At 40.1% G+C, this 102,585-nt stretch overlaps 8 protein-coding genes across 12 annotated transcripts in view; 3 read left to right on the top strand and 5 right to left on the bottom strand.

The window, feature by feature from the left end:
- Window positions 1-793: 793 nt before the first annotated feature.
- efr3bb (EFR3 homolog Bb (S. cerevisiae)) lies at window positions 794-37,282 on the bottom strand. Of its 4 annotated transcripts, XM_072685890.1 has the most exons (25): window positions 33,141-33,369; window positions 32,796-32,838; window positions 32,588-32,699; window positions 18,145-18,224; window positions 17,137-17,264; window positions 16,888-17,038; window positions 16,157-16,278; window positions 15,722-15,871; window positions 12,607-12,744; window positions 12,278-12,356; window positions 11,956-12,091; window positions 11,081-11,239; window positions 10,846-10,957; window positions 10,418-10,469; window positions 9,772-9,944; window positions 9,581-9,656; window positions 8,852-9,013; window positions 7,881-8,012; window positions 7,701-7,768; window positions 6,748-6,875; window positions 6,564-6,655; window positions 6,429-6,477; window positions 5,327-5,433; window positions 5,185-5,234; window positions 794-4,763 (listed from the first exon to the last, which is right to left on the bottom strand). In XM_072685890.1, exons 3-25 carry the CDS (start codon window positions 32,676-32,678, stop codon window positions 4,658-4,660), a joined length of 2,541 nt encoding a protein of 846 aa, XP_072541991.1. In that variant the 5' UTR covers window positions 32,679-32,699; window positions 32,796-32,838; window positions 33,141-33,369; the 3' UTR covers window positions 794-4,657. The 4 variants fall into 4 exon arrangements, with proteins under 4 accessions (XP_072541991.1, XP_072542001.1, XP_072541981.1 ...); XM_072685900.1 differs by lacking the exons at window positions 32,588-32,699; window positions 32,796-32,838; window positions 33,141-33,369 and adding exons at window positions 36,499-36,620; window positions 37,142-37,282; XM_072685880.1 differs by having other exon boundaries at window positions 32,796-33,369.
- A 6,102-nt stretch (window positions 37,283-43,384) lies between these two features.
- On the top strand, window positions 43,385-55,812 carry LOC140534880 (adenylate cyclase type 8). The gene is made up of 18 exons (XM_072656452.1): window positions 43,385-44,275; window positions 45,750-45,899; window positions 46,010-46,140; window positions 46,644-46,755; window positions 46,872-46,999; window positions 47,289-47,447; window positions 47,871-48,102; window positions 48,728-48,913; window positions 49,272-49,372; window positions 49,477-49,681; window positions 50,882-50,983; window positions 51,066-51,238; window positions 51,343-51,424; window positions 52,731-52,889; window positions 53,357-53,503; window positions 54,452-54,544; window positions 55,105-55,222; window positions 55,343-55,812. Exons 1-18 carry the CDS (start codon window positions 43,385-43,387, stop codon window positions 55,765-55,767), a joined length of 3,594 nt encoding a protein of 1,197 aa, XP_072512553.1. The 3' UTR covers window positions 55,768-55,812.
- Window positions 55,813-60,451: 4,639 nt separating this feature from the next.
- On the top strand, window positions 60,452-75,754 carry parp1 (poly (ADP-ribose) polymerase 1). Its single transcript, XM_072686107.1, has 23 exons — window positions 60,452-60,634; window positions 61,683-61,845; window positions 62,090-62,205; window positions 62,305-62,519; window positions 66,326-66,419; window positions 66,532-66,648; window positions 66,863-67,039; window positions 67,552-67,720; window positions 67,817-67,957; window positions 68,740-68,982; window positions 69,219-69,284; window positions 69,421-69,553; window positions 69,660-69,855; window positions 70,437-70,565; window positions 71,052-71,135; window positions 71,306-71,428; window positions 72,900-73,028; window positions 73,164-73,262; window positions 73,690-73,842; window positions 74,448-74,575; window positions 74,675-74,736; window positions 74,875-74,989; window positions 75,295-75,754. Exons 1-23 carry the CDS (start codon window positions 60,512-60,514, stop codon window positions 75,374-75,376), a joined length of 3,057 nt encoding a protein of 1,018 aa, XP_072542208.1. The 5' UTR covers window positions 60,452-60,511; the 3' UTR covers window positions 75,377-75,754.
- On the bottom strand, window positions 62,993-64,174 carry adorb1a (adenosine receptor B1a). Its single transcript, XM_072692640.1, has one exon. It carries the CDS (start codon window positions 64,172-64,174, stop codon window positions 62,993-62,995), a length of 1,182 nt encoding a protein of 393 aa, XP_072548741.1.
- Window positions 75,755-78,936: 3,182 nt separating the features above from the next.
- On the top strand, window positions 78,937-89,630 carry lin9 (lin-9 DREAM MuvB core complex component). 2 transcript variants are annotated; one of them, XM_072656438.1, is made up of 15 exons: window positions 78,937-78,985; window positions 81,811-81,843; window positions 82,294-82,382; window positions 82,575-82,679; window positions 82,792-82,922; window positions 83,022-83,147; window positions 83,651-83,808; window positions 84,268-84,401; window positions 84,508-84,633; window positions 84,844-84,945; window positions 85,023-85,103; window positions 85,651-85,776; window positions 86,945-87,127; window positions 87,885-87,982; window positions 88,410-89,630. In XM_072656438.1, exons 1-15 carry the CDS (start codon window positions 78,955-78,957, stop codon window positions 88,513-88,515), a joined length of 1,629 nt encoding a protein of 542 aa, XP_072512539.1. In that variant the 5' UTR covers window positions 78,937-78,954; the 3' UTR covers window positions 88,516-89,630. The 2 variants fall into 2 exon arrangements, with proteins under 2 accessions (XP_072512539.1, XP_072512530.1); XM_072656429.1 differs by lacking the exon at window positions 78,937-78,985 and adding an exon at window positions 81,607-81,652.
- A 119-nt stretch (window positions 89,631-89,749) lies between these two features.
- On the bottom strand, window positions 89,750-91,595 carry mixl1 (Mix paired-like homeobox). The gene is given in 5 exon segments (XM_072656417.1): window positions 89,750-90,406; window positions 90,528-90,748; window positions 91,140-91,400; window positions 91,403-91,435; window positions 91,574-91,595. Coding segments are annotated over 5 exon segments (1,194 nt in total).
- A 1,740-nt stretch (window positions 91,596-93,335) lies between these two features.
- On the bottom strand, window positions 93,336-100,935 carry zpax1 (zona pellucida protein AX 1). Its single transcript, XM_072674986.1, has 20 exons — window positions 99,779-100,935; window positions 99,599-99,694; window positions 99,391-99,515; window positions 98,808-98,951; window positions 98,405-98,500; window positions 97,547-97,711; window positions 97,376-97,472; window positions 96,815-97,035; window positions 96,583-96,736; window positions 96,070-96,278; window positions 95,828-95,945; window positions 95,347-95,546; window positions 95,147-95,261; window positions 94,766-94,935; window positions 94,586-94,686; window positions 94,383-94,513; window positions 94,002-94,188; window positions 93,773-93,914; window positions 93,529-93,625; window positions 93,336-93,439 (listed from the first exon to the last, which is right to left on the bottom strand). The coding sequence occupies exons 2-20, from the start codon at window positions 99,657-99,659 to the stop codon at window positions 93,336-93,338; spliced, it is 2,637 nt and encodes an 878-aa protein (XP_072531087.1). The 5' UTR covers window positions 99,660-99,694; window positions 99,779-100,935.
- A 143-nt stretch (window positions 100,936-101,078) lies between these two features.
- The window catches only part of ttc32 (tetratricopeptide repeat domain 32), a 3,084-nt gene continuing 1,577 nt past the window's right edge, over window positions 101,079-102,585 (bottom strand). The window contains exon 3 of the mRNA XM_072685866.1: window positions 101,079-102,272. Within this exon, the coding sequence (XP_072541967.1) occupies window positions 102,145-102,272 (128 nt within the window). The 3' untranslated portion in view covers window positions 101,079-102,144. The remainder of the gene's footprint in view (window positions 102,273-102,585) is intronic.

Genomic DNA, 102,585 nt, shown 5'->3' with positions numbered 1-102,585 from the left:
CATTTATTAAGTATTTAAAGTCACAGTAAACGTGACTTTGGTTGAGGTAAAAACAAACAAACAAAAAAGCTCAGATGTGGTTTTACAAGCCTATTGGCCACCCTGTTATTTTTCCTCTGATTTTTCTTTTATGGCAGGCTTGTGGGGAGGACAAAAAAATTAAAATGATGAGCTCTGCTTTTATTGGCTTTTTGCCTCATTGATCACAGCCACATCTAACCATACTCTAACTTGGCCTTTAACACTGTAACAAGAACTTTTTCCTGAGTCTTACCACATAGTATTGCGGTCCTCTTGGCCCTTTCTGTGTCCAATCAGCAGTTCAGCTAGCTGAAGAGATTTTAGTGGAGTCTGGTAGGGTCAGCTTTTAGCCTTGCATCAAGTTAACAGCTGCTCGCTTCTTTGGCTGCCGCATGCAGCTCTCTCCCTGGCTATCAAGTGCATACCCACAGCAGTGCTTTCTCAGGTCGTCCCTTCTCTGAATATTGCTTTATCTGGTTAGGTAGGGTTAGCTTTTTAGCCTCGCTTCCATATTCTTTGAAAGTCTTTTGTTAGTGGGCTGATACATTTTAAAGGGTGTAAACAAAATGAGTCAAAACTGTTACATAATAGTTCATTATAACGATAATAATCTATCAACATGTGCTTAATTCTTAATAGTTAGAAATGCTTACATTGTCTAGAAGTGTAAGTACAGTTCATATATGTACAAGTAAAATGATTCAGTTTACACCCAGTGATCCAACACCATCAGTCATTTCTTACTTTCCCCTCCAAATGTAATAAACACGCATTAATACTGGATGTGTGTTTTATTGACTACTTGTACAATCGACATGTAAAAACAAAGTCAGTTGCAGTCTACATGTACAAGCCCATCCAAAAGAAACAGAAGCAGACGGTTAAAACGCACAAGGCCATTGTCCTCTATTCAAGAGCTGCCTTATATTAATGACTTGAGCATGAATTCAAATTCCACCAAACAAGCATTTCCACCATAAATAATCACCAGATTACTCCACTGTACATGAATATCATGAGCAGAACAGGGCATGTTTGCAACCTACTGATATAGTGAGGAACATCTACAGCAGACAAACTTACAAAAGAAAACCTCAACACAAAAGTGATGCAAGACTGTCTCTCAAATCGTACATTTGTTTGTCTATGCCAATGTCCCTTTTTGGTCTAGTCAGTCCTCATAACGAACAGACCAATATTTGCTTCTTTACTGTATAGAGTATTATACACTAACAGGCCTAACTGAATGCAAACCTTTAAAACTGCATTCATGTTCAGATTTTAGGTGGTTTTCTGATCCAGCCAAAGCACTGCTGAACCACGATTCCCCCTTTTCTGCATAATTAAATGAAAGCATTAAGAAGTAAACAAGTTCATTCAGCATGGTTTAATGTGAAATTACTCCATTATGGAAAAACCTACTGAGTCAGAATTAGAATTCAGATGTCTGAAGAGCTTAATGCCTTTAACAGCTCTTTCACAGAAAGTTATTGCATGGAATAGTTAAGAATACGCTGCCTGATGTTGGAGATACTGATTTACCATAGTTTTGTAAGAAGGTTTTGGCCTAAAACAACCAAACAACATTTTTTAATGCATGCATCTCTCAGTCATGAATATTAGTGTTGTATGGCAAAACGCTCCCTAAAGAAAGATCAGAGAGATCTCCGTTTAGGTTCACTGGTGGTTTTGAATAGTAAAAAAAAAAATTAAAAAAAAAAGAAAAAGTCGTAAACACTGTGACCCCTTGTTCCCATCACCACCACCTTCAAGAAATCGGTCAGTATTTTTCTGTACAATAAGCAATTTCACCCAAACCACTCTGAACAGCTGTTTACATCTCAACCTCTAAAAGAACTGGCAGAAGTCCCCTTTAAGGGAATGTTACTGAATGCAATAATTGTATGGTACCTAATGTTATGTTTTGAGTTCTATGTGAAGACAGACCACCTGCAGACAGACCTTTTGCTGGTTTAAAGAGATTTACAAACCTGGCTTCAATGTGAAGGTTCCGTTTAAAAAAAAAACAAAAAAAAACATGGACAACATGAATATGTTTCCAAGACTGCCAACTTCATGTCACAACACAGTTGCACTCCATTGCACTGGGAAAATACAGACAGTCACACATATGCACACACTTGCATTTGTCTTGATGAAATGTTTTGGATTAAAAACAAAACCTATTAAAATCAAAAAACCAAACTGAACAATCAACTACATTCTCCAACACCACAGAGAAGAGAATTCCCTCAGCGTTTAAAAAGCCGGTTACAGCACAGCACTGCCAACACTGACAAACGACACAATAAAAAAAAAGACAATTTGACCGTGGTCTTCTGTGATGTGTGTGTTCCTCTCACAAGAAGATGAAGCCTCGGTTAGAAGCACCAGAAATCAAATGTACACTTCATGTCTTCTGATTTGCCACAACATCTGAAACATGCACTGAAGGCCTTGATGTGACTTGGATCACACACTAGGGACAGGCTCCTGCCATGGAAACACCAGGGGGGACATATTTGGCAAAGCTACAATCACTGGTGTATCACAAAGGCTTATTTCTGCAGCAAATATCTTCGATATCAACAGCCTCTTCTATCTTCATCTGTCCCCTAGAGCTTACACTAGGTCATAAAAATAAAACGTCGTTGTTGTTACTCTTGTTGCAAATTCTGTCATCACAGTCAACTCATGCTGGTTAGTTCTTCATTGGTGTACACATACAATTTTATCTAATCTATATTGTTTAATGTTAGAAAACTTAACAAAATTAATGCAATCTAAAACTAACTTTGTTTTCATCTCCAGTCATTTACATCATTTGCATATATTGTATATTTATATCCTTACATAGTTAATGTAACTGTATGCTACAGCTCTAAACGGAAGTTTATATATACACTTATCATGGGCATGAATGTCAGTGCAATATTGGACTCAGTGATTTCTTTGAACTACTCTTTTTCGGTGGGAGAATGAGTGTACAACTGAACCCCTATAGAAAAAACTGGTTACAGGACTCATTGGATTGAGCAACACATAATGCATTATAATAAGATCTTAGTGCAGATTTGAAAAGGGTGGTCATAGACTGACCTAGAAGAAGACCCAAACGGTCACCCTCAGCTGAGAGGAAACTGCGTCTGATGGTCAGAAACAACCCAATGAACACTTTAACAACTGTTACGTATGGTCGTAATAACATTATGCTCTAAAATAAAGGAACTACTTCAAAATTCTTCAGCATAACATTAAACCATAAGCTAGATGGAGAATGACCCCAAACACACATCAGTGCGGGTTGTAAAATTAATAAAGCAGGCAAAGCTTTCTTGACCACAACCCCATCAAAAATATGTGGACTGTGCTTACAACCTGGGTTATCTGTGCCTAACAAATTTAATTAAACTCTCGTGCACCACATTCTTGTATTTTTTCTCTATTAAAGAAACTGTGTTGTAACTCATTCTGCCCCAGTTCAAAGAGAACACTGAAAGCTGATATTCATGTCCATGATTAGTGTGTGGAAACATCTGACCATAACCGTATTTAAATAAAACACTGCTTATGCTAATTTCTAAAGCCTACATGTCTGTCTTTTCTCATAAAAACAAATATAATTTTCCAGTGCAATTTCATTTTTGTGAACTGAATCCAGAAAACAAGTCCCATATATCTTAAAAGTAGCACATGTGAACCAGGTTAAATGCATTTCAGCACATCTATGCACAGCTATATAATAAAAAAGTGCTAGCTAAGTCATATTTGCCAGACTATCTATCTGAAATTCTGAATGTATTTTGATTGAGAGACACCAGAACTCCAGATATTCAGGTGTTCCTGTTTTTAAAATGAACCCTCCATGTTTTCATCCCCCCAGACAATTCATCACTGTCAACAGAGAATATTCTAAAAACAACTGCATTTCTAACTTTTACAATGTATTTACAGTCAAGCCCACTCCACAAATTGTATGTTTAGTGTAGCCCAAAAACAAAGTCAGTAAATGTTATACTTACAAAACAACAAAAAGAATGGAATATAATTAGCACCAATATAGGCAGGCATGCTAAAAAAGTAAATGATAAAATTTAAATTGTTATTAAAATTATTTAAATTGAACTAAACAGATTGGTAAAAATCGTGTTGTACTAAAAATGTGGGCTCTAAAACTAAGTGTTTTAATGAATTAATTATAATTGCAAAAAAAAAGTTGGCATTGAAGGACTAGCACAGCGCAAGCACTTTAAAAAAATCCTTGACCATCCACAATGCATAAAACAATAACAGGAAAAAATGGCAAACAATGCTAAAACACTCTTCGCATACCCCTAAGCAGAGGCAGCTGCTTGTAGCAGAAGAACAGTAATAAACAAACTGTGCCTACAAGGTCTTTCTATTCAGAAAGGATCAGCGCTCATTCCGTCGTCATTCCTTCGTCAGGAGTCACAGTGCAAATTGCCATGAGGTTTGCCTCCAGTGGTAAGGAGATGAGAGAGATAATGAAGTTGTTCTCTGCTCATGCAGTGCTCTCTATAAATCTCAGTGATGAAAGCAAATACACAGGCTCTACGCTCCATCCTCAAACCCTCTTTCCTGCCTGGCTTCCACTGGCTGCACGGTGTCTGTGGTGCTAATACACACACAGATCTGGAAATTTCATCTCATACACAGGAACAGAGCGGCTCTGGGTTTGACCATAACCTGCTGTAATGGTTCCAGAAGGACTTGGCGGTGGTCTGCAGAGACAAGAACAGAACAGAGAGACTTCATATATTCTACTTCTTATATTAAAAAGCTGTTTATGAAATATTGTATTTTAACAATGTTTGATATGCTGGGTCTTAACCATTGGAAAAACGGTGCAACCCACAGCCTCATTTTATAAAAAAACAACAAAATTGTGATTATAGTTTGATTCGCCGACTCCTAATCACGGCATCATTTTTTCTGATATCTACCCTTGACCGCAACTGGCCGACATAGAAGCAGGGAACCAAACCTGTGTTGTTCTAGCTGTTTCCCTAAACAAGACCAATAACCAAGACCAATCTGAACAATCAATATTTACATTTTATTTTTTTCTATGTTAAAAAAAGGTTTTTCTATGGAAAATCATCGTAATATTGAAACATATAGTTTACACATGACGTAGCTCACCTGATTGTGATTTCGAAGATTTGACTGAGTTTGCTCTGTAGCATTGTAGCCTGAGGAAAGCAAAATTTAGCACTACATTAGCACTGTTCCCGAATACATTTTCTTAAAAAAATCACATTACGAGTCTGTACAGCACACTCACTCTGGCTCCACAGTGGGCAGCTATCTCCTCAAAGGGAGCCTTCTGGAACTTCTCCACCACCTGCCTCCTCCGCTCTCTTTCCTGCTCCTCCATCCCCACAGTGTCTACTGCGGAACACAGGCAGCAGCATAAAGTGAGTATATAAGCCGAAATCCATATTCAAGTAGTTCAAGTAGTGTTACTTCAATTCAAGAGAAATGAATTCCTCAAGCCATATTAAAAACACAAAGCGCACCTGTGTATACCAGAAATGACCACCTCTGCAGAAAGGCTAATCTCTGCTAGCCAGTCTATAAGTGTCTGTTAGCACTGAGCTAACACTTGGTTTAATAATACTCTGCTTAAACTCATCATTAAACTAAGATCATTTTGGACATTTGTATACACAGACAATCACACCCACTCTGGTAACTTTTCTTTTCTCTTCTTCTTTGCTTGCGTGTGTTCTGTGTTGATAAGAGAGATAAGCCCTTGTGCCACCCACCCAAGTGCTTGGAGGTGTGTCTCTGGCTTCCTGGCCTGGCACGCATTCTATAAATGCATGCATGCATTTCATCAGTACTACTGTCAACAGACACTATTTTTCCCTCCCCTTTCAAGCATTTTTTGTTGAACTACGGGTGGAGTTATTATTTGAAACCATGGGGCGTCACTGATCTTTGAATAGACGCAAATGGGGAGGGGAACCCCCCCCCAAAAAAACAACAACAGTAACAACCATTATAACCCTGCTATAGAAAAGTAGATCCTTACACAACTGCACTGAGCTAGAGTTTGTTAGGTGCAGCAGCTATCACCGAAGGTAAAAGGATGATTTCTTGTGAGGGACCATGGACTAAAATAATACTAAACATTTGAAAGTGAGATATGTGGGTGACATCAGTCCAAATGCTGAACACAAAAAAACAAAAGCAGCTCAATTTACTCACATTAATTTCATTTCAAAACACTCAAAAAAAGTACACATCTACCACATATGTACCCATCCACTACACTGTATGTATAGTAAGCAAGAAAGGAAGTATTAAAAAAAAAAAGCCAATCAGAAGATGTAAACAGACAGTCAATGTGAACACAGCCGGAGTCATGTAGACAGACTCACCTATGGCATTCTTCAGTGCCTCAAATGTTATTTCCTCAGCTGGTGTTCTCTACAGAACAGGTCAACACAACACAACATTGGTTAGATAGTGAGTGAAAGTGACAGACACCACACGTTTCAGTATGTGAATCCTACCTCCTCTTTCTCAGGACTGTTTCGGGACTCCACTTCCACCTGCAGGGAGATGGTTTCCCCTATACTCTTTCTCTTTGACAGCCGGTCTTCATCTGAGGAAAAAAAGGGGAAAAAAAAAACTTAACCTTAAGCCTCAATCTGGCACCAAAACATATTTCCACTTTCTAAAACAGAGATATTATACCTGTAAACTGAGGTATATAAGGTGTGGCAAGTCTCTCTGCGTTATAGCCACTGCCTCCCAGCACTTCTGTGACTTTAGCCTGCTGGAACAGCACTTCCCCTTCTGGCTTCTCCAGTGTCTCAGGGATCCTGGTACATGAGCACAGATTAAAAAAAAAAAAGTTAGAAAGACACAAATCTTATCACCATTACTAACAAGGTTTTGTCCTTCCATAAATACTAAAACAGACGGAGAAACTGCACACAGTCTGAAGTAACCTTCATCAGTGGTTCTTGAAATAGAGTATTATTTAACTATTTATTTGCAAATCAATACCTCCACTCACTTCGCATTTAGAGTCCAATGTCTCAAGAACAGCTTCCATAGAAAATTATGGAATTAGAGTATGGTTTGATAGCGAGAACATCATTAGTTTTCCAGTCTTATATGGATATATTCATTTATGACTATTTACCTACCTCTATTAACCATTTACTTTAAAAGACTAGACTTCTAGTTCTTCGCCATTTTGTAACACCACCCAGTGTCGAACCGAGGAAGATAGGTTCCCGTTTTGAGTATCCCCGTTTTGGGTCCTCTCAAGATAAAGCTGCTTTGTGACATGTCCGTTGTAAAATAACGCAACACAAATAAATCTGAATTAAACTGAACTGTATGCTATTTAAACAGGGCAAGCCCCCTTTGTAATCTAAATGTATAAGAGCAGTGCTAAAAACGAACCTATGTTAAATAGGTGGTCATACTTTATGTAAATCAGTTGGTTTTGATGACATCACAAAAACAAATAAATTCAAAGCAGCAGCATTGCTGTGTTTGATCCACTCAGCACAACCAACACTAACACACCACCACCATGTCAGGGTCACTGCAGTGCTGAGAATCTATTCACCAAAAGAGAGAGAGAAAGATGGATAGGCAGATAAACAGATAGACAGATGGATAGATTTACTTACTTAGGATCCTCAGTGAAGACATCCTCAGGCAAAAGGAACGGGAATTCTTTTTGTCTCACCTCGATCACCTGCAACAACAGCAAATTAATAATCTGTTATGTGGAAATGAACTAATGAACTAGTGATCATACAGATTACATAACCACAAACAGCAAGGCGCTGCGTTCCTTATGCACTGACCTCATGAACATGCTGGCAGAAGATGGGCACAGTGGTGAGTTGGCAGATGAGGTTGAGGTAGGCAGCAGAGAGGGCATGAACAGCACAGCGGTTGTACACAGGTAATGTCTCTTCACTGGTCAGAGCCAAGTCCTGCACACAGCGTAGGCCAGAGAAGACATTTGTAATGTGCAGGTGTATTACTGTACATTCATTAAAAAAGATTCACATAAAACATTTTTCTATGAAAACTGAACTTCATCTGAACATCAAACTCAAGTAACAGTAAAGTAATAATGTTATAATGTGTTCTTTAAAAGTTATAGGTAGGTGAACAGTAGGGCAATTATGATAACATCATGATATACTGTGCTTTATTATTTTTAAGTGCAAATGCTCTGTTTATTAAAATAATTATCTGTTACTATTGGAGCAAACCAGAACTGTGATGCAATACAGAAAGAAACTATAATTACTAAAATATATCTAGCATTTTTATTATATTCTGTAATCCAGTGCAACTGATAATATAATTATACATTAAAACTACTATTCAAGAACTCTTATTGGTCTCTTTTTAATTTAATACTTTAATAATACTGTTTTATGCTGCGGTGTCCTGTCCTGTTGGTGCCAGAAAGAAATGGGTAGTTACCACCATGACAAGTGAGTTTATTACAGTGCATTTTAGTAGATTGTGGTGGTTTTCAATGCCATAGAGAGTCATGGTGTATTAGTGTAAGGGTGATCTTGATCTCCTGCAGAGTTTACTTTTCACTTGTGGACAAAGAAAAATAACAGATTTGACACATACATACACAACAGAAAGGCCTATGTTTTGCCACTGGACTGAAACACTGAATTGAAAATGGAGCTGGACAATTTCAAAAACTTTAGAAATGCTTTGGGTGTAGACTAGCCTTATGTCGGTAAAAGACTGTTTGGGGGGAAAAAAAAGGCGTGACCTCTTTAACCCTACATGTCTTTCTGACCTGCAGTGCCAGAGCCAAGCGGATGAGGTCCACCACCACCTCCTCGTTGGCAAGCTCCATGCTGATGAGAGCCAGCAGTGAGTAGAGCATCTCGAAGTGTGGTTGCATGCTGCTCTGCTCCTTACACGACAGGTAGATGTGTCTGTACAGCTGCTGGGCATGCTGCAACACACAACACAAACACACACACACTCACATCAGCTCACATTAGCAAATTACATAGTCATTCATGCAATTTTCTAAATCAGCCATCAGAATGGAGAAATGTGAGCTTAGTGATTTTAAGCTGAGTTGTGCCAGCTTGGTTGAGTACTGCCTGAACTACTGATAGCTTGAACCCATATTTGTCATATATCAAGAACTGAAAGTGGAGGCTGCAGAGGACTCAGGCTCACTAAAACCGCAAAAAACAGTTGCAGAATGGAAACAAACCCATTAATACCAATCGGTCTTCGCTTGAGTATTGTTACTGACCACATGTATGCATTCACAATTCACAATTTACCTTTATCTTCTAACGACTTCTCCCAGCATGATAATTTACCATGTCACAAAGCAAAAGTTGTTTCAAAAGGGTTTGATGAACATGATAAGGAGTTCAGTATTATTCAGTGGTCCCCAGTGTTTAGTGTTCCGAATAAAATGCTTGGTGAGTGTCTATTTAAACCAGATAACTGACCCAAAAAGCTTTGAAGAGAGGAAGAGAGGGGGAAAGAGAGGGGAAGGTACCTTTTTCATGAAAAGGTTGTCTTGACGGGAGCACTTCTCCATTTTCAGTTTGAGCACAGAGATGTCTGAGATGATTCTACAGACAGAGGAAATTCACTAATCAACACCCTCATATATATCTCAGTCATTTAATGTAGTCATTTCTTTCTGGGCTGATATTTATTTATATCTTTGTTATTGCGCAAACAAACCTAATGGTGGAGAACTTGGGCTGGTTGTCATGGCGATCAATGAGGCTAACAAGGATTTCAAGGACAAGCAGGCGGATGTCTGCGTCCTCCAAAAGGGCGAAGGACAGCAGCGGATCCAGGAATGAGCTGGGCAGAGCGGTCAGCATGTTTGTGCTCTGGAAGCCACTTGTCACCTAAAGGCCACAGGGGAAGATGACATGAGGTTGTACTAAATGCTTTGTGAAATCTCACAAATTCACCATAAATAACTATTGAAGCTTCTGCCAAAGGATTTTGTGTATAAAGTCTTGTATCTGTGTAAGTTCTTCAAATCTCCACAAATAGCCCTGATGTTCCTGTGAGTGTTAATTCAAAAGCACACTCCATCACAATAACAAAACCGCACATGGCCATGTCTATCAGCAGGCTTTGTTACGCCATTAGTGTGAGCTGGATTGAAACTGGGAGCTTTGGATACAACCAGTTATTACTGTCAGACTGTAAAAACTACTAGAATTACTGATTTATTACAGTTTTTGTTAGTGATTATTTAAATTACAGTAGCTCCCAGCTAAAACTATATTCAGGTCTATTCAGCACATTCAAATGTGTCCTGTGGTCTATTTCAATTATGTCTTTGAAATGAAAGGCAACAGAGAGACTGTACCTGTCTCAGAGATTTCAGCAACATGAGCTGGATCAGCCTGTCAGCTTCAGACCTGAACACCACAGTGAATTCACATTTACCTTTCCAATTATCACGGTACAACAATTAGATTCGGCAATTAGATTTAATAACCAATACACATGATACTTTGCGGTTTAGACTTAGAGAAAAGAGCAGATGTGTGCCACTTCAAACATGATGCATCAACAGGACAAACCCAAACCAAATATAGAGATTATAGATTACTTGTTGCAGAAGGATTTACATACTTCTGGTAAAAGGCAATAAAACAATAAATGCAGCAGTACCTTTTTGCAGCATTAACACAACTATGCAATTGTGTAATGTCTTGTAATGTGCAACAACAGACCTGCATCCAGTAAAATGCTAGAAAGGTTTCTGGACGGTCCACCGGCTGCAGTACCTACCCACAGTCTGCAGGTTGCAGTGTTGGGTGCATGCCTGGAATCGGAATCTTCCCCATAATGAAAAGCATCACCTCAGAGCGCTGGTATGTAGGCAGAGTATTAGCAAAAGAACCTGAAGCCACAAACAGTGATTGAGAAAGCAGTTGGAAAGTCAATCAAGTATATATTTTATGCTAAAAAAAAGGGAATACAGTAATATCTATTCTCTGGCGCTCGCACACTGCGATCCACTCACCTATGGTCCTGATGACAGCTTCCTGTAGCTGTCTCTCTTCGTGCTCTTTGATGGTCTTGGTGCCCATGGTGGTGCAGTCATAAGAACCAGTGAGCTCGTAGTCCACACTGAGCTTTAGCTGCCTGAGCAGTGTGTTAAACACTTCCAACACGGTGGGGCCTAAAATATGCACACGCACAAACAAACCGGCAACAGCACACACAGGTCAGATATTCATCATACAGAATCAACCAAGTAGGAAATACTTGATACTTCAGCATTACACTAAATACTCATTCATAAGAGCACAAAACAAAATGGCTTTTTCAGAATTTGCAAGGGGGGGGTGATTACTTTTAAAAGGCATGTGAAAAGCAATGAAGCAATTGAAAATTTGCATACGTTAATATATAAAATAAATGACAAGTCTAAAGTGCGGGTTACAGTTGGATTCCAATGATCATGCCTCCCTCTAGTGGACAGACAGAGGAAAAGAAAAATACAGGAAGATTCTGCCTTCTATATTTCAGGAAGCATATAGTGTGTAATATCTATTTCAATCATTTCGAAATAGAAGCTTGAAGCTTGAACCCTGTTCACTGCCAAATTGGGCATGAGGGCAAGAAGGGACTTGTTCAGGGAGGTCACTCTTAATGAGCTCCAAACATCTCTGCATGCATCTTTCATTATGTAATCTATCATTATGTAGACAGAAAGTACTATCGATACACTAGATAGCCCGAGGTAGTTAAATTCTCCGTTATTTCTAGAAGTAGCAGCAGTACCTTCAGTATGAAGAACATAATGAGTGCCACAACAGCAGGACGTTATGGAACACCGCACAGGGAATCTTGCATCCAAATTCATCCTTTACTACAAACGCTCTGCCAACTCACCAACAGAGCCACTGGCTGCAATAGCAGCCGCCTCCAAGAGAACCTCCACTATCCCAGCACGCACTGTAGCTGACGTCTTACTGTTAGCATCCAAGTGACCCAGGAGCTGCTGGATAACCAAGTGAGAGTGCTGCGACTAAACAGAGAGATAAAGAGACTATATTGGACGGTGTGAACATCAGGTCCTACAGCAAGTAAGCTGGGAGTCTTGAAAGGTTATGCAGGAATTTTCATTCTCTGAGCGTATCCGACACAAAAAAGCAACAAAAAGCAGAAATGAGAAATCAGATGTAAAAACATTTCCCCCAGAAAGACACCTCACCTGAATAGAGTACATGATGATCTTAAAGCAGCGCACTGCAAATGTTTTTCCCTCCCACAGAGAGTGATTATCAAGATGCCTGGAGGAAAAGCAGACAGAGCGAGACAGCGAGAAATAAGCAAAGCAGCAAATGAACTTGGTGACAGACAATCTCTTTGACACAGAAAAGATCAGAACTACAATGCCCAACAGTACGGACACATCTGCACATATTAAATGACAGACAGCCCTGGATACAAGAGCACTGGGTCAAATGCTGATGGTTAAATGCTGAGATGGAGGCTGAGGTCTAAGAAGTGAACGACACACAGATGCAGAAGGGTTCTTACATAAGCACCGGGGTGACTGCGTTCTTGATGTTGCCGTAGGCAGCACGGCCAAGCAGCTCTCGAAAACAGCGCTCTGTGAGCTCAGCTGGACTTTCCTTCTCCTTTACTTCACTGGCCTGCAATGGAGATGGAGAGCGACTGCATGCACGCGCACATATATACACACACACACACACACACACACAAAAGAAAGAAAGAAAGAAATGAACAATACTAGAATGTAAATTCCATTTGTTTTTAATTTGTCACATTAAACCACACTGAAATACAGAAAGTGGTTTCTTCATGAACAATCATACTTCGTAATGTTTGTAGAGTTCTGATGTGACCGTGGTGAGACACTACACTGAAGAAAAAAGAGGAATATTCAAGTTCCCTACATATGAATAGCTTTAGCTACACTATTTAAATGCTAAGACAGAAGTTGGGAGCTTAACTAAAGCTCATAAATGGTTAAAAGCTTACAGAGCAGGTTCCACAGTGTGTGTTCAGGCTATGTATTTCCTTTTGGGTGTGTGTGTGTGTGTGTGTGTGTGTGTGTGTGTGTGTGTGTGTGAGAGAGAGAGACAACGTGCAGAGGGTCTTACAGGATCTGTCATAATTTATTAATCACTCTATTCTTGTCCCTGCTCACACCTCGACAGTCTGTGCTCACACGGCCTATTTCACACAGCTGTGTAATGCTAGTTCTGTTGGTGGCTCCTTCAATCAGCTATAGCACAGTCTCTATAGTGTGCATGCTCTGTGTAGGAAGGGTGTAAGGCTCTCAGTACAGTATTAAAAACATAATACTTTTAAAATGTATTTACTTTCTTTTGGGAAAAGCACTGGCAAGGATTTAAAATTTGATCCAGCTGCAGTAGAACATTTTTGTTCTGAAGCTGCTAATAGATTTTAGAATTTATGGGCTTTATTTTTGTTAGATGGCTGGTGCAGCGAGCACTGGAAAAAACGATATATTGGAAACATTTGGTTACTTGACTTCAGTTCACTAATAAACTATATAATGTATAACTGACATTGAACTAGGTCAAACTAGTTGGCTTTGACACAGAACCAGTACACGGACACTGCTGGGGTGGATCTTTGAAATGCATTCAGCATCAAGAAGGAGATAATCCATAATCCCACGCTCAGCAATGGAATAAAAAACAAACAAACAAACAAAAAAAATATATAGATTGTTTGCAAAAAGTTCAGTGAGAATTCTGATGCCCCTGTTAAGACAGGTATATGTGCTACACAGGAAAGAATGCAAGAACTAAAGCCAGGTAGCAGTAGATTCGGTAAGAAGGGGTGCTCCCTGGTCACAGCTGTGATTTTTTCTGACCATCAAAAGACATGGGGTCACTAATTCTTCCGGGGTCGGTCATGCCACAGGGCATATCACATAGGGAGATACAGAGAACTTACCCTTCTTTCGTCGTAGTGAGAGTGCCTACTTTCCAGAGAAAGCTTTTTACTAGATTTTGGAGCACAGATTTAGGGCACCTTAACTTCAAAGAACACAGTTCCTCAGCTCCACAGCTCAATGCTTTGGGTTTTATACCCCTCTAGTCCCGTCTGGTATTAGGTATGGTGCCAATAGGTTCATGTTTATAGGGACTAGACAAACCGTATGCGTGTACATTTGCATATATCCGGGTGCAATAGGTGCAATCTAAAGTAGCTGAATGGAATACAGAAATGATCTCTCACTTTTTCCCTGTCCTCCATTTCCTTGATAACTGTGTGGTTAGGGGTTAATAATAAGCTGCCATTTGCAGTAAGAGCCAATTAGCACATACCAAACAGCAGATAGGAGTAATTAATGTATCTTCCAGTACTGTAATTATGCATGTCTAGGGTCACATCAACAGGGAATCACAGCAGGAGAAAGAAGAGGGGAGGTGAAAACCATGTGTGATTACCTGAGAACTCAATCAGACTACTGGAGCACCCACTGCAGCTACAGTAGCTATATGAGCAACGGCCATTAACACGGACCCCTCACCTCTCTCTGATTTTCTCAATCTGAGAATAAACTACATCTGTTTCTGTTTAATCTTTCAGCCATGCACAGGAAGCACAGTGTGTATGTAAGTAAATGATGCACTTGTGATATATCCAATCAGGAGCAGCTAGCAACACTGATGTAATATGCTCTGCCATCCTGAGCAACAGAGGTAAATCCAATGAATAGGAATGCATCTGGTGTTCCACACGGCTCTGTGCTTGGTCCCATACTTTTCTCGCTCTACACTAGCTCTCTTGGTGAAGTGATATCATCTCATGGAATCTCTTACCACTGTTACGCCAGTGACACTCAACTCATCCTTTCTTTCCCACCTTCTGACACACAGGTTTCTACATCTCACATCTCAGCATATCTTGTTGATGTCTCCTCTTGGATGGTGGCTCACCACCTTAAACTTAATCTCAGCAAGGCAGAGCTGCTGTACATCCCGGGAACTGCTGGACCTAAAAACGATCTTGCCATCTCCTTTGAGAACTCACTGGTCACTCCATCAACAGAAGCTTGAAGCCTTGGTGTAGTCATCGATGATCAGTTATTGTTCTCAAGACAATGCCGGAAACGTAACTCGGTCATGCAGATTTCTCCTGTACAACATCCGGAGAATTCAACCCTTCCCCTCTAGAGATGCTGCCCAAGTGCTCGTTCAGTCTCTCATCACTTCAAGACTTGACTACTGCTGATCTCCCTTTGCGCACCACCAGGGCCCTGCAACTTATCCAGAATGCAGAGGCACAGGTCGTCTTCAACGATTCTAAGTTCATCCACTGCTGCGTTCTCTTTACTGGCTTCCTGTAGCTGCCCGCATCAGAAGACCCACCTCTTCCGAGAATACTTCGGCGAATAGTAGAGTGGTCACCTTATTGACTTGTTTAGTAGTGTCTAAACTTAGAGGTATCTTTGAATGTTTAGTCTATTTAAACTAGCTGAGGTTATCCTTGGGTAAATAGCAAAGCACTTTTGTAAGTCGCTCTGGATAAGAGCATCTGCTAAATGCCTTAAATGTAAATGTAAATCTCTTAAGCAGCCCAGAAATTTCCACAGGACATTGTAACATTCCTTTAGTTGTGAAAGATTAGCTGTATGAATAAATGTTCTCACCTCTCTGTGCCTTCTCCAGGCTGCAGATTGAAAAGTAGGGAGGGAACAATCTTGTCCATGTGCTGAGGGTCCCAGATATTAGCCTGTAATTCATCATTCACAGTCTTCCTTACTACACCTTGCAATCCTTTTATACCAGCCATACGGATCCTAAGGCACAGGGAAAAAAACATAAAAAAATATGAGGAATAAATAAATAAATAAAAATATCATACACATCATACACATACGAAAGACAAGACAAACTGATGCAATAGGTCATTCAGCCTCATTAACTAATAAGCAAACAGTTTCCCTTCAGGCTGCACAATGCAGTTTGCAACAATTTCACCCAATATATGCAAATGAGCCTGCATCACTGTGAGCCAATTCACTGTGTATCTTGACTAGTGTTTGTATATGAAAGTGTGTTTGTAGATGAATCTAGTTTCTCACTTGGTGCGGACGTCTGGATCCTCAAAGCTAGAGTGGCACATCTCACTAAACCGTGACACAAAGAAATCATAACTACGATGATATGAGGGAGTGTCCTCCTCAATGTTGGCAAACTTTACAAACTGACGAGACAGAGACCGAGAGAGAAAGAGAGAGGAAGAAAAAGCAACAATTAAATCAAACTCGATAAACAGAAGCAATAGTTTCAAACAAGACATTTCTCTAAATGGAAAGGAAATGGGTTCTTACACAGAACACACAGCATGGCATCATTAAGGAAAAATGCCAGAGATGAAAATTTAATGTGTTGACCTTCTCTTTTAAATGACATCAATTACAGAACCACCATTTCCCCTTGAAAGCATATCAGTAATTAACTGGCACTGTTAGCTTCATCTTAGCAAATAAAGACCAAATGATGTACATGGAAGTGACAAACATTAAGAATAGAAACTATATAAACTACAGGAACTGTTTTGTCAATAATCTACTATATACTAAGATAATGTGTCTTTGAGGACACACACGTTAGAGTTAACATACATTAAGTAAACTCTTTCTTTCTTACTTTCATTTTAGGCGTATGCCATATATATATATATATATATATATATATATATATATATATATATATATATATATATATATATATATATATATATATATTATGTAATATGTATTTTTTTTTTTTATTTTATTAAAAACACTTGTGACACTTGAACAGTACTTACAGAGTTGGTTCCCAGTATCTGCAGGTTGGGCTTGTCGGACTCCAACAGCTTACGCACCATCTTCAGGAAGCTCTCCACAAACAAGTTAATGCTCTGACAGTGGCACGCCATCAACAGCTGGTCAAGAGCCTCCATAGCAATGCACACATACCTGACAAGATACATAGATAAGCACATGGAAGAGGGACTAAAACAAAAAGGGCAATTTGAAACAGACCAACATTTTAAATTAGCTATACAATGCCTAACCCATATCTGTGTCTAGCCACATCGCGGGACAGTCTCTCAGACAGGTAAGCCCCTATTCGGTCCAGTTTCTCCGGGGCGGACAATGCGTAGAATGTCAGCTTCTCCATATTGGCCTTCACCAACCCATCCTACACACATACACAATTAACAGAACCTAATGGTCACTAAACAAAGACCTAGATGTTCAGAGGACATGTCAAGCACAGTAAAATGAGTGATGATGATGAGTCAAGTGTATTGAAAAGTATTTGTGATACAAATCAAAAAGTAATTTGATTAAAAAAATAAATAATAAATAAATAAATAAAATAAAAAAATAATAATAATAAATTTTAAAAAAAAAAATATATATATATATTAAATAGAGCAAATAGAGCACACATGAAAAAACAAAGAGTGACACCTCCCTCTTTATCATCTACATCAAGGAAGGTATGACCTAGTGAGAGAGGCTAAAGACATAGAATAGTGCTTGCTGAGACAAAAATCATCCAAGACATGTAAAGACACGCAAGTTGGCTGAAGTAAGCATGCTTATGAGGTACAGAATTACATTTTCACAGGCAACATTCAGAGTTAAGTATTCCAGCGTGGTAATGCTAAAATTAGGAATTAGATTTGGATGTAATTTATTTTACGGTTAAACTTTAACATCTACTAATTTTCATCTTATAGTTTACCAAGTGTTATCTTCCCTTTCACCAAGTTCAGTCATCTGTTACAGAAATATTCTGATTAATTTTTAAGCATTTTGTGTTTTTAACCCATCTGAAACACCTAGCAAATTTGCTTTATTACTCTAAATAAATAAAATTCATTATTGCTATTATCATAAAAATACAATAAAACTCACTCAGTAAATCAGTGAATGTGATTTAGCAGCACTTGATTTTTACTTATACCTAACACTTGCAGATCTTACAGGTTGTGTTTGAGGAGACCAGTGTGGAACTTATATAGGAAACAGCAGGCATGAGGTGTTGAACTATATGCAGCATCATGTCTCACCTCTGGATCTTCAGGGAAAATGTTGTCCACAAGCCGCTTGTATCGGGGCCTGAAGGCCCCACAGCAACAACCACACACTCCTGAGGAAATGGAAGAAACGGAAGGAGAGAGACAGAGAGAGAGACAAACATCAACAGCAAGTATTGATATAAACCCATTGAGCAGGAGGCTAAAGCAACTAAATATCCAAATGAAACATCCTTGTTCTGAACTGAATCAGGGCTGCAAATGGATCAATTAGAAATTTTGCTCCACATGGGCACTGTTCAATACTAAGCAGTTATTTATTCTGCATTACAGATAATCCTTTATGCCCGATTCAGAAGGAAGATCTGTTGATAAATATAGCGATGAACTAGTGCACTGGCTACTGTTGGGCAGAGACAGAAATATAGTCCTGAGCTCGGTCTCTTAGCTGTCTTGGCGGATATCTCTGGTCCTGTGAGAGCATCAGCTGCAGACGGCTCTGCACAAAATGTGTGTTAGTACAAGGACACGAAGTCTATATCTGCTGCCCCACTTCAAACCTAAAGATAACATTTCCCCTTCTTCCCCCGACACTCTCCCCTGTGTTTTGCAAGCTCACCTACTTTACTGCTCCAGCTTTAATTTTACATACAGCTCTCTGGTCTGGCCTAGTCTTCAGCTTGCTACTGTGCAGTAAGCTAGGATACCTTCAGTATTGATTTACTACATTGATACTATAATATATAACCTGATACCAATTGTTTGCAGGAGTTTCATTTTACACTAGCAATAATTGTCGTGTTGAATAGACAATACATTTTGGGGCAAAATCCTACTCCATCACTTCTCTGCCAGCCTCTCTCCTCTCACTCAGCGGGCGGCAGAATGCCAGGTAAGAATGAGAACAAGGCAGGTTGCTGGGCTCATGGTAAATGCGACTGGTGGGCAGATGGTGCCACGTGAACGAAAAAAAGGCTGAGGGTTTTTGTTTTTTCCCCCTCCTTATTATCATTAGCTCTCAATCAATCAATCTCAGAGGAAACAGAGGCTCTTTGCTGCTGTGACACTGTGAATTTCCCCACTGTGGGACTAATAAAGGATTATCTTATCTTAATCAACTAACATGAATACGGAAGACACCGTAAACAAAGAGTGACCTTGAATGTAGGGCGGCAACTACTGATTAACTATGAAGAATTTTAGCATTTTAATTGAATAATCACAGTTTATAAAAGAGGTATTGAAATCTAAAACTTTGTTCATAATCTGCCTCTGTCTGCTACCTGACCCGTCTCCATCTCTTGCACACACTGTCTGTGTGGCACATGCTCCCTCTCTTCCAGTCTGCATTCGGGGTAGCGGTTTTGCATCAGGCTCAGATTTGAAATTTCATGCTCATGAAGACCTTTAAGTTTACATTTTGTGAACGTTGCTGTCAGCGACTGTTAAGACTATACATCAGAGTACAGCTAATTAAATAGAATGTGAAAGGGTCTGTAGTCACTTATAAACGAATCCTATAGACTGCTATGTTACTGAAAATCGAAACAATTTTCAAATACACACATCGTCACACCCCTACCCTTTACTTAATAACTCAAACATCCGAATTCTCTCTTATGAAAAAGCCAATAGGAAGGCTTCAATTAAATACAGATCACAATATGGCAAAATGGATATAACATTTTCAACTAAACACTCTGGATCCTTTGGGAGAAAGTATAGTTGAACCTGTATTTTTTAATCAATTCATTGACCTTTTAACTGACCACCTAGCGGAAAAATTAGACATCTGTCCAGTGGGCACACACCATGCTTGGCTGGTCAAGTAGAGTCGTAATGCTTCTCTGTTTTCATTGAAACTGGATATGACACAGCTTAACCACATGTTGCAACTGCCTGCGATCGGGCCACATGGACACTGGCATGTACTCTATGCAAGTCATGCCGAGAGCCTAGCATACAGCAACACACTGCAGTGCGACTTCTTTCTGAGTGTTCTCCTATAGCAAAGAGTATTATACAGTTAAAACCAATGCAGGCTGACTGAATGTTCATTGCTTATTCTCTGTTAGAGTCAGTAGAGATTTGTTGTTCTATTTTGGCCACTGTCCAGTTATTTTTCCAGACTGCCAGGTTTTTTTTCTTTTTTCACTGCTTTAATTAGACAATGAACTGCTGTGCTGGTAGCAGTCATAATGCTGCAATCAGCAATACAATCTAACAAGCTTCACAGAAAATAAATATATATAATTATGGTGTATTTAGACAAAGAGGTTCAGGAATAGACTGTTTAAGACGTTAAGCTTATTTCAGACAGAAAAACAGGTATTTATTTATATATATATATAAAATAATTATTATTATTATTATTATTATTATTACATATAATAACATTTCAGCTATTGATTATTCAGCTATAGATGGATATACAACAGCAGTGCCTAGGGGTTCGTTTTTATTTAATTTAGTAATTCTATTTTTTTGTGCTCCATTCATGGTATCCAAAATTTTATGGTTACCCATGTAATTTACTAAGTGCTTCACATTGGTCTAGGAACTAGACCAGGCAAGCCTAGTTTTGCCAGCCCATCGACTGCAAAGCATTTGTCAAACAATCATCACTAATATATTAGTAATGGGGAGGCAGGCATTCATGTTGGGATGACAAAGAAGAGACAGATGTAAAGAAATTTGTTGCATCAGCCACCCAGACTCCCCTATTTTAACTGCTTCACTTATAAGGTGAAATATTCTTACCACATGTGACCACCCAGCCAAACTGAGCAATCAAAGAGACACAATCAAAGGCCGTGGTCAGTCAGGTAATCAAGTACCCAACAGTCATTATGAAGGAGATCCTTTGAGGAACCATTGGTGCAACACTCCACTCATCAGACCTCATTGGTAGAGCGGCAAACGGAAGCCATTCATCATAAAAGCAAATGACAGCCTGCTAAAAGTTTCTCAATGACAATGAGAGGTGAAATCCTCTGGTCCGATAAAAACAGAATTCCCAACTCTGTATGAGGAGGAAACCAGGCACTGCGCATCACCTCATTAATACTATCCCTACAGTCAAACCCAGTGGTGGCAGAATCATCCTGTGGGGATGTTCTTCTAATACAATGACTGGCAGTCTTATCAGGGTAAAGAAAAAAATGCAGCAGCGTAAAGAAATATATACAGCAATCCTGAGTGAAAAACTTTTCTAGGGAGTTCAGAATCTCAAGCTGGGATGAAGGTTTCCATTACAACAAAACAATAACCCAAAGCATATCGCAGAAAACACACAGAAGTCGTTTCAGGAAAACCATGTGAAAGATTCTGGAGTAGCCCACTCAGTCTGGACCTGAACCCAAAATTAAAAATTGTATCCTCCTCCAACCTGCTTAAGCTCAAATGATTCTTCCAAGAAGAAAGGGAGAAACTTCCAAAAGAACTTGTAGGATCATTCCCAAGACGACTCCGCAATACTGCTGCCACTCAGCAATACTGCTGCCAACAGTGCTTTAATCAAGTACTTATTGTAGGGTACTTAGTAGTTATATCAACATTTTATGTAGTCACCAACTAAACACCACATCAAATGCCAAATACAAATGCAATTAGGATTCAATTTACATTTACATTTACGGCATTTAGCAGACGCTCTTATCCAGAGCGACTTACAAAGTGCTTTGCTATTTACCCAAGAAAAACTTTAGCTAGTTAGAATAGACCAATAATTCAAATGATACCTCTAAGCTTTAGACATTACTAAACACAAGACAATAAGGTGACCATAGTACTCTATTCGCCCAAGTACTCTCGGAAGAGGTGGGTCTTCAGTCTGCGTTTGAAGACAGCGAGCGACTCGGCCGTTCGGACACCCAGGGGCAGCTCGTTCCACCACTTTGGTGCCAGGACAGAAAAAAGCCTGGACGCTTGTCTTCCGCGGATTTTGAGGGATGGTGGGTCGAGCCGAGCCGTACTTGAAGCTCATAGGGCTCTAGGTGTGGATCAGCTTTTGACCATTGCCATCAAGTATGGAGGGGCTGGTCTGTTCTTGGCTTTGTAGGCCAGCGTCAGGGTTTTGAATCTGATGCGGGCAGCAGCTACAGGAAGCCTGTGAAGAGAACGCAGCAGTGGAATGACATGGCTGAATTTAGGAACATTGAAGACGACCCGTGCCACTGCATTCTGGATGAGTTGCAGGGGCCTGATGGTGCACAGACGGAGACCAGCCAGAAGAGAGTCGCAGTAGTCAAGTCTTGAAATGACGAGAGACTGAACAAGCACCTGGGTGGCCTCTCTAGAGAGGAAGGGTCGAATTCTCCGGATGTTGTACAGGAGAAATCTGCAGGACAGAGTTACGTTTGCAACATGACTTAAGAAAAATAACTGATCATCCATGACTACACCAAGGCTTCAAGTATACACCAAGGCTTCAATGTTTTCCTATAATATTTACCGTCAGTTTTCACAGAGAACTGGACGGATTATAAATAAATACACTATGTAAATGTTCCCTTTCTTATTTTTAAGTGAAATTCACAACTGCCTGTGGCAGAACACAAGCAACTGGTCTTGGAGCTCCGCTGGACCTGTGCTGTAAATGTCAGAAAAGCTACTCAGTTTAAAATAAACATGCCAAAATATCAATAGTTTATCGCTTATAGGTCCAGGTCTGGATAGGACATTGTATAGACACAGACCCCGGTATGCTTATTAGTGACTTCTGGCTTATACAACAAACAAAATGTAGAAAACTTGATAGGGCCATTCTATATGTGCTGTATAGAACCGCAGAATGTGTTAGTATATCCAGCTAGACAGACAGAACAGAATTAAACCCACAAAAGGAATTGTAAACTACATGTATATAGCAAAAACAAAAGCCATAATATTACACACGCAGTACTTATCGAGAATACTGTTAGTGCTTAATGAACACTGATTAGCAGGTTAAATGAAGATGAAAAGCAGCAGATGTTAAATATAAATCACTGCATTTAGTACGAGAGAGTATCTGAATAGTAGTTTTAAAAATCTGTTGTTACTGATTTATTTAGCCTGTGATTTTTGATTGTGTTGTAACTATTTACCATGTTAAAGAAACTGTTCAGACAAACACTCCACTGCTCCATACTAATACAGCCCCTGCAAATACGCTGTCCCAAAGATATATAGTCCCACGAGTCCTACTTAGACTATTAGATAACAATATAATTCACTGACCTCAACTGGCCATGATGCAAGTTGCAGTGTCACTGTCTGGGAAAAAAAGCTGACCATCCTTCCTAACTATACATGTGTGTTATTTTAGAACACTTTATTCAAGAATTAAACTTAACCTGAGTACCTGTACTTCTACTTAAAAACAAAACACACGAAACACACGAACACCATTTACTTTTACACCATTTGCACTTTCACTTTCAAACTACTCTGTACAAATCTCAGGCTGGGGGATTGCTCTTTCTTTCATACTAACGAGTCATGTTGCTACATATTTTGATTTTTTCCACTGTCAAATTAAACTTCCCACAAACATGCACTAGTACGACCTACTAGTCACTACAGCACATCACATGCAATCGAATTGCACATCACAGAAAGCAAATTTCACTTTCACTTGTATCTATTGAAGCGTGTTTAAATGTTGATACTTTGTACTTTCATCACTTCTGTAACACATGCATACTTCCCACACACTTTTGTCTGCCTGTACCTCCTCTTATTATTAACAGAACAGTAATTATCCATCCCTTTCATTCCTCTGTCCTCCCCCTCAGTGTCCAGCTAAGCTTGTTCTTTCTTAAAGAGGTTAATTAACAAAAGAACAGAGATCAGGGGGTTAGGACACATGGATGAACATGGAGTCACTCCTACACCCACTACTGCTGCCAGGCAAGTCAGGACATAGAGTAGGAGAGCACAAGACAGCAGGAGGTCAACCAAGGGCAGTGGAATTAAAGAGATCATAGCTACTTAAGACCGGGGGTACGACAATGTGTGCTAGGCAATGTTATCAAGAGGTCTTCTAAGGACTTCCAGGCTCAGCGTAACTGATTACCTGCTCAGAGCTGCTGAAATGGTTGGAAATTACAGGCTTTGAATAGAAGCTTAATTATAGAGTGGGGGCTGCATGATTGCTGTGGGAAACAACCAGTATTATTGTCCCTAGGCTGTGGTTTTCTCCCACTCTGTCACCTGGTGGTGTATACTAACACTTTATATGCAGATTAGTTTAAGAATTACACTGGGATCAAAACCAAAGAAGACATGGACAAAATATCATACTGCTTATAGAGTTATTTCAGTTATACAGTCTTGAAAATGACATTTTCAAATGACCGGGTTAAACATAACTGCTGTAATAACATAATATATTAGAAGTATTTTAAATACTTGGATCCAAAACCTTTACAGTTTTTCTGCCTGAAGTGTGGAACCCATGGACGACATCAAATGCTGAGTTTTCTCCCTTGAGAATCTTTGCCAGGCAGCCGCCTCCAGTTACTGCTTGTTAGTCCATCTTTCCATTAGGCTGAGGTCAGGTGACTGACTCTTTTGGGTCATTATCTGTGCTGTGAAGAGCCGTCCTATCAGTTCTGCAGCATTTGACTGAACCTAAGCAGAAATTATAGTACAGCTCTATACACTTCCAAATTCATCCAGCTATCTCTACCAACAGTCATATTAATAAACACTGGTGACCCAGTTTATTCAGCAGCCATATACTGCCATAGCATAACCGTGCCTCTGTGATATTTGACGGATGATGGTATGCTGCGGATTCTAAACCCTTCCCTTACTTTTCCATATGCAATCTTCCTTGCCCAAGTACTTGTGGACTGACTGTACATTGCTAAATGTTTGTTAGACACTGCAGTTGGACTTTTTTTAGTGATGTAAATAAAAGTTCACTGCACAGAATCAATGTGTGAATTATTAAAAGGCTCATTTGCACGACCCAGCTATTTGCAGTATTAATACATCATTATTGTGACAATAGCGTGTACAGTATATCTTGGGAATGTTTCAGAAAACTCATTGTAAAAGTGTGTTTGACAGTTTTATAACTACCAAAACTGGCACTACCAGCTTTTACATGTTGTCTGTGTTAAAAATTTTAGATGCATGTTGTGTTGTGTCGATATCAGCGGATGTTCAGGCCAAATATGCAATCAGATGATAAATCAGCCGATCATATGATGTTGCTGCACTGTTGCAAGAGGTCACAGCACGCACAGCTGCAGTACCCAATCAAAGGAAGTGTAGAAATCCACTCTGTGCACATCAGTCTGGCTTTTTTCTGGGTTTGAGTCAGATAAGGTTAAAAAAAAATGAAAACAACCAAAGAAACAAACTCACAGCCCATCACGCAGACCAGTGTAGTGAATATCAGTGAGTAATGACACTCCACATGAGCTCCACAGTGCAGTTCTGTATGTACAGGAATTCATGGACTCTCACAGCTGGTGCTTGAAGTTCGGTAGTGCTTTAATTATGGAGACTCCATTGATAAATGGATAGATTCTTCAACTTTGTCATACAGTGTAGTTGACAAATGCCAAAAAAAAGTATTTAAAAATCTGTAAGAGCAAATTTAAATGTAAATATCATTCACTGTGTAGATTAAAGTTATTAAATATGGAGTTATATAATTACATTTGAGTAGTATAGCTAAATGCATGCAAATGCACACAGGCACAGACAGGCAAGCGTCTGCGCACACACGCGCACACGCGCACACACACACACAAACACACACACACAGCATTCCAAACACATCAGCCTGATAGGTCCACATCAGGAGTGAAAAAAAACAAGGGAAGGAAGGAGAGAGGAAAAGCTGTGCTGCCCTTCAGTGCTGTTACGTAAGAAGCAGCTAGAGCCCACATTCTGCTATTTTTACATGAAAGGAGAAGAGCAGGGACAGATTCAGCCGCAGTCAACTGCAGTACACACATACCTGTGGCAGTCATTACCGCTTCATAACCCATTATTATTCTACCCAAACGAACTAAAAGGGGAAATGGCTTTGGAGGGTTCTCATGACCATGACTGCAAACGTTGGCAATACTTGATAAAACAGTTGCTAAAACACTTGGAGCAAAAAAACAAGAAAAAAAAAAATGACTTGATCTGCCAAATAAGAGGACACTGAATGCCACAGTATTGGTAGAGTGATGGAGTGAACAGAAGTGTGAGGTGTGTAAAACTGACCAATGGACACCCAGAGGCTCGTCTTTAGCCTCTCGCCTTGGTTTCATTCATTCCACTGCTTTTGTGAATCTAAGACAGTGGTAAACCAGTTTCAAGCACTAAACAATTAGTCCACATGAGGTATGTTTTCACAAGTAACATGAAGAATGTCTTCAATTTGTCAGGTTTAGGGTCAAAGCATGTCTTCACTCAGTGTTCTAGGTCACATTGGTGAGAGAGCTAAGATTGTTCTCAACATTTGGGTATTACATTTTAATTTAAGGAGCAAAAAATGGGAAAATGCTCTTAGACTCCACATGGTTAACATTAAATGATGTAAATGTTTATAATAACGGTCATGTCTGATTTAGCTCTCATGGCTATGTTAAATGAATCAACCGATTCATCCTTATGCTTACTGTATGACCTATATGAATTACATAATGAATACAGTTACAATCTTGGCTTATAACAAACATGACAGGTTATAATTGGCCTAAGAAGGTGCATTACTTCTTATTGCTACTGAAACAGTGACAAGCATCACATCAATATTGTGGCACAGAGACACAGCGTATGTGGACCAGGGGTGCTGGCAGATATAAATAACCGTTAGCAAAATGTTGTTAGAGTGGGGAAGACACTCACTGATGATAAGTAGCTCATACAATTAAAAAACTTCACACTGTGGAGTACTTGGGAACTCTACATAGTACACACACTCACAGAATTACTGCAATCAGAGGCATAGCCCAAACAGACCGAGAATCCATTAACAAGGTCATGGTCCCGCGACATCAATTTGTATAAACCCTGACAGGACAAACACAGTAATGCTGTCATGGAGTCTCCATCTCGCTTACACAAATCCAGCCACCACCTGTGTACCACTGGGTAGAACTACACAAATATTTGTAATTATTGCAGCGATTCTGGGCTTACAGTACAGGAATTACAGAGGCCTGCAGCACAGATCATAACATTTATTAACTGTGAGCTTCCTGACCAATCACAATTCCAGTGTCAGTGTTTCTGTTGGTGTTCTGATAAACCAAAAAAACAAAAAAAGAATTTAACAATACCAAAACACTCAATTACTGACTGACCAATGCAGGTTTAATGTCATGAAATATGTAGTTATTATAAAATCACAATACTGCTACAGTCAGTGCAGGAGCCTTTCCTCTCAGACAGCACCAACAGACTTCCTTACCCCGCCGACACTTCTGCCGCACGATGATCTCAGTAAACTCCAAATGCAAAATATCCAAACACATCACCACCCACTAACAAACCTTCACCTGACAGTGTGCAATTAAGTGAACCCATGAAGTACTCATTGTTTACCTGTGTGTTTCATAAACAGTCTGCTGAGCCAGGTTCTAGGCTTAATATGAGCAGCTCTTTAAACACACACACACACACACACACATACAGTGATGTCTGTCCAGCCAGTGCTTGAGTCACACCACCTAAAACACATCACAGTCAAAGCCAAACTAGGCAAACTAAGCACGCAGCATGCCTTCGTGCAGAGCCAGACAGCTTCAATCCACCAGCATCTCTGACTCATTTCAACCAATCTGGGGCCACATCACACTCCGGGAAAAGCAAAGAAGGGAGCCTGTTCTGGCCGAGCAGATCCCAAGCAAACACTATATGCACCAAAACGTGACTGCTGCACCAAAACTGATCACTACTAAACAGCTTCACTGTAGTGCTCTACAAGACATGCTCTGTTCAGGGTGAGGAGGACACATTATACATGGAACTAGGCCTGTACTGTCAATGATATAACTATGATGATTGAGTAATTACAGTAACACAATGATAAGCACTAAAATGCTTAACTTAACCATAGTAAACAACTTCTCTTTAAAAAAATAAACGAATAAAGCCTATGAATGCACACAGCAGATCTTTTAGGTGATGCTGGACTACTATGCTACAAAATGAGCCCCTTTTAATTTCATTTCCAGTATTATATAGACAAAAAAAGATACTACTCCATAATGTTAACCCAGGCAGATTTAGAACCAGTAGATAAGTACATGAAAAAAAATCAGATATTGGTATATACCCAAAATTCCCTTTCTCCACATATCAATATGTTATAGTCCCCAGCTCAGAGCTGTTCAGAGTAGCAGGATTGGGTTTCAAATTGACCAGAAACACAGTCAAGCCTGATCAGGTCTGGTCTCAGACTGATTCAGGCTTTACGTTCATGTACGTTTAGACCTCTAACCAGTGCATGCCTGGTAAAAACACTATATGGCAAAAATCCATATACATGACCGTATCAAGTGCTGTTAGCAATAGTTACTACATCATGATACTTAGCTTTATTACAATATGTATCACAATATTTTGACAGATCAGCAGTGCCAGATTTCTTTATATTTAACATGTGCTGCACTGTATCCAATTAAACATGACAATATCCATGAGATGCTCAAAATGGTATAGTGTGTATCACAATAAGAAAAAATTGTAATACTGCACACAAAAGGACAACAGTAAGGGTTTTCCAATATAATCATGCAAACTGCTGATTAGACTAAATCACTGCTGATCGAGAATTACTTTTTAAAAAACTGAGTTCAGCAGAGGTCATCTGTAACAGCTCCTAACACATCAGTTCCACACATACAAAAAGCATGCAGCCAGGCAAGATTCTTAACATTCTCCTACATACAGATGCCATTCAACCCTTTTCATCTTCTCACGCATACACACACACACACACACAGACAGACACACACGTTCCTGAAGCCCTTACCGTACATGGATAGAGCAGGCAATTAAGATTCTCTCTCTCTCTCTTTCTCAGTCCTTGCCTGCAGCTACTCTGATGCAGCTCCAGTGACGTTCACGTTTACAAACACTCACAGAAACAGCCCTCTCTCCGCCAACACATACGCACGAGCCTTGAGCTCACAAACTCCAGTGCGTGCAGATGGACAAGATATGATGACCTTGGCTTCCCTGTCTGTGCTATCAAGCGCTCAGGCTTACCGAAATAATGCTGATTTTCCACGCGTGAGCACACACACCTCCTCTCCACCAATCAGCTCTTACAGGGAAGGGAATTGGAGGGAAGGAGGGAGGGAAGGAGGAAGGGAGGGAAGCGTGCTCATTCATTTCACAGAGACGGAAGCTCCGCCCCCCTGCCCAGCTATCCTCCTTCTCACCCTCACGCGGACTTGTTCTCTTTCAGAAATCCTTCCTCATTCTCCCTCGTTTATCTCATCTTTTTTTCTCTCAATTTCTTGTGTTACTGTGGGTCGTGTGCAAACACACACACACACACACACACACACACACACACACACACACACACACACACACACCAGAGGAACTACCACATAAGTGCACAGAATCCGCTAAATATAGTAATGTAGAGGTTCACAATTGTCATGCTTGATTTTGCATTGTCATGGCTGTGAAATAAAAATTAAGGTGCTCTTAATAGTTCTTTGATAAAGATGAAGAACCATGTTTATTAGATTAGATTATTAGATTAGATTGGAGTAGATTGGAGTAGAAAGAACCTTCAAAACTGTATTGAACCTTCACATCAGGTGAAGACCTCTAAAACATCCTACACACCCACACATCTCTGAACATGGTCCATTATTAACCCAAAAGTGGTTCTTCAAAGGCATTAATCAGAGAATCATTTGGAGCACCTTTAAGAGTGTAACATTAAAAGAAAAATGTGCCGTGTTGATAACAGTATCAACCACGACAGGGTGTTAATTATCAGTTATCCCACGGACATATTGGTTCCTCCCCATTAGTCTGTATGCCATAAGGATACAAACCAATTGGCCTTGAGTCAATTTCAAAACAAGCAAAAAACACTAGCATTTCATCAGATGGGATTGTGCTGTAGGCAGACATCATGTCTGTAAAAACGGCTGTATGAACATTATGGAACAACTTTAGAATATCCCAAGACTTGGAATCAGGTTTCAGCGCAAGTTGGCTTCTTGTAAACTGCTGCATTATATAATGTGGAACAGAAAAGTGTTGAGAGTTAAAATTCAACGTCTCATTGTTTTCACAATTTCATTTTTTACTAAAAGAACTTATACAGTCTCAATGCCAAATGAAAAATCACAACATACTACAACCACAATAACTTCAATAAACTGCACACTTGTTTTATTTGACAAATTACGTTACAGAAGTTACGCTTTAACTTCTGCACCATCACTATGTGGACATGCATCTGCTTCAGTTCCACAGACTGCCTCAAAATTGGAAGAAGAAATGCTTTCGTTATTATTAGTAGTAGCAGCAGCAGTCTTGCTAAAAGGTGCATCAGCTATGGTTTTAGGGAACATCATCTGTGATGTTCCTGGAAGCAGCAGTGAAGTAGGCCTATGAATTGTACTTACAGAGAAACTAATGATAGTTATTCTTCCAGTAAGTTTCAGGTGGTTCCTAACTCAGAATAGGACACTGGAATAAACACATTAATTCTCACAGAGTAAATTCACTGTTGTCAAGAACAAAGTAAAGAAATTCTCAGATCTTGAATTAACCATTTATCATAATTATTGTCCACATGGTCCTTTGGTTTAGAGGATTCTTGATGTTTTACAAAATCGTGTATCACGATTCTTTAACAAACATCGAGTATCCTATGTCCACAAACAGTGTGTCTTTAAATGTTTTCTGTAACTTCTGATCAATCCTGCACAACAGGTCTCAGGTCTTTTGGCTCATTCTTTCATAGAAAACCGTTTCAATCCAGTGATAGTGGGGGGCTTCCTTGCTTGAACCACTATTTTTAGGTTCTTACACAACCAAGATAAGGTCTGAACTTTGACTTGGCCATTCCAAACCCCTGAGCTACTTCTTTATTGACTAATTTGTATGTAATTTGTTGTCTTACTGAATGACATACTTACGGTGCACTTAAGCTTCAGTTCATGGACAGATACTCCAACATTCGCCTGTGGAAATCGCTGGCACAAGGCATGTTTAAGGCATGCCACACTTTTATAAACGGGTGTGGAAGACTCTACTCTGATGGTAAAGACAGAAGGTTATGTTCTTGAAACATGGGACGGCTGGCTGCAGCCCTCATGCAAGCTTTACCAAAGTTGCAGAGAGCAGCAAGAGCACTTCAGGTCTGGAGTGATAATGACCGAGAAACGCAGAAATACAAGAAAGAACACAAATTGCAGCATTTGTATGGGATGGTTAGAAGAAATCAATTCTATACTTTTCTAAAAACAGTTCTTTTCTGCGACGGTGATTAGTGGGGACGTCCCAATCCAATCCAGGCATATTTTAAAGGATCGGGTATCGGCTACTTTAATTGCAATTCAGTTCTGAATCTTTGTTTTAGTGTTTGGAGCACCATCTGGTGTCCTCAAGGCGTCATTAATGGAACATCCTCAGAAGGTAAATAAAAGAGTTGAGAGTCTGCGGTGTGGGACTAATTTACAGTGGAACATAAAAAAAAAAAACATAATATCTGAAACATTATAAAACTTTCAGGAGAACCACACATCTTTCTTTGTTTGTAAACCAGCATTAAAGAACCCAAAACTAATATAGGCCAATAAACCCAAATCACAGGACATTCACCCACAAATTCACATCAGTATACCAACAACAACAGACTACTATATCAGTCCAGTGTGTGTACCACTACACTCATCACTCACACTCTCTCTCTCTCTCTCTCACAAACACACACACACACACACACACAAAGTGATTAGACTGCAGTGTTTTAAAGGAGCTCGGAGCTGGATGGTCAGGGAGGGGAGTCAGACTGGATTGTAAGATAAACACCGCACTATAAAACTATTAAGAAAAGTCCCTACTAAACTAAATCAGTCAGTCCATAATGTCTCATTATAGAAACGAATACTACAATAATGAGATTTTAATTCAGTATTAATCAGCAGCTCATTTGATCTAAACTGTGTGGATATATTATTTACACAAACACAGAGATTGGACCGGAATCAGTATCGGCTGCTCGGGACAAGGCTAATTTAATTAAGATACTCACAACACACAGTAAGAACACTGTGATTGGTAACAAGACTTGTGTGCATATACCAGCCTCCTGCAAGATCTGTATTGCAAAAGTCAACTGATTAACAAATAATCTATAAGGGTTGCACAATAAATATATATTAATATTAGCCTCTGCAATGCTGCAATCACATAAGACTATACTATTGTTCAGAGCAGTTGGTGTCATGTGTATGGAGGGAGAACAATAGAGTCAAGGCAGAGACAGGACAGCTCTTACCACTGGCCTGGCGATGGTCCAGAAGGCTCCGGCAGTCGAGTGCCAGCCTGCGGGTGGCATGGGGCTCCGGAACAGGAGTAGGCACAGGCATACTGGCTTTCACACGCAAATTCTTCAAACACCAGCAACAACTTTCAGCTACTTTCTATACTTATTGCAAATAAACAGCAGGCTAAATTATATATATATATATTTTTTTTTTACAAACCTGAAAAATGTCTTGTAGACAGCAGATGCAGAAAGTAGCTAACCTAACGCAAGAGGATTTCTTCTGTTAGTCAGACTTACTGGAAAATTCCCAGAAACAACATAATGCAAGATGCTGTTCCAGCAGAACTCACATTCAACACCAAGAAAATAAACTAAAAGCAGGAAAAACACTTAACTGACCACATATCCAAACTATAAACAGAAATATTAGCTGATCCACAGTCCTGAATGCACAATGAGGAAAATCTACTTTGAGAAAATAAAATCCAAAAGCTGCACCAGGCTTTAAAAACTGCAACTTATCTAACCAGCAGATAAAACCTTCCAAAATGCAAGCTCCTACCACCAGTCATGAGCCACTCTTGAAAGCACCTAAGCACCCCTCCTAAAAGAAGAATCCAGTGTTATATTTCCTCTGAAAGCAGGTCAGTTCTCTCTCAGCTCTAAACCATCCAGAGTATCTATAAGCATTACTCAGCCCCTCTGCCATCCCCCTCACTCACTCACTCACACTTTCTCTCTCTCTCTCTGCTTAGGCAGACAATAAGAGAGGTGGGACAGTGGATGGCATTGTGTTAGTGAGATGTTTGTTAATGAGGTGACAGAGCGAGTGAGCGAGCAAGAGGGAGAGAGCAAGTGAAAGACAGGGGCCAACTTCAGGTTGGCCGTGGAGCACTGCTAAGACTTTTAAAGACTATCAAGAGTGAAATCTTGACGAATGATGGGATATTCTCCAAACGTCCCATAAAACAGCTAAACCCTCTTAAAAATAATGATGATGCCAGAAAGGGTTCTTTGTGCAATTCAACTTTTGCTTTCAAAATAAAACTTTAATAGAAAGATTATTTTAAATAAAGGTGCACCAATACAAGAGTGGGCTATTTAAACTTTCATTGTTTTCCAAACTTAAGAATAATTCATCGAAAGGTTTTTGTGGGACCCAAAGTGGTTCTTTTACGGCATCGTGCAAAGACTCTTTTTTTTTTTTTTTAAGTGTTGCTGCCTGCTGCTAGCATATTAGGGATGTCTGGTGAAGTGAATATACTGCGTTTTGGGTATATACAATATACATTAAATGGGACAGAATATGAAGTAATAGGGTACATGCAGATATGCTGAGAATTAGGGCTGCGCGATATTGGGAAAAACTGACTCTGCAATATATATGTTTCTGTGATATATATTGCAATACTTAAAAACCAAATTTTCACCACATTTCAACAGAAGTCAATGATCCAACATGTCATGATTTTAATAATGCACTCAGTGTATGCAAGATTGAATATAATAAATATAGGTGTATATAGTGCGTGTCTGGTAGATCATGGAGAAACAAAACAGCCTAAATGTATCTTACTGTATCAAGCAACTTTTTTTGTTGCCTTATGGGACACTATACGTCCTGCAATGTTACTTTTGCACATGCACACACTGCAACGACAATACTGAAACAATATACTATGCAGACCTACAATGAATAGCAGCTTTACAATACAACGAAAGTGCAAAACTGCTTAAACTTAAACACACAACGTAAACATCTTTCTTTGCACTTATTAGTAAAGGGCACCTTTAATCAATAAAACCCACATGATGCGAAAGCTCTCCACAGAACCATCCACCAAAAGTGGTTCACTCCAAAGAACCTTTTTGATGCCTTTATTTTAAACTCTGTTGTTAAGTAGACACATCTATGGCTATAACCTGCAGGATATAAATCCACTGTATCCTAATATACAGTGCTGCTTAAAATGTATACTATAAAAATTACTATTACTATACTATTTTGTATGGTTTGCTGGAATAACTTTAAAAATTAAACCATTATTTACTCTTTGTTGAAGCACAGCATTAATTCATTTTAAACATACAGTAATGTAATGCATAGTGGCACTGCTATCTCAATGCAAAGACAAGACAAAGTGCTGTGTGGAGGTGTGGTTATGCACTGTGGACAATATGCATTTTATTCATTATAAAATCAAATGTGCACTGTTTAAAAACCACACCAGCTCCAACCAACCCACTTCAGCACAGTTCTGTCATGTGATGCACTCCTCCTGCCTCCCAGCTCTCATTAGTAGTTAGTGCCACAACATGACATTGTTGTTAACTTACCTTATTCAAATCCAACTCTACCACCCAGAGAGAGTGAGGCCAATTATACCCTCTGGAATTCCTGGCCACGGATGGAAATGCTACACTTTTAAAGTCACACTCTGCAATTTCTGGACAAGTCATTTTACCAGTAGGCTGAAATTCAGAGGCTGCTACCTTTACATGTAAAAACCTGAAGATACAAGCATTATAGATGTGGTTACTTTGTTTACACTGTCTAAACAGTGCAGCCACCCCCACCCCCCCCCCCCAAAAAAATGAAGCTGCTTTGAGATCTTGCTGAATCTCCCAGCATTTTCCCCAGGACAGATCTAACAGAACACAGATGGCATATCAGTTACAATCAATATCAGGTCCGATTTCAGAGAAGAAAAAAATATTCATCCGATCCTTCAACAATCCTAAAATAGTAACAAACACACTGTGTAGCAAACGTTTGAGCAGCTTGATTGTATCACAGTATTTGAAGACATTTTTTATGATACATGATTTTCATCAAGATAGATGTGATCAGTAGTGATGGATTTTTAAAAACTACCATCCAAACACTCTCCCATATTTAGTACAGTCATTTGTATTGAAATGTGCTGCACTTTATCCAGTTAAAACACACTAATTACACTGTTTGTAATGAAACATGCAGCTGATCAGTGTTATTTAAGCACTGATTGTATCTTCTATATGCTTAAAATAGCATTTTGTGTATCACGATAAGAAAATGTATCACAATACGATAAGTTAGTCATACTGTCCAGCTCTACTTTAAACCATCTTAAGGACAGCTCAGCACTTAACACTTAATGTTTTCATATATGTACCAGACCAGCAAAACTGATACAAAAATGTGTGCGCTGGGTTTCAAACCCAGTTCTCTCATTTTCATTTTCTGGGAGGTTAAAGTCGCCACACTATAAATGCATGTTGATAAGTAGCTGTAATCTTTTATTATTCCCATGTTTCAATGATGACACAATACAGATCTCTGACACACAGCCAGTAAGGAATCATAGTCCAGAAGTGCAGAGGAGAAACACTCTTTTGTTTGCTCTTGATTGGTAAAGCGAGTGAAATCACCATTGCAAGGTCCAAAGAGATCTCTGAAGCGGTAGATGCATAAGTCATGAGTCTGAAAAGGATTTAAAAAGATCAACTAATCAACTAAAAATCCACTGTCCAAAAATATTTTATAGGTGAAGAGCATTTAAAACCATCAAACATGGCCAGGTCAAAGCAAGAGCAGACAGCAAGAGGTCTCCAATAATCCTAAAATGTCTTGAGTACCGCAACTATTGTCAGAAAAAGACTGCAGAAGTGTGATTTTTCATGAGAGCTGTTTCTTCAGCTTTATGTGTTGTAGTTAGATAACCTCCATCTCTAAATATTGTCAAAAATGAAGATCATGTGTTTAAATGCATTAAAAATTATTACATTTATAAAAGAAGGGTTTTCATAGGGTGTCCTATTTTTCATGACTGTATTTCATGACTGACAGAGTAAAAAGTTTCTGTCAACAGTTGGTGCCATGCTGGTAGTTAGACAGGGCAGAAGCTGGAGACTTGGTGGCACACTTGAACTAAACTTACCTGACATTTTGACCCGAGTACCGGCTGTGCTTCAACTCCAGCTCAGGGCGCTGACCACCCTTCGGTCTTCCTCTCAGGTTCACTCCCAGCAGACAAACACCAGGCCGGCAAGGTAAACAGGCCTACGATTAAAAAAAAAATCCAACCATCCAAATTAGCCCCGTATGATCTTTCTTTAACTCTTTCACTTCTTGGTTTCATCCATCGCAGCTAACATTCATCACCCAGCAAGCCCGCTGTCTCCTGCTCGGCTCACGGTACCGTTAGTTACAAGGCTAGCCTAGCTGCGCTAGTTAGCTAGCTAGCTAGTTAGCCAAACAAGGCGGCCAGCGGTTTCCCCGCGGCTCAACGTCAACATGCTGCGTTACTTAGGTAGCTAGCTAGCTTTAACTGAAGATGTCATCAAATTATTCAGATAACGCATATTTTCCACAACTCTGGCAAGTTATATCCAATAACCTCCTAATATCCTTGTTCGGTGCCGTTCAGTGTTGTTCATTAATCCAGCTTCTTGTAACTAGCTAGCCTAAATAGCTCGGTCTCTAGCTAGTTTACCCCGCAGTGCCGTTAGCTACTGTCTACAACACTCCCGATTTGTCTGGCTCATTTATCAGAATATCAGCACATATGAACACTTCCTCACCCTTTAGGTCCCACACCAGGTCCCAAACCATGACACACAAACACCTCTCACAGTTTCCAGTGAGCTAACGTGGACATGGTCTCCAGTCTGAAGCTGGTTGGCCACCAATTCTTCAGCTGAGACCCCCTCACTGTTGTTTACACACACTAGCTCCTAGTGAAATGCCTGTGCTGAGGATTTCCAGCTATGCGAGATTCTGTACATGATATCTGAATTATGTTTTAATGGTAAAGCATCATACTAATAAACTGAAACTTAATTTAAAGAACATTTTCTTACAGTCAGTCTCAGACAAGTGCAATAACCCATTTGCAAACAAGTCCATTAACAGTCATAAAAGAAAATACAGTTAAAATAGAAATGATAAAGCTATTGTTCGACAGCAATAAAAGAAAATCACAATATGTATAATGATATTTAGTTTTTTTTCTGTGGTTTGCATAATTTACATAAATATATTTGAACTATGTAACTATAACTATTAAAAAATAAATATATATGTATATGCTAAAAGTACTGGCACAACCCACAGAGCACTCAGACAGGCCTATTGGGAAGATAGCTTAGAACATTAATATATCATCATGTTACCCTCCTGTGTAATATGCTGTATAATAGATAATATTCATTTAGGACTGTCTGACACTAGTCTATAATATTTGTGTAGCGCAGTGTAGTAAACTGTAGTGCCTGTCCGAATTTACTATAGGATGCTTACAGAATCCCTGTAGTATTATTATAGATCTTTTTTCATATGATTTCATAATAGTTCATGTTTACATGCACTTTATGTCCAACCGCTTGTAGGAGGATTAGAACGTCAGTAAACACAGACACTACAATGCAGTACACTTTAAGATTACACAATAAATGAAGCACAGGACAACAGGTATGTAAACAATAGGCAATCAATCATAGAGCATTCTGACATGTGGTACACTTGCTTGTATAAATCCACATTAACATCTTTTCATTGTGCAGATAATGTGCTAAACACCACAGCTGCAGTCACCAAATCAACATAGTATCTAATATAAAAAGTGCCAGCCTGTCAGTATCCCAGTATTCCACATGATGGCAGTATAGTGTGTCTCTTAGATGCTCTTTAAGTCAACCTGAAATCAGATAACTGTCAGATAACAAAATTACATTTGCCACATCTAAAACCAATGATTATGATGCCATGCACCAGACAGATAGACCCACATACACACGTGGACAAAATTGTTGGTACCCCTTGGTTAATGAAAGAAAAACCCACAATGGTCACAGAAATACAAAAGTCAGATTCAAAGTATTTATTATTATTTCTTATTACTTTTATTACTTTGAATTATTTATTATTACTTTTGTCAGATTCAAGTTATTTCTGTGACCATTGTGGGTTTTTCTTTTATTAACTGAGGGGTACCAACAATTTTGTCTATGTGTGTACATTGGAGACAGACCATTCTTTTCTGCAATGGCTACTGAATAGGGGGCAGCTTCCCTTCAACTCTGAAGGTGGATTTGGCCACCTGAGTTACCAACCTAACCCTGAACAGAAGCACTCCATTCTTGAAAGAGTTTTCTGTGAAGAATTTCTTCACTTAGTTTAACACAGAAATTGAACTAAATCTGCCACCAAGACTGCCAGAGTGGTGCCGATCTTAAAGAAGACAGACAACACCAGACAGCTCAGACTCTGTTTACAATCAACTGTCTCTCTTTTTTGTATAGTGAATGTACAGTGTGGCACATGTGTAGACAATCCAGGTGAAGTGGGTGATTTTGGACAACAACTTGCACTTTCTAAACGCTCAGATCCTAACATTAAACAGACCTTGGACCAAGCAAATGTTTGTTTGACCTACCTTCACTCTTGGAAGAGTACCAGCGTACTAATGTGCTGTTAAGGGCTGTGGTCAGGCTCAGTAAGGATGTTAAGGAGCATGCTAGCCAGGCTCCTTATTTAATTTAACTCAATTAACTCCTGTATCTAAGATAATTATTGTTCTAAATGTGTGTCATTAGCATGCCAAGCAGATCAGGTGCTTGAGAGGCCTTTGACCTCTCCCCTCAAATGGCTTCAACAATTAACCTTCCTAGTAAAGCCAAACCTCATGAGCCAGGAGTGTGTAAACTCAGCATTAGGGATCAGCAGATCAACACTAAAGTACCAATACTTCTGATCCAAACTAGTTTTCTTTAAGCAGCATTCTGAACATAAATCATCAGATTAAACTCAGGTTTCAAGCCTAGTCACATGAGAAGAATTGAATAATGGCAGGTCAATTATTTTCTTAACAGTCACTTTACTTTGCTTTAGTTCACTGAACATCCATGTAAATGCTTATATATATATTATTTTATATATTTTAAAAAGATTGTATTAAAAATTGTACTATGTACTGTGTGAGTGAACTATGTTTTGAAATGTATTGTATTGATGTAGTGAAAACAAACAGAGGTATTTTCTTCTAGGATTTCCTGATACCTGACTGCATGTCCTCCACATGCCATAGAGGAAGCAAAGCAGCCTTAGAGAATCATCTTACCTGTGTCAACCCAGCCAACATGCTCATGTGGGGCTCACATGGGTGGAATGTGGACTAGGTGGGTTCCAGGTGGGCATGGGCTCTGAGTGGGTTTGTACATGCATTTTTACTGGGCTTTCCAAATGGGCCCTATTAATCTCACGTGTCCCATGTAGGCCCCATATGTAGTGTACAATCATGTTCAAATCCTCCTGGTCCTATCACTGACCCTAGTGGGCATGGAACCCGAGGACAAAGCGTTGTGGTTTGCACATGGGCATGTTCGCTGGGGTGCTATTTAAATTGTTCTCCTTTGATTGGTTTATTGCAAACAGCTGACATTTTGCTAATAAACATGATGTGCATTGGGGTTGAATAATTTGGATTGCAACTGTATGATCAGCTATAGCAGCCACAGGTCCACTATGGAATTTAAACACTGGGCCAAATGCAGCCAATCATGTGAAAGGTTTGTACAGCATTTCTATTTGGGTCAAATGTGGTTTTGTTTGACACCCAGATTCTGACTTTATGTGTCATCTGCATCATATGTGAGGCACAGGAAAGTAGTAAGTGTGGGCCAGACATGGGAAGTGTGGGAAGTCCATGCTTAGTACTTTATACAGAGCTAAAAGTAACTCAGCTCAGCTACAAAAAGCTTTCTTCTGGAACTGTTGCTTGTCTTGGAGATTTTTCAATAAGGCCAGACTATTTATACAGATGGGGCTAGGCCAGCATCTGAATTAGCAGTGTGTTGTACCGTTATCATGGAACCTGGCTGGGCATTTGGACTAGAATTAGCCTCGCATTAGATCGTGAGGGAATTGATGATCATGTGTGTGAGAATTAGCTGAGAGCTTGGAATCTCATTAGTGGCAAACTAACGTTGCTAATGCCTGTGAGATCCTGCTCGATCAGGGGTGTCAAAGACCATAACAGGGGCAGCACAGCACCACAGAGCTTATTGGTTTGCTTGATTTTACTCACAAACCACACTGTCATTACTATGGGCTGTTTATTACTCTGTATTTCTGTCAGAACACATCAGCAGGGAGTGTTTCCTCTTGATGGGAACTGTGGGGAAGGGAGATGAAAGTGATATTATTAGTTCATGCTGTTTTCCCCTGCCTGCTAGTGCATGGCGACGTCATCAAACATCTGAAGACGCTGTAGAGAAGGCAAAGTCATTACATTTTGATGGAAATGCAGAATTGTTTTCTTTTTTATTGTCATAATCTGATGAATTGTGATTAATATGATCAGGCACATGCACTTACAGGATGAGCAAGGTTGGCATTCAGGGAAAACTGTGTGTTGCTGTTGGCTTTGTGCTATTCAAATTAATGTTCACATCAGACATCAGTGAAATTGGTGAATTGGTGGTATAAGGAGTCCCAAAACATCATTATCTTGTCCTCTGCAACTTTGCAGCAGAATCTAGGAGCTATAACCAACTGCAATGTAGTCTCAGCCAAACTGGGCAGTCTAACCTAAAAGTTTGCACTGATTAAAATAAAAATGGAAGTCTTTTGTTCAAATGAAAGCACTGTGGCCTTCATTTTCTAGTGTGACCACCAGTTCACAAGTCTATGGCATCATAGCAAATCCAGTCCCAAGAGCTTTATCCAGCTTATGGTCAATACAACTTGAGCCTGCTGACTGGTCCAGCTTAATTCTTCTAGTCGGAAAATCCTTCACCCCACCCCTCCATTTAGTCTCTCTTATAAACAGAGAATCAGATTTATTGGGCAATTATTTTTAGTTTGAAATTTATTTTTATTTTATTTTTTGAACTAGAATATATTATGCAAGAAAACTGTCACTGCATTCCAACTGTTCCTAACTTCGTAGAAATCACTGATGCATGTGTAGAAATGAATGTATTAGAGTCAGATTATTTACACAATTTCTAAAGCAAATTCATATTAAGGTCATTGGAATGGTTGAATGGTGCCAAGGACAGTTCTGCGTACTGTGTCCCCAGTATGACCCTCAGCCCATTAGATCTCTTCTCTATGTGGAGTTCTTAAAGCCATCTCATCATGTTTACACTAGTCTGTATCGGGTGACGTCAGCAACAGATGCTCTGAGGAGAGGGAGCATCGCTGCTGAGTAAGTAATCCTATTTGAGTCTGTCAACTTGGCTTCTGTCTTCTCCACTCTCTAGCGACCTGTTAGTCGCTCCTCAGCTGACTGAGTCGGAAAATCATTTTCTCTCTGATCTCGAACAATATCAGTGTGTTTTTGTTCCAGTAAATAGTTCCTCAACATGATGAGGTGAAATTTTAGTCCATGTGCATATTGCAGCAGGAACCCAATGTAGATTTTAGTACAGCATGTAGAAGGCAGAATAGCAAGGCCAAGAATTACTCATGGAAATACACACCTGGAGTTGTGACAGATCGGTTCAAGGCAGTATAATAAGTGCAGACATGATGGTGAGTAGGTTTCAGTATCATTTTCTTAGCATTTCAGTTTTTGTAGCAGTGTATCGTGGAGTTGCAGTGACACAAATGAAAGCAACGGATCCATGAGACCACTGCGATATGTATGTAACAGATGTAACAGACATACGCTCTGCTCTGTAGCTAATAGAGTGTGTGTGTGTGTGTGTGTGTGTATATATATATATATATATATATATATATATATATATATATATATATATATATATAATCTCGTATGCAACACTTTTTGTAGCTTTCAGTTCTTGTAGTCTCTTCTTTGCTGAAGGTCTCTAGTTATAAGATATTCTTGGGTTGTCAAGCATGCCCAGCCCATGTAATGGCTATTCACAAATGTTCTGTGATATTTAGTCAGGAAACAGTCAGGGCTGTTCCAAAAGCTTTAGTTTGTGTCAATTCGGGTATTATTTTGTGAAGACAGACAGTTTCGGAATTTGCTAATCAAGGTCTGAGACCTCATCAATAAATGTGATAATGGATAAAAATGTGTGATTTGGCCAATAGTTTTGCATAAGACTGTATATATAATGCTGTATCTGTTTGATCAGTGTATCAGTAAGTCTGTGCTGTTCGTTATAGCTGTTTGGATAAGGTCCATGCTTTCATACGTTTGATCACAGGCCTTATGCTTGTGCAGTGCTATGAACAGGGTGTTTACTGTGTATTTGTTACTAAAGTCTTGTATGATGTTCAGTCTGAGACCAGGTGAACACTGCAGAACGGCCATGGGACAGCAGCTTTGTGCCAGAAGTTGTTTTTAGCCGCTACCTGTGTTAATGAGCTCAGTTCTAAATCTGGCAGCTTGGCTCACAGCACCTAATGACATCACAGGTGGCTCTGTGCTCTCCTCAGAGGGGTTCACAACCTCTGCCTTGTTTTTAATGAGACTGTGGCAGCCATGTGATTAGATAATTCATATGGGTGGAAGTGTGCTTAAACATGATCAGGGTCATAATCACTTTATCTTCCTTTTTGCAACTGTAACTGTAATAGTCAATAGTTGTAGACAGCAAGAACAATAAATAAAAAAAAGATCATGAAAATAATGAAAATCATCAAATCATGAAAATAATATTAGAAGAGGCTTCAATACATACCTGAGAATAATGGACTCTAGTTTTGTAATATTTCACTGTCATACTGCTTTACTGCAGAATCATTTCATTGTTCTCACCTGTCTTTTCCAGGTGTGTCTCTCTCTCTTGATTGAGAAAGAGACAGGTTCCTTGGAGTCATTGTGATGGTGGGACCTGAATGTTGCCATGGTAACTTTTATAGAGCCACCAGACCTCCAGAGGATGCAGGTCCCATCCCATCTGCCCATACCCCTGTCCCCGGGGCTGCGACGCAAAAAGCTGATGTGGCAGAATGCTGTCAAGCACATCATCAGCCAACGGCAGCTGAAGAAGCAATATGGCATGGAACCTGCCCGTAAGATTTATGTCACAGACGCCTACATTGAAGAGATCAACCGGCAGATCCGGAACAAGGCGTCCCGCGGCATCACCAAACGACGTTCCTCCGTTGCCCGTGTTCATCCATCCTTTTTTGGTGAGCGCAGCAGCTTCTCCAGCACACAGACTGGGATCTCTGCCGACTACGCCAGTGACGCTGACTTTTTTGTGCGTTGGGGCCGCACCATTCATGGAGTTTACATGCCAACATTGAGACACACCTTCAAGTCCCGGGATCTGGAAAAGCTCTTCCATCGCCACTCCTCACACACCAGACGCACCTCACTAGTGGTCACCAATATTTTAGATGCTGCTGCCAAGCTTCACCTGCTGGTCCTGTACTTGCTATTGGTGCCAGACGGCTCAGACATGTTCCGCGGATGCCTCACTGGTGTCTTCTTGGCCTTTGCTGTAATGCTTTGTGTTCTGGTGCTCACTTGCAAACGTTCGCATTCCCCAGAGTGGTTGCATTATGCTGGCATGGCCAGCTGGCTGTCGCAAACCGCCCAGGTACTGGGTGGACTCGGGTATGGGCTGGAGAATGACCCTTCCTGGTATGTTTTGTTCACCCTGTTTGCCACGTACACTCTTCTCCCTTTACCGCTGCTGTGGGCCATGGGAGCCGGCTCACTCACCTCCACACTGCACCTCATCGTGGAGACAGCGCAGCATTTTAATGAAGTGGGGCTGCTGAGAAAGGTGATAGAGCATATGACGATAGATGGTGATAGATGGTGCCATGTCAAACGTGGGTTAGATGGATATAAAGCCCAAAGCATTGAGCTGTGGAGCAGTGTAACTGTGTTTTCTGGAATGATGGTGCTCCATCCAATACTTTTTGGATGAGTTGCGGATGAGGTGGGGTGGTGATCATCCCACATCCTGACCATGCTAAAGCTCTTGTTGCTGAATGCAATCAAATTCTCACAGAAATGTTCCATAATCTGGTAGTAAGCCATTATTGGACAGTAGAGGCAGTTATTCCAAAAAAGCAGTAGAAACCCTTTTCAATACACTTGATTTCAGAAGAAATGAATGAGCAGGTGCACCTATACTTATGTCCATTTAGTGTATATGATGTTAAAAGTTGAATGTTTCTGATTATACTTTAACATATATACATTACCACTGTATATAGCTTTATATAAATCATGTACGTTTAGCAATATTGTTAAGATGAGAATTTCAATTCTGCTCCTGGAGGGCCAGGGTCCAGCATAGGATTTCACATCAAATTCAACTCCGCAGTTAATTCTTAGGTGTAGGCATCTAAAAGCAGGGACATTACCAAACAGTGCTACACACTGAGCCTCCAGTACGAGAATTGATGCCTCCTGTTGTAAGTGGCAACTGTTGGGTCAGGGGTTTTCAAAATGTCAAAATAAGTCCCCAGAGACTGTCAGGCAATCTACATTTCTATTCTCTTCCAGACCAAACACTAGAGCCGTTTCATTACTAAATGCTGTTGTGTTGTGAACAATTCTTCAAATGTGGCAGGGAAATGCGTCCTTTGATTTCTGAGATATTAAAGATATAATCTTTAGAGACTGCCAGTCACATAATGCTTCATATGCAATGCAAAATATCTGAAAGACAGCTGTGCCCTGTGAAATGCTGCAGCAGCAGCATTTATAGTTAAAAGTAGTGATATGTACATTTGAATTTAATGCTTCAATTTTGAATTGAATTTCAGCATCAGTAAGCCATGACATGTTAGCATAGCCTGCTCAGGCCATTTTGAAGATGTGACCAAACACTGCAGAGGAGCCTTTATATACCAGTCTTAGCAAAGACTCCCCTACCTCAACTACATCCTTCACTTCGAGCACTTCTAAGAGCTGTAGAACTGCTGATTATGTGGCTCAAGTGTGTTAGATAATGGAAGACAATTAAAATGTTGGCTAGCTGTGAGTTCTCAAGGACTCTCTGTAGCTCATGTGTCCAAAATTAGCGCTCTCCTCCAAGAACACTCTGCAGGTCTTTGATGTTGAAAACGACATCTTGAAAAGATGCAAGGGCCAGTTTTGTCTGTTGCAGAAGATACCCACACCTTTAGCCATGAGTTAGATAGCAGGTGGAAATTGTCAGCAACTTGCACTGGGGGAGGGGGAGAGTAAAAAAAAAACTTTAATCTGCATGATTGGCTCTTAGATTCCAGTTGTCCTCTCCTCAGATTCTTGCAAAGGCCTTGCTGTACATGAGTATGAACACGGCAGGTCTTTTTACACATTACCTGACTGACCGGGCTCAGAGACAGGCCTTCCTTGAGACACGCCGCTGCATCCAGGGCCGGATGAAGCTGGAGACAGAGAACCAGAGACAGGCAAGGAAGTACACATGAGTGTGGAGTAGATCTTGTGCTTTGTGATTGTACAGAGAGAAAAAAATAAGATATTAAGTTCCTAATAAATGAACGATTGTCCTCTACAATAGGAGCGTTTGGTGTTGTCTATACTGCCTCGCTTTGTTGCCTTGGAGATGATTGCTGATATGACTGCAATGGATAATGAGCTGCTGCCTCAGCAGTTCCACAAGATCTACATACATCATTACACGGATGTCAGGTAGCCAACCAGTTCCCCTCTCTCTGCCTACAGTGTACCATAAGATCTTATTCCTGGACTCTATAACCACACTGGTCTTAATCAAAGCTGCCACTGTCCCTTCATTCTAAGAATACTGTTTGAGCTGCACATTGTAAATTGTATTATTTCTACGAAAGCTGTACATGAAAAAAATGGGAGAAACAATTACAAATAAATTAATCCTCTATAAGAAAAAAAATGAAATGTCAACATTTCCTGCACATTTATTCCATTACTTTTGTACACATCACATTGAATCTTTTTTAGTGTTTTTTTAAGCTACTAAATGGTAATTTTGCCAAAAAATGTGTAGACATGTGTCTCTTTAGAGGATGTGAATTTATTTATTTTCACTTCAAAAACAAATCAAGAGCACATGTAATTTGACCAAGGTGCCCAAACTTTTGCAGAAGCCTGGATACTATTGCATGTCTTTATCCTTTCTTGATTTTGTACTTCTCTGCCTCTTCTCTGTCTTCCAGCATCCTCTTTGCTGATATAAAGGGATTCACTCTGTTGTCCATGACCATGTCTGCCCAGGAGCTAGTGCGCACGCTCAACGAGCTGTTCTGCCGCTTTGACCGTCTGGCTGAGGTCAGACAACTTGTTTTAAACAAATGAGGAGCCACCATAGCTGCCTTACATTTTCAAACATCTACCTGAGCAAATATTGGAGTTCCGGTAATATGTGTGTGTGCTTGTGTGTGCAGGAACACCACTGCTTGAGGATAAAAATCCTGGGGGACTGTTACTACTGTGTGTCTGGAGTGCCAGAGCCCCAGAGAGCTCATGCTCGCTGCTGTGTGGAGATGGGTCTGGCAATGATTGGCACCATACGGTACATAACTGGATCACTCTCTGCTTTATCACCTACCTAAGATATTCTTGCTGGTTTGGGTAACTTGTGCATTATAGGATGTGGTAAGGATTAGACTACTACACTCTGTTTCCCTCAAATTAAGACTGCTTGGAACTGCTTTGTATCCCTTTCACCCAAAAACGTCTAACACTCAAAGTTACTTGAAGTGAGTGAATGCACTGAATGTTAAAGCATGTCAGCATTCCAACTGAAGTGGACTTAGATTTGATCCAAAATCAAGGTTTTCTCTTCTGTTAATGGCTCTTAGGTATGTGAGGAAGCAGCTGAACCATGATATGGACATGCGAATTGGGATCCACTCAGGCTCTGTTCTTTGTGGGGTTCTGGGCCTGCAGAAGTGGCAGTTTGACGTGTGGTCCTGGGACGTGGGCATTGCCAACATGTTAGAAGCAGGGGGCATCCCTGGGTGAGTCTAAGGAAAATTTAATATGGAATTATTATGGAACTACAGGGTTCAGAGCAGGGACAAAGTGAAAAATTACAGATAGACAGGCCAAAGAATGAATAGGTCAAACATAGATCAGCTAGTGAACTGCATAAGATCCTCATCAGTACTTATCCGAAGGTAAAAATAGAGTCTAGCTCAAAATGAAGAAGAAGTAACCAGCTTAACAAATCCCAAGTGGAACAACAAAGACTTAAGCTACACTATATACAGAAAAAGGCTGAGACTCAGATTCACTGGGGTTAATTCCGGAGTAATGAGGTCAAGTAAATAAGGAGAGCTGTTGAAATGTTTGTTTCTCATTTGTTTTCAATCAAAGTATTGTAAACATACACCATCTAAATATACAGCATGCACTTACATGATGGACTGATCTATTGTCAGCCGTATCCACATCTCACGGGCCACTCTGGACTGCCTGGAAGGGAACTACCAAACTGAGGACGCCCGTGGTTATGAACGCAATGAGTTTCTGCGGAAACACAACATTGACACTTTCTTCATCTGCCAAAAGGAGGAGGAGCAAGATGCAGCAGAGGCGGAGACCCCAAAGATACACACAGATCATACCTGGAACACGAAAATTCCCTTTGGCAACGTGGTAGATATGAACTCTGTAAGGATATCTGAAATCTATCGCTGTTTCAAGATGTATAGTCCAAAGATGCTTTTAAAATGAACATTAATTTTCACAAAATAAGATTTCAAAAAATATTAGTATGTTAGCATGTGGAATTCCATTAATAAATCAAAATATTGTTTTAGTATTTGAATATGTATTTAAAAAAATAGATCTGGGAATCTGGACTCATCTTATCAGAAGGAAAGTGGGCTTATTTTATGGTAAATTACTGTAATTTTAGTGATTTATTTTCTTTGAGAACAGCATACAGGCACTAAAAAGGTTTTATGGGATAACTTATTTTCTCTTCCAAACTAATATACACAGTATAAATTAAAGCTTTATTAATATATATATATATATATATATATATATATATATATATATATATATATATATATATAATTTTTTTATTATTATTATTATTCTTTTTTAAACATAAACAAACACACAAATTTAGAATATCTCAATAATATTCTGGACACTGATATAGGCTGACTAGCAAGGTGATCCACACATTGCTGTGCTAAAGAGCTTAAGACATCAAAGCACAAAACAGTCCCTAATTTAGATCTGAATCAGCAATTACACTGATGATGATGATATTTAACTCTCGCAGATTTTGGCTTCATTCACTAATGGCTCCTTACTGCAGCTGCCCAATTCAAGAAACCGGCGCTCCAGCTCCAAGGAGATTAATAAACGAATTGAGCATGCCATCGACCTGCGCAGCAGTGAGCGCATGAGGCAGGAGCACATCACTGCAGCCACACTGGTGTTCAAAGATACACACATTGAGGAGAAGGTATGGGGGAGTCATCTCTCCGCTTCACAGTAAGCATAATGGCACTGTTGTAACAAAACATCTGAGAAATAGAAAAGGCTTCAATAGAAATAAAAAAAAACCTAATTGTTGTCCATTTCTACTGCTGTATTCATTCAGGAAAGGTGAACATATTGTAAAAGCAGCTGTCCTTTGTATTGTGTATGAAAAGAAGTGAAAATCAAGAATCATGCCAGTTTAACATTACCATGACAATCAGAAGAATAGCAATGGACAAATCCTTAAAGAAACACTAAGATTCAAGTACAAGTGCTTGTGGCTCATTTTCTCTCATAAATAACCTATTATATTCTATCCTCTATTTCTTGCTCTTCCACAGTTCTCACAAATAAGGGATGAAACCTTTAAGACCAACCTGGTGTGCTCCTTCATCATGTTCCTCTTCCTCATGGCAGTCCAGGCCCTCATCCCAGCACCCAGGTAAACAGACCATATTTTCATTTTCCAGTCAAAACCATCTGTTTCATTTTTTATTTGCCTTTACATTTTCCTCCTTCTCCATACTGGGCCACGGTCTGTTTTAGAAGATTATATGCCAGTATGGTCCAGTTTGGTCTGGTGATGCTGAGCTACATGCTGTTGCTGGTGATGACGCTGGCTGAGGAGTTTAAGCGCTCTCCTGCTGCCCTGCAGCAACTCTGCTGCTGGATCCATGAAAACAACAGCATGCGCAGTCTGCTCACCATCACTGCTATTGCCATCAACTTTGGCATGGCTTCTGCTGACATGGTAAGACCCAGTACCACCAACCAGGAGATCTAGGGTCTCTGATATTCATCCCTGTCTTTTCCTTTATTTCTTGTGTCTTTAATTCTCTTTTCTTTTAAAAAATATGCCCCCCCACACACACACATCATGTTCAAACATTTTCCAAGTGTTAAGACTGTAATGAATGAGAAAATTGATCAAATGAATGAGAGAATTGTCCACAAGTTGTCACGCTCTGGTCATCCACATGAGAAAACCCATCAAACCTGACTGAGAATTGGTTGTGTAAACCTTTACACTCCATACCTAGAAGACCTAACAACATTTGCTGTCACTATACCAGTGTTTCTTAACCCTGGTCCTGGAGGCACCCTGCCCTGCACATTTTAGTGGATTCCCTGCTTAAACACGGGCACCAGAGCTTGTTAATGAGCTGATTAGTTGACTCAGGTGTGTTGGAAGCAGGAAAAGCTCTAGGCGGCAGGGTACCTCCAGGTCCGGGGCTGAGAAACTGCATTATACAGTACAACAAAATGACCTCTTTGCATTCCCTAGCTTAGAAAGCAGGGGTCATAGCACAGGGTCAGCCGAGCTATGACACCACTGGAACAAAGAGGGGCAAGGAGCTTGCTTAAGGCCCAAAATTGACCTTGTAAACTGTTTACATTCAAACCATCATCCAAAAAAAGAGATACGCAATATAATACTTACCTCAATACTATTATATATCTATATATCTATATCATATCTACACTAAGATTTAAGGAATTTACTTCATTTATTTATTTAGTTATTAATTACCAGCGTTGTTTTGATCATTGATGATGACGCTGGGTTCACAGTTCAAACTGCAATGTTTTGAACACATTTCTAATGATGTTGGTGTTGGTTGTTGGTAAATTGTGCTGTACAAACTGCATTAAATTGTAATAATTGATAGCATTTCAATTGTCCACAGTGCCAGGATGCGCCATGTTTTGTTTTGTTATATTTTGCGTTGCAAAATCACATTGTAATGATGCACTGTAACACTATTTATACCTTTTATGACATTATAACTTTAGCTTGTCCAGTAATGAATCAGTTAGATTTCTGACTTATATTCATAGAGTTTTTCAGTACTACTTTTGAGCCCTGTCTTCCTACACTAGATTACAGTATTTAGACAATGTGATGTTGTGATGTCTAAGCAGTTGTTTTACATATATTGTGATATCTTAGGTTTGGTGTAACTTCATGGACGCAGAAGGAAGTGAGATCAGTAATAAGAACGGTGTGGATCTACCCAGCCAAGAGCCCCTAACTATCTGCACCCATCCAGAGGTGAGGCTCAATTCATGAGAAGCTACAATATGGAGGAATTAAAGTATTTGTTCTTTTAACTTCTTTCTCCGACATCCCTTAGTTTTTTGTTCTGAGTGGAGTAGTGTCTATGGTTTCCTGTGCCGTGTTTCTGAGACTGAGCTCACTGCTGAAGCTGACTGTTCTGTTACTGGTGGTTATTGTCTATACGTACTTCATTGAAGTGGCCTTCCATGCACTTTACATCAGTCAACAAGAACAGGAACAAGTGTCCAGGTAGGTTTCTATGCAAAACCCACTAAATAGAATACCCTACAAAGTGTTACATTTGCTCAGTCAGCTCAATACTGTAACACATGCTTTGTGTGTGTCATTACCAGATCGCATTACTTAAGGAGAAAGGGTGTCTCCATTCTTTTAATGATCATGTTTGTCATAGCAGTTTTCTACAATGGCCGACAGGTATGTTTCTGAGGATGTGTTCATTCAAATCTTAAATTTTCTTTTCATGTTCTTTACATTGATTAACAAAATAAATGTGAATTATATAAAAATGTGTGTGTGTAATATTGTAATCTGTTTAATGAAGGTTAACTGTTTTATCAATTTAAAAGCAGTAGTTTGTCAAATAAAAATCATTTTAGCCCAAATGTAAAGAAACAACCAGGGCATTTTTGGTGTCCAAAGTCTGCTTCTTAAATAACTTGGAGCTCTTAATTTTAATAAAAATTTGATCCACCAGTTATCAACTATATGTCTAAGTAGTCCCACAGTAATCTTGATTAGACTTGCGTATGTGGTTTCAGGATCAGAATCAGAAATACTTTTATTAATCTCAGGAGGGAAATTGCAGTTTTTACAGTTGCAACTGTTAGTGTATGAATAAAATCTATAAACACCCTAAACAATGTATAAATAAACATTCTATAAAATAAAATTTAAAACGTAAACATATGTACATGTATATGAATTATATGAAGTAAGATTTCTGCCACTATATGTCTATTAAAATGTGGCAGATTGATAATTTCCCTGCTCCAAACACACCTACTAACATGGTAATTAGATTCACTATACAGAGATGTACAAGCAAGGAAATCCCTGCTGTAAGACATTCAATTTTTTCTTGACATATGATTGACACGTCATGATTGAATCACAAGAAACATCATGAATGATTCTGAGTAAATGTCCAGGTCTTGTTTTATTAATTTATTGAAAATACTCATTTTGATCTGTTTGGATCAAACATCATAGCAAACAAAAACATACTCATTGCATACATGCAGTATGTGTGGTGCACTACAACTGCCTGCATATTTGGATGCTTTTTTCCCCCTTTATTTTTACTGCTAATTCTGATACCACATTTGTGTTTGTTTATCTAATATTTCAGTTTTCCAGTTCCATTTCTGCTTATTTTATTAGAATCCATGGCTCTGATTAGATTTTTGCTTCATTTTGGCACTGAACAGACACTGAGCATTAGTCATTAAAATGCAATGGTCAGTGACAATTTGTCTGTGGTAAAAGTGGTAAAATATAATAGTGCTTAATAAGTGCTTTTAATATAAATTATTATCATAACTTTTACCGTTACCACAAAGTATTCCGTTTTAGCAATACGCCCCCCCCCGTGTCAGACACCAAACATGTTTTGGCCAACTGACTTAAAGTGAGAACTGTAAGTTTTTATTTTTAGTGTTCTTTTAAAATGTAATACAGTTTCTTACCTACCCCAACCCCATTCTGTCTGATGCTGGTTTAGTGGGAGGCCACTGCAAGGCTGGACTTCCTGTGGCGTCTGCAGGCTCAGCAGGAAGTGGAGGACATGCGGGAGCTGAGGGAGCACAATGAGTGTCTGCTGCACAACATCCTGCCTGCACATGTCGCCCGCCACTTTCTGGACAGGAACAAGAATGATGATGTAGGTGGTGCGCACAGTTACAAAACTTTATTTATCAGTGGCCATTTACAGTGATGAAGACGATTCAGACAAAATGGACCCTCACCGTCCACCATATTTGCAATGCTTCCCTGTTTCTACACTCCATAGACTTATAGGTCCACAGTATACAATAGGTGCATTTAGGTCTATGTGTCTGTTTTCGTGCATTAATTAATTTATCATTGGCCAGTTTCTCACCAAATACCAGACATTATTTGGATGTTGATGCATTTCCAGCATAGCAGTGTGGTAGTGGCAGAAACTGACCAGTGAGGAAAGTTTAGATGACGGCCAACAGATACTCTGAAGCAACTTTGTATGGTCTCTGTACAACTGAACAAAATAAGGTGTTTCTAATGACATGTTGGTACTTACGTAGAGCAGTATTCCTAGGCTAATGCCCATCACTTCTGAAAAGTTTGTCATACTCGCATCTCTTTGCACAGGAATTGTATGCCCAGTCATATGATGAAGTGGGGGTTATGTTTGCCACCATAGCTGGATTCAATGACTACTATGAGCAGAAGGAAATTAAACATGAAGGGGTGGAAAGTCTCAGGCTCCTTAACGACATCATTGCAGACTTTGATGAGGTGAGTTCAGCAGATGTACACACTACAGATTTTTACCTAATTATTATTACGGGCGACATGATACACAGATTACTCAATATTATGTAATATTATGTACAAAATAATTTGAATAAAAGTTTTAAAAAAAGTGTTCCATTTACCCCTACAGGAAAAAAAGTATGCAGAATTATTTGCAGATCTTTTCCTATAGGTATAAATGGGGTGCAAAATGTCACAATGACAGACTAGTAACACCCAATCAACCTCATGGGGCAATAGCAACCATTTGCCGACACCTGAGGCATCATAGCAACCATGTGGGATATCATAGCAACTGCCTAGCAACCATCAAGCAACGCCATATGGAATACCAGAGCAACAACCTAGGATCTACTCAGCAACCTCATAACAGCCACTTGGGATACCTTAGCAACCACTTAGCAACATCATAGCAACCTCCTGGGATTTCATAGTATTTGCTCTAGCAACTACCTAGGATAACTTGTCATTACCAACCACCTGTCATCACCATGACAACCACATGACATCATATCAATCACCTACCAACCACTTAGCAACATTATAGCAACCAGCTAGCAACACCATGGAAAGTACCTAGGATACCATGAGCAACCACATAGCAACTGCCTGAAAGTGGGAACCACTTAAGCTGCGCAACCATTATGTGTTTCTGTGAGGACGCTGAAATGCAGTGGAGGGAAAGTAAAAGTCTTAAAATACTTGAAAACAATTTAGATAATAAAAAAAATTACCTACTGTAATACAATCATTTATACCATGTTTTGTACTTTATTACTGTCCACCATGTTTCTTATCTAACACTCCATTAAGGTTCTCACAACTCACTCTGGTAGAGGAAGTGGTGAGATTTGTATTTGCATGATTTACTCTGTCTTTCTGTCCCTCTGCCGATTTTCGCTTGATCATACGGGCCCTTTTCTGAGGCAGCTGTTGGAGGAGACATACTTTATGGATATTGAGAAGATCAAAACTATTGGAAGCTGCTATATGGCAGCATCTGGCTTATCACCCGATAAACAGGTTGGTCACATTAATAACTGCCTTCAGTACACTCTAACTGATTAACATGATTTCCTGCTGAAACTCTGTAAGACATCTCCGGCAAATGGAAAATGGTCTGTTTACTTGATTGGTTAGAATTACAATTAGGAGCATTTAGAGTAAACTGGACATTTTATAAACATGCTTGGATTAAATCTCACTTCACTTCTTAATGTCTAACAAGTCAGTCACAGCTTCATTGTCCTTCTTTGGTCAATTAATAATACAAAGTAAATAAATGTATATTTGCATGAACATTTCCTGAAAATAGCCAGTACTCAATCCTTCAAAATATTCCTGGATCTGCCATAATCCCGAGTCACTGCATTAGGAAATCCATAAATTCGATTAAACAGACAATTCACACACATTCAATATGTTAGAACACCAGATTACCTGGGGTATATGTGCGGTCCTGCTAATGGAACTTCGTGTTAGTAGACACTGCAACACACTTATTTTTGGACATTCATATTAGTCAGGCATTTACAATTTTGTGGCTTTAAATGATGTACATGTTCACAAACTGAACCTTCCAGACTCGTGGTGGGAGAAACTGGCATCACCTGAGTGAACTGGTGCTTTTCGCAATGGCAATGCAGGAAACTCTGAGAAGAATCAACAAGCACACCTCCAACAACTTCCAGCTTCGTGTCGGTAAGGCCTCAGACACAAAGAATTCACTGAAACACATATGAGCTACACAGTACTGTTCTGAACAGTCTTTCACGTCAGCTTTTCTTTAGCAGCCACCAAACATTCTTTTTCATCCGATAGGTATCGCACATGGTCCTGTAGTTGCAGGTGTCATTGGTGCTGCCAAGCCTCAGTACGATATCTGGGGGATGACAGTGAACCTGGCGAGCCGCATGGACAGCACAGGCATCAGCGGTAGGATTCAGGTACCCGAGCCCACCCAGAAAATCTTGGCAGACTGGGGTTTTGTGCTGGAGCTTCGCGGAGAGATCTTCATAAAGGGTGTGAGCGAGCGGCAGGGGCGTTTACCGACCTACTTCATCAGCAATAACAGGGGCCAAAGGACCAGAAATGGGCCTGCTGGAGGCGGAGGAACGGCCGGCCACAGTGGGGGCAGGAACACGCTGGCTTCCGTGGTGTTCAATCTTCTCCGGGCCATTCAAAAGGAGAAGCAAAGGGGGACCACTGGAAGATTCACCCTGCCCACTAACAGTGTGCAGTCTTAATCTAAGACTTTAAGCCTTGGCACACGTGACCTCTGACATGGACTGTCCAATGTGGACATGTTGCCTTCACTCCTAAAGGGAATTTTCAACATCATTTCTTATCATTTCATACGTACTTCTGTAACCATTCCTGAATAAATCCAAACACCAGAATCCATGCAGTGCTGCTGGTGGGACATTGTGTCATCAGTAAATGAGTTGAGACACACTGCAACACACTTGTCTTTGGACATTCTCAGTCTGCAACTGTGATTTGTGTATGGAAATGATTTGTTTATTATGTACAGAAACATTCACTTTTTTTTTTAGGTGCAATGTTCTGTAGTTCAGCAACTGCAGTTGTTTTGTAGCTCTTATCATAGCATGAATATTGAAGAAGGCAAAGATACATCAGACTAGAGATTTGGAAAGGATTAATGCGCCATCTTGTGTTTACTGTGTACTGTTACTACAGCATAAAGGAACATCACAGAGGCTACAAGAAATGCAACAAACCAAAGACCCATTCATCTCAGATGTAGAGCGATATAGCTGAAAGTATTAAACGTCTTAAAATATTTATGTTTTTGAGCTAAAGTTTATAGACAATTGCTTCTCCAATATTTCTGCTGACATCAAGGGAATTAATATGGAATTTGCAAGTTCGGACCATGCCGTCCGCATAGATGATTTGTTGAGACTGAAGAGAGGGGAGAGAACTTTGGGAATATTGGGCTGGAGTTCAGGCAGCTTCTGCTTGTGGTGGAAAGCCAGTCCCCCTTTTCTACTAAGTGGAGCCAGGAATGACAGATGGGTGGGGGGTTCCAAAGACTTTGTCGTAGAAAAATGAACAGGGTAGAGATGGTATTTATAGGACGTTAGATCTAGAGAAGTGATAACATCACTTTGTCCCCATTTGCTGCAGTGACAGCCTCTACTCCTCTGGAAAAGATTTTGATTGCATTCAGCCACAAGAGCATTAGTGAGGTCAGGTCCTGATGTTGGATGACTAGTACTGTATCACAAATACCCCTCCAACTCATCCTCAACTCATCTCCACTGCGCCACAGCCCAATGCTGGGGGAGCTTCATACCCAGCGGGGACTTCATACTTTAGGCGTGGTGACCTTAGGCTCATGTGCGTCTGCTCTGGAGGACCCTATTACAATACGCATAGGTGGATTGCATTAGGAGATGCCAGTAGGGCTCCTTAAGAGCTTATTCAGGAGGTTGTAAAAGTCCTGTTTAGCGTAGAAAGAGTCAATGGTGACAAATGGGCCAGGATGGGCCATCTTTCCAGCCAGTCTCTTTTTGCCATACCTGACAAAAAGAACCTTTTTAGTAATGCTGTGTTTTGAGGATATCTACATACACACTAATCTAATCTGTGCAAGCAAAGCCAAGAGATTTTTTGTTAATTCTGTGTCAAATGCATTATTTTCCTTCTTCATTTTAGGGAATATCCACCTGAAGGCCGTGCCGGTCTGAAATACCTCTTATACATATGTTCACATGATTGTTAAATTTTTATATGCAACATATTAATTACAAACGATTTTTTTAAACCTGTACATGTAGAATATCATAAAATGTGTTCAGAGGAATACAACTTTTTATATACAAAATGACATTATTTTGGTCATTCTAGATCCGCAATGTCAGGTGAGGTAACAAAGTTTGCTTTGTACAATACTAAGTCATTTTTGTAGCTTTTGTAGCTTTTTCATTGTACCTACTACAGTGAGCGCATCTCTGTCATCATATTTAAAGCACAACTACTACTGAGTAATTATTAAGAGTAGATTTGCCTTCAATCTCTAATGAACCCGTGTGTTCGAGATATTGTATGTGATTCCCATGCTAATTTTTTTAGAATTTGATTTTCGATAAACTTTTCATCTTTTTAAATCGTTAATACCTCTGTAGAGTGACTTTGTTCACTTAAAGTACAAACCTTTTTTTATAATAAGCATAACTCAAAGAACCATTTGGATTCTTAAATGGCCCTTAGCACCAATTCAAAGATCATTGTGAGTCAAAGATCCATTTATGGATTTATGGATCCAGTTTATGACAAAGAACAAGATTTACTCCAATAGACTGGACATGAATCTCAAGCAAAGACATTAAAATAATGTACATAGTATAACTATATTTACTTTTCACTCTGTTCTTGATGTTCAATGCAGTTTTGTAATGTACATCCTTTTTAAACGTCAGTGTCAAATTGCAGCAGCCATATTCATCTTGCCTTGGAATAGAAACTGGACCATTTCTCTGGAGATTTCTGCATGTCCCCAGTCCATCAGCAGCACCCATCTTTCTTAGGACTGCATGCCTTCCTCTACAGTTGCTGATAAACTGAATACTGTAATTACACATACATTCCCATAGCTTCTTTTCTAATGAACCAAACTGTGCAAACTGTGACACATTCCCTGGTCAAACTGGCACTGTATCTTTTAATTATCATATAATAAAATGTTAATGTGATCTAAAATGACCCACTTGTGTTCCTCAAGGTACACTGTGTACTGTGTAGCTGAATCCCTTTTATTCAGAGAGACTTTTATTCACATATTTACCATCTCTGAGGGGTCTAAAGGTGTTAGCCATATATATATATATATATATATAAGACCACCTATTCTTACATTTGCATCTCTACATGTATGGCAAATCAAGCAAAGTTGAGTCACCTGAATTTGCAGACTACGAATGGCACCCAACAGCAATGTGGAAGACTTGTGGAGAGCCTGCCAAGACAAAGCTGTGATTGGCAGTCAGGGTTATTTCACCATAGTGATTTTTTAAATATTTGAAGTTCAAATATTAGTACTGTGGTGTTTACATTTCAATAATAACTTCTTTGCATTATAATTATTATAATTATTTATTTGCATTATTTAAGCAGTTGTTTTTAAGTAGTTTTCTGCAAATATTTGTATCTGGAATTTAGGGGAAATGGTTTATGAATGGTTTATGTCCATGGTTTATGAAATACAACACAATACAGCACAAATGTTAAACACATTCCCTAAACTCATTGCCTATAAATGGTAAAACCAGAGAAACTGATAATGTAGGATGGTCTCTTAATTTTTTCTGGAGCTGTATATGTATGTAATTATATGTCAGACACACACACACACATACAGTTTTGTATTTTTTGTGTTTTTTCAGTTTTCAATTTTGACCCATTCCTCCTGACAGAACTGATGTAACTAAGCCATGTTTGTAGGCCTCCTTGCTCACATATGCCTTACCAGCTTTAGCCAGCATCTTCACAAGGTCTTTTGCTTTTGCTCTTGGGTTGATCTGCACATTTCTGAGCACATTCTTCTCTGGGAAACAAAACCTGTCTCCTTCCTGAGCGGTATGATTGCTGGACATTGCCCTCTTGTTTGTACTTGCATATAATTGTTTGTACAGATGAACGAGGCACCTTCAGGCATCTGGAAATTGCACCGAAGGATGAGCCAGACTTGTGCAAGTCAACAATTCTCTTCCTGATATCTTGGCTGATTTTCTTTAGACTTTCCCTTGATGTTACACAAAGAAGCAGTGTGTTTCAGGAGTGCCTTAGAATATATCCACAGGTGTGTCTCTAATTAACTCAGATGTAGCCAATAAACCTATCAGAAGCTTCCAAAGACATGACATTATCATATGGTCTGTCCCAAATTGTTTAAAGGCATTTGACTTTAAAAAAAAGTAATAAAATTGCCTCTCATTATTCTGGCATTTAGCAAATAGAAATCATTTTGGTAATCCTAATTTATTCAGATTTTATGCCAGACAGTGAGAAAAAATATGTGCATATGTGTCTTTTTATATAGTGTATGTAAACTTCTGGTTTCAACTGTATACACACGTGTGTATACATATATGTGTATATATACCTGCATTCACTCACCCTGGGGAAAGGTATATATGTATACCTTTTTATAACCAAACATTTTAAAGGATTTATTAGCAAACAATTATTGTTATTCCTGATATATGGTATATTGTTATTTTTCCTAGTATTCTAGTATTTGGTTTGGACTAGTTGTATCATGCATTAGAGATATGTGCAACATACAGTTTTTCTACAGTCATTGATTTTACAGATCTACAAATCTACAAATGTGTAGATATCTTTCATTGGACCTTTTGCTAAAAAGAAAAAATAATATGTGTATATATATATATATATATATATATATATATATATATATATATATATATATATATATATATAATCATATACAAAAGAGAAAAATCAATGTAAATCAATAAGAACATGAGACCTGTCGGAATTACAAGGATATGTCGCTCTGACCACAAGAAAAGTTGGAACAGCTTTATAGATCTGTATATCTGATCAAATCACTAGTACAAATTTCATAGTTGACTTAGACATTAGAATTTCTCTTAGGAAAAAGTATGAGAGTATAAGAGTTTCTTGTATGGTTCTTGGCACTGTAGGCTAAAACGGCTTGCCATAAGATATATAAGATTTTTTTCTCCAGATCTAATAAACCTGCTGATCTTATATGATTTAAAAGGCAGAATCACGTGCGCTAGAGATGAATGGCGACGTGGATGCTGGGAGTGAGCCTCTTTTAAAACAAAAACATCTGTGACTCTGGGCTCGATTAGTTCTGTTCGAACTCCTTATATTTTCGGCTCGATTAGTGCGGTCTGTTATTCTGCGCGGGCTGGGATTGTTCAGCATTCACTCTGTAAACTAGTGTTTGTGTTCTGCAGTTTCAATTCAAAAATGGCTGATTCGCAGGACGACAAGCTTTACAAAGCTGAATATGCGAAAAGTGGACGTGCATCTTGCAAGAAATGCAAAGAAAACATTGCAAAGGACTCTCTGAGGATGGCCATAATGGTGCAGGTAAGGACTGATGCAGGCTCTGCACGCTGTGGGAGCCGCACGGAGCTAGCGGCCCTGTTTTCCTCTGAATTCTGAAATCCCGTATCGGGTATATGTTTAAGAAGTAATGCATTAAAGTAATTTAGTGTCTTTTTGTGCATTAATCAAAGGACGAGTCTATTGTTGCTATCTCTTTCGGCGGCTTGTTGTTGTGGTTTTCCGTTCCACCTTAAATGGTGCACCAGAAGCTAACGTGCTGGGGCCCACGGGCGGCAGCGTGCAGCTGCTGTAGCTACCATTTAAGGTGGAACGGAAAATCACAACAACAAGCCGCTGAACGAGAATCCGACCTCAACATGAGGCCTAAGTTCTGCGCTTAAAACGGTTCAATAGATCGAGGGAGTGTTGTTTTACTCCAGTGACTGCTGTTTTCACATAAACATTTAATGGAAACGTTCGGGAACCGAAAAGCATTTCCGGACCTGGAGAGTTCTGAACATCTAGAGAATGTGGAGCCAAAGTAAAACAGACTCAGGATGCCATACTTCTGAATAGGAACACATTATACATGCAGTTCCCTTTAGAAAAAGAGAAAGTTGAGCATAGCATGTTTTCTCTGCACGGTTAGTTTCAGTTTTGAGCTTTAATTTCACCTGAAAGGGAAATTCTACATTTAAGTGTCCACATAGTTCAGTGGTTGTTTTGTAAATGAAGTCATTCAGACTGGGCTTTGTGTAAAATTTACAAAAGCTTACTGAATCTGGCTGTTTTTACAGTGACATGACGACTACACATCATCTAAGTCCTATATGTAATGCTGTAGTAAATCTAAATAAGTAACTTTTCGTTTTGATATTTTCTCTGACAGCCTATTGTCATGAAATAACTTCATGTGAAATCGCTTTTAAAAGCATTAAGCTCTTCAGATGTCTGCTTCCAATCACCACACATTGCAAGCAAGCAGTTCACTTCTAAATGATTCTGAATGACTGTTGATGTTTAGAAATCCCCTCCCCCTTCATTAAGATTCAATAAGATTGAGCTTCAATTGTTGTGTGTCACTCCACAGTCGCCCATGTTTGATGGAAAAGTGCCGCACTGGCACCATTTCTCCTGCTTCTGGCTCCGAGCAGCAGTGCAGTCGACCTCAGACATATCTGGCTTTACTGATCTCCGCTGGGAGGACCAGGAGAAGGTCAAGAAAGCCATTGAAAGTGGAGGTGCTGCTGGAGGTAATTGTACTTTCATGTGAAATGCTGTTTTTTTATGCACAGTTCTAAAATAATACCTCTGCTTACTGCTATTTATGTAAGGCTATAAATTAATCCCAGTAATGGGACCTTATGTACTACATTCCTATTATCCATAACTGATCTACAGTTTCACTATATCATCTTATTTAACTCATACCATTGCACACATTATAGTAATATGTTACTATTTCAGTACCTTATAACCCCACCCCCTTTCTTTCAGGCAAAGGTGATCAGAAAGGAGCAGCTAAAGGAGAGAAGACACTTAATGACTTTGCAGTGGAGTATGCGAAATCTAACAGAAGCACCTGCAAGGGCTGTGACCAGAAAATTGAGAAGGTACGTTTCTGATACCTTGTAGTATTACCTTGGCAGGTCCTGATACAGTCCTGCTGAAATGAAGAATTGAGTTAATATTTTTATGTCTTTATGTTTTAGGATCAGATTCGTGTGTCGAAGAAAACAGTGGACCCTGAGAAGCCTCAGCTGGGCCTGATCGACCGCTGGTACCACACAAGCTGCTTCGTGAGCAGGCGTGAGGAGCTGGTCTTCAAACCAGAGTACAGTGCAGCTCAGCTTAAAGGCTTTGCTGCCCTGCGAGCCGAGGACAAGGACGAGCTGAAGAAAAGACTACCTGCTATTAAGACTGAAGGGTGAGTGACAGACTGTACATTAGTCACACTGTCCCTTGAAATACTGTGTATACAGCCTATAAATATTATAATTGCACTGTTCCAGTAGGCCTTCCAAAATACAGTCTTAGAGTTTTATTTACATTCTTTAAATCATTACAGTCTTACATACTTTGCTTTCATAAACAAATACACAATTGTTTTATTTAGAACATCAGAGAGAAAACTCTATGTTCTGTCAGTCTTAATAGGTGGATATATGTACATCTATTTTTATAATATTAAGCAGTTCAAAATAAGTTGTGTTTTAAGCTTGGTTTACATTTCTAAACATTGTGGGCTAGGTTCCTGACAGATTCCACTGCAGATCCCAAATTACAAAATATGGGGCATTTTATATTTGTACGTTTGATAGTGAGGCAGAAATGAATAAAATATCTGCATCTATGGCAGAAGCAGCATTTATTTTAGTTATTACAGAAAAAGAGACTACCTCAGGATCTCTGTGTGGTTGTACCTCCTCCATCATCCTCTCCGTCTCCCCCTACGCCTCTACAGCACAGGAAGATTCCCTTAAAGGCTTCTCTGAAGCTCTTCATCTTGTAGGCGTAGAGGAAAGGGTTGACTGCTGAGTTAGCGTGGGACAGGATGATTGCAGTGAGCAGAAGGGGCAGGGGCACGGGGCAGGACGGGCACAGCAGCAGGAAGCAGTTGATCACATGCAGTGGGATCCAGCAGACGGTAAAGAGAAAGAGGACTAGGAAGAGCGAGGTGGCAGTCTTCATCTCTTTCTTGATCTTCGCTGCTCCATCTGCACCACCAGCCGCCCCGCCTCGCTCCGCTGCTATTCTCCTGATTTGTCGCTTGACCGTGACAAAGATCTGCGCATAGATGAGGAACATGACCACTAGAGGCGTCAGCACACAGGCGAAGAAGTTGAAGTAGACCATATAGGTCATGTCCACCACCAGCACAAAGAAGCAGTAGCCTGAATCGGGTGGGGTTTTGTGCCAGCCCATGATGGGCACCAGGCCGATGAGGAAGGCTAACACCCAGGTGACCAAAATAACCAACAACGCATTGCGTGGCGTCATTAGGCTATGGTAGCGGAAAGGCATAAAGATGGCCACATAACGCTCTACGGCCACAGCCAGCAAGCTGAAGATAGAGCTTTGGGTTAGCATGATGAGCACGGACAGCATGAGCAGGCACAGGTACAGGTTGTTGCGTGGGATGCCTGTGTCCGTCAGAATGGCACAGGGAATGGCCAGCGCACCCACGCACACGTCTGCCACTGCCAGCGACACTAGAAAGTAGTTGGTGACTGTGTGGAGCTTCCGGTTTAGCCCCACTGCCGCACACACCAAGAGGTTGCCCACTGTAGAGAGGAAGGCGATGACCAGTTCAGCCGCCATGTAGGGCAAGTTAACGGACACCACCACATTGGCGGGAGTTGTAGCCGTAGTTGAGACAAGAGTCACATTAGTTTGTGGTTGTGGGTGAGTAGTGGCAGATACCGTGGTTGCTGTAGTTGGGCTGTTGGTGATGGCCAGAAAGCTACTGTTCTGATAAGGAGTAGTGTTTGTGAAGATTGTTAGGTTTGTAAGGTTTAGAATGGTGGTGTTTACGTAGAGCAGAGCTGGCGAGAAGGTGAAATTTCCAGTTGTCTCGTTCATTATGTACTGTAAAAATGAGATTACAATATTTCAGAGCCCAGTTTTATACTACAAACCTCAAAGCATTTAGTGTCCTGCTCCTCAAACAATGTTTCTTAATCCTGCTTCTGGCCACCCACAGCAGTGCAAGGTTTCTTAGTATTCCTTCCTTCAACACACTTGATCCTGCTCATTAACTGATTATCGAGCAGGTGTGTCCAGTGGAGGACAGGAGGCCAGGAGCAGGATTAAGGAAAAAAAAATTCTGGAGTACAAAGGATTAGACCCCAGGCAGAAATAACACGTCACAGTTTGCTATTTCTGAGCATATTGTGGACATTATCAGTACTTCTGCAGCACTGAACACCAGCATATTTCATTACAAAGATCAAAATTAGTCCTGAGTATTTGGATTCGGGTTAGTGTGGTTTATGATTATGAATATAAACCATTAGATATGAAATATAAACAATTTGTTCACAGTTTTGGATATCATTTCAGACAGCATCTCCAACTTCTCATGACTCGAGTGTACATTTTTGAGCATCACTTTTCTGTGCACAATTGTTGCATCCTTTTACTGTGCAGAAATGCCTGCAAGCAAGGAGCCAGTCTCATAGGAGAAGGTTCTTAAGCCATGCAGGCGATAAGTTACCTGCAGTAACCTGAAAAAAATGAGCCAGTCACGCAGTGCCAGGAGCCGATAGTTCCGACCTATGCAGAGTTCGCTTGAAGCAAACTCCAGAACACAGGAGGACCAGAAATCGGTTCTCTGGTCAGCTCCCAGGTTAAAAAACAAAAACAAGTTTTACACTAAACCAAAGCGCTTCTTGAAAAAGGCTAGTGTGACACCCTAAGCTGGAGCTAGGGGTGGTCAATATGACAGTGTTTTATCATATAAGCAATATAATTTTCTAAACATACAGTGAATATTGTAAGTTCTTAAAGAACACAACATCTGCATGTTTTATTACAGAATGTAATTAGTACCGTTTAATTAGGATGAAGAAAAAAGAAGCAAAAATCACTGTACTAAAAATGAGATGTTTGGGTGTAGATGCGATAAATTTCATGTTTTGTATTTGCCGTATTGCGGAGTTGGCGGTGTGAAATGTAATGTAAATCAAATTCATTTTACTTGCTACTAAGGAAGAAACCTGTTGTAATATAGAATAAGAATCCAGTGTTGGTTAAAAAAAAAAAAAAAAAAAAAAAACTTAAGTCTTTTTTTTTTTTTTTTGCAGTAGTCCCTACTGCCAGTTCCTAGTATATCTCAAATGGCTTTTGATATATTTTTTTTCCACATAAAAAGATATATACTTAAAATTTCAAACAAAAATCATTGAGTGTTGTGTATATACTTACAGAGTTGCTGTTGTATTCTTACAGAGATCCTGTTTTCTTCCTAAAGGGAGGCATTTTGATGCCTTTACAAATGTTGTCATTCAGGAAAACAGTGCTTTTCTGTATTAATGTTGTTCCCCATTACTCAGAAAAATTATGTATTTTTAGCCAATCACTAATCTGTCCCCCCTCTACTTCACAACTACATAAAATAAGTTAACTCTAATTATTCTTTGACTGTTGATTGCATATGGTCTTATATGGGTCTCTTAATGTGGGAGTGTCCTTTTCCTTGTTTTTGCTTTCTTCTCCCGTGGGTTATTGTGTTGTCCTCTGTTGACAGTATGTTTATCCATAGTCAAAAATTACATCTCTGAGAGGCAAAGGGGGGTCCAGAATGATGATATGGTATTTCCCATAGGCAGCCCATCTATACAAGGGTGGTTAATTTAATGATCTCCATCATAATGTCTCTTGGGTCTGGTGTGCATGTGCCAACAAGACCAGCAAGCTCCTAATGAGCCCCACTGATAAATGCCCACTGTGTTTACTTATGTGACCCAAGGTGGTACAGAACTTTTAAAGTTCAAGTTGGATTAAAGTTGGTTTTAACAGCTCATTCCAGTGTTCTTGACCTATACTGAATACAGCCATTCATTAAAGCTTTAAACCTATTAACCTCTTTGGTCATGCTAGCTCTTAGGTTACCAATTGATTATTGGTATATAATTGATACCAAGTGTTAACAGATGATTCTCACTGCCAAAAACTGCCAAAAGGGTTGTTTTACCCTTTGTCACTGAACACTGTTTGCTTTTTCTTTGTCAGAAAAAGGAAGGCAGATAGTTTAGATGGAGAAGGAGTCTCCAAAAAGCAAAAGAAAGAGGCAGAGGAGCAGAAGCAACTGGAGCTACAGCTGAAGGTTAGATCAATGGAAAACAGAAATGATATCTGTGTTTGTTTTTTTTGTTTTTTGTTGCTAATATCTTTAAAATCTCATCATTTGTCTTCATTCTGTTTTGTGTATCTTACAGGAACAGAGCCAGTTGGTTTGGGGAATTAAAGACAAGTTAAAGAAATACTGTTCGACCAATGATATGAAGGAGCTTCTCATTGCAAACGGCCAGGAAGTTCCCTCAGGAGAGTCCAATGTAAGAGCACGGAGCTAAAGTGCTGGGAAGAAAATGGTCATGTAGATTATTGTTGACACGTTGTCAGTGTAATAAATTCACATTTTTGTTTTTAAAGCCGAACTGCCCGTTATATAAATATTTGTAACATGAATATGAACGAATGAACATAAGAACATCACCAAATCTTTGAATCACTGAATCTCTGTCTAATGCTGATCTGTGTAATTCCCAGATATTGGACCGTCTATCAGACTGCATGGCTTTTGGAGCCTTAAAGCCTTGTGAGACCTGCCAGGGTCAGCTTGTGTTTAAGAGCGATGCCTACTACTGCACAGGAGACATCTCTGCTTGGACTAAATGTGTTGTTAAGACCCAGACCCCCAACCGCAAGGACTGGGTTACTCCTAAGGTTTGTTCCTGTGCAGGGTCTTAACACTTTTAGACCCAGACCTGCAACTAATGATTATTTATACAGATGATGATCATCATAACTAGTAATCAGTTCCTTCTGTGGTTTTCTTTCTTTTTTTTCTGCTGTGGTCATTTGCCATTTCATCCTTCATGGTGGAACAAAACTAAAGAAATTAATTATTTATCTGTTTATTTAAGTCTGTGATGGATGACTGGTGACCTCCACATTATTTACCCAGTCATGAATCAGATGATAGCATGAAGGTTGCCCAGATCTGATTTCAACTAATCAGATTTGTGTGTCCAAACAGCTCTGAAAAAACATCTTATATATTTGGACTTGGTCTTCTAATTGTCATAGACCTTCTTTAGATAAAACCTAATTTGTAAGATAAACTTCTGATATGGATTATGATATGGAGTTAATAAGTAGTAAATTCTGATGTTTAGTCTCAGTATTGTTGCTTTTGTACCTGTATGAACCTGCCACAAATAATTTCTGTTCTTCAGGAGTTTCATGAAGTTGCCTTCCTGAAGAAGTTTAAGTTTAAGCGCCAGGATCGACTTTTTCCCAAAGAGGCTCCAGCTCCACCTGCAGCTCCTGCCTCCACTGCTACTGCTGCTGCAGCCTCCAGTACCTCCAGAGCACCCCTTGAGACTCCCACTGAAGTGCCTGCAGGTCAGTTTCTATATAAAAGGAAACAATAGAATACCTATAAATGCTTCATTTACCAAATGTCTTGTTTACTCTTGCTGTACTGTCCTGTGTCTTCAGATAAGCCTTTGACTGGACTGAAGGTGTTTGCTGTGGGGAAACTGAGTAAGAATAAAGATGAGCTGAAGACCGCAGTGGAGGAACTGGGAGGAAAGATCACTGGCACTGCCAATAAAGCTGCTTTCTGTCTCAGCTCTAAGAGTGAGTCTAAGAGTGTGTGGGGATCGACATTTTATATTCCTGAGTGTCTTTGGAGTCCAGGGTGATTAAAATAAGTTACCAAAGTTTTCAGTAAAACAATGCCTTTCTGTTCCTCAACCAGGACCTCTTGCAACAGCAGAACCCAGCTGTTAACTATTGTAAAAATATCTATACATAATATTGAAATGTTTTGCAATACTGCATAAACTCTCAAAAACATAGTATTGATTTTTAGTTAATATAATATACCTAGAAAGAATTTGTGGAAGACAGTGGTTTATTTTGTTGTTTAAACCCACTACTGTTGGATAGTGCTCTTGTACTCTCTTTAGTCATTAGACTCCAATGTATTTTTATATATTTATGAACATAATTGGTTAAAAAGAAATGCACTATATTGCCTTGCAGTATAGTGATTCGTAATCCCTGTATCATATGTAATGTATAACCAGGTTCTTGCCAGTACCAGGTTTTAGCCCTGTTCTTAACACATATTTCAAATGCAATGAATTATTATATTACACCAACACTTTTGTAGTGTTCAGAATACTCATCTGACATGAAATATATGCACGCAAATGTCTTCTGATTTAAAAAACGTTGGTTCATATTGGCCAGCCCTTTTGTGCAAGTGTGTGTTTTGGTGGAACTGGAAAGGCTATACATGTGTTAATTAGGGTTCTCCCAGAGCAGAGTGAATGGATATGGTCAGATTAATCACCCTACTTGTTTGTGTTGTTTGGAGCGTCACTAACACGCTCTGTGTCCCTCCGCTGTTTCAGAGGAGGTAGAAAAGATGAGTAAGAAGATGGAGGAGGTGAGAGACGCGGGGGTGCGGGTGGTTGCTGAAGATTTCCTCAGTGATATTAAGTCCTCAGGCAAAGCTCTGCAGGAGCTCATCTCCCTGCATGGCATCTCCCCCTGGGGAGCAGAGGTTAAGGTGGAGGCTCAGGCCCCATCAGGAGCTTCCAAATCAGCTGGAGCCATGTCCTCAAAGAGCGCTGGGAGGAGCAAAGAGGAAGAAGGTGAGAGCCATGGTTTAATATTTCTCGTACAATAAAATAAAAAAATAAAAAATCTTGTGTTCACCAGTAATTGCACACTATCAAATTACAGTGTTTCTAAAATTCTAGGTCACCAGTACTTTATCATGAAAAATACAAATGTAAATCAAATCGAGGATGTGGCTGGTGGAATATAGACAATAAAAACAGTACAACTTGGCTAGGTGAATTGAAAAAAAAACCTGATGTTTTTACAGGTGGTAGCAAGTCAAAGAAAATGAAGTTGACCGTCAAAGGTGGAGCTGCTGTCGACCCGGACTCAGGTTGGAGCCATTCTCCTAGATCTTTAAGCTATGTTTGTGGTTTTATGTGTTTGACCAGTTTGATGGTGGCTGACTAGAGTGTGGAGTGATTGAACATGGTGCAAACATGGTTTATTGGTATGTTCTGAATTCTCAGGGTTGGAGAACTGTGCTCATGTTTTGGATCAGAATGGCAAGATCCACAGTGCTACCCTGGGTCTAGTGGACATTGTCAGAGGCACCAACTCTTACTACAAACTCCAGCTGCTTGAGGATGATGTCCAGAAACGGTGAGGGACAATGGTGATATTTCATTGGAATGTTTTTTTGTTTGTTTGTTTTGTTTTTTTGCCTTTTATCCAGTGCATTTATTAATAATCTTTTCTTCTTGAGCAGGTACTGGGTGTTCAGGTCATGGGGACGAGTGGGAACCACCATCGGTGGAAACAAACTGGATAAGTTTTATGACAAGAATTCAGCCATGGATAACTTCCGCAGTGTGTATGAGGAAAAGACAGGCAATTCATGGACCTCAAGCAGCTTCACTAAATACCCCAACAAATTTTACCCTCTTGAGATTGATTATGGACAGGTACGTACTTGCCCTTTGTTTTCCCTTCATGAACATTCGTTGTACACTTGTGGTTTGAAGTGTGAATTCAATGGCAGATTAAGAGCGTTACTGGTTCGTTTTCACTCTTGGTGTGATTTGTTTGCGCAGGTGTAAATAAAGTAATCCTGATCTAATGTGGACCAAAACACTGAGACTGAGATTGCATTTGAATCTGACCTTAATCCAAACCCAACCATCAAGTGTACTCCGTAATTCCAAACCTCATAGGTGTTAATCTGGTATATTGCCCAGATAATTACTACAGCTATAAACAAACGCCATGTCTGCTGTTGCTCCATGTTTAATTGCGCAGAAATATGCTCTAGTCCAGAACACAGGACCTTCTTTCTGTATTTACTATCTAGCTCCTCCATCACGTGGTGATGCATTTTGGAGTGTTTGAAGTTTTACCTGTGTCAAATCAAATCAAACCAAGGAGAAAATGCGCTGAGTTTACAAACTTATTATCTGATTCAGACCAGAGCAAACATTCTAAGACTCTGTATATAAAAATAACAGTGACATCCAAATAAGTTTCTGTTGTACTGATGTTTCCCCAGGATGAGGAGGCGGTGAAGAAACTGACCGCCAGCTCTGGCACCAAGTCTCAACTATCCAAACCAGTCCAAGAGCTCATCCGAACGATCTTTGACGTGGAAAGCATGAAGAAAGCCATGGTGGAGTTTGAGGTGTGTTTACTGTCATGACTATTGTTCTGAGACAAGTGATCGCATGCCAGCATTATTCACCAGTAAATTCACCAGTGCAGAGCTTCTCCCTCAGTGTATGGTGGCCTTTAGCTGCACTTGTAAGCACTCTAATTACTCTCTAAGTATCCTTCTTTATAATTACCATTTTAAAAGCTCCAAGATGTGAAAAAACAATCCATCTCAAACATCTCATGGTTTTTCAGTATGACAACACGTAATGCTAGAAAAGCCAATTTGCATATCATTTACTATGTAGTGTGTTTTTTTTTTTTTTTTTACTTGACTATTCCGATATTTGAAAATGCCAATATCCCCAGTTTATGTTAATGCATGCATAATTACACTCATTGTGTCTGTAGGGCTATGACTATATGCTGCATTGCTAAAGTTAGATAGAACATTGTTGGTGCTGTAAACTCTGTGCTAGGGTTTTAAAAATGATTACCTGGACATCTCTTCTAACAGATCGATCTTCAGAAAATGCCTTTGGGAAAGCTGAGTAAGAGGCAGATCCAGAGTGCTTATTCTCTCCTAAGTGAAGTTCAGCAGGTCAGTGTGATTTTACTGTTGTTGAGAACGGGAATAACAAAGTTGTCATGATTGAACCATTTTTGATCGTAATAGTTCAGGATGAATTGTGTAATATGACTGACTCTCCACCTCTCTCCCCATACCTCTTCACGCCTCTCTCTCTTTACCTCTCTATCTCTCTACACCAGGCTGTTTCTGACAGTGCTTCAGAGTCTCTGATCCTGGACCTGTCCAACCGCTTCTACACTCTGATCCCGCATGACTTTGGCATGAAGAAACCTCCCCTGTTGAGTAATCTGGACTACATCCAGGTGAGACTGGGACGCTAGGATATATTTCTCTGTTCTGATCACAGAAAGATCAGCAGGGTGTGATTGTGACATGGACCAAGATTAACTCAGGCTTTTGATGAAGGGTGCTGTTCTGTGGTTTAGAGTAGGTGGTTCAACCCTCAATGCTTTGATTTATGGTTTGATGTTCTCATAATAATTTTACCAACAATTCCATGATGAGAAAGCAATATTGGAGGTTGTTGCATCTATTAGTAAGATTAGAGCTGAGTGAGTGGCAGGAGTAGTGTGACGCATAACCTAAACGTGCTGGAGGGGTTTGGTGATTGGTGCTTGTTGTTTAGACTTTCATGCTGATTCAAGATCACATTTGATTCATTGTTACAGCCCTAATTTGGAATCTTTGTGTGGGAATAGTTGTGAATGTATCCTGTATGTAGCTGTTGCTGTTAAATACCAGTTCTATTGCATAAACCTTTCATAAAAAAATTAGAAATTCAGGCCCCACTGGGTGGTCCAGCAGACTAAGGCGCAGCCACTACGATAAGAGGATCGCTGGTTCAAGTCCCTGTCATGCTGCTAGTCATGGGCAGCCAAGACCCAGAGGGAGCACAATTGGGTGGGTAGATGGCACTCTGCCCCCACTTCGCTTTGTTGTGGTGCTGGCCATCACTGACGTCTGGTGGTGCATTGGAGCCGGGTATGCGGCGCCTCCCTCCAGGCACGCTGTCTGCACAATGATGTTGCTTTGGCGGCAGTTCGACAAATGAGCGGCCCACTGCGCATGCAGGGGAGGGGGCATGTGCTAGTCCAGCTTCACTGGTGACGGGGCATTTTTGTGCAATGGGGGAGGTACTTATGGGTTGAGTAATTGACTAATTGACAGCGTAGAGTTCAGCATTTATTGCATTGTGATCAAATTTTATCATTATATGCTATTTGCTTGTCCGAGCATTTTGTGGATATTGTCACTGCTTAAAGAACACTGACTAGCCAAAGGTTTAATTGAAAAAAGCATAAATAGTCCTTTAACTGGATGGACTGCAGCAAATATATTATGCTAAGTATGGGATTGTATTTGGATAGTTTTGGATAGTGTCCGTGTGTCAAAATAGGCATACATATTGGGTACCATGAACATTTCTTGGAATATCATGATAAATGTAAACATCTGTCCGGTGACAGGTTTTTTTTTTTAAAGATCTCTAATAGAAATGTATAATTATGTGGATGTATAATTATCCTGGAAACGAATTCTGTATTTGAATTGTTCAATAATAAGTACAAATGTAGTGTTTTCTGAACAGTGAGTTATAATATATTAAGATTTGCTCTTACAACCCCCTTTCAGCATGACAAAACCTTATGTGGATATCACCACAGACCTCTTTCTCTGTTGGACAGAACAATTGAACAATGCAGATTAATCTGTTCTGTTTTAGAACCATGTATGTATCCATGTAAATAATCAGTTATTTCTTACATACACCAGGCTAAGGTACAAATGCTAGACAATCTCCTGGACATTGAGGTAGCCTACAGCCTGCTACGTGGAGGAGCTGAAGATAACAAAAAAGATCCTATTGACATCAACTATGAGAAGCTCAAAACTAAGATTGAGGTGTGTTTCCTTCCTTATTCTCATAATCTGGTGTACAAATATACAGGCCTACTGTTATTCTGATCATCTTTATTATTATTGCATACATAGTAAAATGCTCACAGTAGTCATTCACACCTATTGACTTCTTTGCAGGTGGTTGATAAGTCATCAGAAGAGGCTCAGCTTATCCATCAATACGTAAAGAACACACATGCTGCAACTCATAATACCTACACACTTGAAGTCGAAGAGGTAAGGAAAAAGGCCAGATGTGTTGCTTCTCTTTCTTTAGAAGAATATGAATGTAGGATGGTAGTAATATTTATAAAATCATACCACCTTAAATGCCATTTTCCACTGTACCACAATAAGGACTAAAGGGCAAATGATTTTTATACTTTTCATTGGAATGCATGTGAGTTGTGTAAGATTAAGGATTGCCAAGATCATCATTATCATATTTGTATCAGCTGATAAAATTATCAGACAGAGGTTTCTATCTGCTCATGATTGTACGCTAATATTTTATGTACTGAACTCTCACAAGACCAGATGGTTTAGGTGACTGCTGTGCTACAATATTTGCAATAAATGAATTATACTGGATTGTATATATTTTTTTTCATCGTACAGCAGAGTCTACAGTTTGTACATTCTGATTTTTTTACTGTTATTTTAGATCTTTAAGATTGATCGTGAGGGTGAGTCCCAGCGTTATCGGCCCTTCAGAGACTTACCCAACCGGCAGCTGCTGTGGCACGGCTCCCGCGCCACAAACTACGCGGGTATCCTGTCTCAGGGTCTGCGCATTGCTCCACCTGAGGCGCCAGTGGTATGTATTAATATAGTACAGCACCACCTGCTGCTCTTAAGCAACAAGTACATGTGCAAATGATAGCTTAATGCTTAATGCTCCTTAAACTATAAAAATACCATTTTTTTTCTGCCCTTCACTTTCATAACTTTCAGATTATTAAGTCTTTAGGCTATTAACTGAATAATGAACTCAAAGTTTAAGGAGTAAAAGACACCATAGGTAGAATTTGTTACTAGTTTCCCGTTCAACAGTAGTGACAGTGGGGATGGGCAGTTACTTATTAACATTATTTTAATGTTGATAGCATCACATTTTGTATTTTCTGACCACTTGTATGTGACCACATTAATAACCTTGACTAGAGATGTAACAATGTATGTTTTCAGGTTTAGTCTATTTGTTTGTTTTTATGAGGTCAAGTTTAGGATTAGATATTTCATAGGTTAATAATGTCCTGAACATTATATAGCATTTGCTTAATTTAAAATGAGTCATATATTCAGTTTTACATTTTGATGTATTGCTTTGAACATTCATCTTTTAAATGTCTGTGTTGCAATTGTTGAAACATTACAGCTACACATGATTCACGAGTGCATTTTATAATTTTTACTCTACAGACAGGTTATATGTTTGGCAAAGGTGTATACTTTGCTGATATGGTGTCCAAGAGTGCCAACTACTGCCACACTTCCCAGGCTGACCCTGTAGGCCTCATTCTGTTAGGAGAGGTTGCTCTGGGCAATATGTACGTATATGTGAACTGGGGTTTCTGTTCTTTAATATCATCTTTGTATTGTCTTAGCTTGTATCTAATAATGAAATCTGTGTGCCATCCTCTTTAAAGGCATGAACTGAAAAAAGCTTCACATATCACAAAACTACCCAAGGGAAAGCACAGTGTGAAAGGTAAAGCCACCGTTCAAAATATACACACACACATTTTCTGTAGTTTTGAAGGGGGTAGAATGTGCCTATTATAGAAATAAAGGTACTCAGCTTTGGCTAAAAGAATGTGCACTTGTTTTGAATTTGCCATTTTTGTAGGTTTGGGTAGGACTGCTCCAGATCCAGGTGCCACTGTGTCTCTGGGTGGAGTGGACATCCCGCTGGGTAAAGGCGTCAACACGAACATTGATGACACAAGTCTGCTCTACAACGAGTATCCTTCCCATTGTTTGAGTGTAGTCATTTCTCTTCACAGATTAATACCTTGGAGAAGCTTTATAGATAATAAATATATTTAAAATATAGGATTTAATGTTTTCTTAATACGGTTGCCTAAAGATGAAAATATTTAATTGTGATTAATGGTATTCATTAGAGTAGTTAAGTAATGTACTTGGACTTTTGTTACCTTTACAGTTAACCAATAATATAGTTCACCTTGAAAAGACTCAGCTAGCTCAAATGCTCAATCTATGTCTCTTTCAGCCACCTTGTTTCCCTTAACTTCACTTTTTCCAGGTATATCGTGTATGATGTTGCTCAGGTGAATCTGAAATACCTTCTGAAGATTCGCTTCAATTACCAAACATCTCTCTGGTGAGAGGCCAGGTGAACCCTGCCTCCTGACATCACTGTTTGCTAACCGCTGCACAGAACACAAGACCAAGAAGCCACAGGAAGCTCCAACCATTAAACCAGTTCTATAGTTCATTTAGACATGCTTTCTGTACTGCTTTGGCGTGAATAACAGGATTTGCACTGTAAACTGTAAACATCCAAATACAGCAGTATGCTGTATGAGACTTGTCATTTCTGTTGACAAGATGTACCATTGTGGAATTTGGTCAGATCTAAGACATTTGAGGGCCTTCCTTAACCTGCCAATGGAGATCTTCCTGGGATGCTACCAACAGTATTAGGTAGAACAGTCTTCCATTGGTTTTAAAGACCTTTTTTGTTTGACTTCTGTTAGCCTTTGTGCAAACTGGCTTCAAATTGTTTGTTATTGCAAAGTCATTGATAACTGTCAACTGTGTTTTTTGTTTTCTTTGCTGAAAACAGACAGTAAATACTGTAAAGTTTTAGACGTTATAGGTTTCTTGTAACGCGGTGTTGGTTGTTTATAAATGGAACACATATACTAGGATTCCTAGTAGTAGGACTGTTAGAGCAAAGACTTTTTTTTTTTTTTTTTTTTTTTTTTTTTTTTTTTCCATTTCTTTCTATTTTAGTAAGACAGATGGTTGAAATAGTCTACTTTTTTTTTTTTTTAGTGGAAGCTACTAGGCTGGACACTTTTTTTCAGTAACTGACTCCACTTATCCTAAAGTTTTTCTCTGTAAACACCGTCCCTCTGAGATGAACATTGTGACATGGTTAATTTCTGTAAGCTCTAAATTTTTGACAAAAAAAAAAATATTGCTATCATTTTCTTTTCTTTTTTTTTACCATGTTAAACCTTGAATAAATCAGTGCTTTGGCCGATCACTTTGAACCTTGTTTTACTTGAGAAATGCTTGAGTTGAAACATTGGTGTTAAAATTTTTTTTAAGATCTGTTTTCTGAAATACTCAAGGGAATTGAGAACTAAATGACAGTCAGTGTTTGATCTCAGCACAAAAATATACATGTAAGAAGTACTTTCCTAATAAATGTACTTGCCTGCATGTGTTTATTTGAAAGTGCCAATCTGTGTGTCTGTGTCAAAGTCTGCATATCCCTTTCACTACCTCCACATATTCTTACGCAAACTCCAAGCCATGGGATCATAAGAATTGTCTTTAGACCTCACAGATCAATTGTTAAAGCTTTATGGGCCATAAAGCGTCCAGTGGCCACCATAATTGGTAAATGGAATAAGTTAGGAACCACCAAGAATCTTCCTAGACCTGTCTGGCCAGCCAAACTAAGTGATCAAGGTAGACGGGCCTTGGCCAGGGAGGTTAACGGAGCTCTAGCGTATCCTTGTGGAGACGTGAGAACCTTTCAGGCGATAAACCATCCAGACAGTACTCCGCAAATCATACCTTCATGGTAGAGTGGCCAGACAAAAGCCACTCCCTAGTAAAAGGCACATGATGGCTTGCTTGGAGTTTGTCAAAAGGCACCTAGAGGACTCTCAAATAATAAGAAACAAGATTCTCTGGGTAACCAAAATGTACATTTTTTTGGCCTGAATACCAAGCATTAAGTTTGGAGGAAACCAGGCACCACTATCACCTGGCTAAAGCCATTCCTACAGTAAAGCATGGCAGTGGCAGCGTCAAGATGTGGGGATGTTTTTTTGGAAGCAGGACCAGGGCATTTAGTCCTGATAGAGGGAAATATGAATGCAGTCCACCAGGCTAATGTTTAGCTTCCAACGTGACAACCCGAAGCACACAGCCAAGAGAACTGAGGGACTGGCTTCAGAGAAAGTCTGTGAATGTTTTTGAGTGGCCCAGCCAGAGCAAAGACCTGAATCCAATTGAACATCTGTGGAAGGAGCTGAACATGTCTGTGTACCGACGCTTCCCATTCAACCGGACACAGCTTGCGCAGATATATCAAAAAGAAGAAGCAAAAATGTCCAGAAACAAGTCTGCCAAGTGTATAGCGTCTTTCCCAATATGCCCTGAAGCTGTCATTGCTGCTAAAGGTACATCAACCAAGTATTAGGCTTTGGATGTTTACAGATGTAACTCCTAAATACTGAAATATCCTTTAATAATACAAGGCTGTGTCTCGCTTTGCTGCAGTTACAGACTCTACTCTTCCAGGAACATTGCTGTGAGGTAGATTTGATTGATTTTATTTGGTCTTTAATGAGGTAAGGCACTGATGTTGACTGAACAAGGCATCTTGGAACACTGGGAATGGTTAAATAAAGCTAGAATCACACTGAATTTTAACTAACTTTAACACTAACACCAATCCAGGTATTGGCTGGTGCTCCATCCCTTCTGAGAACACCCTTCCTCTATTCCACAGCCCAATGCTGGGAGTTTGTACCCCTCTGCTGATGCTTATCCTTGGGCATGGTGACCTTAGGGGACTGCTCCAGAGAATCCCATTCTGTTAGTCAGTGTGTCTAATTGAAGTACCTTAAAGTAGTTAAATTCATTAATTAAAAGTCTGTCTCGCCACCACAACTGGTCTGGATGTATATACACCTACCTGCAGCTACTGGTGCAATTATATCCCAGACAGAGCGAGAGAGCCCACAGGTCCTACAACTTAGTCTAGTCTCCCAAGCTCAACATCTTAACCATGGAAGAAAGCTGCGTTTCCCAGTGTCCTCTTTTCTTTAAAAAAAAAAAAAAAAAACATCATGCCATTACTATATTATATATACACACACCAACCATCCGCATCATTAACATCACCTCCTTATTTCTACACTCGTCTGTTTTAATAGCTCCACCATATAGGAGCACTTTGTAGTTCTATAATTCCAGACTGTAGTCCATCTGTTCCTCTGTATACCTTGTAAGCCTCCTTTCACCCTGTTCTTCAATGGCCAGGCACTCGTATCCAGTTGTAGATGTAAAGTCAGAGACAGAAGCTCATGTGTTGGTCTTCCTCAAGTCCTTCATCATTGCTCACAGGACACTGCTGCCCACGGGACGCTGCTGGCTGGATATTTCTGGTGGCCTATTCTCAGTCCAGACGCTGAGGTGTGATCCACTCTTACCTGTGCAAGCACACACAAACACACCACCATCATGTCAGTGTCACTGCAGTGCTGAGAATGACCCACCACCCAAATACTAGCCACCTGCTCTGTGGTGGTCCTGTGGAGTCCTGGCCATTGAAGGACAGGGTGAAAGGAGGCTAACAGAGAATGTAGAGAAACAGATGGACTATGGCCTGTAATTACAAAACTACAAAGTCTGTGGTAAGTGGAGCTGGTATGATGGACAATGACTGTCCATATTTACCAGAGTGAATGTAGAAGAGTACTAACTACATCAGAATTGAGGGGACCTGCTAGAACTTAGTCAAGCTAAATGGGTGAATTTAGTAAGATAGCTGTGTAAATGTGAGATTACTGTAATTAAATTAAGCTAAATGAATACTAATGTGGGTGAACGTAAACGACAGTGCAGTGCCGCTGGCTTTGAACGGCCCTCTCCTGTGTCTCTGTCCCAGAATGCTCCGCGTCATTCGGGCTTTGAAAAGCGGCGCGGCTCCCTCAAGATGGCGGAGCTCGAGCAGCTGCTGGACGAGAGTGAGTAGTAAAACTAAACTCGACTATGGCTTACAAACGACACCGGGGACCCTCTGTACGGGCCTTCTACGTCTAGAAACGGGCGGACACGTCTTGTTGTTTGTGGCGACGTCTGAGCCTTTCGTGTCTCCGTGATGGGACTGCGCTTTTCGGACGCACAACTTAATCTGACTGCTAGCTGTGTGGCTAACCTGCTAGTTGTTAGCTAGCTGCTAGTCCGGCTAGCTGCCTGCTATAAATAAAGCAGTTCAGCTGGACTGCTGTCTTTCTGTCTGACGAGGTGATGGGTTGATGGTTTGCGTGTTTATCTGGTAAACTGGCCGGATGAACACGGCACGGAGGGACTGAGGTCGGGCTTGTGTGTGTATGTCCAGTGGTTTGTGAGTTTGTCTAGGTTTATTATGGCTCAGCGTTCAGAGGTGGCGAGTCCGGGTCCGGTGAGTGCAAATCCGCCCCAGGTTTTTGCTCCAACTGCCTGAATGGCTCGGCTGCAGCCGAGCCATTCAGGCAGTTGGAGCAAAAACCTGGGGCGGATTTGCACTCACCGGACCCGGACTCGCCACCTCTGTCAGTGTTTGATCTCAGCAGGTCGGTGACAGCTGCTCGCTTGTGTTTCTTGTTGGACGGACGAAGCTTTTTAATGTTATGTTTATCAGGTCACTTTCAGCCAGCTACAAATGCGAAGTACTCCCGCTTGAGGTTATAGTCGTTAAACTGTCCCCCTCCTCATTTAATGTGCCGTTTTTGAGACGGATTCAAAGCCCGGCTGCTCGCTGTTGTTGGGGAGGGGGGCTCGTCTGTGGACGCGTTAGCTTTGCCTGGCTTGTTGTCATTAGCTTGTTAACGAGTAGCGTCAGTGCTGGGACCGGTGCACACCTGGCTACTGCTTCTTCATGATGTCTCTGTTGAGTAACTACAGTGGGGTCGTAAGCAGGATTTCACAGCAGGTTGACTTTTTTTGTTTTTTGGGGTTTTTTTTTCTCTCGATGTCTTGGTCTAGGTTGTTTGAGGGGCAGCTGAGGGACACACTCATGTAACATGTACAGCAAGGCTGCACAACATCCAGCCTGGAGGATTAGCTTGTTGTCTTCACTGTCGTTCCTTGAAAACCATTAGTTAGACGTGTTAAGCCTATGTTACTGTATCAGATGATGTTTATGCCTCAGAATTTAGGGAGTTTAATGCAAGCCTTAACATTACAAGTGTGAGATGTAGTATTTTATGTGTAATGTTTTCCAGTGTGCTACTGTTGCTGTTATTACTACCATATTTGAGATTGTTGCCTGATGAGATCCCTGTATTTGCATGTGTATGTTTTAAAACACCAGGTATCTGCGTCCGTTTCCCATGTTGGCACATCCCTCCTTCCCAACATGGGACCTGCACAGACTCCATACTTTACAGAAAGGATGCCTACTGTGCTGAACACAACAAGCATTTAACGGGTCACGAGTCCTGTCCTGAATGCCTTGAATTAGTGCTGGGCAATATGACCTTAAATCAGTATCACGATTAGTTTTAGCTTGATTACGATTAAGATGCGCTTTTATAAGCTGCTGTTATATAACATTATTCCAAGTTTACCTGATGGGATGTGAAGGATTAAAAATGGTGCACCGGATTAGGGGATATGTCCCTAACCACTGGTGCTGGTTGTTTATTAAAATAATCCAGCTTGGAAATTACTCTGAAAACTGTCATTGTGCAGACTTATGTAAGTGTTACTGTTTGTCTGTTTGGCCTTTTTATAATCAGTTTAATTTGGCAGATTGTCTTACCCACAGCTCCTCTGAATTGAGTCATGTTACAGAGGATTTAGGATTATTTAGGTGATGTTTTTAGGTGGGGACTTGAATCACCACTTTCTGCATTGAGGAGAGTGGTGTTACAGTGCTGGTTAGTATTTTCTCTACAGTGATTAGTTCTGCGTTATATCACCTCCAATCAGGATCACAATTAAACATTTTGGCTCTGTTATGATTAATGAGCGATCGCTTGGGTTGCTCAGTTGGCTCAGAGTTGGACCTCTCCTCCATGTCGCAGAGTGGACAGGGTGGAGTCGCGTGACCAATACCACGTGTGTTTGTTTTTAAGGGGACAGTCTATGAACACGCTTTGAAGTCCTAACAGGAAAAAATGTAAATAATCAACACTGGTAGGATTACGATGATTAGAGGTTCTGAATGTTGTTTCATTTCTCATTAATTGTCCAGCCCTAGGGATGATGGTGAGATCAGGGGTGCCTGCCACTAGTGCAACTAAGAAAATACAGCCATTGTTTGCTTAATATCTCTGTAATCTAGGTATCATGAGTTCACTAGAGTATTGATGCTAGGTACAGTGTATTAAAATGTACAGTTGCCTCTCAGTCTCTCCCTTACTGTCTTGTAAAAATGTCAGTCAGTTATCAAAACTGTCTTCTTATAAAAGTAAATGGCCTTTTTCTGAGGTACTTACAGTATTGTTACACTGCTCTTTACAACAAGTAGGTTGTTTCTGAGATGCTAGGGGAGTAGGTGCACGTTTTTTATGTTTTGTCAGTTTTGTCAGTCGTTCGAATTGTAATCAGATTGCCGCAGCACCTTAGCATCAGTTTTAATTTTAATAGGTTTCATGCAGCATATTATGTACATATAAGTGGATCTAAACATGGAGCTGTCCAAAAAAGTGAGGGTTGTTGGTTTTTTGTTGTTTTTTTTTGTTTGTTTGTTTTTCTGTCATACTTTGACATTACAATATGTATCTTGTTCTTTTGCTTTCGTCTTCAGACAGATCCGATGTCTGTTTAGATAGCTCATAATGTTTATTCTTTCTTTCCTTTCCAGGCTCTTCAGCTAAAGCCCTTGTCAGTCTGAAAGGTAATTGCACTTAGGGTTTTAAGTAGAGCTGGGCAATATGATATCTTATCGTCATAGATGTTATGATGATATGTTTTTGTAAGCATATAGAGGAAACTGTTAGTGCTTAATAAACACTGATCAGGTTTCATTATTAACAGTGTAATTAGACTGGTTTAGTTCAAGTTCAGCAGATGTTGAATTAAAAATCACTGTATTCAGTACAGGAGAGTATCTGGAATAGTAGTTTATAAGAATCTGTTGCTACTTATGTGTTTAGTCTGTGATAACATGTATGGTTATAAATATTGTGTATCTAGTATTGAGGTATAGCATTTTTGCCATATCGCCCAGCCCTAGTTTTAAGCAGATTCCGAGAAACACTTCAGAAAAGCATCTAAACTAATGGTGTGATGACGTGATGTCCGTTTAACTCCAGATTCTTCTTTATTGTTACGTTTGCTTTCACAGAAGGAAGTTTGTCAAACACTTTAAATGAGAAAAACAACCTACCAAAAGCTCAGAACACCAGGGGAAGGAGCTACACGTCAATGGAAACGGTGAGAGGCCTTTTCTGTTCATATAATGTTGAGGTGTGTGTGGTTTTACCTGATTTAGTTTTATAATTTAGTAATTTGATAATTATTTTAATCTCTCTGTGAATGTGTTTTTTTTTTTTTTTTTTTTTTCCCTCCTTCTCTCTGGTATCCTTGTTTCTGTGATTTTATTTTCATATTTGGTTAAACCCTTAGCCAACGAGAAGCTCAAAGAGGAGTCGTTTTTCCTCTGAGGAGGAGGAGCGGCCACTCTCCTCCAGATCCCCCAGGAGGAGCCAGAGAGTCACCACTGTGCCTCAGGTTAGATGACTGAACCAGGTGTTGACGCCACCTTACCAAGCAACATCTACATACTAGTGATGTAGCTCATGTGACAAATGTTGACATTAAAGAGTTTTTCCTTTCAATGCAGAAACTTGCAAGCGTAACAACCCCAGATAAAAGGGCGTCACAGAAGATTGGACTACGGTTACGAAACCTACTCAAACTGCCCAAAGCGCACAAGTGGTGCATCTATGAGTGGTTCTATTCCAATATTGACAAGTAAGTAATGCTGCTGTTTCGATGTTGACATGTCCTTACTTGAAGCTATTTGTTGTAATGGGAGTTGGCTGTGCTTAAACCACATTTTCTTCTTCATAGACCCTTATTCGAGGGAGACAATGACTTCTGTCTGTGCCTGAGGGAGTCTTTCCCTAATCTGAAAACCAGAAAACTGACCAGAGTGGAATGGGGCACCATCAGACGTCTAATGGGCAAACCCAGAAGGTTCAGTTCTCTCTCTGTGTGTGTCTGTGTGTGTGTGTGTGTGTGTCTCGGTCTGTGTGTGTGTGTGTGTCTCGGTCTGTGTGTGTGTGTGTGTGTGTGTGTCTCGGTCTGTGTGTGTGTGTGTGTGTGTGTGTGTGTGTGTCTCGGTCTGTGTGTGTGTGTGTGTGTGTGTGTGTGTGTGTGTCTCGGTCTGTGTGTGTGTGTGTGTCTCGGTCTGTGTGTGTGTGTGTGTGTGTGTCTCGGTCTGTGTGTGTGTGTGTGTGTGTGTGTGTGTGTGTGTGTGTGTGTGTGTGTGTGTGTGTGTGTGTGTGTGTGTCTCGGTCTGTGTGTGTGTGTGTCTCGGTCTGTGTGTGTGTGTGTCTCGGTCTGTGTGTGTGTGTGTCTCGGTCTGTGTGTGTGTGTGTCTCGGTCTGTGTGTGTATTGCACTTATGCCTTAGCAAATAGCCTATTTAAGTCATTACAATTATGTATTAAACTGACAATGACTGCTCATGCTTTCCAGGTGTTCATCTGCATTTTTTGCTGAGGAGCGAACAGCACTGAAGCAGAAGAGGCAGAAGATGCGTTTGCTGCAACAGAGAAAGATCACTGACATATCACTTTGCAAAGACCTCCCAGATGAGATCCCTCTACCGTTAGTCATCGGCACTAAAGTCACTGGTGAGATTGCAGTGTTTTTATGTTAATTTTTAGAAACATTAACATGGCAAACTGCCCAATTCCTCATATTCCCAGCCTGTGCAAAGTAAGCATAGTCGGTAGTATTTTGTTTTTAACCAAAATGAGAGCAGTGCCTTTTACTCATCTATCTATGACAGTCTATCTTGCATCTTAAGGTCAGAAATGCAGTATGCTTTTTTGTTTTTATTTCTTTTTATATATATATATATATATATATATATATATATATATATATATATATATATATATATATATATATATAATAGAGGGAAAACTTTTTAATAAGCAACTATCATTTTCCACTTTGCCCTGCAGTAATCTATATAAAAGATTTTTAGGGTCAGCTTTCCAGACAGGAATTAAGCCATGTCCTGGACAACAGGGCGTTTGCTAAAGTATGTCAAATTTAAATGTACTCCGTGTCGGAACTGTACTTAGCTCGGCTCAGGGGACTCCACGATGGCCTGTTCACTGGACAGATTGATGCAGTGGATACAAGTGCAGCAACATATCGCGTGACCTTTGACAGAAGTGGACTTGGCACACATACAGTTCCAGATTATGAAGTGCTTGTAAGCCTGTTTTCATCTTACCAAATTGATAACTGTCTTTACCAATTTGTCAGTGTGAAAATGCGTTTCATCAAAAAAAAAAATCTCTCCCCCTTTCTTCTTACAGAGTAATGAGCCTCATGAAACAATGCCCATATCAGCCTTTGCCCAGAAACAGCGGCCATCACGTTTCCAGAACTTTCTGACACCTCCACGAGGGTCATATCCAGGATCAACCCAACCCATCTTAATGGTAATGAGGAAAGCTTGTAAGCATGCTCACAAATTACATATTTATCTCTCTACATCTTAAATTGAATATCCAGTTACCTATTTAGCAATTCGGTCACACAATTAGTCGGTCTTGACTTTTTGGAGACAGTACAAATGTACAGTTATTTATCAACAACATAACTATGAAAAAGTAATTAGTTGTCTTCACTCTCAAAATGCATGTCTACAGGACAATGACCCTCTCTTCAGTCAGTCACCCTGGCGGAGTAAACTGACTGGAAGTGATGGGGACACCCTTGGGGGGTTCCCAGTCAAATTTCTAGTACAAGTGGTACGTATCTTTTTAAATACTTGGCTTGTTTTTAAATGAACTTTCTTCAGTCTGATGTTTCTTCTTTTTTCTTTCAGACACGATTGTCTAAAATTCTCATGATTAAGAAGGAACACATAAAGCATCTAAAGGAGATGAATACTGAAGCTGAAAAAATGGTACAGTTTTATTATTTGGGGGGTAGTTATGCATTGTTGCATTCCCCTCTTTTCTCTAAACTTAGCCTATGCATAAGGATGGTTATTTTCTACTTTTGCTTTGATGTGGTGGCTTTGGCCTGTAAATTAGTTGGTATATTTGCATGTTAGTATATGTGGGCTCTTGCCATTTTCACATTAGACAAACACTGTAAAACAAAACAAAAAATAGCTGCTTGTGAATAGGCTAATGCTTACTAAACAAGCTACTCTTGTCTTAACTATTGAAGTGAAATTGGCCTATTAGGACTATGTTCAGACTGCTACCAGTCAGTAACTGTAGTTCAGCATAATAAATCCAATTGACTGACTAATAAGTGTTATTTCTGTTGACGCAAACTCGAAGCCCTACTGTAGTCAAAAAGCCACCCATATGGGCTGTGATGCACACTAGTGTAATGTTATTTGAGTGATGTGTGCATGTTTGTTTGTTTGTTTTGTACATCTTTCCTCCGTTTACTGGTGTAATGACACTGCTTTTATTAAATGTGTCTCTTGTCTCCTGCAGAAGTCCTACTCCATGCAAATAGGGCTGGACTTTCAGAAGAGGTATGCAACCACTGTACTGGACCTGGAGCAGCTTAATAAAGACCTGAACAAAGTCCTGCATGAGGTTCAGCAATTCTGCTTTGAGGTAAATAAGCACCACTTGAGTCATGTCCATTCAAGTATGTGCACATGCATGATGCCGCTGTAGCAACCACTGGTTGCAGCTTTACAGAGATCCAGGTCCGAGCCTCTTTGAGCAGGCTAGTGGCAAGGAAAAACTCCCTCAGGTTGAGGGGAAGAAACCTTGAGGGGAACCAAGACGAGAAAAGGGGAAATCCATCCTCCTCTGGTCAACACCAGATGATAATAAAAAGCAAATCAGGAATAAAACCCAACAATAAAACAAAACTGAGTTAAGAAAAAATGGTAAATGTGGCAGCAAGCCATACAAGATGAAAATATAAGTGAGATCCATGCAGATAAACAGTCAGAAGCGTAGTCATGCAGTGAGGTGAGGATGAGTCAGTGTGAAGCCCCAGAGCAGGACCGCGGGCAGGAGGGTAGTAAAGAGCCAGGTCAGGTGCAACCAGGAACCGGGCATCTCAGTACATGGTAAAGAAACAGAAAGAAAACAGAGAGGAGGGAAAAACAAGAGGTTAGGAGGAGCGCAGGAAAATGTTATGGGGGAGCATAATATAGCGTGATTGGATTCAATGGGTAGGCAAGGGAAGCCGACTACAAATGGACTCTCCTCAGCAGCAAGGAAAGCAGCAGGGGAAAGCTTAGCACATAGGGGAGAGAAAAGAATGGAGAAAATTATGATGCGTTTAGGAGTTTGAATGGAATGATCTATGCCCTATAAAGGAATCAGATTAGAGGGACTGCAGTATCAGAAACCTGTGAACAGAGAGCAGTACAGTCCAAACATGTTATTCATACAAGCTACGATGGATGACCTTACAGTGTGTTGATGGATTATCCGAAAGCTTGAGCAAAAAGGTACGTTTTTAATCTAGTCCCGAAATTTATTCCAGAGTTGGGGAGCTTTGTAAGAGAAAGCTCTTCCTCCAGCGTTGATTCTTCTAAAGCGAGGTAAGACAGAAGGCCAGCGTCCTGCAAACAAAGTGCATGTGATGGATTGTATGGTTTAAGAAGTTCCCCAAGATATTGTGGGGCCAAACCATTTAGTTACTTATCAATGTGGAATTTAACTGGGAACCAGTGCAGGGTCGAGAGAATGGGACTCTGTGTCTGGGTTTGGTATGCCTTTTTAAGCAACTGATTTCTTTTGCTGTATCTCGTTTGCTCGACAGCTGGCTCCAGATCAGGGTATGCAGCCTGCAGATCAGCCCAGTGAGCTACGAAGGCGCTGTGAGAATGAAGCGGAGGACGTAATGAGGCTGTGCAATGCACTGCCTGATGGAGAACAGCGCGTCCAGAGCCCTGGCCTTACTCAGCTTGTTTCACGTCTCACTGCCATCTTGCTGCAGATCAGGGTGAGGCATTTACTACTTTTGCATGCACACCGGTAGTTCTAGTGTGAAAAAGATGTGGAAAGAAACTCAAGTTTGTCACATTACATTAACACCAGTGTAAGGTGAGTGGAAAAACTGCATAGTCCCTCACAGTAGTCAAAGTACTAATGTACACAAAGTATTAGCTTTCGTTAAACATTGTTAAATAGAAGAGCAGGCATCACAATAAACTCTCTCTACCATTTAAGATAATCTCAGTACTATAAAGCTGTAAAGAAACTGAGCTGGTCAGATAACCATTACTGCCAGTACTGGTTCTGGTTTCACTGGTGTATTACCAGTAATCAGTCACTGCAGACGGAGGGGATTATATCTGACTGGAGTTCTGTAACAACTGTCTAACTCGGGCAGTATTTAAAGGCAGGAAGGTACCAAGCCATATTTGATTCAAATGCTGCCTGCTAAGGTACATTCATCTTTATGAAGACAGCGTAGCTGTATCATTCACTGGCTTTAGTGTAAAGGGCAAATTTAGGCTTTTTTTTATGTACAACTATATTTTGTATCCTGGCAACATCATGAGGAATTTGCTGCCTTTGTCTCAAAAGTGACTTTGCAGTAGGTACCTTCATTACAGTGCTTCCTTCTAAGGTACTGACTAATGACACAGCCTAGGCAGCAAGGCACCAGGGCATTTTGTCCTTGTATAATAAATAATGTATGTTTTGCCATGCTTGAAAATGTGCTTATAGTTGTGGGTTTTTGTTTTTTGGTGCAGTGCTTGGCAGAAGGAGGTGACCTAAATTCATTTGAATTTAAAGCATTGACTGATTCCTTAAATGACATAAAGAGTTCAATAGACTCCTCTAATCTCAGGTGAGACATTTTTGTTTCTGCTTCTGTTTTTACAGGATGTGTAGCAACTTCATGTTGTCACCATAACCTACATATTTGTATCAGTGTATGCCGATAGTGACTTGTATCATGGCTTAGATACCAGAATATGTTTGATGTGGTGTAGCGGCAGTGTGTAGAGCTTCCCTTGTAACCTTAGAAAAGGACTTCATGCATAAATGCCAATAGCTCTTTTGGTCAGTAAGACTATCTTCAGTCGGATTTAATTTGTTAAACACCGTGGAATGAAAGATAAATAATTTCAGACCAGACTTCAGGGAGTCATTTTTGCCCAACAATGTGGGTTGTATGGGTTTTTTTTTTTTTTTTTTTTTTTTTTTCCCCTCCCCTATTCTTCTCTCTTCTTCTGATCGTATGATTAATTTTGTCACTCTTTTTTCCTTCACAGCTGTTTCCAGGACAATGTGGAGATCCATGTAGCACACATCCAGAGTGGCCTGAGCCAGCTGGGCAACCTCCATGCTTTCTCTGCCAATAACACCAACAGAACGTGACTGAAGCAAATTCCATCCAAAACTCTTTTCTCAAAACATGGACTCCGAGCCATCTCTGCTCCCACATCTTGATTTCGTGTGTAAATTCCTTTTGATCTTTTTTTGAGATGTTTATATTTTCACTGACTGAACATGAACCTGCAGCAGATTTAAAAAGCAGCCATCCCCAATTAAACGGCCAATTAAACCGCTGAAGCAATCTGTTAAAGAAGTCATCAAATTACTGATCGTTCAGTATGTTCCTTCACCAATGTTAATCTTGCCGCGTTGGCGGCCCCTTCACTTTTATGGCTGGTTCCTGTAAGACAGGGTGTCCAATCTTATCCGCAAAGGGCGGTGGGGCTGCAGGGTTTCATTCCAGCCAAGCAGAAATGCGTGAAGACTCACCAGTTGATTAAATGAGTGGAGTCAGGTGTGCTGCTGGTTGTTTTGAATGAAAACCCACTGCCACATTGGCCCTTTTGAGGATGGGATCGGACACCTCTGCTATAAGAATTTTTCCATATTCTTCTCTTTCCAGTTGCGGTTCTTGTTTTTTGTTGAAGCCAAAATGCTTTGAGTGGTGTTTTAATACTCCATTAGAAAAGGGGAAATTGATTTGCAACTTGTACAGTTTTGAGTGTCTACCAGAGAGAGAAATGTACTGTCCATTTTGAAAATGTACATTGTAGATAATTGTACAGTGGACTCGCGTTATTGATGCATTGGCTGTATGTGTCAATGTGGACATTTTATAACTACTTTTAAGTATATATTTGTTTTTGTAAAGAACCAGATTTGATTTATAAGTTGCCACGATGGAATATTAGACAGTTGTGTGGATGGCAGCCATCAGACTGTTCTCTTCCCATAGCTGAATTTCACCCCTATCTGAAGAATGTTTGCAGATACACCGCTGGTGTATGGTCATTTAAGTGTTTATAAATTTAGCTTTTAGGTGATTTCACCAGTTGCTTTTATTTAACTGGTAACTGTAAACTGCAAATGTGTATATAAATTTTGTTCATTTCTATTAAATGCCCAACGCAGAAAAGTTTTCTTGCATTTTTGTAGTAAGGCAAAGACTTTTGTACATTTGAATTCTTTTATTATATATATTTTTTTCCAACAGTGATACAGTGCAACTATTTAAATATAAAATAAATAAATCTTTTCAAATCTGAAACTTTTTTTGAGGGGGGGGGGGGGCTGTAATTGTGGTGGGGCGTGGAGTCCAAATATCAACTGTACTTTACTATATAAAACCAGCAAATCCAGCCATGGCTTCCTTCTCCCAGTCAGAGTCAGAATCAGAAAACTCTCCTGTGTCACTGCCTTGGATCGGTGAAAAATGACCAAAACTGTCTGGCTGGACTTTGACTGGCATATGCTGGACTGGGCAGGTGAGTTGTTTAGGTGATGACCTGCTGAAGTTCATCTGCATTGGAATTGGAGGAATGATGACTTTCATATCAGGACCAATGGTTCTGTTGGGAGGGAAATTGTCATAGTCCACCATGATGTGTTTAGGTGCAGATGCTAGTTTGTGATGAGCTGGTACGTGTCCACTTGCCCGGTGATACTGATAGAGGTTGGCGCAGACCGGCATGTCTGGCTTGGTCTGGTCTGTTTTGATTGAGTCTTCAGTTGTACTAAATAAGCTTGACATGGCAGCAGAGTCGTAGCTGTGGTCTGTGGCCCTGCGGTGCATCTGTTCTGTGCTGATCATTGGCTGGGTGAATGAGTCCCTTAGGGCGAAGGTGGCCATCCGCTGAAGAGCAGGCTGACTTTGTTGCAGGGAGAAAGAGACTGCAGGTGCTTTGGTCATGAGCTGACTGTTCCCTCTGGGTTTCATGGGAATGGGCGTTCCTACCTGCCGTCTGGACTTGGCACGCCGGTTCTGGAACCACACCTTTTAAACAAAGAAAAATAAAATGTGATTTTTATGGTCAGGCTGTAAGTATTATAACTTGTCTAGGGTCTATATTGATGGCTGAGGTCTTGAACAACCCAGAAAACTTTATAGCTCTTACCTGAATTCTAGATTCGGGTAATCCAGTCAATGTCTCCAGCCTCTCCCTTAGGTAGATATCAGGATATTTGGTGTCGGAGTACACTTTCTCCAGGACTTCAATCTGCTGCTGTGTGAAGTTGGTCCTCTTTCTGCGATGGGTCAGAAGGGCCATGCTGTCCACCCTGGGTTCCATCGGCCTGCTCTGGTTCACCAACCTCGCTCTGTCCTGTAGACTGCAGTCTGTCAAGGGAAAATTCACAGTGACTTTTAGTAACCTGCTGATCTGGATCAGGATGAGATCTGATTGATTTATATTTATTATATATATATATATATATATATATAATGAAGATCTGCAGTGCAGCAGTTCAGCAACACTCAGCTGGAGTTCAATAAATACATCAAATATCAGCTTGCAATATTAGTCAAATGTTTCTTAACCTGATATAGAAATATTGTGTAGTTTAGTGACCTCACATCCTTGAGTTGTTGCCTCACCAATGAATAAAAAATATTCTGTGCCCCCATTTATACCCTAAAGACGATATTTTTGACCTATGTCATACATAAACTAATTTCTTAGATAAATCAAACACAAAAAAAACGTTTCTCCGTGTCCATCATGACTAACCTGCTAGCTGGATGTTGGTCCTCCTCTCGAGGTTGTTGGCTGGAAACGGCTGGAACTGAGGGAAGTCTCCGGGCAGGAGTTTACCGTGCAGGGTCGACATGGCCATCCGTCTTTAACCGAGCTCAGCTGCGACTGAACGAGTGTGGTGTCTGAGCAGGAGGCTCAATTTATACGAGTCTGCCCAGCCCTTACATGACGGTGATCAAAGTGAAGTGGAGAAGTGTGATAATCAGCGGCTAGCACCGCACCGGCAGCAGGCCAGGCCTCAGACCACATTGTCCCGCGAGGCTGATGGGCTGGAGGTGTGAATGAGGCATCCACCAGCGGCCCATAGCTTCATCTGGGACTGTAATGGACTCTCCTCCCCGAATACACATCACTTGAAAAAACATTTACGTCTTTGGTGGGGATCCAGTCCTCTAGGGGCTCCTCACATCCTGAATCCATTGACAGCATAGCACCTAGAGACACTACCGTGTCCGCAAGTCCCCGAGCAGCCTCCATTCATTACAGACCACATCAAAATAAATCAATTAATAAATTTAGTCGCAATATTATTTACATTTTCAGCTTAAATTTTAGTAAGTTATAAATGTAGTGAGTTAGTAAGTAACGTTTTCATCACTTTAACTTTATCTGTCTGCCCAGGTGTCTCTTTCCATTCATCCATATCTTTCCTTATGCGGATCTTTTATTGACATGTTTGTCCACTGTTCAAATTTACCCTAAAAGACTCCTCATGATTTTAACATCCCCGTTCACCTCACCTGTAGCCACTTAACTGCTCAAAGGATTTTTGATAAAAGGAATCATGGACTCTTCAATACACAACAGTGGTCAATAGCCTCAGTCTAGGTGGTTCATCACTGTCCTGATATTGTATTGTGATATTGTATAGTCCTAGTGGTCAGCTGTTTGTGGTTTGGCTGCCACATTACTCATTCACTCATCTCACTGGAATGTTAATGGATCTGGAATGAGTCTGGTTAGTAAGGGATATGAAATATATAATTGAGTCTGCAAGCACATGTTCAGGGCTTTGCTTTGTAGATAATAGTTCTGTTCATTTTATATTGAGCCTTTTTGGCCTTGATCACATCTAGAGCAAACTGATCAACTCAGTGATTCAAAAATGAGCCTTAAGACATCAAACAACAGATCTGGGCCTTTTGATACAGCCATATGGAGCAGATAATGACCAGCCGTTATCAGCATGACTGGCAACCTACACAGACGCAGCTTTCACACCTTTGGAATAACCCTCAGACAGAGGGATTAGCCACAGAACACAAGCAGCTATTGTTACTTTGGCCAAGTACATTCTTAGGGACAGTTTAAAGTAGCGAGGGAACATGACTCAAAAGGAGACTATGCATACAAGTCAAACTTCTATTAGAAAATCCATTACAAGGGCCATAGTAGAGTCTGTCAGACTATTCAACCGCCAATGGTATTGTTTAGATGTGGTCAAGCAAGTCCTGTTTAAAAAAAATCAAAAACAAAAAAGCCTTATCAGGTGTTTATGTAGGGTGTGACTGATGTACCTGTTCAGGTAGAATTTTGGCCCCTCAATACATTCATTTCCAGGTCATTCCACCACACCTGGCTCCAGGCACATCAAATGCTGGGCACATTTTACATTGTAGAGAACATCTTTACCAATTATGTGTTTTTTCAGCTTTAGTACTTTGAACCCGGTTACAGACTCCATGAGAGACACGGTGCATATTACCCAGATTTTTACATTTCAGCTTAAAAAAAAATAAAAATAAAAATAATAATAATAAAAAACACCATCATGAGACCATCATGTCAGACCACATTGCCAGTTTCTTTTAAGTTCATCTGGCCTTCCAACATCTTACAAAACATGCCATTTGGACCCCAAATTGTACCAAACTTTTGATATTCCCGCAGTATTCAGGGGACTTTTTTTTTTAAGTGGTAAAAGCATTTTGGTTTAAAACCTTAAACATGCAGGTCAAATGCATGTAATACACACCCAAAAAGAATCAGTTGAGGAGAGCAGGTGTGAATTGTTATTCAGAAGCAGGTGTGAGGACAGACTTGACTGGAAAGGACAAGATACGACAGTTTGTCAGGAAGAACCCTTTAAAGCCAGAATGCTTCCTAAGCATATTCAAGTTCATGAAAGCTTGTACCTTCTGTGGGGACAAATCAAAAAAGGACACCAGTTCAAGTCAACAGTTTATTTAAATCTGAACGAAACGTGGAGAGCACAACTTTTCCAGACGAGACGTACATCCTGGGGAGCCACTCCTGGCCTGTGCTTCTCCGGCCTGGAAATAAAGGCAGGAATAAAATGCATTGTTTAGATTAAAAGCAGGTAGAGATCCAGAAAGTTTAGAGAAGCAAGTGTGGATCATACCCCTCTTGGTTGTTTTTTGTTGCGAGGGACACAGTCTCTTGCAGATGGCATCAGTCTGGTTGAGGTCACAGAGCACAGCTTCACAATGAACAAAGATCTGAAAGAGGGTTTTTAAAAATGGCAGGAAAAGTGAATTACCAACCTATGAATGTCTATCAAATCTTTTGAGCTGTACACCAATTTAAAAAAAAAAAATAACTTTCTCCCAAACTCAATTTAGTTTGATAAGAATTGGTAAAGGTACCTGATCTCTGAGTACTGTCTCATCTTTGACAAAAGTGAACATCTTTACTTCAAAGTGCTTCAAGTGGGGAGGGTATGGAACCCGGTCTTCCAAGGCCACAGGGTGAAAAATGGTTTGGTAACGATCGTCAAGATTCTCACAGCTGTTCAAAAAGCAGCAGAGATGCAACGTTAAGCCCTGCACCATTACATCTTCTTAAAAAGGATCTTTGGTCTGAAATTACCCATACCCATTCACAATGAGGTCCCAGCTCATTGTGGAGACTCCATCACTGACAGTAGCCCAACAGTTTTCCAGGACCAGCTCTATTTGAGGGTCTGCGGACTGAATCAGCTCCACCTCAAAGTACAGAGGTTGTCGTAAATACTGCACTACCGGGTAGTCTTCCTCCATATAAAAGGAATTATAAGAGGAATCTGTCGAATAAAGACAATAGCAGCATGGATTTCAAACAACTGCAGTTCAGTGCTCATTGAGCTTTACCATGCGATTGCGAGCAGCTGCTAGTGCTGCTTAGCATTTAGAGTAATCCAAGGTGGTTGAGACAACATTGCTAGGTAGTTTCTATGGTATCCCAGAGGGTGCTACAGATGTTGCCAGTGAAACATACCCTTAGCAAGTCGCATTCTCACTTGCAGTTCTCCAACACCAAGTTCGGCAAAAGGCTCATTTCTTCCTGGCTTTGTGAAGAAAGTCAGTGTCTGGGTGTCATTTAGCACGTAGTAGCAGGAAACAGTCATTCTAGAAAAGAGTGACAAGGGTTAAACTCCAGATACATGAAATGTTGCAAACCAGAAGCAAAATGAGCATTACTGATATTTGGTTCCAATTCCTTTTGCAGCATCTTGACTGCCGACACCTCCCCTGCTAGCCACCGAGATTTCATTCTGATACACCATGACCTCATCGTAGAACTGGAGGGAAGACAGAACTGTTTTAACCACCTAAATAAATAAATAAAATCTTATTTAAAAATGGGCTTCACAAGCACACCGTTCTAGTTGTTCCACAACTGCTTGCAGCAAAAGAGAAGTAGGCAAAGCGGCTGTTGCTGAACGTGGGTTTGCATGAGGGGTCCTTTAGTGCCAACTGGCTGGGAACCATCAGAGGTGCAGATTCCACCTTCACCGCTAGTGCAGTTATTGTTCCATTGGAGAAACACTCTGAAGAGAAGCCAGCAAGAAAAGCTTAGGCTGATTTTAAACAAACTCCCCAACAACAAAGTATAGGGGCATTGCCAAGGGTAGGCATTACCCAGACCAAAAAATAAATAAATAAATAATTTTTTAAAATTACAAGAAACAAAGTACATTTCTGGGTAAACAGTTAAAAAAAAAAAAAAAAAAAAAGAATATATAAAAAACCTTAAAATACCAGTCATAGTAATAGGAAAGTTGCAGGCCAAGGAGAAGTTCTTGATGTGCCAGCTGTTGACCGAATCCCAAAGTAGCAGATCCAGGCGACCCCTCACGGATGATTGATGAGCCAGCTAAAAATAAAAGCGGAAGAAAACTTTAAAAAAATATAATTCAGAGTTCAAAACTCCATTAGAGGCAAGTAAAGAAGGACTGTACCTCAAAAACTATATTATTTGCCAGGAAAGGCACAGTCATGCTCAAGTGAGTGGAGTTCTCCTGGACACCATACTCTGTATAAATGTCAGCAGATAAGTCCTGTGTGCCCAACATAATGTTGAAGTTCTTGCCCTGGTTTCCATATTCCACAACAACTAGAAAATGCTCTTCATCACAGGTACCACGCATAGTTGGCAGAGCTGTACAGGGAGAACAGAAGCAACCAGTGTTGTCAGAAATTTAGAAAATCTAAGATTTGCACCAATACACCCACAAACGAGAGCAAACATGAACATTAGTCACTTTTAAAGCCCTGGTGCAATCAGTTTGGCATGAAACTGCCAATTATTGGGACCCACACTAAAAGGAAGTATTGATTTAAAAAGTATTTATCATTAGAAGAACCATCAGAACGGAATTTGCTCGTAGAAACACTAAGCCACAGTCTAATATTTTGCCAAACATATATGCAAATACTCACTGATGTCCTGAAGAGTTGTCTCCACCAATGCAGGTTGGGGAAAGGGTGTGTATTCAGGAAGGATCATCAAGCCAAAGATGAGTGGAAGAGTATAGGTAGTGGTCTCTTGATTGACATTCTGTAAAGTGGGGGCATCTAATTAGAATAGGTCCATTATAGCATGCTACCATGTCAGAACTTCGCTTCCTCGCAATCTTTACTTTTGCCTCCAGATACACCAAACCAACCAACAGTATACTTACAGACTTGAGAACAACAGGATCAGAGAAGGGGACCTTAACAGAGAAAGTCCTGGAGCCATTAGGAAATCCATGCTGCTCCACATTGATGCCTCTGGCATTGGCCTCTGCCACAGTCATCACTCCACTTGAAAAAGTGATGTTCATCAGCTCAACGTCATGAAGGAAGGTACCCAGCAGCACATCAAAAAAACCCAGTTTTGTCACAGTATCTGAGAGGAGAGAAATGTAATGTGCATTTCTAGTTGACATTTCTAAAAGTCCAAGCTTGCTCCAGGTACAAGGAACCAAAGTTGGCTCCAAGGCATCATGTAACCCTTTGCAGCACTTTTTAATCAACAAGTCAGAATTGTAGCAACTGCACATTGGTAAAATGTGTTAATATGCTTTAATCCAGTACAATGAAGAAAAAGAAAGTCTGATAATCACTCACCATCTGCTACAGACACAGAAAAAGCCAGGCCTAACCATGCTAGAGGAGATTACCATTCTAAGCAGGAATCAAAAGGAACTCACTGTCTACGACCCATGGTGGTTGAGCCTTGGGTGGTGTGGTAATCGGGTAGTGCACTTTGTATCTGGTAATATCAGACTGGCCCTCTCTCCACAAGAGCTCAACCATTGGTTCAATACTGTAGGTAGTGTGGTACTCATAATTCAGTGCATGACTCTAAAACAAAGAATGGATGTTATGACCATTTCAATTCAAAAAGAGGAGGTGAGTGCAGGAAGAAAAGCAACATCTGACCTTATAGTATCCATCTGGTCCACCCACAGGTAGTGAGATTATGACATGGGAGTCTGTTACAGACAAGGTGTAGCCCATGGCATTCATCCGTGTGGTATCTAGCCTCTTGCCATCTATGCCCATGTACAGCTCAAGCAGATCATGCTGATGAAACATCATAAGTGGGGTAATGTACCTGGGCATGTACCAGGTGATTACTTGATCAGTGAAATGGAGTCCACCTATGAAGAACGGTACAAAAGGGTGTAAATATGGCTGCAAATCTCCAATCTCTGAGTGGAAATTCCTAAGGATTCAATGCATGAAGAGAAGTTACTGCAGTTTGATTTTGGAATAACAATGAGTCACTACATGGAATATTTACACTAGACACAGCATGTCCTAATGACCCTTATTAGGCTGATGTAGATTAGACTGACTAAAGAGTCAATTAAAATGGCACAACAGACCCTGGAGCCTGAATCAGGTGTTCGATTAGGTTAGCAGCAAAACTCTGCAGGTGGGTAGATTCCCAGGACCAGGATTAGGCCCACCCCCCATACTGAAATAAAAAATGCTTACCAGTTGGACAGGCAGCAGCAGTATCTATCATTGTTACAGACCACTCCCTTTTGAAGTACGTAGTCAGTTTAAAGACCTCCATTTGCACACCATTCACCTATAGAGAAAAACATACATAAATAGAGGACTATAAATACACCAGTGTTTATGAATTTGTATTCCCATACTTACATTCTGAGAGTAAGTGTCATCCATGCCGTAAGGGCTTCTCAGCACTAATCGAGACGGAGTTGTTGATACTCCATACCCAGCTTTCAGGACATCCCCCAACATCATGGGTTTTTCTTTAGGCGTGTAAAAGACCATCCTCCAGACATTAGGCAGGGACGTAGGAGCCTACAAACAGGACAGTTATAAGCCCAAAACCCAGGCAAATGATAATACGGCATTTTCTGTTTACATTTCTGCACAATTCTGTGTGAGGTAAACAGTCACCAAGTATTGCGATGTAAAATGCTGTGTTGTAGCAAAAACTTGCCACACAATTCTTTAGAGTGGTGGTGATGGGAACCAGGGATCTTGTCCTTCACAAGTGCTCTAAGAGCTTCTCAGGCTATTCTTAAATATTTTAAGACTAAGTAGACTTTTAAAATAGACAGACATAGTAGACCATGTAGACTTTTGTCTGCATAAGACAAGCTTCCCATTTAACAAAGCCTAACAGGAGGAAATGCATTCTGATTGCTTAGTTTGCTTGTTTTTCCTCCATCTTGCCATCCTGCATGGTTTTAACAAGCAGCTACATAAAGCAAGGGGGGGAGGTGGAGTTTAAGAACATTATGAATGTGTCTTCATTAATATTCTTTTTTTTTTTTTAAGTTATATTATTTTGTAAATCCAGCCCCAAGAGTGCAGTACCAATATTTATTTTATGTACCATCCAATACAACCACTACACTTCACCATTACTGACACATTGTATATAAACTGAAGTACTGGTAAATTCCTTACAATTTCCTGCTTTCCTAATGCGCTGCATGTAGGTCTATGCAATCAAACTACAAGAGTCTCAAAACTTATCAGAACTACCTCAGAAAAGGCACCAGATTTGAAGCCATTTTCCTTGCTGCCTAGTCTTTGCTGTGTAGGCATGTACAACTCCGGTGGTAACCTGTTAACCGAGACCTAGAAGAACAACAAAAATGCTCATTACATTTTACATCACACTGGGTGGTGGACCAAGTTCAACCCAGCAGTGTGCATACACGGCTCACAAATCTTAACCAAAGGGCTGTTGCAGATTTCACTCCAACCAATTAGACTAAGACCACCTAGTTAAACAAGGACCTGGTTCCGGCTTTTTGAGAACAAACATTTAGATGTAGCGCAGTTGCCCCTGGACCAATTTACAAGTTACAGGTTAAAGCAAGTGACCTGACTAGATAAGATGGGTGGACTTTAACAACCGCAGACCTAACAATCTGATTGTTACCTCCATGAAGTTGCGTTCACAGAGAATCTCACGCGAAGCCCACTGCTTGTATTCACAGGAATGTCTGACCTCATGTAGATCTTCCTCAGACACTTTGTTACCATACATTCGGAGGCGCAGTTGAATATCAAATACACGATCATCCTGAAGTGGGTGTTAAGCAGAGAAAAGTAGAAAAAGTGGTGGGGGAAGGAGACAGGAAATAGTTAAAAAATGGTTAACAATACTATGTGAAGACAGGGCTGGTGGTCCCTGGACTCCCATCCCTGGACTCAGTTGACCACACAGTTTCTTCAATTTTAGCCTCTTTTTGCAACAAGACATTACTCTAACAAATGAGGTAGTCAGTCATTTTCTTGATGAAAAACATGAATTATTTGTTACAGATGTGGTCTGCCAGAAATGAACAAATTCAAACACTGAATTACTGAAGTACTTACAAATACAAAATACACAACTTCACCAATACATACCACATCCAGGTTTGTGACCAACATACCAGAGTGAAAGTTACAACAACCAGCCCAATCTTCTCCTACTGCATATGTGAAGAAAAAGAAAGAAAGAATCAAGACCTTCTTACCTGGTTCTGAGCAAAACAGCTCAGCAGCGATGCGTATAGCTTAGTATTTCCCCAAGGATCACACTCCATGCTGTAGCCACATTTGGCCGCCAGAGCAGACGTTAAAGGCACTACCTGTGAACCATCTGAAAGCAACCAACAGAACTCAGATTAGCACCACAAATAAATCACAATTTGATGCCTGAGCTCATTTTTAAAACATACTCACTGATTGCATCAATTTCAAGCTGATTTCCAAAAGCTAGAGACTTGTCAAAGGTTAGTCTCATAACATTGCCAACACACTCCACATTCAAGCCAGCTCCTGCAAGACACAAGTGCAGCAAGTCACAAGGTGCAGCTCAGGCTACAGCTCGATAACAAGGTGAAAAAGCTGGAGTTAACTTACTTTTGTTGAAAGTGTTCTGCGCTGAAGCCACAACAGCAGCAAATACAAGCCAAGAGATACTGATGGAAACAAGTTAGCTGTTAAAAGCTAGCATTTTTTTATTAGTTACACAGTAAACCTATTAAACTGATATTAAACAGGATATTCTACAGAAAACTAGAATCAGTTTTTGTGCTGCAGTTTGGAGGAAAAAAAAGCCCCAAAGGCTCACTACAGTTAACTACACTATTACAGAAATTTGACACAGAAACAGTAGATATTCCTCCACATGCTCAAGGGTCAAAACAGCAAAAAAAAAAAATCCCTCACAAAACTTACCAATAACCATGAAGAGATACCATCTTCTAATAAAGGAAAAATACACTTTATCTTGTGTTCTCCTCAACAAGGTGGTTTCTACAGGCCTACACAGATGATGCTAAAGACCTACAGGAGGAGCATACTTTTTTGGATTAAGAAGTAATAATCCAGTTAAGGAAAAATATTTTAAGGTGGCTGATTAGTGAAAACCACCACAAACAACAGCCAACCTTGAAGTTGAAAAAGCCACCCTCCCAACGCTTAGTTAAGTAGCCTCTCTAATACGGCAGCCCTACTATCCCAACCCAACCCAGCACAGGTGATGCTGATGATTGACAGGGCTAGTTAAGGCAACAACACGACAGGCTGATGAGCGCTTGTGGAGCTAGTCGTTTCTTCAGACTAACCCAACAGATGTAGTGGTAAAACCGTAGTATTCACCTGCCTTCTTCCTTCTGTAAAGAGTTTATTCTACTGTGAACAGTTTTCACATGAAACAGTGCAGAATTAGGTTGCACGACTCCGTGATCCCCAACCCTGGTCCTGGAGGCCCACCAAACAGTTTTGACACTTCAGCTCAGTAAGGGCTTGTTAGAGAGTTGGGTCAGGTGTGCTGGGGCAGGGGTAGCACAAAATGGGAGCCGGTTTAATGAAATGTCATGACACACAGCCAGCCACTAGGTGGCGATCTGGAGTCTTTATACTGTTAGGCAGTGTGGTCTAGCAGGGATCGTATCAGAGCCAGGGTCGTGACACAGACTACCCCCTCCCCCCCTTGATTATTAATTCATTAAATAATTTATTCATTAAAATTATTCATTAAATAATTTTCAGCACGATAAAGTGTTTCCATTTAACTTTATTTTTAAGTTCAACGATTTAATATTGTTGTTGCTACGCTGGCATATAAAGCTGATACCAACAGGTAACATTAACTAGCTCGCTCTAGTTATCGTGCACTTGCTATCTGCTATCGAGCTAACCATGTGCAAGATCAGCAGATAACTGGGATCCAAATAAAATAATAAAGCGATTAAAAAAAATAATGAACCAGTTGCAAGCTTTGGAAAGTATGATGATGTATTTCGCTGAAAAGGCAAAGAAGACATAGCTACCTATTTCCATTTTTTGGTAAGAGGTACATTAACATTACTGCTACTGAGTGGGTGGAGAACTGATGGTGGAGTTGTCTTATGACCGGAGTGGTAAAGCTTTTAAAAATAGGTCTGCAGTGCTAAGACATTCAGTGCTGTGGAAATGGGGGCATGTTTCGGTATGAAATCGCTCAAATGCTTAGTATTAACCTATGTCATTTGGGACGCGCTTGGGAGCGCCCTCTAGCGTCAAGTTATCAGGTCGTATCCTTCTGCAGAGTTGTTTCTGTGATATTCAGGTGGCCTTACGGAGGTCAAAGGTTTAATCTGCTTTGATGGCCACTGTGCGTTTGGGGAATAATGACAACTCCTACTGTTTCTGATGATTAATGAAAGGCACCATTCACATTCATCCCTGTGATGGAAATATCATGTTGCTTGAATTCATAATGCTAAATGCTATGGATGTAATATGTTATCATCAACCATTCCATGCAAGTTGTATAGAACACAAGTCAAAACAACATAAACCAATATAACAAAACAGCCAAAAGAAATCTGACAGGTTGAGATATGATTTTCAAACTTGCAAATGTTCGAAGCAGGCATTCCATGAAGTCCCAAGCTGAAGAAAGTAAAGCACTGAAATAAATTTTTCCATAAGAAGTGGAGTTGGTCACATTCTTTGGTAAAGTTAAAAGATTTAACTAGTACAAAGGCAGCATGTTGTTGGTGCAGAGACTGAAACAGGTCACCTTGTTCCAAAGTCCAGACTGTACGGTTTTGCTGAAGTGCAAACTACTGTGACACTTGCAAATTTGAGTAACACAGGGCTTCATTAAAAAATGCTACAATCTACAATCATGACAAGTAGTTCAAGTATTTACAATTTTAAAATCAAATTTTACAAAACATTTCAATACGATCAGAATTACAGAGTTCCTTTAGTTGAGACTGGGCCGTATGCTGCCATCAATATCCTCTTTTTAATTTTTCTTCACTGTCAGCTATTGTCTGATGCAAACTTTGTCTTGCATCTTCAAAATTGGCATTTATTTCCAGTGCCTTCTTGAAGTCGCTCTCAGCATCCTGAAAGAAACCTGCAAAGCAGTAAAAGAAAAAGCAAGCTTATTTTGACATCTTTAGCAAAAATAACTAATTAAATAATAGCCTGCTCAACAGCCAGAAAGTTTCACTCAGCATCCGTTTCTTTCAAATCTGCACTAAACTATTTTTTTTAAACGGTCAACATCTATGGCCTTGCACGCTTTACCCATGTGCAATATGAAGGACTGCTTACAATATGAGCGTCTATTAATAACCTTGAATACACTTTGGTTGCGTCCTGTCCGTTCAGGGGATCAAACCTGTGACCCACCAGTCCCGAAGCTGCTTCTTTAACCTTCAGACCAC

This window comes from Salminus brasiliensis, chromosome 1, assembly GCF_030463535.1.
Source record: "Salminus brasiliensis chromosome 1, fSalBra1.hap2, whole genome shotgun sequence".
NCBI lineage: Eukaryota > Metazoa > Chordata > Actinopteri > Characiformes > Bryconidae > Salminus > Salminus brasiliensis.
The sequence above is the reverse complement of the archived record's forward strand: the minus strand, read 5'-3'. Positions and strand labels throughout refer to the sequence as shown.

Bases quoted from the DNA above. Each gene is read 5' to 3' on its own strand.
- efr3bb (XM_072685880.1), bottom strand. From the start codon at position 32,678: ATGCCTGTGCCTACTCCTGTTCCGGAGCCCCATGCCACCCGCAGGCTG. The intron at 12,092-12,277 runs GTGAGGTGTCTT...CTCTCTGTTTAG, and splicing joins TCATCATGTACTCTATTCAG to TCGCAGCACTCTCACTTGGT. The intron at 6,656-6,747 runs GTATAATATCTC...TTTTTTCCTCAG, and splicing joins TTATATACCTCAGTTTACAG to ATGAAGACCGGCTGTCAAAG.
- LOC140534880 (XM_072656452.1), top strand. From the start codon at position 43,385: ATGGTAACTTTTATAGAGCCACCAGACCTCCAGAGGATGCAGGTCCCA. The intron at 45,900-46,009 runs GCAAGGAAGTAC...CCTCTACAATAG, and splicing joins AGACAGAGAACCAGAGACAG to GAGCGTTTGGTGTTGTCTAT. The intron at 47,000-47,288 runs GTACATAACTGG...AATGGCTCTTAG, and splicing joins GCAATGATTGGCACCATACG to GTATGTGAGGAAGCAGCTGA.
- parp1 (XM_072686107.1), top strand. From the start codon at position 60,512: ATGGCTGATTCGCAGGACGACAAGCTTTACAAAGCTGAATATGCGAAA. The intron at 73,029-73,163 runs GTGTGTTTCCTT...ACTTCTTTGCAG, and splicing joins AGCTCAAAACTAAGATTGAG to GTGGTTGATAAGTCATCAGA. The intron at 74,990-75,294 runs GTATCCTTCCCA...CACTTTTTCCAG, and splicing joins ACAAGTCTGCTCTACAACGA to GTATATCGTGTATGATGTTG.
- adorb1a (XM_072692640.1), bottom strand. From the start codon at position 64,174: ATGAACGAGACAACTGGAAATTTCACCTTCTCGCCAGCTCTGCTCTAC.
- lin9 (XM_072656438.1), top strand. From the start codon at position 78,955: ATGGCGGAGCTCGAGCAGCTGCTGGACGAGA. The intron at 82,383-82,574 runs GTGAGAGGCCTT...TTAAACCCTTAG, and splicing joins GCTACACGTCAATGGAAACG to CCAACGAGAAGCTCAAAGAG. The intron at 85,104-85,650 runs GTACAGTTTTAT...TGTCTCCTGCAG, and splicing joins ATACTGAAGCTGAAAAAATG to AAGTCCTACTCCATGCAAAT.
- zpax1 (XM_072674986.1), bottom strand. From the start codon at position 99,659: ATGAGACTAACCTTTGACAAGTCTCTAGCTTTTGGAAATCAGCTTGAA. The intron at 95,946-96,069 runs GTAAGTATACTG...CCCACTTTACAG, and splicing joins ATCCTGTTGTTCTCAAGTCT to AATGTCAATCAAGAGACCAC. The intron at 93,915-94,001 runs GTATGGGTAATT...CTTTTTGAACAG, and splicing joins TGGGACCTCATTGTGAATGG to CTGTGAGAATCTTGACGATC.